General features: G+C 51.6%; 7 protein-coding genes across 16 annotated transcripts; 4 read left to right on the plus strand and 3 right to left on the minus strand.

The window, feature by feature from the left end:
• Positions 1–5,192: 5,192 nt before the first annotated feature.
• LOC123825280 (cytochrome P450 1A1) lies at positions 5,193–11,195 on the minus strand. Of its 2 annotated transcripts, none has more exons than XM_045848678.1 (7): positions 11,039–11,195; positions 8,018–8,882; positions 7,356–7,482; positions 7,179–7,268; positions 6,963–7,086; positions 6,731–6,817; positions 5,193–6,568 (listed from the first exon to the last, which is right to left on the minus strand). In XM_045848678.1, exons 2-7 carry the CDS (start codon positions 8,861–8,863, stop codon positions 6,283–6,285), a joined length of 1,560 nt encoding a protein of 519 aa, XP_045704634.1. In that variant the 5' UTR covers positions 8,864–8,882; positions 11,039–11,195; the 3' UTR covers positions 5,193–6,282. The 2 variants fall into 2 exon arrangements, with proteins under 2 accessions (XP_045704634.1, XP_045704635.1); XM_045848679.1 differs by having other exon boundaries at positions 8,018–8,879; positions 11,039–11,180.
• Positions 11,196–15,845: 4,650 nt separating this feature from the next.
• Positions 15,846–42,052, plus strand: LOC123825158 (cytochrome P450 1A2-like). Its single transcript, XM_045848473.1, is given in 11 exon segments — positions 15,846–15,909; positions 16,253–16,331; positions 20,152–20,434; positions 20,436–20,505; positions 20,508–20,983; positions 21,539–21,670; positions 22,098–22,176; positions 22,436–22,559; positions 23,677–23,771; positions 24,394–24,721; positions 41,929–42,052. Coding segments are annotated over 11 exon segments (1,854 nt in total).
• Positions 42,053–44,788: 2,736 nt separating this feature from the next.
• On the plus strand, positions 44,789–61,874 carry CSK (C-terminal Src kinase). 5 transcript variants are annotated; one of them, XM_045848644.1, is made up of 14 exons: positions 44,789–45,447; positions 56,467–56,579; positions 56,919–56,997; positions 57,322–57,447; positions 57,572–57,684; positions 57,982–58,201; positions 59,042–59,135; positions 59,325–59,390; positions 59,474–59,573; positions 59,666–59,756; positions 60,213–60,286; positions 60,373–60,568; positions 60,701–60,787; positions 61,030–61,874. In XM_045848644.1, the coding sequence occupies exons 3-14, from the start codon at positions 56,983–56,985 to the stop codon at positions 61,210–61,212; spliced, it is 1,365 nt and encodes a 454-aa protein (XP_045704600.1). In that variant the 5' UTR covers positions 44,789–45,447; positions 56,467–56,579; positions 56,919–56,982; the 3' UTR covers positions 61,213–61,874. The 5 variants fall into 5 exon arrangements, with proteins under 5 accessions (XP_045704600.1, XP_045704602.1, XP_045704601.1 ...); XM_045848646.1 differs by having other exon boundaries at positions 57,334–57,447; XM_045848645.1 differs by lacking the exon at positions 56,467–56,579.
• A 6,440-nt stretch (positions 61,875–68,314) lies between these two features.
• Positions 68,315–78,852, plus strand: LMAN1L (lectin, mannose binding 1 like). Its single transcript, XM_045848474.1, is given in 15 exon segments — positions 68,315–68,399; positions 69,559–69,710; positions 70,995–71,017; positions 71,509–71,607; positions 71,651–71,655; positions 71,991–72,110; positions 72,910–72,965; positions 74,303–74,444; positions 74,724–74,802; positions 74,804–74,858; positions 75,872–76,026; positions 76,840–76,922; positions 76,925–76,962; positions 77,623–77,795; positions 78,768–78,852. Coding segments are annotated over 15 exon segments (1,350 nt in total).
• Positions 78,853–79,727: 875 nt separating this feature from the next.
• On the plus strand, positions 79,728–84,091 carry CPLX3 (complexin 3). Its single transcript, XM_045848624.1, has 3 exons — positions 79,728–79,974; positions 81,099–81,186; positions 82,878–84,091. Exons 1-3 carry the CDS (start codon positions 79,811–79,813, stop codon positions 83,097–83,099), a joined length of 474 nt encoding a protein of 157 aa, XP_045704580.1. The 5' UTR covers positions 79,728–79,810; the 3' UTR covers positions 83,100–84,091.
• Positions 84,092–89,420: 5,329 nt separating this feature from the next.
• ULK3 (unc-51 like kinase 3) lies at positions 89,421–96,187 on the minus strand. Of its 5 annotated transcripts, none has more exons than XM_045848615.1 (16): positions 95,992–96,187; positions 95,259–95,399; positions 95,054–95,174; positions 94,455–94,559; positions 93,575–93,718; positions 93,290–93,372; positions 92,723–92,878; positions 92,439–92,544; positions 92,205–92,245; positions 91,886–91,988; positions 91,684–91,748; positions 91,523–91,601; positions 91,411–91,451; positions 90,989–91,036; positions 90,683–90,749; positions 89,421–90,562 (listed from the first exon to the last, which is right to left on the minus strand). In XM_045848615.1, exons 1-16 carry the CDS (start codon positions 96,091–96,093, stop codon positions 90,546–90,548), a joined length of 1,419 nt encoding a protein of 472 aa, XP_045704571.1. In that variant the 5' UTR covers positions 96,094–96,187; the 3' UTR covers positions 89,421–90,545. The 5 variants fall into 5 exon arrangements, with proteins under 5 accessions (XP_045704571.1, XP_045704573.1, XP_045704570.1 ...); XM_045848617.1 differs by having other exon boundaries at positions 92,723–92,788; positions 95,259–95,429; XM_045848614.1 differs by having other exon boundaries at positions 95,259–95,429.
• Positions 96,188–96,734: 547 nt separating this feature from the next.
• SCAMP2 (secretory carrier membrane protein 2) lies at positions 96,735–118,554 on the minus strand. The gene is made up of 9 exons (XM_045848642.1): positions 118,385–118,554; positions 107,875–107,943; positions 107,345–107,443; positions 105,359–105,476; positions 104,720–104,848; positions 103,869–104,028; positions 102,414–102,515; positions 98,652–98,769; positions 96,735–98,439 (listed from the first exon to the last, which is right to left on the minus strand). Exons 1-9 carry the CDS (start codon positions 118,439–118,441, stop codon positions 98,305–98,307), a joined length of 987 nt encoding a protein of 328 aa, XP_045704598.1. The 5' UTR covers positions 118,442–118,554; the 3' UTR covers positions 96,735–98,304.
• Between the last annotated feature and the right edge of the window lie 5,085 nt (positions 118,555–123,639).

Consider the following 123,639-nt stretch of genomic DNA (forward strand, 5'->3'; position numbering starts at 1 on the left):
CTGTGTATGCCTCCATCTTGGCCAGAACTTGAGTTCTCCAAAAATTAATTATTAAAAATATTTAGTGGGAGGGGGGGCTGGATTGGGAGTAAAAAAGGAGAAAACTGTATTTGAACAATGATTAAAATAAAATTTAAAAAAAGAAAATAAAAAATATTTAAAACAATTTAGAAGGTAAATTAGTAGCCCTATTTACAGGCATGGTATTTTTAAAATTTTTCTTTCTTAGAGAGAGAGAGGATAGGAGAGAGAAAAAAATTTGATTTGTTGTTCCACTTATTCATGCACTCATTGGTTGATTCCTGCATGTGCCCTGACTAGGGATCTAACCCACAACCTTGGAGTATCGGACAATGCTCTAATCATGATCTTAATTAAAAAGTCTTAGGTTTGAGCTGTTTAGTTCAATGAAGTCCCTGTCTCTGCACTAAAAAGGTCCTGGAAACCCTGACTTGGTCACTGAGTATAGTCTGGCAAGTGTCTATGTGGGTTATTGAGTCCTTTTGACATTCCTTCTGAGAGACTCAGTTTGTGACCTGTAACTTGTAGCAGGAACCTTTAGGGAAGTGTAAGGAAACAATAGAAATTACTTGAGCCTGATAAGACCAATTGGCTCTGGTTAATTTAATAATCAACAGTGCTAAACTTAGGAGAGTGGAATCCTCTGTTGAGAATAATACACACTAATCTATAAAGATTTAGTCACTCATTTATACCACAAAATGTTATAATAACTGTTCCCAATTGAAAATGGTATTTAAACCTTAAAACAAAGATTTTTCATTAATCTGTGTATGGCTATTGTTCTGTTTGTTGCAGGTCAACATGACAATGTCTATTCTCAAACAAAAATGTACTTAATCCCTGAAACATACTTATATTAACAACAAAACTGAACTTCTCTTTGATGTGTCCGATGTATTTTTATCTATGTTTGGGAAACAAAAAATTTCTTAATAATTTAAGTTAAATAAAATCTGGAAACAAATCATACAAACCCCTATTATTTTTCCTTTCATAAGAAGCAAATTTGCCCTGGCTGGCGTAGCTCAGTGGATTGAGTGCGGGCTGTGAAACAAAGGGTCTCAGGTTTGATTCCCAGTCAGGGCACATGCCTGGGTTGCAGGCCAGGTCCCCAATGGGGGCCACATAAGAGGCAACCACACATTGATGTTTCTCTCTCTCTCTCTCTCTCTCTCTCTCTCTCTTTCTCCCTCTCTTCCCCTGTCTAAAAATAAATAAATAAAATCTTAAAAAAAAAGAAGAAGAAGCAAATTTCTCAGCCGAGATGGAGGAGTAGGTAGATACGCTTCACTTGCTCACACAACCAAAAGTAGTACAACAACCAATTTAAAAACAAAAGTCAACAAGGACAACCAGAAAATCAAACAGAATGGAAATCCAACAACCAAGGAGTTGAAGAAGGAACATTTTTTTCAGACTGGTAGAAGGGGTGGACACAGGCAGCCGGGGTGGAGAGTATGTGTGGCAAAGCAGCAGCTGGAGGACCAGGCAGACAAGGCCATGGCTGGCAGTCCCACATTTGCATGTGGATAAACTGGGAGGAACAACTGGAGAGCGAGACAGACCACATAACGCAGGGTTACAGCACAGGAAAAGAAAGATTCAAATCCTCTGGCTGTAAAATCCTGTGGGGGTTGCAGGAACAGGGGACATTTCTAACCTCACAAGAGAGTTCATTGGAGAAACCTATAGGGTCCTAGAATGTACTCAAGCCCACCCACCCAGGAATCAACAATAGAAGGGCTCAGTCACTTATGGGAAGTGGGGGAAGTGACTGAAAGTCAGCCAAGAGCCTAGGAAGCAGCATTGTTCCCTCTCAGATCCCTCACCCACACACACGGCACCACAGCAAGACATGGGTTGGCCCACCCTGGTGAACACCTAAGGCTCTGCCCCTTATAACCGGTGAACCAAGACAAAGAAATATGTCTTAGGTGAAAGAACAGATCAACACTCCAAAAAAAACAACTAAGCCATGAAGAGATAGCCAACCTATCAAATGAAGAGTTCAAAACACTGGTAATCAGGATGCTCACAGAAATGGTTGAGTTTGGTCACAAAATAGAGGAAGAAGTGAAGCCTATGAAAAGTGAAATAAAGGAAAATGAACAGGGAACCAACAGTAATGGGAAGGAAACTGGGACTCGAATCAATGGTGTGGACCAGAAGGAAAAAAGAAACATTCAACCAGAAAAGAATGAAGAAACAAGAATTCAATAAAAATGAGGAGAGGCTTAGGAACCTCCAGGACATGTTTAAACTTTCCAACATCCAAATCATAAGGGTGCCAGAAGAAGAGGAAAAGCAACAAGTGGAAAAGTTATTTGAACAAATAATAAAGGAGAACTTCCCCAACCTGGTAAAGGAAATAGACTTCCAGGAAGGCCAAGAAGCTCAGAAAGTCCCAAAGAGGTTGGACCCAAGGAAGAACACACCAAGGCACATCATAATTACATTAGCCAAGATTAAAGATAGGGAGGGAATCTTAAAAGCAGTAAGAGAAAAGGAGACAGTTACGTACAAAGCAGCTACCATTAGACTATCAGCTGATTTCTCAAAAGAAATCTTGCAGGCAAGAAGGGGCTGGAAAGAAGTATCCAAAGTCATGAAAGGTAAGCACCTACATCCAAGATTGCTCTATCCAGCAAAGCTTTCATTTAGAATGGAAGGGCAGATAAAGTGCTTCCCAGATAAGGTAGTATTCCATTTGTTGTCCCATTTCCACAAAATGTACCTATTCTCCAGACTCTTATAGTAATAATTTACTTGTTCTTTATATATTTATCACCAAATGTGTATTGTTCATTTCCTAAATTTTGATGTGTCTTTTAAATCTCTTCTCTATGTACAAGGTTTCTCTCCCTTTATTTTCCTTACAGTTATCTGTTGAAGAACACAGGCCTTAGACTAGAGTCTCCCAAAGTCTGAATTTACTGATTGCACTCTTATGTTTCCAATCAGCATGTTTCTGCATTCTCTGAATATATTGCAAATTGGCAGCTGGATCCAAAGACTCAGCTAGACTGTGGTTCAGTCCCTTGCAATATGGCAGGTAGTGTTGGATTTTTTCATCAGAAACCATGTCTAGCTTTCTCTGTTTTTATGTTAGCAGTTGTTGGGTGCAATGCCCAGATCCATTAATTTATTGGTGGCTGCAAAATAGAGACATTCTAATTCTATTGTTTGTTTTTAATTAATTAAGTGTAATACTTTTACTAAGAGATACTTTTTACTTACTATTAATTTTCTATAGGTATAGTTCACGTGGAAAAGGTAGAACAAATGCTTGATTTTAGCTTTGTTTTTTCACTTTTCAAGATAGTTCCTTTGATGGTAACCAGTTAATTTTTTAATATCTTTATGAACTCATGGACTTGAACATATTTGATGGATTTCAATCAATGGAAATATTATTATGACACTCAAATTTTTCTATCTTTGGCCATTTGGAGCCTTTTCAATAGACTCCTGAATAGCTTAATCTACTCCTGGTCATCTTGTGGTGTCTTTGCTCTGTGATATAAACAACTATTTCAGGCTCATCCTTTACATTTCTTCCCCAAATCTGATAACCAGTGTTTTTCCAAGGAGCCCTGTATGGCAATTGAGGTATTAGGAATGCTCATTTTTATGAGTTGGTCATTGTTTCTAACACTTAGAAATATACATAATATATGTATATGACATATATTTTTTAACTTAAAATTTTTTAAGATTTTATTTATTTTTATTTTTAGAGACGGAAGGGAGGGAGAGAGAGAAACATCAATGTGCGGTTGCTGGGGGCTATGGCCTGCAACCCAGGCATGTGCCTGGACTGGGAATCGAACCTGCAATGCTTTGGTTTGTAGCCTGTGCTCAATCCACTGAGCCACGCCAGCCAGGGCTTAAATTTTTTTGTATTATATCTGTATCTCCTTTTTTCCATGCCCCAAATCCTGGTTCTTAAGGGTTTTGATGATTAATTACAATATTCTCATTATTAGTTACTCATTTATTTTATCCCATATTATACTATAGTCTCAAAATAGAAATACTAATTATGATTACCAACATGATTACTGAGAACACTGAAATTGTTGTGCATGTTACCCCCATTCCTCCCTCACTTTTTTTTTTTGGGAAAAAGGTTGACAAACTTTGTCATTTTTAGTGTCTTAATTAGTTTAAACTGAATAATTCAGTGGTTTTTAGTATATTAAAGAAGTTAAATAGGTGGTACACCAGAAACTAATACAAAATAATATTGAGTGTAAACTCTAATTGAAAAATAAAATTTTAAAAAAAGAAGTTATACAATCATCACATTATTTAATTCCAGAATATATTCTATCACCCCTGTACCTTCCTCTCCCCCATCCCCTGCCCCCTGGAAACCACCGAGGGGCCTTCTGTCCCTATGGATTTACATGTTTTGGATATTTCATGTAACTGGAATCATACAATATGTGGCCTTTTATGTCTGGCTTCTTTCTGCAAGATATTACCAGGCTCATCTATGTTATAGCATATGAGACAAGTTGTTATTATTTTTTAATCTTCACTCAAGGATATTTTTATTGATCTTAGACAGGAAGGGGGAGAGCGAAAGAAAGAAATATTGATGTGATAGAGAAACATCAAGTGGTTGCCTCCCATACACACTCAGACCAGAGATCAAACCCACAACCCAGATATGTGCCCCCCACCTAGAATCAAACCCAAACCCTCTTGGTGTATGGGACAATGCTCCAATCAAGTGAACCACCCAGCCAGGGCAAGTTATTTTTTAAGTAAAAAAATTAGTCAGCACAAAAATGATTGGGTATCAAATTACCCCCTACATAAAGAGGCCTGCTACAGCTAACTTTGCTTGTTTCCTGCAGGGGCCTGAATGCATTAGTGAGTGAGAGCTGTCTACCCCTGCCAGATAGCTGTACATGAACAGCACCTGCTGGCCGCTGCACAGTTCTTCCAGGCAATGCTGTTCATTGATGTGTGATCAGTTAGAGAGGGAAGAAGACAGTGTACCCATCCATATTGTGAGCTGTCTGAGAGCAGTGACTTCACCTCCTAATCGTGTCCTTCTCCTCCTCCTCCCACAGTGAAACTAGATGCAAGATTGGGAGCAGGATGGGAATGTAGACAAGTGACGGCTTCATTCAAGATTCAAAAATCTCCACCCGTCGGACTTCTGCATAATATCTTTATTTAGCTCAGGAAGATGTTTCCTACTCATTTCTGGATACATGGGTATGAATTTTCTCTACTGTATTCAATAAATTGTTAAGCTTTTACATATGGTAAGTGCAAACATGCAAGTACAATGTAGGCTAAAATGAAAAGCTCCTTGCACACAAATATTTTTTAAAAGACACATTAGTACAGGGTATAGAGAAAGGAGACCAACAGAAGGTGATTGAATTACCACCCCCTATCTGGTCCTGATGCCTAGTTATAGGACGCCTAGTTCTCGTCTCTGTGCTCTTCTAAGACACAGGTCCCCAGCTCCTCATGGACAGGAACAGAGGCCTCATAAGGCCAGGAGGCATTACTGTTCCTGCCTGTACAGAGGAAGGCAATGTCCCCAGGGACAGTGTCCCAGACCCCTGTGGTCAGGCTCCTCAGTCTTGTTCAAGTAGGGGGACTGACAGAATCATGGGCTGCTTCTTCCTTTCACTCTTGATGGCTCCCAATAGTCAAAGAGATTGAACAGGACTTGATGTGGCTTGTTGTAAATATTTCTCAAGCCAGTCAGACCCCACAGAGAGCCAGCTAGCTGCTGGGTCCAGGCCTTCCAAAGAGTTCCTCAGAGGTTTCCAGAAGCCAGAGAACTTCCTAACCTTACCAGACCTTCTAGCTCAAACACTGCTTCAGAAGGCTTCATCAGTTCCTGTGTGGCCCCTATAGTGACCACTGCCTGCATTCAGTATGCAGAGAGAAAAGTCCAGGGTGGGGAGCAGGTATGATCCCTCAGGCTTGCCTACAGCCAGACAGCAAAAAATCAGCCAGTCCAATATCTGTGGCTTTTAAGCCAAAGCTTAGACCTCCCTGGGCCCACCCCTGGCCCATCCGGGCAGGCAGGCCAGGGAGACAGAGTTGGGGCCTTACTTCAGTCCTTGTACTAAATCAGGGCTGGTGGGAGGAAGATGGTATGGGAAGTAGGGGGATCTCATTGTGGCCCTGATCTTAACTGAGCTTTCTCCCTTCCCAGTACCCCCAGAGACACAAGTCTGAGTAGCTTTTACAGGTACATGACTCTGCAGGACTCTCAGCTCCCTAAGAGCGAACGTGTACCTGGAAGTGCTCACAGTGGGCATACTTCATGTTCAGCCCGTAGATGGGGGTCATGTCCACCTTCACGCCCAGTGGTATGCTGAATTCTAACTGCTGCAATAGGGTGGCTAGGAAGAGAAAGACCTCGAGGCGGGAAATGGTTTCACCGATGCACTTCCGCTTGCCTAGGCCAAAGAGAATCACCTGTTCACTCAGTGCCTTGTTGATAGTACCAGTGGGGGTGAGAAACCGTTCTGGCCGGAACTCAGATGGGTTGTCCCACAGTTTCCTGTAATCAGAGAGAGGCAGCTGAAGTAGCAGCCTGCAGACTCAGAAGCATCTAGTGGGTTGCATCCCAACCCAAAAGAGCAGGGGATAGGCAAGTAGCCAGGAACAGCAATGTCTGAAGCTCAGAAGAGGGTAGAGTTTCTGCTGCCCCTTCTCAACTTACTGGTCATGGTTGATCTGCCACTGGTTCACAAAGACACAACGCCCCTTGGGGATGTAAAAGCCTCTCAGACTTGTATCTCTGGTGGTACTGGGGAGGGAGAAAGCTCAGTCAAGCTCAGGGCCACAGTGACATCCCCCTACCTTCCCCACCATGTTTCTCCCACCAGCCTTGATCAGGTACATGGACCGAAGTAAGGCCTGGTGTCAGACAGCAATAGATCATAGGGCCTCACCTGTGGGGGATGGTGAAGGGGACGAAGGACGAGTGTCGGAAGGTCTCCAAGATGAAGGCCTCCATGTAGGACAGCTGGGATCTGTCGGAGAGGCGCGGCCGTCTTGCCCTCCCAATCACTGTGTCTGCAGAGCACAAAGGACCAGACAGATGAAGGGGCCACCCAGGCCTGGTCTGGGCCTCTGCCTTAAGCAATTTGAAGGAGGCCACCACCTACCGAGCTCCTCCTGGATCTTCTTCTGCACATTGGGGCATGTCACCAGGTACAGGAGGCTCCAAGAAATGGCAGTTGTGACTGTGTCAAACCCTGGCCAGAGAAGAACAGAGGGAGAAGTTAGGCTGTTGGTGGATCAGAGCAGTTGGGCACGGGAAAAGCAAATGGGATTGCTCATACCAGCTCCAAAGAGGTCCATGACGATACCAATGATCTTCTCATAAGACAGCTGGATATTGGCATTCTCATCCAGCCTTTTGTCCTGACAGTGCTTGATCAGGCTGTCTGTGATGTCCCGGATGTGGCCCTGGATAGGGAAGGTCCACAGGTGAGCAAGTTCCCAAACCCAGACCTACCTCTCCATCCAGACCTGGTTCCTTACTATTCTTAGCACCTTTATTCAAGAGATGACTCCCCACCCACCAAGGCTGCCACCCCAGCTTCCCTCTGCCAGTCCAAGGTTCTCTCCTGTCCCAACTCAAGGGACACCTGACATACAGAGTCTGGTATCATTTTTCATGGGGATGTGCTCTTTACCCTTTTCTCTCCCATGAGGCCAGGAGACTAACTTTTTAACTCTTCCTTGTCCCTATAAGTGGCCTAAAGTCCTCCATGGACTGGCAATTCAGTAAATACTGCTGTTTGAAAGAAGGATAAAAGGGATGGCCATGAAAAAGTTATATTTTCCTGACATGGATGAAGTCCCCTCCACTACTGGCTTCAAAATCTCAGGGTGAAGTCCCTGAGAGTCTGCCATGAAAAGCTGCTCTAGTTTTCTCCGACTTCCTGACCCCTGACCCTACCTGATCCTCACCACCCAACTACTTATCCCCACCCTGTACCTTCTCAAATGTTTTATAGTGTTCCTTAACCATCTTGTGCATGAAGATGGAGAACTTCTTATTCAGGTCCTTGAAGACACTCAGGGAAGGGTTGGGCAGGTAATGGAGGATAGGAAGGAAGTCAGCTGGGTTTCCGGAAGCAATCACCTCCCCAAACTCATTATTCAGGTTGACTAGACTAAGTAGTTCTTGGTCTTCATGGTCATAGCGCTGACCAAAGCACATGGCACAGATGACATTGGCCACTGACACCACTAGATACCTGTAGGGGTCAAAATGTCCAATCTCTGCCATCAGCTCCTGGAACTTGTTAATGAGGACCTCAGCCTCCTTGCTCACATGTTCCTCCAGGTAGCACGAAGATGAGGAAGCTGGATCTGAGGCGATGGAGAAACTCTTCAGGGCATTCTGGGCCAGGCGTCGGTGGGCAGCCCACACTGGTCCAGAGTCTGGGTTAAAGCTCATGCTCTGGCCATTACAGATGAGGGTGAAGCTGTAGAGGTCAGGCCGGCCCTTGAAATCATCGCCCTGACGCACCAGGGCCTGCCGGATGGTGTCCAGGCCACTGAGCACCAGCACAGGTGTGCAGCCAATGCGGATCTCCAGCACGTCCCCATAATGCTGGCTCAGCCTCGACAGCACCAGGTGTGGGCTCTTCCCCAAGGTCGGTATGTGTCCAAGCAGGGGCCATCCCCAGGGCCCTGGTGGGCTCTTTAGGCCTTTGGGAACCTGAGGCTGCCAGGCCCTGACCACCCAGAATACCAGGCAGAAGATAGTGGAGGCCAGGAGAAGCTCTGTGGCTGAGACGGGGATGGAGAGTCCAATCACAGAAAACATGGTCAGCATACAGATGGCAAGGTGGCTGCTGAGAGGTGGCAGGAGGAAAAGACCAAGACATCATATAGGGGAGTGGGAGGAACCAATATCTTAAAGTAACAGCATGCTGGTGGAGCAAAAAGAAAACTTTATCCAGAACTGCCCACTGGGTGTGAAGGGGAGGAGGTGGTAAAAGCTGCTGAGCTCCCAATTTGCCTAATTGTAAAACACCCTTCTTAACTGTGGACCGGTATAAAGCAGTGCTTCCCAATGTCACTCTGTGATTTCCATATGCACCTGTACTACTACTTCGCATTTTTCTAAAATCAATTTTAAATCTATCTACTTAGCATTATCCCAAACATATCTGCATGAAAGTGCAAGTTTGATTCCCCCCCTAACATGTTAAAATAAACACATAACTGACATGTATCACCAAAATCTCCTTGAGTACTACCCACCACACTTAGGGAAATGCTGCTATCAGAAGAACTAGGCATCATCCACTCCTTTAGCTTCATTTCACATTTGGGGGAAACTGACCTTCCGAAGAAGCATTGATTTGTCTAAAGTCACTCAGCACTCAGTGTTTGAGCCAGGACTCAGACCTCTTAGGGAAAATTCCCTGGGAGGTTTCCAGCTCTTGTCATAGCTACCCCCTTTTGAAGAGTGGTCTCAGAACCCTCAGACCACTGGATCAACCCCAGGATCAAGGGTGTCCTACTATGCCCTGGGACAGGGTGGGAAGGGGACGGGGTGTGGGAAGACCACTGTCTAAGCCATACAGCTCCCAGCCACAGCTCTCTGAGTTCAACTGACCCATAGTATAAAAGCAGGTAGAGAACAGCTAGATTGAGGGTCTGAGTCATAGAAATCTAGGCTAGGGTTTTTGTTGGGCTCAATTCTCAATAAATGAATCATCTGGGTCTCCCCCATAGGCTATTCACCAGAGAGCAGAGAATAAATGCAAGGCTCCCACCAGAGCCAGGGCTGCAAGAAAACTCCAGACTGCCATGAGGGAAATTAGGAATGGATCTGAACTTAAGTGAGACTAAGGAGATACTTTCTAGGCTTGGTCCAGAAAATGTGTGCAAATTCATGGACTACTGGCTCCAAGTCATTAGGCTCTGACTGGGGCATCTTCCTGGTGCCCTGTACTGGAGGACAGGAGACTCAGTGTTTCAGGCTCAATGGCATGGCCTTGGACTCGTTCGTCATTTTACCTTTCTGGGCTCCAGTTATGTCACCTGAGAGAGGGAGTGGGGTAAGATCTCTGATTCAGGGTGCCTAGCTGGATCTCAGAGAAAAGAACTCACCTCTGGCCTGGGGAACCTCACAGCCTGACTAGTGAGGTTTCCCTGCAGGAGAGCCACCCAGGATGGGGAGGTTGGTTGTGTGGTTCCTACCTCAAGTACTATGGCCATCCATCTAGGGAGGCTTCCTGGAGGAGCTGGATCCCAAAGAACACATAAAAAGCCCTGGCGCCCTAAGTGAACTGGGGACACTGCTAGGCCTTGGGGTACCATGGTGTCTCCTCACATATACTGGGTGCCCCAAGGACCTCTAGCCTTAGTAAGATGGTGGGAGGCCAAGAAAAATGTGACTAGTGGTCCACCTTCCTTGAAGCTGAGAGTCTCTCATACTAACTGCTTCCCAACAGAGGCCAGAGTAGACTGTCAATGGGATAGGGAAGGCCCCTGGGCAGTGCCCAGGACTCCTGCTCACACTGGCTTCTCTGGTCCAAGTCAGCACGTCTTGGCTTTGACAAGCCATGCCTTGGGTGGTGGTGGGGGGTGGGGTGGAGGTAGAGGCAGCCAGGGGTAGCTTTTAGATAAGACAGGTACAACTGGTAAGAACACAACCTGCCCCCTCCATTCACCCAACCCAACTCTGGACAACTGTGTTCTTATTCCAGCCAGCCAGGTGACTCTGCTGGGGAAGGCCCTAGGCATTCAGAGGGTCAGTGGGATGAAGCAGCAGCCTGGGGCCTGGAGTTGGGAGAGGGGCACCTGCTTCTAGAGATCTGCTACTAGCTGTGGGACACTGGGCAGGTCCTGCCCTTCCTTGGACTCCTTGGTCACTAAGGCCACTCCTAGGCTTCTTTTTTGAGGTGCTAGGCCAGCTACTACCTAGGAAGACCTAGAGGCATCAAAATTTTCCTTTTATTGGGAGGCAAGGGGCAAGCCAGAAGTCCCCAGAACTCACCTGTGGCTGTGAGGAGGTGCTGAACTGAGCTGGGAAGAGTAGCCTCTGGAGCCGGGACCCCAGAGAAGATCAGGGAATGCTCCAAGAAACTGTCACCTTCAGGGTGAGGGTGAAGGCACAACCAGCTTTATAGTCAGCTCGTGTGTGGCCACGCCCCCTGGCTCCGGGATGGGACGGAGGCGGGGGTGGGGGTGGGGGAGGACGGTAGCTCTAGGGTGGATGAGAATTGGGGGAGTGGGATGCACGCGGGCAGTTGTGAGCGCACTATGGGGACGCCTTATCCAAGCGCCAGCATGTAAAGGAATGAGGGCTGGGGACGCTAGGGACGCTCAGGTCCAAGGTACCCTGTGGCCAGCGCAGCACCCAGGTGAGGCAGGGGTTTGGGGAGAAGTCCTAGGACAGCCCAAAGAGAGGCTATGGGGAGCCTCCTGCCCCGGGCACGGGGTCCTCTCACCCTCATTTTTGCAATCCCTGGACGTGCAAGTGCCTCCCTCTCACTACTATCCGACCAAGGCCAGGCAGGCAGGGGCGGGGCTGCCGGGTAGTGACCTTCCTTCCCCGGGTTACTGAGTCCTGGCTTGCGTGACAAGCGCTGCGATCCCTACCCTGAGGTCACTGGGACGGAAGGCCGGCGGGCTGGACAGGGGAAGGGGCCAAGGAACTAAGGAGGGGGCACCCTGCACAGACACCTCCCAGGCCAGTGTGCTGGTGTCTGGAACCTCCTTCCAGGAGGCAGCGGTCACGTGGCCTGTCGCCGCTCCACTTAACGGCGGGTGCAGTGCCCCACAGTTGCGTGAGAAGGGCAAGAAATCCCACGCAGGTCCCCAGCCTCCCAAAGTCCGGGCCCTGGTCGGGTCCTGGCACAGTCATGCAAGAGGGGAGGAGATTCTGGGGGCCTCTAGATGGGACAGTCTCTAATGGAGCGAAGGGGTGGAAGGAGAGGAGTGACGGAGCCTGGCGAATGTGCTATTGGTTGGGGTTGGGGGCGGTGCAAAGGGCCCAGGTTTGCGTGCGGAGCTGGGCTTTTGCCCGCGAGAGCGAGCGCCTGCGTGTGTCCGTATTTTTGGTCCACGCCTGTGGCAGGTCACGCAGCCCCAGAGCCGCCCGGCTTTCCTGGCCGGCTGCCTTTGAAGCTGTCCCCACCCATGCCGAATCCTCTCGATGTAGGATGTTCAGGCAGAAAAAGTCGTATTTGCGTGTCTAGATCAACCCGTCCCCACTGGCCACATCACGCGCCGTGCTCCCCAGCCCAGCTAACGGCACGGTAATCCATCTGCTGGCCCAGGCCAGAAAATAGCCTCATCCTGACCACTTACCTCCACTCTAGGCAGGGGCCACCTCATGCATTACATAAACATTTACAAATGCCATGTGCCACTACTGCTCTGGATGCTGGCAATTGACATGAAAGTGAATAAACTCAACCTCCTGCTCACATGGAACTTACATATTATTTTGGTTGAGGGGGGTTGGGAGACATAATGCACAGAGAATGTCAGAGGGTGACAAGGGTTGCAGAGAAAAACAGAGAAGAGAAAGGAAGGGGTAAGCAATCACGTGGGGGCAGATTGCATTTCAAAATAGGGTGGTCAGAGGAGTCTTCATTGAGAAAATGACACTGAGCATGGAGTGTGGAATTGCGGTTCCAGACACACAGATACCTGGAAGAAGAGAGCATCTGGCAGAGGCAACAGCAAGTTCGAAGGTCCTGCACAGTGGTTCTTGAGGGAGGGAGTAGTACCAGTGGCAGTAGTCTTGTGACTGGGGAGTTCTGCTGGAATTTTTGACCCCAGGGGATGGGATACCAGTGGGGGACATCCCTGTGCCAGATGCAGGAGCACCCTGTTGAGAAACATGGGACTTCTTCTGTGTGAGGAGACACTGTGAAGTCTGAGTCCATGAAGGCCACTCTGGCAACTGTGCTGAGAATAGACAAAGACACATTTCTCTACTCTCACAGCCCCACTGCCGCATTCTCGTCTCAGTCCTCATCATTGCTCCCTAGAGTACTAACAGCCTCCAAACCTAGTTCCCATCTGCCTTTTACTCCCTCCAATTCTTTCTGCACCCTGTTGCATGTGAAGTGGTCTTTTCAAAAATGCAAACTATCCAGCACCACCTTGCTCCTTCAGTAGTTCCCATCTGAATACAAAGTAGAATCTTTAACAGAGTCTACCAGGCCTATCCACCTCTACTTCTAACCTCCTCTATTTTAAGTCTCAACAAAAACATTATTCCCTCTGGGATGTCCCCTGAATCCTCTCCATAGCAAGTCAGGTATCTCCTGATCTGATTCCAACACTTCTCCATGGTGATTCTCAAAACACCTGACCCTTGCTATGACCCCAGCCCAACCTGTCACTCCTTTCTTCATGCCCAAACACAGAGGAAGTTCCAATTAGCCTGTGGGTAATTGATCTGACAAGCCAAGTCCTTGCAAGATATTAATAACTGGTAAATCCAGCTGATTTATGGATGGGGCACATGAACAGGGTGATGTTGACTCTGAAGTACTGATGCTGTAATGGTGGGATTTAGGCGAGGGAGTTATTGCTGGTCTTCCAGCTCATCCAGCATTGTTCCATTCATTCCATCCTCTCTATCTCTGGCTCAGCCTGTGGAGCTTCATGTTACCCATGTTACACAGGAGGGGTCTGTCCTTCAATCCCAGTTTGAACTAGAACTACAGAAATAGAAAGAACCTGTGCGGAAGCCGTGGCAAGGAAGTGGGGAGTAAGGCACTTCCAGACCCCTCATCCTGCTCTGCCACCCAGTCTGTCCCTTGGCTCCCCAGAGACCCCACCAATGCCCAAGCTCTGAAGAATCATGGCGATGCACCCCTCTTGGCTGGGAGACCACCTGCTGAGGCTCCTGACAGGGACCCAAAAACCCCTTTGTCTGATGGAAGAGGCATTTGTTTGCTCACATTCTCTAATGGACTCTTGACTCCAAAGAAGTTCATTAGTTAATTAAGCCAATTCCTTTCCTCCTCAGCCCAAGGACACATGGCAAGTCAAAGCAGAGCCTAGAGCTCTAACCCATTGCTTCCAGGCCATGGTTTATTGCCCCCAAACTACCAGCAAATCCCCAAGAAGCCAAAAGGGGACAGCCTCAGCACCTGGGTCAGGGCTCCCTCCCCCATACTCCTGGAGAGTCTGGTGCAATGAGGGTTAAGGGAGGCGGTACCCTTTTCACCAAGTCCTGTCTCCACAGAAGAGCTCCCTAGATGGAGGGGATGCTCAGGAGCACTGGGCAAAGAAAGAGGGAGACAGACAGCAGGTCAGGGAACCTTGGCCAGAAGCCGAACAGCCAATCCTGGGTCAAAGTTTGCATGCCTTTGCGTGAGAAGCTGTTTGGCTGATTCCCTAATGATCAATACCAGGAACACAAGGACAGGGGGCAGTGGGAAGCAGAGAGGGCTCTGGGCTGAAGGGATAGAGTCCACTGTGAGGGTCTTGGCCCAGCAGAGTGATCTAGCTTAGAGTCTTTAGTCAGCACTGTTGAGAAGTATGTGGCAGGGAGATGGGGAGAAAGCAAAACAACAAACCTCTGCCCCATGGTGGAGGACAGGAACCACACCCTGAGCACAGCCTATGTTGAATCTGGAAATGTTACAGGAGCTGTGAGAAGCTGGGGTGAGGCGGGGGGCAGGTAAAGGGACTGTGGAGAGGGGGCCACTGTAGAAGGGTCACAGAGTATGAGGAGTATAGGAAGGGCATTTCTGGCAAAAGGATAGGACATGACAAGAACAAAGCATGTCAGTGGGAGGTTGGAGTAAAGCCATTGAAGAGTACAGTTTGAGTGGATATGTACAACTGGGACTTCACCCCACCTAGCCATGCTTCATCCCATTCAAGATCTGGAGCCCAAGTGCCTCCCCTCTCCTACCTATGCCCAGAGAGCCAAAAAGGTTTAGTTTGCAGGACCCAGGGTTCAGATGAGGCAGTCCCCTACCCCAACATCAGGTCCCTGCCTCTTGGTTGCTATAGTTAGGGTGACAATATTTTCCAAAGATAGACTTGGTCTAAGCCTATTGTCCCAGTGTAAATATTAATAGTGCCCTTTTTCACTTTCTGAAGAGTCTTGTCTTGAACAATAAATTATACGGTCATGCCACTGACAGCATCTGAGGAGTTTTGTGTGCCCAGCACCATTCTCTCTTCTTCTGGCATTACCACTCCTGTTCCTTACCCCACTCCTACTCTTGGCCAATAGGTTTGACAGAGCTGCCCACACCCCAGGCTGCCAGGCTGGCTTATGACCCAGGCCAGGCCAATGAGAACCCAACAAGAGTTTTTCTGAAGTCTTTGGAAAAGAGAGGTTTTCTTTCTGCCAAGGTAGTTAAGCTAATTTGAAATAAGTCTGGGCCTACCAGTGGCCATTTTTAAAGAAAGTCTACTTTAGCATGATGTCCACTCAGGGGAAAGCAAAACAGGGAGGTGAGGAGAGGGAGAGAGGGAAAAAATCGATGACATTGAGCACCTGGACCCAGTAATTCCTGAAGTCAATGAAGTTTGCCCACAGAGCACCTCTGCTACATAACTCAGAGTCACCGCCACCTCCCCCTGTGCCTCCTTTCCCCCCTTTTTGCTCTTTCTCCATCACTTCCTCTTTTTTCTTCTTCGTCTCCCTCTTCTAGTAGGAGTTGGGTTTGGGGACTTGCAACGGAATGGATTATACCCAACACCTGCAGGCCAGAGAGGCTTACCCTGCAGTGTTCTGTAAGTAAGTAAACCTCAGCCCTTGAGATAGCCCCAAGAAGGCCTGGGCAGGTTGGACAGAAGCCTAAGGAAGTTACTCTTGTCCGATGGCTTCCCACTGGTCTGCCAAAAATGCCATCATCAGCACCACTGTGAGAGGCTCGTTGGCTGGTGAGTGCCTGGAGGGGACTCATAGGAGAAGCAGAGATTATCAGATGACAATGTACTGGGAGCAAAGCTCACTCCCTGCATGCTGGGGTCTCCTTGGATGGGGCATGGCCAGAAAGAAAGCAGTGTTGCCAAGTTCCTGGTGCCGCATTTGCTCTCCCAGCTCCTAACTGAAGAAAAGATGCCATCTCTTCCCCAAATTCAGGACAGACCAACTTGAAGTTTTCAGGAAGAAGTTTATGATGAACCTCAGAGGAAACAGGCCTCATAATAGCCTGCAAGGCCCTTCCATATGTGGCTCCCATGACCTCTATGAGCTCCTTGCCTGTTACTCTGTCTTCCCCAGGCTCACTGCTCTCCAGGCACAAATATCTCCCTGATGTTCCTGAGATGCTCCAGGCAAATCCCTGCCTGTCTCTGTCAGGGTCAGTCCCTCAAATTGGGTTATTAAGGAGAGCTTAATAAAGGGACCATTTACAAAGGTATGGGAAAGGTTTAGAGGAGCTAGTAAGGGACAATGCAGCCCCACAGGGTTTGCAACAGTGGGGTTAAAAGTAGCAAGAGAAAGGAGTAGAAAGCAGAACCTAGAGAAGGCGGCCATGAAGAGGCTATAGAGAAGAGCTATGACCTTCAGTAGAGAGTTGCAGCTAGCATACAAAGACCCTCCAGGGAGAGAGCAGAGCCTACTCTGACCTCACTCCATTCATGTTCCACTGGTGCCTTCCCTGGACTGAACCTAACTAGAAGTCAAAGAGCAAGGAGCCCATTACCATATTCCAAAAAAGTCAGCCCTCCATAACTGAGAGTAGGGGGAGGGTAGAGAGTGAGTCTGGAGAGGCAAGTGGAAGCCATCTAGCACTCCACCTCAGGATCTTTGCACTTGCTGTTTCCTCCACCTGGAAATTCTCTATTCCCAAATCCTCATGTCTTACTTCCCCAAATACCTTCTTTTCAGTATGCCCTCCTTGGATATCCTATGTAAAACTGTTACCCTGACTCATAGTCTCTATCCCTCTTTGCTACTTGATTTTTATTTATAGCATTTATGAACTTCAAACGTACTATTATTTTACTTATTTTTATATTGTGTATGATCTATAACCCTCAGATAGACTGTAGGCTCCAACAGAGCAGGGACTTGTCTGTTTTGATCAATTCTTCATCAATAGCAAACCTGTACATTGTGGATGCTAAATGAATATTTGTTAAATAAATGAATAGAAGCATGTCAAACTCCCAAATAGGAAAATACACCAGGTTTGAAATGGCAGAGGCTTGGTGAGATTCTGAGCCTTGGTACACAGGGCACCCGGGCCCAACTGGTCAGCTGAATGGATCTCTCGCTAAGTGAGTGTTAGTCATTTTGTTGTTGGACAGGCAATTGGTCACAGTCCTGCCTTAAGAAGCTCATCACAGCCTGGCCCAGCTCAGGCATCCTACTTTATGCCACCATCACTTCTGTCCAGGGTTAGCATCTCAACTAGGCCTCAGTGCCGCCCACCACACGGCCTTGATCAATAGAAGTCCCCAACCTCTTTCAATTTCAAAGCCACCTGGTTCCTCTCAACAGGTCAAAGCCCCTTTCTCCCCAGTCTGGCCCCACCACAACAATCGGCCAACAGCAGGTTTTGTGACCACTGTCAGTGGAGAAGGCTCTGCAGGACTGGGACAGAAGACCTCCATGGGTTGATGGGTGAGAAGGGCTGTAAAGATACAGCCCTTGGAACACTGCTGGGAGAAACAGGGAGGAGTGGCTGGAGGTTCTGGACAGGGTCTGGATAGAGGGCAGTGGAGATGAAGGCAGGCCTTCTTTTCCTTTTTTCTCTTCTTTCTTCTATAGTATCAGATGTGATTAATTTAGACCTATATTATATATCAGAACTTGACTAAGTCTGCTCAGGTTGTCAATGCCTTTATTGCCAGGGAAATGTTTGCCAGGCCAGGGCATTGTGAAAGCAGGCCTGCAGGGCAATGTTGACTTTCTGAAGGGCCTGCTCAGGGCCATGCTAACGATCACACTTACAGATGCCCTTTTGTATGTTGAACACAGAAGTTTGCTAATAGGGAAGGTTCTTGTCCTCTCATGAAAGCAGGGCCCCTGAAGAACCTACTTGGTAAGCCAAATGCCCCTGCCAAGGAGGTGGTGTCATTGAGACCTATCAGAGCATAGCCTGATTGCCCCATCAACCAGTGACAGGCCACTCAAACAACTGAGGGACTCTCCCAAATGCCCCACCACTTGTAGACACCTAATACCCATCCCCTCACCTTGATTTTTCCTTCTTCCCAACAGTCTCCCCCTCCTCTTCAATTTTGACCAGGTATCCTCCATGTTTGTTTCCAGAGCTATGTGCTTTGTGGGTGTGGGTCCCCAGCCTCAGGGAGTGGCTTCTAGCTGGTCTGAACCAGTCACTGTGGCCCCAGTTGCCCTGTTGGTGATTGGATTAAACTTGACTCTGTGACACGATTCTGGCCAAGGAAATGCAGGAGCTATCTGGTGGGATGGCTTTTAGGAAAGGTTTCCTTACTCATAAAAGGGTTACACGGCACGAGATGCACTCTTGTCCCTCTGGCCCTTGTCATGTCTGGATGTGTTGGCTAAAACTGCAGCAGCCATCAGGGAACAGCCTAGGGGGAAAGGCTGACCTTCCAAAAATGGTGGAGCAGAAACTTTCAAAGAACCAGTTTATTGTTTAAGGTCCTCACAAGAAATAGGACCCATTCAAACTGGTCATTGAGGAGAGTTTAATAAGGGGACTATTTACAAAGGTATGAGCAGCATATAGAGAAACCAAGACAGGATACTGTGGTACCATGACTACTAACAGAGAGGAGCCCTCACTGTCTTGGGCTTGAAGGGGCAAGAGAGAGAAACTGTTTCTGGGACCCTGAGAGAGAGATTGTAAGGAGAGGAGAGCTGCCCGGCAGGAGCTGTAGCCTACCACGGTGTCTTTGGAGGGAGGATCTGGAGAAAAAAATACCCCACACTTACTCTCCTCCCCCATTTCCATCTCATGTTAATGCCTTCCAACAACCAAGCCCAACAAGAAGCCAGAGCAGAGGTCAGCCTCTCAGTGCACGGAGCAGGACAGAGAAGCAGGGGGAGCAGATCTGCAGGACAAAGAGGACTTGCAGCATAACCTGGGTCTGCAATTACCTCATCCATCTGTCTGCCTGCCAGTTGTAATTATTAGCCCCCACACCCCTGCTAATCTCAAGCATCAACCTCCACAGGTACCATTCTTGGACCCATTTCCTAGTGTCCAGGAGCCCCTACCATATATTTTGGGAACAGTGGAGATAGAGGATGAAGGGGGGCGGTCCTCAGTCATGTGTAGGAGGCCTGAGTTCTAGTCCTTCCTGTCTAGCTCCAGACCTCGGTTTCTCCATTTTTTAAATGAGCAGCTTGGACTGGGCCATCTCTAAGGACACTTAATGTGATTAAAGTAAAGAAATGGGGAGGGTTCCCCATCCCCCTGCCCTGGCTGCAGCCCAACAACTTCAGCCTCCAAGATTCAGGGAGGGGTGTCCTCAGAGGAGGTGATCTTCTTGATCTTGATAAAGATGACTCTGACAGAAGGGAATCACACACCATTTGCATTAACCCTGGACTAGTCCAGAGGCCTCTCACTTCCAGCAACCTGCCTTGTCCATAAGAGAAATAACCTCCCTCCACCTGAGACCCTGAAAGGAGCTGGACATTCCTCCCCAGGAACACAGCACCTGTCCCTAAACAGCTGCCCCTGGGCCTGAGTAGTAAGTGGAGGAACTTCACCCCTGGGCCCTTCAGTGTTGCTGGGTGGGAGCAACTCTCTATTCCCTGGGAAAGAGGTGGTATCAGCAGGAAGCCAGCACTGGTGGGACCTCTTTGACACAATGCTCAGTATACACCCTGCACAGGGGGCTTACAAGGGGGTGCTACCCCATTTTGAAGTAGTCACTTGCCTCCACTCCAGCCTCAAAATTGGAAACTGAGGTGAGGTGCGGGGAGGGGAAGACTATGACTGGGAGTTCAGACATTAAAGTTGGGAATCACAAGGCTCCTTTCCAGCCCTCAGACTCTGTGATGCACCAAGTGTATAAGCTCCTGGCCCACAGAACCCCTGGTTCATGTAACTTAGTCTTTCTGGTATCCAGCTGGGAGCCAAGCACAGAAGTTATTGACTGAGTTAGCGAGTGAATGAATGAATGAATGAATGGCTCCACCTTGATCCTATTTGGTTCTTTTTTCTTCTTCCCCTGCAGTCGATACAGATGTCATCATCCTGGCCCAGTTCCTTCTTGGCGACCAAGGGACTCTTCCATCTTCTGCCTGGTATTCTGGGTGGTCAGGGCCTGGCAGCCTCAGGTTGCCAAAGGCCTAAAGAGCCCACCAGGGCCCTGGGGATGGTCCCTGCTTGGACACATACCGACCTTGGGGAAGAGCCCACACCTGGTGCTGTCGAGGCTGAGCCAGCATTATGGGGACGTGCTGGAGATCTGCATTGGCTGCACACCTGTGCTGGTGCTCAGTGGCCTGGACACCATCCCAGCAGGCCCTGGTGCATCAGAGCGATGATTTCAAGGGCCAGCCTGACCTCTACAGCTTCACCTTCTCAGCTATGGCCAGAGCATGACCTTTAACCCAGACTCTGGACCAGTGTGGGCTGCCCGCTAACGCCTGGCCCAGAATGCCCTGAAGAGTTTCTCCATCGCCTCAGATCCAGCTTCCTCATCTTCGTGCTACCTGGAGGAACATGTGAGCAAGGAGGCTGAGGCCCTCATTCGCAGGTTCCAGGAGCTGATGGCAGGGGCCGAATGCTTTGATCCCTATTACCAGGTGGTGGTGTCAGTGGCCAAAGTCATTGGTGCCATATGCTTTGGTCAGCAGTTCCCCCACAGCAGTGAGGAGATGCTCGGCCTTGTAAAGAACAGCCATGACTTCATGGATACTGCCTCCTCTGGGAACCCCATGGACTTCTTCCCCATCCTTAAATACCTGCCCAACCCCACCTTGCAAAGGTTCAAGGCCTTCAACCAGAGGTTCATGCAGTTCCTGAAGAAAATGATCCATGAGCACTATCAAAACTTTGACAAGGTGAGCCCAGCACTCAGGGAGTGAGGTGGCACCCTGCTGAGCCTAGGTCTGACCCCTCTCACCCAGCTCCAAAATACAGCTGATGTGCCTCCAATGCCGAGGAAGGCTCTGGGACACCTGAGACCCACTGTGTGTGACCTGAAGTCAACCCTTCCACCCCCTGGGCTCAGTTTCCTCACCTCTGTAGCCTTTTCAGAGGAGCTGCTCAAAGCCACAGAGAACCCTGCAATGTGGGGGCTGTTCCTATGAACTAGAAAACTTTTGTTCCGAGGAACCTGACTCCCAATGGAGACTAATTCTCAGCTCAGGTGTCGCTTTGCTTCCCTGTACTGGCACTAACCTCCACCTTTGAAATTGGACCCCTGGGGTTATTGGGAGGAAGAATTAATGGGGCATGAAATGACACTTTAAGCCCTACCTAGGGCAGATGGCAGCTCCTGCTGTGAGCCTTACCCCTGCTGAGTAGAGGCCTGGGCGGAAGTGCCAAACAGGATGGGGCAAGGTCCAGCCTTTGGCCTCGGAAGTGCTGGAGTGCCTCTAAATTTCATCCCTCAGAACAGTGACCAGAATGTCACAGGTGCCCTGTTCAAGCACTGTGAGAAGGACTCCAGAGCCAGCAGTGGCCTCATCCCCTAGGAGAAGATTGTCAACCTTATCCACAACATTTTTGGGGCCGGTCGGAGCCAGGCCCCTGCCCCTCCATCCATCAGTACCTGCTGTTCACACACAGCACCACCCAGCCCCCAAGTCCTTTGGATAACTCTGGAATCACATGCCAGATGGTGCAGGACACAGCCCTGGCCAGCCAGTGTTTGAGCCCAGGTTGTGCCACCAACTCCTAGGGAAACTCAGCCAAGTCCTTCTCCTCCTCTGGGCCTCAGTTTCCCCATTTGAATAGTAAAGGGATCTCTGGCTTATAAGTCTCAGCCCCTGTAATTTTAGCAGCTAATTATGAAACCAGTGGCTCAAGGTTAGGGATGGGGAGTCAGGGGAGGGAGACAGAGAAAGACAATGCTTGGAACATACACGGTGGGTGCTTGGTAAAATGTTGGTTTCTTGTTCCTGTCTTACTTTCTCCCTCACCTTGGCCCATGCTGCCTGGGATTTGACACAGTCACCACAGCCTATCTCCTGGAGCCTCAGGCACCTTGTGACAAATCCTGAGATACAGATGAAGATCCTGGAGGATCTGGGTATGCGGAGAGAAGCTTTGGGGCCTCAGGTCAATTGTTGAATCTACATTGCTGGTGTGTACCTACTATGCGTAAGCTCTGGGCATACAATGATGGCCACCCTTGTCTAGAAGATGCTGGTGAGGGCTGGTGGGTCTCATACATGTACACAGACATTGAGTGACACCACATAGACTGATACTTGGTCTCATAGGAGACACAGATACCATGGAACAGTCAAAACAGACCCTAAGCCCTGTCTGTCCTCTGTGGCCTACAGACGCAGTGATTGGGAGGGCGAGGCGGCTCCGCCTCTCTGACAGACCCCAACTCCCCTATATGGAGGCCTTCATCCTGGAGACCTTCCAACACTCGTCCTTCGTCCCCTTCACTGTCCCCCTCAGGTGAAGCCCACCTATTCTGCCCTCCCAGCTCTCATCCTCATCATATTTTCTTCTCTCAGTTTCTCAGCTCTGGGCCCTGGCTATGACCTCAGCATCTCCTTCCTGACCCTGACACCAGGTTCCTCACAGACCCTCGGCCTCTAGTCTGCCCCTATTCAGTCCACACATGGTCAAACTACCCAGCTCTCGGGAAAACATCACACTCTTGATCTCAGCTCTCATTCACCCATGCTCACATTCTCTCCCTGCGAGTATCTCAACATAGCCAGGCCGGCCTCCCTATCCCTCACAGCCCTGTTCCAGCCGCCCTCCAATTTTGCTTATGCTGGGCCATCCACTTTCAATGCCTTCTAATCTCTTCTCTGGCTATCAGAGTCCTATCTCTGCCCAAGGTCAATGCTGACACAAACTTCCCCTCCCCAAGACTTCCTGACTCATCAGGCTGGCAAAGCTTCATTTCTGGTATCTTGTAGATTGTGGAACATACAGCCATTTGTCCTTGATTATGTCCTAGGATTTTAACAACATTGAGAGATGGTGGCCCTGGCCAGTGTGGCTCAGTTAGTTGGAGTGTCACCTGTAACCAAAGAGTTTCAGGTTTGATTCATGGTCAGGGCACACGCCTAGGTTGTGGGTTCTAGTCTTGGCCTGGGCACATTCACAAGGCAATCAATCGATGTTTCTCTCTCACACTGATGTTTCTCTCCCTCCCTTCCTTTCTCTCTAAAAGCAATAAAAAAATGTCCTCAGTTAAGAAAACAGAAAAGAGAGAGATAGTGAACATTTCCTCTGCACATTTGTTGGTCTCGTTATTCCCAGGTAAGAGTCCTGACTCCTCAGCCAGGCTGGAAGCTCCCAGCATTCCAGAGAATGGCTGAGTGCCCCACTGGGAACAAAGAGAAGTACAGGAGACACATGTTGAAGTGGAAAAATAGGAGCCAAGGAAGGGGCAGGACAATTTCCCCCTTCCATTCTCCGACATTTCCTCCCAGTGTAGAGTATGAAGCCTGTGGTGGGCAGGCTGTTGAGGTGATGTGGAGGCAGGAGCAAGGAACACCCAGGGATGTACCCTAGTTTCCCATCCCCTGGGCCTGACAGAGTCCTCTTCCCTTCTCAGCACAACAAGGGACACAACACTGAATGGCTTCTACATCCCCAAGGAACGCTATGTCTTCATAAACCAATGGCACGTCAATCATGACCAGTGAGCATGTATCCCCCACTAAAAATAATGTATGAGGTTCAGCAGTTGGGAAGGCTGTTTCTCCCTCTAGGAACTGGTTATATCATAAAGGAATGTGCCTCAGTTGCTATATAACTTTCTCTAAGTAACACAACTTAGGTCTATGTTTCTCAAACTTTAGTGCAATAAGAATTAACCAAGAAGAAGAAGAAGAAGAAAGGAATTAACCAGGAAGATGGTTACAGATCATAGCACCTCATCCCTCAAGATTCCACTTTGGCAGCTAAGGTGGAGTACTCAGGTGATTTTGGTGTGAATGGTTTAGGGACTTCTCTTTGGAAACTCACACTTCATAAGTAGGAGGACCACATAACTTTCCACCCAAACAGGGGTACTTCTGAGTGTGGGATGCTATCAATAGTTACTTCAAAACAATAAGCATAAACTGAGATATACTATGGATTCCCCTTTCTTACTGATTAGAATGAAGGCAATTTTATATTAAAAAGCATTATTTTCAAGGTTGACCTCTATCTACCCTCACACTGGTGGTGCCAACAGAAGTCTGCTCAGAAGCCTTCCCTCAGGATTGCCGTCCTAGGGCCTCTGGCCCAAAGACCTCAGCTTCTCTGCTCCTCTTGCAGGAAGCAGTGGGGGACCCATGTCAGTTCCAGCCAGAGCGATTCCTCACTGCCAATGGCACTGCCAGCAACAAAACCTCAAGTGAGGAGGTGATGCTCTTTAGCATGGGCAAATGCCAGTGTATAGGGGAGGTCCTGGCCAAGGGAGTGGTCTTCCTTGTTCTGGCCATCTTGCTGCAGCGGCTGGAGTTCAGTGTGCCACCAGGTGTGAAAGTGGACCTAACCCCTATCTATGGGCTGGCCATGAAGCACACCCACCATGAGCATGTCCAAGCCTGGCCATGCTTCACCATCAAGTGGAGAAGACATCAGCATGCTGAGGGAGAAGAAGGATGGAGGTCAGCCATGGGCCTCAGCCTTTTTTTCTTTCCTTCTCTTTTTAAATAACAGCTTTATTGAGATATAATTCATGCAAGGAGAAGAAAAAAATTTCCCTTTTCTCTTCTAGGTTCTTTGGCTGGTCTACAATTAAGTTGACATAAGAATTAAGAGAAGAAAAACAAATTTAATTTTGTGCATGCAAGAGCCCATAGAAATACAAGACCCAAAAAACTGACTAATGCAAGCAGCTTTTACACCTTTAAAACAGAGAAAGAATTATTTGTAAAGATTTGACAATACAAAGAAGTTTGGGCTTTGGGTAGCAAATTAATAAAGACATAAGAAAGTTTGCTTATACAGCCTTCTGAGCCTTGAATTCCCCATCTCTGGTGATAAGGATGCCTCCTACCCTCCTGATACAGGGAGGGTATCTTCACATAGAAGATTTATTTCCTGCTTTCAGGGGGAAGAAGGAGGGGCAGAGACTCCTTTTTATATCGGCTGTTTATTAAGTAACTGTAATTCAAAATAATCAATATGTCAAAATGGAATATTGTAGGGTGATTTTTTTTGCTCCCCATCATTCACATACCATATAATTCACCCCCTTAAAATGTACAATCCATGGATTTTAGTATATTCAGAGTTGTGCAACAATACCACAATCAATTTTAGAATTCTTATAATCTAGAAAAAAAATACCATGCTGCCTTGGCCAGGTGGCTCATTTGGTTGGAGTGTCATTCCTATATACCACAAAAAGGTTGTGGGTTTGACCCCTGCTCAGGGCACACATAACTAGGTTGCAGTTTCAATCCCCAGTCAAGGCATGTATGGGAGACAACCGATTGATGTTTCTCTCACCTCTCTCTCTCTCTCTCTCTCTCCCCCCGCTTCTTTCTCTTTAATCAGTAAACATATTCTTGGGTAAGGATTTTTTAAAAATACCCATTAACAGTCACTTCCCATCCCCCTTAACTCAACTTCCCTGCCCCACCAGCCCCAGGAAATTACTAGTTTTCTTTCTGTCTCTATACAATTGCCTACTGTGAACATTTCATATAGATGTAATTACACAGTAAGTGGTCTTTTGTGACTAGCTCCTTCGCTTAGCATGGTTTCAAGGTTCATCCATGATGTAGTGTGTGTGGTTTCTTGAGTCCTGAGACTGGGCCCATGTTTGTTTCCTCAGTCATGACGAGTGTATCATTTACTGCTCTCTCTTCTCTCTTCTTTTTTTGTATGATTCTAGTCTTTGAACACTTAAAGGGAGTAGGGAGGTAGGGACCCAGTCTTGTGGGCCAAACCCAGAAGGGTGAATGGGGATCTCTGGTGTCCTATCTTCAAAAGGTAGAATATCTGACTTCTCACAAGGCCTTGATTTGTTCATCCACAGCTGGGAGAGGATAAACTCCCCAGAAATGCTTAGGTTACCTGCAAAAGCCCCAGGTCTTATCAAAGGATACTATCAAAAGAATGAAAAGATAAGTCACAGAATGGGAGAAAACACTTGCAATTAAAATATCTAATAAGAGCACTTCTGGCCAAGATGGAGGCATAGGTAGACACACTGTGCCTCCTCGCACAACCAAAAGAAGGACAACAAATTAAAAAAAAAACACAGAACTGACAGAAAATTGAACTGTATGGAAGTCCAACAACCAAGGAGTTAAAGAAGATACATTTATCCAGAGTGGTAGGAGGGGCAGAGTTGAGTAGCCTGGGCAGAGAGGATTTGCGGCAGGGCAGCGGCTAGTGGACCCAGAGAGGTGGCAGACTGTAGAGTGTGCGGTCCCACATTCGAGCACAGATAAACCGGGAGAAACACCTGGGGAGCAGGACAGACTGTGCAACCCAGGGTCCCAGCGTGGGGAAATACAGCCTCAAACGTCTGACTGAAAACACCTGTGGGGGTTGAGACAGCAGTGGCAGAAACTCCCAGCCTCACAGGAGAGTTCCTTGGAGAGACCCACAGGGTCCTAGAATGTACACAAATCTACCTATATGGGAATCAGCACCAGAAGGGCCCACTTTGCTTGGGGGGAGTGGGGAAAGTGACTGAAATCCACAGAGAGCCAAGTAAGTGCCACTGTTCCCTCTCAGACCCCAGCCCCACAGACAATGTCACAATCCAGAGACTGGGTTGCCCGCCCTGGTGAACATCTAAGGCTCCGCCCCGCAACCTAACAGGTGAGAAAAGACACACAAAAAATGGCCCAAATGGAAGAACAGATCGAAGATCCACAGCAAATAAAACTAAGCAACCAAGAGATAGCCAACCTATCAGATGCACAGTTCAAAGCACTGGTGATCAGGATGCTCACAGAATAGGTTGAATTTGGTCAAAAATTAGATGAAAAAATGAAAGCTACGCTAAGTGAAATGAAGGAAAATGCACAGGAACCAATAGTGATGGGAAGAAAACTGGGACTCAAATCAATGGAGTGGACCAGAAGGAAGAAAGAAACAACCAAACAAAAAAGAAGGAAGAAACAAGAATTCCAAAAAATGAGGAGAGGCTTAGGAACCTCTAGAACATCTTTAAATATTCTAACATCCGAATTAGAGGGGTACCAGAAGGGGGAGAGGAAGAGCAACAAGTGGGAAAGTTATTTGAACAAATAATAAAGGAGAACTTCCCCAACCTAGCAAAGGAAATAGACTTCCAGGAAGTCCAGGAAGCTCAGAGAGTCCCAAAGAAGTTGGACCCAAGGAGGAACACACCAAGGCACATCATAATTATGTTAGCCAAGGTAAAAATGAAGGAGAGAATCCTAGAAGCAGCAAGAGATAAGAAGACAGTAACCTACAAAGGAGTTCCCATCAGACTGTCAGCTGATTTCTCAAAAGAGACCTTATAGACAAGAAGGGGCTGGAAAGAAGTATTCCAAGGCATGAAAGGCAAGGACCTACACCCAGGATTGTTCTAAAGCAAAGCTTTCATTTAGAATGGAAGGGCAGATAAAATGCTTCCCAGATAAGGTCAAGTTAAAGGAGTTCATCATCACCAAGCCCTTATTTTATGAAATGTTAAATGGACTTATCTAAGAAAAAGAAGATAAAAAACATGTACAGTAAAATGACAGCAAACTCACAATTATTAACAACCACACCAAAAACAAACTAAGCAAACAACTAGAACAGGAACAGAACCACAGAAATGAAGATCACATGGAGGGTTATCAACAGGGGAGTGGGAGGAGGAGAGAGGGGGAAAAGGTACAGAGAATAAATAGTGTAGATGATAGGTAGAAAATAGACAGGGGGAAGGCAAGAATAGTTGGGAAATGTAGAAGCTAAAGAACCTATGACACATGGACATAAACTAAAGGGAGGGAAAGTGGGTGGGGGAGGGTGTGCAGGGTGGAGGGGAACGAAGGGGGGGTAATGGGACAACTGTAATAGCATAGTCAGTAAGATATATTTTTTAAAAATGCAGTCCTGAGAGAGTATATTTGAACTTAAATTTCTACCAGCTTAAAATAGACTGCTGTAGATATAGAATAATATACGTAAACCTCATGGTAACCACAAACCAAAAACATTTTTGCCAGCAAAGGAAACCATCAACAAAACAAAAAGGCAACCCTGGCTTGTGTGGCTCAGTGGATTGAGTGTCGACCTGAGAACCAAAAGGTCGCCAGTTAGATTCCCAGTCAGGGCACACGCCTGGGTTGTGGTCTCCGACTGGGGGCGTGCGATAAGCAACTGATCAATGTTTCTCTCTCACACACCGATGTTTCTCTCCCTCTCTTTCTTCATCACTTTCCCTCTCTCTAAAAATAAATAAATAAAATCTTGAAAAAAATTAAAAACAATAAAGCACTTCCTGAATGGGAGATGATATTAGCAAATAATACCTCCAATAAGGGGTTAATGTTCAAACCATCAGGAACTCACATAACTTAACACCAAGGGGAAGAGACTGGGGGGTGGGAATTTAAAAATGAAGGCTATCAATTACAAAAACAAAAAAGCTAGTAACAATAAAATATTGCCTGAATAGACATTTCTTCAAAAAAGATATACAGACGGCCATTAGACATATGAAATGATGCTCAACGTCACATATCATCAGGGAAATCCAAATTAAAACCACAGTGAGCAGTGAGATATCACCTCACACCAGTCAGAATGGCCATCATCAATAAATCAACAAACAACAAGTGCTGGCAAGGATTTGGAGAAAAGGGAATCCTAGTGCACTGTTGGAAATGCAGACTGGTGCAGCCACTGTGGAAAGGAGTGTGAAGTTTCCTCAAAAAATTAAAAATAGAGCTGCCATATGACCCAATGCCACTTCTGTGTATATATCCAAAGAAAACAAAATGCTCATTCAAAAAGATATATGCACCCCTGTGTTCGTTGCAGCATTACTAGTAACAGTCAAGATACGGAAGCAACCTAGATGTTGATCAACAGTATTGAACAATAATAAAAAAGAATGTAATCTTGCAACAAAGAAGGTGATTCTCTGAACAATATGGATGGACCAAGAGGGTATTATAATAAGTGAAATAAGTCAGAGAAAGACAAATACTGAATCATTTCACTTACATGTGGAATGTAAAAAGAAAACAACCCAAATGAATAAATACAACAGGAACAGGTCCAAAGACATACAGAAACAGATGATGGCTGCCAAAGGGTAGGGGCAGGGGGATGGGAACTTTAAAATAAAGCCTATAAATTACAAAAACAAAAAGGCTACTAACAATAAAATATTGCCAAAGTATTACTTTTATTTTTCAATTATATTTTATTGATTACACAATTAATAGATTATACAATTAACCATTTTCCTGATTTTCCCCCTTCACTACTTTCCACCCAGCACCCCCCACTCCCTCAGGCAATCCCCCCACCATTGTTCATGTCCATGGGTCATGTGCATAAGTTCTTCGGCTGCTCCATTTCCTATCCTGTGCTTTACATCCCCATGGCTATTCTGTGACTACCTCTTTGTATTTCTTAATCCCCTCACCTTCCAAATGTTATTTTCAAAAAAGGCACAGGCCTTCCCCTCTCTCCGCATAGCGCTGGGGGGAGCACTCACTCTGCTCACTTACTTCCACAGTGGCAGAGTCCCCCCCTTTTCCACTCTGAGCTCCCTAATTTCACCTCCAGAGGCAGAGAGTTGGATTAGTTGATCTCATAAAAGCCCCAAGTTCTAAGTTTATAATGTTTGCTTTGTTCTTTACAAAATCAGAGAGTTGTTCACTGTGTTTTATCTCCTGTGCATGAGCAAAGCTCCTCCCCACGGCAACATAGAGACAGAAAGACAGAGTGTGAGGGTGTGAGATTGGGCACACACCTGAACTGACCACCAGCCTCCTTCAGGCCCCTCCAGCGCGAGGCTCTTTCCGAGACACGTGTTTATCCTTGGAGGTGCCCACGATACAGTGTGACTTTCGAGTGCCCACCCAGGTGTGGAGGATGAAGGAAGGAAAACCATGGAGGAATACTCTGGGTAGGTCTTAGAAGGAGGCAGGAGAGAATGACACAGAAAAAATGGCTGTACCCGTCTATCTATCTATCATGACCTCCTGCCTTCTGGAGCAGACTCATCCAATCTCAGACTCATAGACTCATCACCTGTGGGCAGTAGGGTGGATCTCTGCAAAGTTAGTTCTGTTTTCCTATTAACTTTTACTATTGTATTAAAGATGTGTTTTGTGGTGGGGGGGAAGCTACTAATAGTTCAAACTGAAAATTTCATAGGAAGGTGGTCCAAATGATGACTAACCCCTAGGTGTTGAAGTCTAGGAGTGAGTTACCAACTTTTGACCCTACCAGAAGCCCTTTCCAAGTAGCCCACATGTAGAACGGCTGGAACTCACTTCTTACCACTTCTCTTGAGCGGAAACCACAAAGACTAAGAGGGGTAAGCTGTAATGCCACCTTTGACCAGCAGTAGGTGCTCTCTACTATATACCATCCGCACTCTTGCTGAAGCCTTCCTTCAGTTTATTTTTGCTTTATTACGAATACTAACCAAGACTCCACTTTATCTGTCTTACAAATTATGATTCTCTGAGATTAGATGAAAATGAGGCAGACTTTCATTTCCAAAGTGTTCATCCAGTGGCATAATTACCTCAACATTCTGGAAGGGAATTACAGCTGTCTGTGGCTATGATGAAAATAATAAATTTAGGAAGTAAAATCAGCTGAATTCTGTGCTGAAATCTTGGAGGGAGGAAGCACCTCACCTGAGCTCCGTCTGTCTGTGTCCATGGCTGTTCTCAAACCAAAGCCAACTTTCCAGCCAGCTCTGCTTTGGAAAGAAGACTCAGCTTACCTGTCAGTCAGAGAAGGAGCAGCTCTGCTCTAGGGGACTCCAACCTGAGGGAACCTAAGGCTGAGCAGGGCATGACCCTATCGTGGACATCACAAACTGAGGGGGAGACGCAGCCCGACCCAGGCTCCAGTCTGAGGGGGAAGCAAGCCTGCTCTGAGCACCCATCTGATGAGGGGGCTGCAGCCCAAGCCGAGGAATCTCAGGAAACGTGGACTTGTCTGGGAAGGAGACATAGCCTTGCTCTGGGAGCTCCAGTCTGAAAGGACGTGGTCCTATCCTTCAAGTCCCTAACTCGTGGAAAACTCCAAAAATGCACCCTAGTGGCACACACATATAAACACCCCAATGAACAACAAACAGACATTGCCAGACTTCGTCGAGCTAAGACTCAGCCAAGGCCCAGCTCTCTGGGGCGTTTCAGGCCCAGTGGTCACCAAATAGTCACTGCTACCTCTATCTCCCCGTGGTCAGGAGCTGACGTTAGCTTCTCCTGCACACCTGACCAATATTTAACTCACTCAGGTGGACCCAGGGTTCCCCTCTGGCCAGAGCCAAAGTAGGAGGAGGGATTGGACATGGAGACTTTGTTCCCCTTCCCCCTCACCAGTCCTGCCCGCCCAGCAGGCTGCAAGTGAGCTGGAACAACCTGTCCTGCCCCTTCCTAGGCAGATCCTGGACACACATCATCCCAGGCTGTTCTCACGACAACCCTAGGAGGTGGATGTCAGTACACTCTCCTCTGAGATAAGGAACCCAAGGGTCAGAAAGCATGATCTGGGAATTGGTGGGGGGCGCGTTTTGGGGCGGCATTCCCTACACCTGGTGCCCCGCCTGCCTCCCTCAGCCAGGACTGCCCACATAGATCAGGGTAGCTCAGACAAGCAGCATGACTGACGGAACATATGGGCAGCTGGAGAGAGCACTTGGCTGGAAGGTGAGGAGCCCTGAGCTCCAGTTCTAGGTGTGGGTGACATTGACCAAGCCCGTCTCCATCTCTGGGCCTCAGATCACCATGTCCAGCCACTTCTGAGGTCTTCTCCAGCACCGTAAACCTGAGGACTGGGCCATGAACAATGACCCTGCTCTGCCAGCCTCACCTAAGGCTATGGTCAAAATCACACAAAGGTCTGGCAAATGTTGAGGTTTGCCACTGGAGTGGAGTAAATTTGGTGAAAATGAAAAATTAAGTGACTTCTCTAAGCATCCTAGCATGTCCAATTTAGATCCTTTAATTAACATTAACTCTCAAGCCTCTACTACCACCCTTTATGTAACTTAGTTCTGCTTGCTGAGAAAGGCGTTTGATTGGCTCAGGCCGTCTTTCTGAGCCAGGTGGCAGCCAGGCGGCAGCCAGTCAGCGACCGAGTCCTTTCGAAGTGGCACCCACCACTGGTCCCAGCAGTCACAGCTGGTGACTTGGCAGGTGGGCCCTGCACGCCTGGCCCAGGAGAGACGTGGCACAGGGGCAGACTAGCAGAACCACACGAGGACCTCTGTTTGTCATTTTCCAGTCCTACCCACCCCTCCTCACACCCTCAGTGCAGAGCAACCTTGCCCTTGCCCTCAGCCCTCCCTGACCCTCTAAGACTGGGTGTCCTGACAAATCAGGGACAGGGCCACTGCTATTCTTAGTCCAAACCAGCCCGCCCCTTCACAGAAGGGGGCTGCAATACTGGGCCCGGTGGTCCTGCCTGGCTCCCTTTCCCTCAGGATGTCCTCTCTCCTAGGGTCCCGAGTCCCTACGCAAATATGCCCAGTCCCTGAGGACCCCTCCAGATAGGCCCAGATAAGTTTCATTCTGAAGGCAGCTTGCTCCCCGAGGAAAGATTTCCAACTGATAAAGAGATCTGAGGAGGGAGCAGACTTCTGAAAGGAGGGTGGTGAGCGCACCATGGGGGTGGTGGGGGAAGTGTCAGGCAGAAGCTGGATTTTCCTAGTCCACAGCTTATGTGGTTAAAAAAAGTCAGTTCATGGGTGTCCCTCCACCTTACCACTGTTGTTGGCTCCTGTTCCTGAGGTGTCACACCCTGAGCACAGCCCCATCCCTCAGTGACCCCCCCTTGAAAATTAGCTTCCCAAGACCCTGCGCTCTGGTTGCCCCTCCACCGCGACAAGAGGCCAGGCTCGCAGGATCCCTCTGGAGTTGGGGCTCTAAGTCAAAGATGTGCAGCTGCAGGGGCAGGCTGTAAGGCTGTGCAGGGGCAGGGCACTCTGGGGTGCGTGCCCATTGCCTGCTCTGACGAAGGAGGCAGCCTCTGGTCTCTGCTGAGGCCCCGCACTCTCCCTGTGGGCCCTGAGTGCCAGAGGGTTTTTCTGGTTTTAGAAGGATAGCGTGATGACACTTGATATGCTTCCCAAGGCCAGCCCTTCACCTCTGCACCCACTACTTCATCCCGGGCCAGTAGTTAATGAGTCCAATCCCCAGTGGGGCCTGGGAAAGGGAAAGAGGATAAGGCAGGAGGCTGGCTCACAGAAAGGTTTACAACCCAGCTCCCCCACTAACCCTGGGCCAGGTGCGCAGCCTTTCTGGGTCTAGATTTTCTCATCTTACCACTGCACAAAGTTGGTGGGAAGCTTGATGAGATAAAGTGTGTAAAGGGCCAGGTGTTAGGTCAATGCTACACACACACACACACACACACACACACACACACCAGGAAGACTGGGAAGGGTAGTCTCAGGTGAAGACCAAGCGATGGCATGTGTGGCATGTGCTCTGGGCTCACACCAGGCACACACGCGTAAGCCAGCCTTCCCAAGCATTCCCAGGACCCGACACCCGCTTACCACTGGGGTCTTGCCAGGGCCTGGACTCAGCCCACTTCCTTCCACTGCTCCCCCCACCCAGAAGGTGGGGTGTTGGCGTGCCAGGGAACAATGGGCCCCCAACCCCTTCCGGCCCATTGCGTGAGAAGGAGCTGCCAGAAGGAAACATAACTCCCAGTGGAACAGGCCACCACCCCCACCCCCCACACCTGCTCCAGGGAAGCCTGGAGATATCCGGCTTCTCAAGAGCAGAGCCTCTCTCTCTCTTTTAATACATTCTGTCCTTCCACCTGGTCTGGCTTCCCCTCCCCCTTTTTCAGAGGCATCCCTGACCCCCTCCCCAGGGGAAGGGCTGGGCCCTCCTGCAAGAGTCCAGGGACCTGCTCTCTTGTTCGTGCCCTGGTGCGCAGCCTGACTAGAGCAGCTTTCATGAGTGGGCACAGGAGGCCAGTCAGAGGCATCAGGGGCTCGAGGCTAAGCGGGAAAGGTGAGTGAGAAGGATCCATCTCCGGGGCTCAGCCCAAACCCCTACACTGCAGATAAGGTTGAGGTCAGGGCCCTGAAATCCCTCCAGAGAGCACAGGGCTCACTGCAGGGAGGAGGCGGGGAACATGCTATCCCCAAAATGTCCTTCCAGCACTCAGGCTTCATTGGGCAGCAGCTCCTTCACCTATCCCCCCACCTTCTCCCCTCTCTCACACACATCGCCCTTACTCTAGGGGTCCAGTGCCTCCACCATCAAAGTAGGGCGGGCCGGGGGCGGGGGGAGGCAGTGGGAAGCAGCTCTCCCATGATGCTTGTCCACTCCCAATTCGAAGGGTTCACTCCAGGTGGGTTGCTGCCCAGAGGCTCTGACCAAGACACTGGTCTGGGCACGCATTTCCCCACCTAGAATCTGTGTGTGGATAGTGGACTGAAATGAGATCTTCCTTGTACTTGGGCCCTCCAGGCCTGGGTGTGCGGTGGGCACTCCAGCCCTGAGTCCTGCCTTGTTTGATGTGCTGGTGGAAGTTGAGATCTGCCTTGATCTTGCCCAGCTACTCATTTTCCACACCATGGCTCCTCCAAAGCTTAGGGTAGTGTCTCTGCACCCCCATCCAGGGAGAGAGCCTCACCAGGTCCAGGGTTCCAGGTTCTCAAGTGCAACATGCCAGCGAGCTGGAGTAGCAACATGATCTGCAAACCTGCCTGATTACTCTGCCTGGTGGGTCGCCATATTCACCCCCTTCCCCTACCTGGGGACTGAGCTTCCTTGCTTCTGGATTCTCAGGGCAAGGACTCTCAGGCATCTAGTGAGTGACTCCCCTGGCCCTAAGAGCACAGGATGTGGCAGGCACACCTGCAAATACCCACCTGGCTATAAGCACACACATACCTGGTTGGCATGCTGATCTACCGGAACATAACATCTGGCAAACTCATACACACATACACTCATGCACCCACGTGCATGCACCCAGAATGTGGACGCCCCCAGCTGTGCAGCCTGACACACACGCGCCCCGGACTAGCATCCGACATGCAAGCCCACTCCTACCCGCACTCTCCACCAGCTGACGGGTACCATTCCAGGAACATCGTCATCTTGTGGACCCCACACCACCCCCACTCTGGAGATTCAGAGGACACTACGGGTATGGAAGGGCTGTGGGGATGAGCCCCAGGCAGGGCCCTGGGGCAACAGTGAGGCCTGCTGCTGTGTGGCAGATGGCAGAGCAGTGAGTTTCTGTTCCCAGCAATCCATGCACACAGCTTTTGTTGATAAGGAACATTTCTAATCAGTAGGGGAAGGATATATTACTGAATAAACGCTGTTGAAAAAAAATTGCACACCTATTTCCCTAACACCAAAATAAATTCAAATGGATCTAAAAGTTTAATGTTAGTAATAAAACCATAAAAGGCCAAAAGTAAACATGGAATTGATTTTTTTAATAATCTGAGAATGAAAAAAAAGCCTTTCTAAATTTGACTCCAAAAGCTATTAAAGATTGTTTTACTAAATAAAAATAAATCAATGCTGCACTTAAAAGAGGCGTCAACAAACCCCAAAGACACACAGTGAATGAGTGCTGAACACCTGCTGGTCTGCCCTGCAGGCCCCTCCACCCCAGCTCTGCGGTGGGGCCGTGTCCACAGGCCCCTTTGCCCCTGGTTTCTGACTGGGTTCACGGAGTGGAAGCTCTAACACTGGGGGATAGAAGACGTTGAGCCGCGGGCAGCTCTCTCTCCCTGAGTCTCCCTGGAGACTCCGGGAGTCCTTGCCCACATGCCTACAGATGTGTAAACACCCCTGTATTAAACCTTCCTCAAATTAAGCCAATTCGAGCATGCCACCTGTTTCCTGAGGGGACCCTGCATGACACACAGGTAAAAGGTTAATTTCCTTAATGTGCAAAGAGCTCTTCCAAAAAAATCCAATAAAGATGGACAAAGAAAATGAACTGTTAACAGAAGAGGAAAATGCAAATAAATTTTAAAATATAAGGAGATGCTTTGGCCTTACAGGTGAATAAGAGAATACAACTTAAAGCTGATACGAGATTTCTCACCAGATCAACACAGATGAAATGTCTGATAACACACTGTGTCAGCAAGGGCATCGGAATCAGGCACTGATATTCAGTATTGGTGAGAGCGAATTTCAGTTAAAAAGAGAATCTGACAATATTTGTCAAAACATTTTTTAAATTTTATTTATTTATTTTTAGAGAGGGGGGAGGGAGTGAGAAAGAGGGAGAGAAACATCGAAGTGCAAGAGATACATCGATCAGTTGCCTCTCCAGTACCCCCAACTGGGGATTTAGCTCACAACCCAGGCATGTACCATTATCGGGAATCAAACCAGCAACCTCACAGTTCTCAGTTCCCAGGCAAGGAATTGCTCCCACCGTCCTGCTTGGAGCTGGAGCCTAAGAGTGCAGTCTGGGGCGCCCCCTCGTGGCCTCTCATAGAAGCACATGCATCCTAACACGGCTGCCGGTCACCACAGCCCTGGGGACCCTGTTCCAAAGACAATCTAAGGAAAAGTGAATTTACTTTGCAAATGCAGCTTCAAGACAAGTCTCCAGTCCTTCCTACTCAGAAATTCTGGAGAATCCACAAAGAATAACCACAGGACTCCTCCCACTCTCTTTTCATCAATCCCTGGCCTGGTCATTATAGACACACCTGAATAGAAACTCCTGGTCCAATTACCTGCCAAGAGTCCAACTTCTTATCTCTCACTTGCAGGGGCAGGGAGCCCACCACCTCCAACGCTGACCCATCAGCTTTTCTGTGGCAGGGCTTTGAGGAGCACTGACCACCGGGAACACTCATCCTGCTCTCTTACCCGGAGCAACAGGGGAGCCGACAGGGTTGCAAGTTCACCGACAGGCACAGGGATGGAGTAGCCAGTTCTACAAGCACATACAGCCCAACCTACCTCTTCTCAGGGCACTTATATTCAAAGGACTTAAATTATAGAATCTTGGAAATGTCTAGAGTCCAGCTGACCCCTTGATTCTGCTTGAGAATCGCCATTGTTCCCTGAGCATCTGCTCACGCCAGGCCTCTCCTGGTATTTGCCCGTTAGTTCTCACAACCCTCTGTGAGGGCAGTGTGCTCATGCTCCCCAGGCAGATGGGGGCAGGGGTGCAGAGGGGAGGTCATTCTCCTAAGATGACATCACTAGGAATCTGCACAGCTGAGTTTCACCGCAGGCTTGCTAATGGCCCCTGCAGCTCAGAATCCCTGTGCTCACGCAAGTCACCTGGGCCGGAGCCAGCCAGCCAAGAAGGTTCAGAACAGACTGTTAAGCCAGAAGTTTGTCCCCCGCCTGCCCTTCATGCCCCTTCATCCCAGTCCTGCCTCCCACCTTGGGGTCCAGGACCATTCCATCCAGACCCTCCTGCTCTGCACTAGCAGCTCCTCTGCACCTGAATGCAAACATCTCCCCCAGCTCATAGTCCCTACGCTGCCAAACAAACTCAGGTCTTGGGGCCCGGGCCTCTGGAACTGCGGTCTGAAAGTCCTCTCAGGGGCAGAAGAGAGATCTCAGGCTGTGAGCTGGTGCTTCAAATCACCCTCTGTGGGCCTCCTTGCTATACAGATAAGGTCCACATGCTCCTGTGCTCCTTGAGGGATAATGACTAAATGAGATCAAATGTACAAACACCCGACCCACAGTTCAAAGGCCTGTGCCTTCCTTCTCCTCACCTTGTTCTTGGTATTTAGGAAAATCCCAGGAGTGTCAGCATGCTGAGGCCAGGCCAGATGTTGGGGGCTCAGCACAGTCATGGCCTTGGAATCGCAGAGCAGCTCAAGGTGGTGGGCACTGGGGAATCCTGGCAGCCAGGTGCTGACCTGGCTGTCCCCTCCTGGTGCATCTGGAAAAGGCCTTGAAGTGCCAGACAGGGGCCACCGGGGGTCCTAGAAAAGCTGGTTAGTGCCTCTTTGTGAGGGAGTAACCAGTCAGCCATGCTTTCTGGAAGTGGCTTTATCCTTTCCCTTTTCGGCTGCACTTGTCTCCCTGTCTCCATCTACCCGGGCCAGCCCTGGGACACTTCCAGTTGGGGAGGGTCAACTCTGCCTCTGGCCCTGGTTGAGCCTGTGGCAGGGTTCTTCCCCGGCTCCAAACAGCCAGGGCCTAACCACTGCTCTGCCTCCAGCCCCATCATTTTCCCTTCCTCTTGGAAAGGATCTGCTCTCTGGCCACCAGGGGGCAGTGTTCCCCCTCCGCACAGATGAGACTACAGGCTAGCACCATCTCTTACAAAAAGAGGGCAGATGGCTGGGGTAGAAGGCAGTGGTGGGGGGGAAATGAAGGAAACTGTAGTTGAAAAACAATAAAATAAAATAAATTTTTAAAAAGAGGTCAGAAGGCAAGTCATCACAGAGAGTGCAAAGGGAAGACAATGGCCTTTGTCTAATCACTGCTATGAATCTAGAATTTCCCACGCAGGACCATACCTCATCCTCCCACTGCCATGATGGGAGTGGGGTCAGGGGTCACCCAGCAGGATTCGAAGTCACAAACAACAGAAACCAGCCTCCAGCTAACATAAGCAAAGAAAATAAATGTACTGCTACAGAAAAGATGGGACTCAAAGATGCCGGCAACAAGGAAACAGCTAAGATTGGGCCTCAGGTGTGGTTTGAACAGGTGCTGCCCTTGGCCTCTTGGCCCTCAGCCGCCCCTGAAAGGAATCTCTGTGTCCCTAGTGTTCGTGGCAACCTCACCCTGGCTGACTGGAAACTTCATGCTCCCTTCTGCACCACAAGCTCAGGCAAGTGACCAGCTTCTCCCAAACTTTGGTCCTGTCACCCCAACCTCAATCCAGGGCTAGGCCCATGTGGACATCAAGCACCTAGGACTGGGGTTCCCCAACTCGGCACACCTGCCTTCCCTCTGAGACTGCCAAATGAAAGGTGCATGGCCAGGGGTGGGGGGGAGTCTCGAGGGATAAGAGGGCCACCTCTCCAAATGGAACCGGCCCTGGCTAGAGGAAGAGGTGACAGGGACCTCTTGGAGGCTAGCTCTGGAGAGTGCCCGTGAAGACCCAGAGGTGAAGAAGAGCAGGTCTGAGAAGATGGGTTGTGGGGGGGACAGCAGAGTGTCAGGCAAGGACCCTCTCTTTGGTGTGAAAGCCCTGAGGTCTGTGGCAGGAACGACAGCAGGGAGAATCCAGTCACTCACTTCTCGTTCAACACAAATTCACTGCTGCAGGCTCAGTGCTGCCCTGTGGACAGACAGAGGAAAAGGAGCCATTTCCTGTCCTCACAGAGCTCCCCCCACCCAGGCACCACTGTTTAAAACTAAACTCCGAGGGGCTGTACAACCAAAGGGAAGAAATACATCCCACGTGGTCCCTGGAGACCACTGAAGAAGGGCCCTCCAGGCCCCATCCCTGACTCATAGGCAGCTTCTGGAACTTACTCTGGCTCAGAGAGGGTCCCCTTCCTATCCTAGTCCACCCCACTCCCAACCAAGGGAGCGGACTTCTGAAAGCTGCCCTGATCTCTGACAGGGACAAATGTTAATACCAGGCTAAATTCACAGGTACACCTGGCAAGGAAGATTTGCATGTGATTTGAAAACGCTTGGGCCGAGGCCCAAGCCAGGCAAACCTCCTGCCCCTGTTCCTCCTTCCCCTCACCCTGGGCCAAGCTTCCCACCTTTGCATGGCAGAGAACCTCAGAACAGTTTATTTACTTCCGCCCTAACAGTTCCCATGAAGGAGTCAGAACAGCACCAACTGGGTTTTCCAATCCACAAAGCAGAGCCTGGGGACTTCTGGGTGGCCGGGTCCAGCTCTGAGACGACACCTGGTGGGCAAAGGCGTCTGAGCAGCTCTGAGGGAGAAGCCTCAATGTGTGGAAGGTTTTGTTAGCCCAGGACTCCAGGTAAGAAACAAGAAACCTTCCGGACCTACCCAATCCCAGCCACTCAAGTCCCCAGAAAATAGTACACACACACCCACTACTTGGTGACTGGATGACAGAGGGCTTCATGTCATCAGCCACTGGTGAAACGGCGGCACAGGGAGCTGGACTTGAACGAAGGCTTAGAGGACAGCAGAAGGGAGCTGGGGCTACAGAGCCTGTTTTCAGGAGCCAGAGAAAAAATACGGAGTCACTTAACTGCCAGTGAGTAAAAGTGAGCCTTGTGCCAAAGCACCGTGCCAGCGATCTACTCGCTCACTTCCACTTAGCATGAGAAGTGCCCTATGAGCCGGGCCTCTCACTCCCATCTTGGAGATGAGGAAACAGAGGTCACAGAGCTGAGCAGGAGTGAGGCCAGGACTCTAACAGAGACACTATTAAGATAAATTGAGTGAGAATGATGCCTCTGCATGAGGCAGGCACATCTTGACTTGACCCGGCTCCTGGAAGCCTGCTCTCCTACTGGTCTGGAGGGAAAGGGGCTGCAGGGGAGGCCAGGCCTGGCCCCTGTTTGTTTCCTGAGCTTTTAGCAGCTGTGGATATCAGCTTAGTCATCCAGCCAAGCAGCCTCTGGTGTTCGGATGGCAGGGGCCACTATGACACTTGCTGTCTCCTGGTTTCTGGCCTTCCCTAGGGACACTCAGCCTGGGCAATGGTCCACTCTCCCTGGCCACCTTCCTCAAGTGCCCCTCTCCCCGGCTTTGTGCTGCTTCTGCCCTTTGATCCACCTCTACAAGTCAGTGAGACCCTGCAGCAGGGAAGTGGCATTCAAACCAGGCCCAGTGACCTCGAAGCCCATGCCCTTTCTGCTTGGTCTCCCTGCCCCCAGGTGTCCCCAGAGCTGTTTCCTGTGGGTGCCATCACTAGGCTTCTTTCCCAGAGACTGCTACTTCCACCTTCCGTGGTGGTCTTTTTCTGCAGGAGGCTCCGATGGGCATGGTGATGACAGGGTCAAAGAGCAGCTTCCAAAGCAGGAGGGCCAGCCCTGTGGGGCGCCCCAGGTGCTGGCAGGGAGGCAGCTGCTCACAGTCAGCTCAGCCTGGGCACCTGCTCTGCAGGAAGTCGAGGGGACTTTGCTGGAAATCTGCCTTTAATCTTGGCTTCCTGTTTTCTGCCCAGGCGGGACTGAGTTTCAAGCTATTTCACACCAGCTTCTCTAAACTGTCTTCTCAGAGCCAAGAGGCTGGGGGAGGGGAGAAGGTAGGCTGAGGGAGGAGAGGCCCTTTCCTCCCCAGGAGATCCTAGGTGCAAAGTGCATACCCACCCATAGAGGTACTTAAGCTCTGGACCTCTAGCCATCAGCGCCGTCCCCACTTTGCACCGAGCTAGTGTGGGTGGGTTACTTCATCAGAATGCAGCCCAAAGTCCTGAGCACAGTTCCCCACATCCAGGGCCATCCGGGGTCCTCCAGCCTCTCTTTTCTCCTTTCCCTCATGCCAGACAGGTAGCCCAGACTGGGAAAGCTAGTGCTTGAGCCTACTTGGCTGGGAGGGGCCTCTTAAATTTCCTCCCAAATCCCAAAACCCAAGGCCCCTACTCCAATGATCTCCTTTCCAAAAGTCCACTGCATGGGGCAGCTGGTGCTTTAGGCTTTGGGTGTCCTCAGATCTAAGCCCTAGTCCTGGGAGTGGACTCTGGTCTGGTAGAAAGTTCTTTCTACTCTGAGCCTCAGTGGTCTGGTATTAAAAGGTGGCTCCAAACACGGGCTTGACACCTCCATGTCTCTCACAGGTATCTTCAACTCAGTTTGTCTAAAATCCAGCTCCTGAGCTGTCCTCCCAGCTTGAGCCTCTCCAGGCTCTCCCAGCTCAGCAAAGAGCACCACACTTTCCTCCAGAGCTCCAGCAACATCTGAGACCCAGCCCTGCTTTCTCCTATGGCCTCACTCCCCACAAACGGCACCTCACCAAGAGCTGTCACATGGCTCTCCTTTGCCCACCAGAGCCCACTCCCATTACCACTGGCAGGGTTATGCAAAGCATCCTCACTGGTCTCTTGACCTTCACTCAGTCATGTCACTTCCCACTTAAGACCCTTCAATGGCTCCCCATTGCTCATATAATAAAACCCAAACTCATGTAACAGCATCCCTGATCCATAGCGCCCTACAGAATCTGGTCCCTTCCTCTCACACCATTCTCCCCGCTTGTTGCTCTTGTCATCCCAGCCTTCTGCCCCTCAAGCTTCTCTCTGCCTGTTTCTCCAGACCACTCTCCTCTGTCAAGCACTCATGAACTTCACACCAGTGTATAATTGTTCTGTTTATTGCTTTATTCTCTTAGGCAAGACCCATGCTCACTCTTCGCTCACTTTTTTGTCTCCAGCATCCAGAACAGTGCCTAGCACTTAGGAGGTGCCCAGCATTTGTTGAATGAATGAATGAATGAATGAATGAACGAGGAGATTGGCAGTTCATTGGCTCTTCCACTACAAGGTGGTTCTGTGGGGCAGGGCCCTTTATTGATTTGCCCCCCACCCCCCACAACCCGTGCCTAGGACTCAGAGAAAAAGAATTTATTTCACTGCTGTGAAGAGGTGGAGCCAGCATTCAAATGCAAGTCTGTTTGACTCCAAAGTTCACACTCTGGGCCACATAAACCCAGGGGGAAAAGTCAAACTCATTTGAGGTTAAGGGAAGACAGGTTGGTAACAAAACTGGGGCAGGGGTTAGAGCATCTTCTCCAAATCAGCTGCACTACCTTCCCATTTTGCCAGCTGACTCGGCCAGGGTAGAAGAGATATCAACTTCTGCCTTCCAGAAGGCTTCGGAGAGCTGCTGAAACGCATTCCTTTAGGCTGAGAGGTGGCCCCACCAGCCCCACTTTATCATTCCATCTCAACCTCAGAGGAAAGAAAGGGAAACCAAATGAGCTGAGCACCCTCTCCACCCCCTCACCTTCAGGCCATTATCTTGTTAAATCTGCACCTTCTCTTTTGAGAGAGGTGTATTTTGAGTAGGATCTTACAGAAAGAGGAAACTAAGCTCAGAGAACTTAAGTAACTAACCCAAGGTCACACAGCTAGTAAATAGCCCAGCTGAAATTTAACTTTAAGATTTGAAGCCCATGGGATGGGAGTGAAGAACAGAAAACTGTACTTGAATAATGGTTAAAATTTAAAAAAAGAAGATTTGAAGCTCAAATTCATGCTTTTCTCCACTACACCCACCATAGTTATTTATCTCTGAGATTTACTATATCTTCTCAAAGGGCAGGGGTGTGACTACTACTTCCCTCCTTGAAAGGCTGGCCTCTTACTGGGAAGCTGGCCCAGGGGTGCATTGGATCAAAGGACCACCCTGTGGTTGTCTGAGTGGGCAACACCCTACTCCTGCACCTGGCATGTAAGACTCTTTACTCTCTGCAGCCACACTATGCCCCCAGCTCACTCTTCCACAGGGCCCTTTACTGTTCACCTCACTCCCTCAGCCCCTCATTAATTTTGAATTTTAAGACTTTGTCAGTACACCTCATCTCTCCCACTGGACAGTGCCCCTCCTCTCTGCCCACCCAACCCTGATCCTTCAGGGCCCAGTCCCTAGGAAATGACTTGACACCTCCCACCTACACTGGAGTCTCTGGTCTCTCCCCATCAATGCTCCCCTACACACACACACACACACACACACACACACACACACACTCTGCTCCTGTAGCTCAAAGCAGATCACCTCCCCGTTCCATGTTAACAATGATATATAATAACAGGCAATATTGAGGGCTGACCATGTGCCAGCCACAGCACACTAAGCATTTTAAACGTATTTACTCATTTCCTGCCCCACATGATTTTAAGAAGTTGATGCTATTCTCAGTTTTCCCCCCATTTTACCAAATGAGGATCTAAAGCATGGAGAGGTTAAGTAACTTTTCCAAAGTCACACAGCTATTGACAACTTCTTCATTGCTTCTGGGCTGAAAACAAAGTCTGAGCAAGTCCCACAAGGTTCTTTGAATCTCTCTATTCCTTGTGGCTTCCAAGACCCCAGCTCCCACCACTCTCCTGTACCCACACTGCAAAGTGCTTCCGCACTGAGCCACTTACAGTTCCCAAAGCCACCAAACTCTCTCATTTCTCCCTTCCTTTGTCCATGCCGTTCCCTCTGCCTGGAGTCCCAGCTCTATGAAGTCTCCCCATTAGCCTTCCCCTCTTTTCTGCTTCCTGTGGTACACCACCTTTCCACCCCTGGCAATTATTTCTTTGAGCTTGTCTGTTGGCCAGTTTTACTACTAAGAACTTTTTGACAGTCGTGAAGTGGTCCCACTAGCAAATAAATGCTTACTGCTATGACTGAGGTCCCCTCTCCATAACCAGATCAGAGAAGAGGAGCTCAGGCCCGGCCTAAATTGTTTCTACATCAGGGTAGCTGCGCCCAGAGATGGCTGGAAGTGGCTCCACGGCGGGCTGATCGGCCCTCTGCCGGGGACCGCCGGGAGCCCTCACCGCAGGCTCGCAGGTGGGGGCAAGGCGTGGGCGCAGACACACCCCCACACATACTGCTCCCGGCGCCCAGTAGGGGGCACCGTCCCGCCGGCTCACGCGCCGCCGGCCCACGCCCCGCCGCACGCCCGGCAGGCCCCCTCGCGCAGGCGCGCTGCCGCGGGCGGAGGATCCGGGCCGCGCTTCCTCTAGCCAGGCCTGCGAGCTTCCTCCCAGCGGAGCCCGGGGCGATCCGAGCTTGGCCGCTGCCGCCGAGCCCCCGGCCGTCTTCCCGCTCCCATCCCACCCCGCACCCTGCCTGAGGGTCCTGCTGGGGTGGGGTCCCGGCGGGGCGACCGCCCGGCCGCGCCGCTGTCGTGGCCGTCCCGCGGCCAGTAGTTCCTCCGCCCCAGCCAGCCTGTGGCCGCCGGATCCTTCGCGGCGTGGAGCGCGGGGAGCCCCAGCAGCTCCCGATCCAGCGTCCGGGGAGGCCCCCGGTAGCCGGCGCGACGTTCCAAAATCGAACCTTGGTGGCGGCGTTCGGAAGCGGAACTCTGCTGGGGCCGCGCCGGCTACATTGTTTCCTCCCCCTATTCCCTCCCGCCCCCTTTCCCCACGCCTTTCTTCCCTCCCCGACCCCCGGCCGCGCGGCTGGACCCCTGCCTCCGTCAGGCCACCCCTTCTTCCTCCCTCTTCGCACCTATACCTCTTTGTACCGCACGCCCCGGGGACCCCTGCTCCCCTCCCCTCTCTCCTGGCCGCACGGACCGTCCCGCAGGCCGCTGATGCTGCCCGCAGCGAGCTGGCTCGGCCCACAGTTTCCCGAGAGAGGTAAGTGCCTGGCTGGCCTGGAGGGGGCCGTCCGAGTGCTTCCCGGTGGTAGAGGGTAGAGGTTTCCAATTCCGCTTCGGTGCTTCTGTTGCAGCTGCCATCGCTTCCATTCCCATCCCCCGCCTCCCTTTCCCCCTTGTTCGTGGGTTCGAATTCTCCCGGGAATCTGTCAGCTCGACTGGGAGGGGAGCGCCGGAGGGACCTCCTGCCCTATGAATCCCTGAGACTTGTCTCAGGCTACCCCAAGTCTGTCCCTCTCTTTCCTCTGAATGGGGGCTGGCTGGAGCCCGGCGGGAGGGGTCAGCCTGGGCCAGGGCCCTGGCAGTGTGCCATTCTCTGTCCAGGGCATCCTTGCAGGTTCTTGGCCTGCCTGGTTCTGACCCCTCCTCTCTTTCACTGAGGCCCTGCCAGCTCTACGAAGCTCAGGGCCCAGAGGTCGAGCCAGTCACCCTCGGCCTCCCAGAAGGCCAGACCTAAGCCAAGAGATCTCTGGCCCTTGGGTGGGGATAATGGGCAGGGCCCCTGTCCTAGGTGGAGGTAGCACTGGGCATTAGGACCATGTCCCGACCTCCTGATAGTCTGGTCAAACCGTTCTAGGCTTCTCTGGGCCCAGGCTGGCTGTCAGGAAGGGGCGTGTCCAGCCATCAGATTCTTGGAGCTTAACTAGGGGCTCACCTTCCCTCCCATTTTATAGACCAGGGAACTGAGGCTCAAAAGGGGAAGTTGCTACCCCAGGCCTCTGGTAGAATTTTACCTTTTATCCTCCCATCCCCCACTCTGCATATACAGGGCTTCTGTAGGTGGTGGGCAACCAGGCAGGCATCTTCACCCACCAGGGACACAGGCTCCCAGGCTGGTCCATGAGACCCTGTTGAGTGAGCATTTGTTCCCCTCAGAGAGCTGGGAAGGAGGGAGAGGACTTCCGGCCCCAGCTGTGCTGGCTGTGGGTTCAGATAGCATCTGTACTCCCTCTGGTGCCTGAGGCTGGGTGCCACTAATGGGGACGTGGTGGGTGTATGGGGCCACCATCTAGTGCGGCCCTAGAGCTCAGCTGAAACAGCCTGATGGTCAGTCGAGATGCAGCCCTCCCTCACCTTGTCCCAGCTGGCCCAGGAGGAGCCAAGTTCAGACTGTGAATGGGATCTGATGGCGAAGGTGAGGGCCTTGTTTCCACAGGGAGCACCCTACAGCCTTGTCATAGGAGCAGCGTCAGGGGCGCCCAGGGGCCTTTTCCAAGCTCCCCACACCATGGGGGTTCCGGTGTCTTTCTTGGTGGGACCTCAGCAGGAACAGGGCAAAGGCAGCAAGAGGGAGACTGGGAGTGTGGCAGGATACTCTGGCTCCCACAAGGGTGGGAGGTTCCCTGGAGGATGCTGAGCCATGTTTGGGGCCCTGCTCAGGCCTCTGTCCTTGATTTAAAGTTTTTTTTTTTTTTCCTGGAAATCCAGATGTGGTGAGCCTGTGAGGCTCCCCTCATCCATCCCTAACTTCCTTTCCAGCCTGAGGCTCTGGGGCTGAGGCCTGACATGGTTAGGTGCTCTCACGCCAACCGTGACCTGAACTCGTGCAGCCAGAGTCCTGTGGCCTTCCTAGAAAAGGGTCTGGCTCCAGGCAGGCATGTGTGCAGGGATGTGTTTTTTACCTGGTGAGCTTGGTCCCTTCCTCCCTCTCAGAAGTGGCTCCTTTTCTCTCTGTGTTGGGTTGGGAGCAAGGAAGGATCAGAAAATGGTCCCCAGGGTCACTGCAGGGGACACCAGGCCCCAAAAGGCTGAGCCACTGTGGAGCAGCTCACAGTACAGGCAGCGGCTGTGGTCCAGAGCCCACAATGGGACTCAGCTGCTCCAGCAAGCCGCCAGGTGGCTTGATCGGGCAGAACAACCTGGGTCCAGTTCTGGGTTCTAGTTTTTGAGGAATTTCAAAGCCTCTACACATAGTCCCCAAAGAACAGAGTAGTTTGCTGTGAGGAAGACATGGCAGGGAGAGAGACCCGAACGTGTCTGTGGAGCTGCCCGTAACAGAAGGGCCGTGCGTGGTAAACCATGTCCCAGACACAAGAGCTGGAGCCTCAGGCATGTGGGGCCCAGGAAAGCAAATCTGAGTTTGTTACGAGAAAACTATGTATATGTTAGTTTCTTAATTTAGAAAGTAAGAAAACAGCACTACAGGAAGTTGAGAAAACAAAAGTCACCCACTCTTTCTTTACAGGCACAGCGACTGTAGCATTTTGGAGTTCCCTGCCAGTCTTTTCTGGGGTTTTCTTTTTTTTTCCCCTCCCCGTTGTTGCTGTAGTTGTTTGAATGTGCGCGCCATGACACCTTGTTTCATCTAACACTGTGTCTGTGGGCATTTTTTAATGTCACTACGTGGTCTGTGTAACTTTGACTCTAAAAAGCTATAGAATTTTCCAAATTGCTGCCACAGCAACCAAACCCAGACCTTCTTACTAAGCATGTGCACTGCTGTTGCACACCCGTTGCTGTGGTGGTGGTTACAGACCGGCAGAGCAACCAGGCGTGTGGAGAAAGCGGGCAGTTTAGCACCCAGGTGAGGCTGGTTCCAGGCCCAGCCCATGCCATTCAGACCTGGGTGGACAGGCCTTGAACAAGTCACCCTCTGTGCCCGAGGTCTTTCATGCACACACCAAGGATGGTGGTACCTGCTTCAGAGGGGAGTGTGCAGACAGTGTGAAGTAACTAAGGTGCTAGAAAGTGTCTGGCACGGTCCCTGGCTTCCACAGGCACTCTGTCAGGAGGGGTTGACGCTGTTGGTATAATGCCCACCACAGGCTGCGTCAACATGTGGGGAAGATTTGGCTGGTGGCTCACCCAGCCAAGGCCCAATCTCTGCCAAGGAGTGGGGGGCTCCTGAAACATTCCGGCCAGTACCCTCTCCTTCCTCCCTCCTTTCCCCTCCCTACCACCCTGGGATTGGCCAGCCCAGGTCATGGGTCTGGCTCTGGGAAGATGGGCTACTGGTTGGTTTCTGGAACCTGAACCTACCCATTTTCTCTTCTTCCAGCATCAGAGCTGAGTAGACGGGCCTCTTCTCTGAGAGCACAGCTGCCTCCCGTCCCGCAGCTTCAGCTACTTCCTAGGCCAGCCCTTGCATTTCCCCAGTGAGGAGAGAGGCCTACTTTCCCTGGGAAAGCTGAGACTTGGGCAAGGAACCCAGGCGTTCTGAGCCCTAACCCAGGGACAGCCTTGCCAACCTCATTGTCCTACTCTTTCCCAGGGGCCGAGGTGGGCAAGAATTTTAGAGCCTCCCATGGGGAGTTGGAAGGGAACATAGATGGTCCACAAATCTCTGGGGAAGTCTCGTGTGTTCGCGCCTTCCTCTTTGGCAGGTGTTCCCCAGGTCTGACCTGAGAGTGTATTGATGTGATATTGCTCGCTTCCTCTTGTTCTGCTTCTGTGGAGACCAGAGAATTGGGAGTGCCCTCCTGGGACCACCCCGTGGACAGTAGGAGGAAACCAGTCTCAGCTTGTCAGTCCCAGGCTTAGAAGACCATGGCCCCAAATGACCCCAGGATGGCCCAGAACTAACCTAGGGACAGGGTCCTCCCCGAGGTGGCCCATTCAATGCAGAGGTCGCCATGCATGTGACCTTGGACTCTGGCTGCCGGACTTCTGCCTGTGGAGTGTCTGCCTTTTCCCTGGTCTTGGTGCAAGGGAAGTGGGTATCACAACTGCCCTCTTGTCCCACAGTCTGAGCTGGGATGAGGTCACAGGGCGGGGTCCTCTCCAAGACGCTGGGCCAGCTAGGGTAAGCCCTTGCAGTGTTTTTCAGTCCCCTCTCCTTGGCTGGGCAGGATGGGTGGAGGAGCAGGCCACCCCCCACACCAGGCAGGGAGCACTGCCTCCCTTCCTCCCCTCCTCTGGGTCCCTTCATCCAAGCACTAGAAATAGAACCTGCTAAGTAATGATTAAAGTCAAATTCAGACCTAAAAATAAAGAGCTGTTGAAGGGAGATCCAGTGTGCTCCCTGCGTGGCTGAGGGGGGAGGGGGAGAGCAAGGCCAGGCTAGCTTCCAAGGTCCAGCCCCTGCCTCCTGGGAGAGACCAAAGCCCATGGGGTATCAGTACTGTTCCACCAATTGTGGGGTCTCTGTGGAGCAGGATGCAGCCTGCACCAAACGGGAGGACTGGCAGGACCAGGGAGAAAATCCCATTCTTCCCTTGAGGAAACTGAGACCCAGGAGGGAGAAGGGAGGGATCTGTCCAGCTACTGGCTGGGAGCTGCTCTGGGCAGGCCCCCAGGGGCCTGAGAGCCACATGCAGCCCGTCTCCTTTCTGCTTGCTCAGTTTCTCTTCCTGGTTTTGAGGTACTGTGATGAGAGCAGCTTCTCACACAGGAGCTGTGTACGCCTTGGTGGGGCTGGGCCTCTAACCGCAGCTTCCCTCCGCCTCCCCCAACCCCCACCCTTCGTGGTCTGGGCCCAGAGGTGCAGGAGCAAGCAGAAGAGGGGCTGCCTTCCTGCTCCGTAGTTGGAACCCTTGTGGGTGGGTGACATTCTGATGCCTGCTTACCTGGTTCTCACCCAGACCCAGGCATTTATGGCCTGTGCTATCTACTGTCAGGGACACAGGAGGGGGGAATGGAAGAGGAACCCTGAGAGCTCCCCTGCTGGCCAGTAGAAGAGACCAGACTCTGAGACGAGTCAATTAGGGGAGGCCTGTGGTTCCGACTTCCTGGCAGAGCTGGTGGGAGCTCAGAAGCTGGGGATCTGCGTAGGCTGTAACAGCAGAAGGCTTCCTGGAGGGGAAGGGCCATGAAAATCAAGAAAACATTTGCAGAAGAGGCAGGGTTGGGGCAGAGGTCCTTGCTTGGAACTTCCACCCTCCCAAGGGCTGTGACTTCTCTAGTGGCAGTGTGGCCCTAGACAAACTTTTGGCCACTGTGTTCGAGGCAAAGTATGGCAGACAAGCAAGGAGTGGGCACAGGTGTGACTTGTGCTTCCCACCACAGGAGGGCCAAACTCCGGGCAGACCTCCCCTCAGCGGCCCTCCTCACCTATCTGTCCTTTTTCAGGGTGCCAGTCTGTCCCACCCAAGGAAAGGTTTGAGGTTTTTTTCCTGACCAAATTCAGATCTGAGCTTAACTCCCTGCTTACCCCTTGGAAGTTGGGTGCCCCTGCTCAGGACCTGGTTCCCCCTCAGTCAAACACAGATCAGCGGGGAAACTCTCACAGAGCTTTGGGAGGATTAAGTAACTAACTCAGGGCGCGTCAGTAGGCTCTAATTCTGCACCTTCATTTTCACAGCCCTTCTGCCCAGGGAGGCTACTGGCCCCCAGTCCCTCAGGTGGATAATCAGGTGGATAGCAGAGCGGTGTGTCTTGTGTGAGGCTGGAGCGCTTTCCCTTCTGAGCTGCACCTTCTCTCCGTCCCGTTCTGGGATGGGGAGACCAGGGATCTGTGGCCAAAGTTCTAGACGGCTCCTGTGCATCTGGGCCTCAGTCTCCCCTCCTGTAATATGGCTAGGAGCCTTCAGGTGAGGGACAGGGACACTCCATGGTTTTTAAGGGTTCCCTGAAGGTCAGTACTGGAAGGCCGTATGTAAATGTAGGCAAATAAAGATGCAAACACCACAGCCTTTGCTCAGGCAGGGTAGGGGCAGACTGAGGAAGGCCCTGGGGAGGCCCCAGTCCCTGCTGCCCAGTGCATGTAGGTAATTAGGACCCTGAGTGGTAATTAGAAACCTTTCTGGGCCGGGAGTACCAGCCTCCAGTTGCAGGGGGGCCTGGGGGAGGGGACTCCCACCGGCTTCCTCTCACTCCCAAACCTCTAGACGAGACTTGCAGTCCCACTAAGACAGCCACTGGGGGCAGAAAAAAGCCAGTGAATTGCTGTAATTTTGTTTTTTTAATATTTTCCAGCCGTTAAACTGGCACATTCCCTTAGGACAGGGGTGCTGAAGGTTGAGGGAGCTTGGGGGTGGGGGTTGAGCAGCACACACTGGAGCAGAAGTGGGTCGTCCTTCCAAACCTTCCCTGATCCCCAGGGAAGTTTAGGCTTCAAGGGTCGTGTGCCCAATTCTGCTGTCCGGCCCTGAGACATCTGTGCAATGAAGTTGCTGAGGCTCCAGAACCTTTCGCCCCCATAGCCTGGCGCGTGGCCAGGAGCACCCCAGTGTCCACAGCCTGGGTGTCCTTTGCAGAACCACAGGTGGGGCTGATTTCACTGCTGCCAAACCAGCCCAACTGCCGGCAGCGCCCCGCCCTTCTCAGGTGCACTGCCCTTGCGGAGGGGCGCGCCCAAGTCGGAAGTTCGGTTCTGCTCGTATCTGTCCTGTGACTTGTCAGAAACCTCTGGGCTGACTTCAAAGACTCTGTGTACCCCACCCTGAGCCTTCTTCAGCCTCAATTAATTCCCTCTGTGCTACAGTTTGGACTCTTGGCCTGACCTGGTCTAGCACACCACCCCTCTTCTGTTCGCTTCCACCTAAAATCCTCCTGGTTCCGGCTCCCCTGCCCTTCTTCCTGAAAGCCTTCCCAGGTTGCCCAGGTCTGTCCTGTCTGTTGAGGCACTGAGCACGCCTGGCCATGGTTGTCCATCAGGAGGACAGGAGTGGGTCTGCATTTGGTTGGGGCATTGAGTGGAGTTCTTGGGGCCCCAAGGACAGGACCTCCTGGGCCCTTTACTCTCCCAGCCCACCAGGCATGGGGCTGGGTGTGCGGGGAGGCTCCTGAAAAACTGGCGCAAAGAATGAGAGGGCAAGGTGTACCTGCCCATTGCTTCCTGTGGCTGCCTGTGCCCCACCCCCCAGACTCCAGCTGGGTCCCGTGGCAGAACCAGTGTCTGGGGGCCATGGCCCCCAGTTCCCCCGGGTCTCTTGTGCACTTCCCCTTTCAGTGGGTATTTTTAGCTGGGTATAAACAGTTACCAAAGGCTCCCATGCCCCATTAGGCAGTGGAGTTTTGGTGAGGGGGAAGGGCAGGAGCCCCTTGACCTACCCTGGCCCTTAGCACATGCTTGGCTGTGGGGGTCTAAAACTGTCCCTAGGGCAGGGAAGTGGCAGCCCAGGAGTTTCTGGTTCCGATCCCTACCAGCCTGGGCTCCCAAGAAAGGCCTGCCTGAGGCTGCGGCCACTGACCTCAGTACTTGGGCACAATGCCCAGTCTGTTCCCGGGACCCTAGCACAAGGACTGCTGGGATCAGGGTTTGGGGCAGGAAGTCCCTGCCCCATAGCCCTATGGGGGTGGGGTGACAGCTGCTGTCCTTTGGGGTTAAGTATAGTACCATCGGTTATAGGACTTAAGTGTGGTGCAGCCAGCCTAGCTTCCCTCTTTCCTTTGTTGATTCATTCATTCATTCAGCACTCTGGGCCCAGCCCATGCTGGGGCGTGAGTCAGCCCCCAGCTTTTCCCCTGAGAGCTGGCTGCCAGTCCATGATCAGTGGAGTTCCGACTGCAGCCCAGGGATGTGTGAGAGGCGTGGAGGCCCAGAGCAGCCAGCACAGCTGGGGGCACGGGAAGCTCCTGGCAAAAGTGGCTTTCAAAAAGTTCTTTATTTTCATTCTTACTTTTAGAGGGAAGGTAATACATGAGTGTGGTTTAAAAAAAAAAAAAGCTAAGGACAATATTAGCAAATACACAGTGAAAAGGAAGTTTCCCTTGAATTTAATACTCTCTTCCCACTCCCATTTCAGAGGCAGCCTCTCTTAATCAGTTTCCTCTGTCTTTCAAAGATAATCTGCATATCTGAGTTTAGGGAGGAATTGCATATCACTTTAAAAACACAACCGGTAATATACCATGGACAGTGTCCCTTGCCTTGCTCTTTCTTACTTTTGAGTATTTCAAACCTACCAAAAAGCTGAAATAATAATATAATGAATACCTCCATACATCCTTTACCCAAATTCACTAGTTCTAAACATTTTGCTATATTTGCTTTGCCTTTTCTTTCATAGATATAGACATGTGTGTATATGTTTTCTTTTTTTTTTTTTAAGAGAGGAAGAGAAACATCAGTGTGGTTGCCTCTTGTGTACCCCCTACTGGGCACCTGGCCTGCAACCCAGGCATGTGTCCTGACTGGGAATCAGACCAGCGACCCTTTGGTTCATAGGCCAGCACTCAATCCACTGAGCCACATCAGGCAGGGCTGTTTCATTTTTTTACTGGTATATTTGAGTGTTAGTTAAGGCATCATACCTTTTACACCCAAGTATTTTAGCATGAATCTCTTAATAATCCCAGTATTGTGGTCACTCTTAATATTATATAACATTTCTGCCCTGGCTGGTGTGGGTCAGTGGATTGAGTGCCAGCCTGCAAACCAAAGATTCTCCAGTTTGATTCCCAGTCAGGACACACACCTGGGTTGTGGGCCAGGTCCCTAGAGGGAGGGCGAGAGGCAACCACACATTGATGTTTCTCTCCCTCTCTTTCTCCTTCCCTTCTCCTCTGTCTAAAATGAATAAAATCTTAAAAAAGGAAAATAAAAAAGTATATAACATTTCCATTTCCCCAATTGTCCCCAAATGATTTTTGTAACTATTTCTCCCTCTGATCCAGAATCCAATTCAGAGTCACTCGTTGAATCTTAGGTCATGTTTCTTTTTTCCAACTTTATTGACATGTAATGTTATATGTTTAATGTGCAAAATGTAATGATTTGATATGTGTATATAGTGTAAAAAGTTACCACAATATGGCTAATTAACACATGCTTTACCTCACATAATTAGCAGCTTGCTGTCTCATGTTTCTTCTGTGTCTTATTTAATCTGGAGCATTCCCCAGCCTTTGTTTGTTATGTCCTTTATGACACTGACGTTCAGAGTCAGGCTGGGTGTGTGGGCTCTGTCTGGCTCATCTCCCTGACAGGAGTCAGGCCCACAGTGCTGCAGAGCCACACGCCGGAGCCCGGGTCCTCCACTGGGCAGCACAGCAAGAGGGCCTCCGTGCAGCTTCTCGAGTAGCTGGGGATGCTTCATTTGACCATTTGGTTAACAGGGTGTCTGGGGCTTGGCAGCTGCATCCCACTGCTTTTCCCTCAATGACTTGTGCTGGCTTTTGCCATTTCTACTTACTCTGTTATGAGGGGTATCGTGTATCAGCAACTAGAGATCTGGTCCCATCCGCTGGAGTATGTCGTTCCCTTTTAGGGATATTCAGTCATTTATTTACTTGGCCCTTGTTAATGGACATAAAGATTGTCTCCCAGTCTCTTGCTACTACAAAAGTACTGTATGGACTGTCCCACCATATATTTCAGGCAGACATCCAACAGGAGGCTTTCCTCCGCTGCGCCCTAAAGGTTGAGCAGGGGGAAGGGAGTGGGAAGAAAATGCCAAGGCAGGATGTGGGAACAGCAGGTGGAAACCAGGTGTAGTTGAGGTACCAGAGAGCCAGCAAGTCCCAGAGCAGCCCTGGAGCTTCCGGGTTATCACCAACCCATTGTACTGATGGAGGTGGCACTGGGTCCCCAAGTTGCAGACAGGAGAGCAAAGGGAAGTTTGTTCTTCCCTGTCCAAGCCCAGGCCCTCAAGGAAGCACACCCAGATTACTGTTGCCTGGGCTTGCCCCTTCCTCTCAGCATCCCTGGCTTCTCTCCCCTCCCTTGCACGCTCTCCCCTGGGCCACGTGGTCCTGGCATGGTGCGGGCAGGGAGGCACGGAGGTGGCTGACATCTGAGGGCTCATGCGTCAGAAAGGCAAAATGGTCACTTGGGATGTGACGTGACTTTGGGCAGGGCCACCTTGCCTCTTGGCTTTGCTCTGGGTCCCCGTCTATAAAGTGGGGTGGCGTCTCTCAGCTGTTAGAGAACTTCATGAGCCGCAGTGTGCCAGAGACAGGGCCTGGCACAGAATGAGTGCTCAGAGAACGGGCCTGTTATTATTATTATTATTACCATCAAGTCAGTGGGGGAGACGGCAGCAGCTGCAGGCTGGGAAAGGAGTGTTTGCAAACTGACAGCCAGGAGGGTGACTAATGGAGCCGCAGCCTCCTAGCCCTTCTGCAGTGGCTTGCTTCTTGGGGGGGAGGGGAAGCATGGGATATGGAGAGCAAGCAGAGCCCCTGTTTAGAAGGGCTGAAGGTTAGGGGCCTCAATTCCAGGTCTGGGCTGTCACCCTAAGTAGGTCTGTGACTTCAGGCAAGTTGTTCAACCTTGAGAGCCTCAGTTTCTGCTTCTGTAAAATGGGGGTGAGGAGCTCACAGCTCCCACAGCATGGACCCCAAGAGCCTAGGGGTGGTTTCTGTCCAGGTGGCTCGTGCATGTGGGGGCAGGGCACAGGAACGAGGGTCATCCTCCCTGACCTTCAGTCTTCCTAACAAACAGCAGAGGTTGATGGATTGGCCTTTGGGGAAGGGAAGAGAGGCTTATGCCAGACACTTCCAAATCTAGGGCTTCATTCCACTCTTCCCACAGCCTACTTGCAGGGGACTCCTGTCCCTGCGTTTCAGGGTGAGGGATTGAGTCATTCACCCAAGTTGCACACTCAACAGAGCCAGGTCTGCCTGACTCGGAAACCAGGAGTGAGGCCTGGAAGCCGTGGTGGTTCTGCTGCTGAGGCCCCAGGCCCCAGGCCCCATGACCCTCAGAAGTAAACTCTGGTTCCCCACATTAGTGTTTGAAGCCTCTACACTTTGCAAGGTCTCTGCCAGGCCCAGCTCAGGGAACTGCAGCAGAGTGACCCCACCCCCGACTGGGTTCAGACAGCCTCGCAGCCGACAGGCAGAAGCTCCCACTGCGCTCCTTCCAGTCGCCGTCCTGCACCCTGCACCGTAGATTAGGCCGATTTTCAACTTTATCCAGATGCAGTTAAAGGCATGTGCTCGTCCGCGACTGGCTTCTTGGTTAACATGATGTGTAGAAGTTTATTGGTGGTGTTTCATAGCTGTTGCTCACTGAGCCTCACAGCAGTACAGGGCTCCATTCTGTGAACACACCACTGTGTATCCCTCTGACTTTTGGGAGGCATCCGGGAAGCTCCCAGTTTGAGGTTTATTACAGATCTTGCTGCAGAGGGTGCTCTGTGCTGGCCTCAGTGAACACTGGCCTCTTTTCTCCTAGGTGTGTACCCCGAAGTGGTGTGACCAGGCCACAGGGTCGGTGGCCTTGGCTGTAGAGATACTGCCTGAGCAAGTTTTTATAGACAAAGAAACTAAGACACCCACAGAAGACAGGTGACTTTTCCCAAGTCACTTGTACCTTCCCTGGGGTTCACAGGCCTGGCCTGGGCCCTCTTCCCCCCAGAGCAGTCACCTAGCACTGGTCTTGGGGCTGGTGGCTATTCTGTCAGTCTGTGAGGCCCCCTCTGTTCCTGAGGGTCCTCGGCCCTCCTGCTCCTGCCTACTCCCCGCTTCAGCGCCCAGCCTGAGGAGACTGGGGGGCTGCCCTCACCCCGGGCCCAGCTCTGGTTGCCTTGGGCGCCTGTTTAGATTGCTGTGGGGAGGGGTGGGGTCTCAGTAACTTGAAGGGGAGCCATCTCTGCACATCCATCCTCGATCTTTTTCTTCCTACAGCTCTCATGGTACCAAGTGACAGGTCAGCCTTCCTGTGACACGGGGACGCTCGACTTCTGAGAAGATGTCAGCAATACAGGTACCACAGGGGCAGCATCTAGAGCAGTTGAGCCCCCCCAGTGGGGGTGCTGAGCAGAAAAAAGGGCTCAGATCAGTTTGCTCCCATTTTCCCAGCCCTCTGTCCCAGCCCTGGTTTTTAACAAAGTAGAATGCCAGGGTGCACTGTCACACACGGGGCCTTAAGGGTGGGTGGGCTGGGGCAGAGGCGGAATGTCAGCTGGGAGGAACCCAGGGTTCCAGAGCTCCCGTAGGGGGCAGTGCCTCACCCGGCTCAGAGAAGACAGCTGAGAGCTGTGACCACGAGGGTTTGTGGGCAGGTGGGTGCTGCACCGCCCACCTGTAGCCTGTCCTGCAGGCCACCTGGCCATCCGGTACAGAGTGCATTGCCAAGTACAACTTCCACGGCACAGCGGAGCAGGACCTTCCCTTCTGCAAGGGGGACGTGCTCACCATTGTGGCCGTCACCAAGGTAATCAGGGAGTTCATACATCCACCCCACCCTCTCCCACCTCTGGGCATTCCCCCTGGGTCCAGGTTCCCTGCAGGGGGAGGTGGGCCTGAGAATGAACATGTCTGGGCTGCCCTCTCCCCAGGACCCCAACTGGTACAAAGCCAAGAACAAGGTGGGCCGTGAGGGCATCATCCCAGCCAACTATGTCCAAAAACGGGAGGGCGTGAAAGCAGGCACCAAACTTAGCCTCATGCCGTGAGTACCTCTGAGGGGGCTTCTCTTGCGGTCTGGGGAGGAGGGAGGATGAAGAGCCCTGATTCCCCCAGAAGAGAGTCAGGAAAACAGGGAGGCCACAGAAAAGGGCTGAAATGTCCTGAGGGCCTCTTGAGATGAGGGGAAGGGTATGGGTGCTGGACCTCAAAGGGAAAGGATGGGTCCAGGACTGAAGAGGGGAGGGTGGGAGCAGAGGGAGGCCCTTAGAAAGTAGAAGCTGGCAGGGGCACTAGGCTCCATACCTTTGGGCCACCGTGACCCTGGCCTGGCGTCCCCCAGCTGGTTCCATGGCAAGATCACACGGGAGCAGGCAGAACGGCTTCTGTGCCCGCCAGAGACGGGCTTGTTCCTGGTGCGGGAGAGCACCAACTACCCAGGTGACTACACGCTGTGTGTGAGCTGCGACGGCAAGGTGGAGCACTACCGCATCATGTACCACGCCAGCAAGCTCAGCATTGATGAGGAGGTGTACTTTGAGAACCTCATGCAGCTGGTGGAGGTGAGCCGCTGCACCCACAGGCCTGGATGCTGGCTCCAGACCCACTGCCTCTGACTGTTTGACCTCGGGACTGTCATGCAAACTCAGTGGCACCTGTTATGTGCCAGGGTGGACCTCTGATCCCATAATATCACCACAGGGAGGGCAGCACTGTCCCCATTTCATTGGCCAGGAAACGAAGGTTCAGAGCAGTTAGGAGACTTGCCTGAGATCACACAGCTGTAAATTGGAGGTGCCAGGACTTGAATCTGAGCCTCTCTGATCCTGGAACCACTTTGTTCCAGCCACTTATGGAGCTACATGGCCAAGTGTGTGTATATCAGTCCTCGTAGAGCTACACTAACGGTCAGGGTTTCCCTGGGCTCATGCACCTGCAATAGTGTGCCCACAAGTCCCTGCAGCTCCTGAGGCCAGCTCTGCCAGCCCTGGCCAGGCCACACCTGTAGCCCCAGGCAGCCTCCCAGATTCCTCCTGAATTCACTCTTATCTCCTTCCTTCTGCCGGCCTGGCCTAGCCTCTGGCAGGGGAGGGTCCTGGCATGCCTGGCTACAGGCTAGTGCTGGGACTGAGTCAGTGCTTGTCCTCTGCCTAGGAATGCTGGTGAGGACCAGAGTGGTAGCAACAATAGAGAATCTGTCCAGCAACTGGGTGTGGAGTGGCATGGGCAGTGGGCCATGTGTTGAAGTCTGGGGCCTCCATAACCCAGGCCCTGCCAGAAATAGGGATCCCTCCCCTGCCAAAGCAAGTCCTGGCGGGGTGGGATGAGCTTCTGCCGCCCTCAGGTGGTCAGACTGAGGTGGTGCATGTGAGTGGCTAGTGATCTGCTCTGCCCCCCTGCAGCACTACACCTCTGACGCGGATGGACTCTGCACACGGCTCATCAAGCCAAAGGTCATGGAGGGCACAGTGGCAGCCCAGGATGAGTTTTTCCGCAGTGAGTGCCACCCCCACCCCCAGTCCTCACTTGCCTACTTGCCTCTTGCTACCCAGGCTTCTTGGCACTGACCTATCCCAGAGGCTCTGGAGACCTCCAGGGAACCCCACACATTACATAGTACAGTCAGCCTCTGTAAACTCTGCTTCAGCGTCTCCAACCCTCACCGGACCCCCTTTCTTTCACCAGGTGGCTGGGCACTGAATATGAAGGACCTAAAGCTGCTGCAGACCATTGGGAAGGGGGAGTTTGGAGGTGAGCAGGAAGGTCTGGGAGCCCTTCGAGGGACCAAGGGACTGTGGGGAGTGTGGGAACAACCACCCGCTCTCTCCCCACAGACGTGATGCTAGGCGACTACCGAGGGAACAAAGTCGCCGTCAAGTGTATTAAGAACGATGCCACTGCCCAGGCCTTCCTGGCTGAGGCTTCGGTCATGACGTGAGTTGGGCAGGGGGTGAGTGGGAAGGTTGCCCCTCACGTGAAGGGGATGAGGAGGCGTGGTGGGCTCTGATCACTTTGTCTTGCCCCAGGCAACTTCGGCATAGCAACCTGGTACAGCTGCTGGGTGTGATCGTGGAAGAGAAGGGCGGGCTCTACATTGTCACGGAGTATATGGCCAAGGTGTGCAGCCCCAAGATCCACCCCTGTGCTGGAGCCCAACGCTGGGCTGTGCAGCTGCCTCCAGCCCCAGACGGCACCAGTGGGCCCTGCTGTCGTCCCCTCCCACCTGAGCTTTGAAGGCCCCAGGGCTCAGCTTTCGTCCTGGCTCATCATGTATTCACTGTGGCCTTGGACAAGTTGTATCATCACCTCTCTAAGCCTGTTTCCCCATCTGTGCAGTGGAGATACTAACAAAGTTGACCTCAGAGATTGATGAGAATTAAGAGATAATGCATGAGAATGGCTGAGGGGTGTTCCCTGTATAGACCCTAGTATTCCTGCCAACTCCTCCCATGCTCCTCCCCACTCCTCACACCTCCCCTGGGTGTCACACTTCACCCAGCCCCAGGTCCACTGTTCCCAAGGGCTGGAGGGAAAGTCTGACCTGTGGGCCATGGTCTGTCTGTCCTGTCCCAGGGGAGCCTGGTGGACTATCTTCGATCACGGGGTCGGTCGGTGCTGGGCGGAGACTGTCTCCTCAAGTTCTCACTGTGAGTGCAGCAGCCCCTGGGGAAGGGCTCCCCACCCTTTCCCGGGAGGCCTAATCTGAGGGGGCACGTGGCTGGCTCTCTCCCAGAGACGTCTGTGAGGCTATGGAATACCTGGAGGGCAACAACTTTGTGCACCGGGACCTGGCTGCCCGAAATGTGCTGGTGTCTGAGGACAATGTGGCCAAGGTCAGCGACTTTGGCCTCACCAAGGAGGCCTCCAGCACCCAGGACACAGGCAAGCTGCCAGTCAAGTGGACAGCCCCCGAGGCCCTGAGAGAGAAGGTGGGTGGGGAGCCTCCCCCATGTTCTGGGCCTCCCCCATGTTCTGATCAGTGGTGGACAGGGGTCCTGGGTTCTCTCCCCCCTACCCCCCATTCCCAGCATCTGACCCAGCTTTTCCCATCAACATGGTAGAAATTCTCCACCAAGTCTGACGTATGGAGCTTTGGAATTCTTCTCTGGGAAATCTACTCCTTTGGGCGAGTGCCTTATCCAAGAATTGTGAGTGCAGGCGCTGCGGTGGAGGACGGCTGGGGCTGTCGGAGGGCTGGGCAGGGGGCGAGGCCTCCCTGGGCTCTGCTTCCCTGGGCCGAGGCCTGGAAGCTGCAGGCTTGCGCTCGGGACCTTCCTGGCCTGAGTCTGAAGCAGAACTGAAGGGGATCAATCCCCCAAGGGGGGTGTTGAGTAGGGGTCCCCTCCCAGGTCAGGCCCTGCACAGACTCATACTGCCCCTCTACCCTCAGCCCCTGAAGGATGTCGTCCCCCGGGTGGAGAAGGGCTACAAGATGGACGCCCCTGACGGCTGCCCGCCCGCCGTCTATGAGGTGATGAAGAACTGCTGGCAGTTGGATGCCGCTTCAAGGCCCTCCTTCTTGCAGCTGCGGGAGCAGCTCCAGCACATCAAAGCCCGAGAGCTGCACCTGTGATGGCCAAGCACCCAGGGCGTGGGCCTTGGGGGCCGAACTTGGAGAGACGGGCCTTGAGCCCCCACTCAGTGGGCCCTGGCCTGAACTGAGCCCAGTGGGCTTCTTTCCTCTGTCCCAGCCTGTGCCTCCTCTGGCCCGTCTGGGGACCCCGCCTAGGCCTGGCAGCTTCTCTCATGGACCCACCTGTGGGGCTGGGGGAGGCCCACTGAAAGGCCAAGAAGCGAGGAGGCTGAGGAGCCGGAGGCAGACACCCCCACCATGGCCAGGCTTCCCTTGGCCTCCTATCTCTCACTTTCCTAGAGTTTTATTCCTTTCCTTTTTTGAGGGTTTTTTTCCCATGTGCTTATTTTTTATTATTTTTCAAGATAAGAAGAAAGTACCCAGGAAATGGGCATTTTACAAGAAGTACGAATCTTATTTTTCCTGTCCTCCCCATGAGGGTTGGGGAAACCAGGCCCCTCTCCAGGGACCCTTTGCCCAGCCTCGTTCCCCGTTCCGTGTTCCGTGTCCCGTGTCTCCTCGGTCGCCCCGTGTTTGCGCTTGACCACGTTGCACTGTTTGCATGCGCCCGAGGCAGATGTCTGTCAGGGGCTTGGAGCTCGTGTGTGCTGCCGCCACCTGCCTTGTGAGATGGAATCATAATAAACCACTCCATGAGGACACCGCTGCCCGGCCTCGGCGCTTTCTCCGCCGAGCCTGCCTGTCTCCCGTCCCCTGCCCCTGTGCCATCTTGTCCATCCCCCTGTCTCTGTGAGTGGGGCTGTGCTTGCCCTGTGAGTGGAGCGGGGTGGGGAGCACGGCCGGGAGAGGTGGCCGCCGCTTTGTGTCAGCTGCACCAGCAAGTGTCCTGTGTCTGCCGTGGGAGCTCTTGCCACCCGCCCTCCCCCACCATTCTGCGCCGGTCCAGGCTAGGCCCCAGGACCACCTGGGTGCTAGGGCCCTGTCTGCAGGGTGATGCCGGGGCTCCTGGCTGCCCCTCCTACTGTGTGTTGTTCAAGCCGGCAGCGCAAGGAGGACGGAAGCCAAGGAGGGGGTGGGGGAAATCCAGGCCTGACCCGATGGAGATGGGTAGGAGGCAGGAGGCAGGAGGTGAAGTAAATATCTCAAGCGATGTTGACTCTGGAGGGAGAGGGGAGGGAATCTTCGAGCTGCTGGTGGTTCTCACTGCTCACCTGGGATGTGAGAGCACTGCCCTCCCCCACCCTGCCACGGGCCTAGTCCTATGCCTGAGGATGCGAATTCTAGGGCATCTTGGGTGGCACAGGTGGAGAATGAGGACCAGCCCTGGCATTTTCTCCCCTCAGGTTCCTCAGGGCAGTAGTCAGTGCAGAACATCAGGGTTGGGAGAGGCTAACCTCGTACACTGAGGCAGCTGGGGGTCGTCCCCTTGTCCAGTTGGGGTCCTGACCCTGCTCTGATCAGCAGGGCCTGAAACCCAGGGCGTCCTGACTGCAGGGGGCCTATGCCAACAGGGCAGTGTGGCCGACACTGCATCCCACCCCCGCCCAGGGCAGTGCCCCCTTGCCTCTCCCAGTCTGTCCTCCTCGCACACTGCCATGCTCATTTTGCTGGAACTAGACCAACACGAATACTTGAAAACCTGCTATGTGCTAGGACTGGGGTTCAGTAAGCAAAGTAGATCCTGTGAAGTTCATAGTTAAGGAGACAATCACAAAGAGTTAATTACAAAGCTGGTAAATGCTATGAAACATGTATGCAATGGGAATCAGATCTTATCTGTAGATCAGAAGGGGCTGGGGGCTTCCAGGAAGAGGCAGCACGTAAGCTGAGATCCAGAAAGATGCACAGAAGTACAAGGGGCAGCCTGCACTTGAGGGAGAGGTGCTGAGACTGGAGGGAGGCTGCCTGTTCCAGGGCCCCTGAGCAGGTAGGCAAAAGTACCACAACTAGCCCAGAGGTGTGAGAACTGTTCTGGGGCAAGGACGTGGTGTCCACCTCACTGAGAGCCTCGGGGGAGCCAGCGACAGGCTCCCAGCAGGGTGGTGAGTGAGTGAAGTGATCACCCTGGCGGCTGGTGGAGGTCTGAAGGAAGCACTGAGGAGTAACCTGGGTGAGAGGATGGTGGGAGTGGACTGACTCCACAGGGATGTACAGGTAACAGTGCCTGAACTCAGGAGTGGGCTTGTACGAAGGTGAAGGAGAAGGGAGCCATGGCTGTGGGCGGGCAGGGGCTCGCTCCCTCTGCATGAGGGGACATCATAAGTTCTGTCCAGGGCACGCTGAGTTTTGAGTGCGCCTTTGACACTGCCAAGAGGTGTTGAGCAAGTTGGAATGTGGGGACTGAGTAGGGCGATGTGAGTTTTCAGCACCCAGGAAGACATGCAGAAGAGGGCCCAGCACCAAGCCCAGGGATGCTCTTAACACTCAAAGATCAAAAAGGGGAGACTGGGCTAGACGTAAAGAGGACAGGGGAGTGCCTCGTCATAGGGGCCAAGGGAAGGGCTGGGAGGGAGAGCCTGCAGGTCCCACTTCCCAGGAGACACAGAAGAAGGAGACAGTGCCCCCTGGAGGTCACTGGTCACTTGAGCAAGACCTGAGTTGGGTGGAGGCAGACTCTAGGTTACAATGGCTGGAGGTGGGTGCAGGCAATAGAGGGAGGTTGACAAATGGAGAAGTCTAGCTGTGGTGAAGAGAATGAGAAGTAAAGGATTTTTGAGACCACAGAGGCTTGAGCAAATCTGACCCCCAAGGGAAGGACATTTCCTTTCAAGTCTGCATACTAAGAGGAAGGCAGAAAATAGAGGGGATGGTAGTGATGGAAGGGGGAACCTTGGAGCAAGGAAGGGTGAGCAGGAAGGGGCCTGCTGGCCGGTGAGGGCAGAGGGACCTCCCCCGAGCGGGAGTCACGCAGCTGGCGCAGCAGCGGGTGGGGAGTGCCACTTCACCGAAGGCCAGGGTCCTGGGGACTCTGACAATGGGCTCTCACTAGCGGGTCCAACCCGGCTTGGTTCAGAAACAGGCGACGGTGTCAGTAGCCATGGATCATGAGGAGGGCAGGAGGCACCGTAACAAGCGGACCCTGCGTGACCTTGGGAGTGAGAAACGCCGGCGGCCTGGTGTTCCTGTTCCTTCCACCAGCGTCAGGGGAGCCCCTTCCTGACTCCCTCCTCCTCTCACTCGGTTTATGGCGTTTCCCCCTTTTCTCTCATCCTTCCCTTCTGCTCTGTGCTGGCCACTGGCTCACGACAAATGAGCAAGGAAAAATTATCACCCTGCAGGAGCTCGTGGACTGGTGGGGGGCCCACTCAAGACTCAGCTTAGTGCCCAGAATCTGGTCCGTGAGGTCGGGGAGGTGGGAAGTGCGAGGCAGCTGCTCAGACACTTGGGGGACCAGCAGGAGCAGGAGCAGGAGCGAGAGCGCTCTGGTGAACACGGTGAGGCTTGGGAGGGCGTGTGGAGCAGGGGCGCCGCCGGGGCTGTGCTTTGGAGCAAGTGCAGCTGAAGGGAAAGCAGGGCCCAGACCCGCCGGGTTGCCCAAGCCCCACAGGTGTTTCACTTTATGCAGAGATGACCAGGAGCAATTAAAGAGTTTAGGACAGAGGAGGGAGGTGGTCAGATCTGCATTCTAGAAAGATCCTCTGACTGCAATCAGGCCTTGGGGGCAAGGGATAGGCATCAAGAAGTGGAGACGGGGCAGGGGTGCGGAGGCTGCAGTCACCCGGGAAGGGGCCCGGGAAGCTAGTGGGAGGTGAGGTGGAAGAAGAACACCTGGAATTTCACTGACCGGAGCCTTCACCGTCTGCCAGGCCCTGTTCTGAGCACCAGAGGTAGGTGTATCACCTCGTTTAACCCTCTGAACAGCTCTTGGAGATACACCCTGTTATTTTCTCCATTTTACAAGTAAGGAACTGAGGCTTGGAGAGGCTCGGGACCGTAGCATGAGAGGGCAAGAGCAGAGTGAAGGTTTGCTGGCGACAACAGGAGGAAGCAGAAGGGATGGGGGCGGGGCAGTCTCTGGCTCCATCCGGTGAGAGTGCCACTCAGAGGCCCCAGCCATGGAAGAGGGTGGGCCAGAGGTTGGGGGGGGGGGGGTTGGTTTCAACATGTCATCTGGGGCCTATGTGACATCCAAGCAGAGTTGTGGCCTGCAGAGCTGGACATCCATTCAGGCCTGAGGCTCTGGGGAAAAGATGGGCTGAAAGTAGAGATTCGAGGGCCGTGGTGCAGCTGCAGTGCTTGAAGCCGTGGGCATAGGCGAGCTTGTCCGGAGAGCACGTGATGGGTGAGGGCAGATGCCCCAGTGAAAGGTTGCTGAGGCGGCGCAGTGGCAAAGGAGCTCCGGGGCTGCCTGGGGGCCCTAGGGTGGGGGTAAGGACCTCAGAACACACAGGGCAGGGCCTGGGAGGATGGGGGATGGATATCCACAGCGTTTCACACTGCAGAGACCAGATTAAAGAAGTGTCCACCAGGCACAGGGAACAAGGGGCACCGCCAGGCCTTGCTCAAGGAGGTTTCGCCCCATGGGCGGGCTGGAGTGGGGCAGGGGCAGGAGCTGGGAAGAGGGGGTGGGCGGTGGAAGAGCAGGGCCCAGGGTGGGGTTCGCAACTCTCAACTCGTCTGTGACGGCGCAGGAGAAAGTGGGTGCAGGTGACTGAGGGCTTAGTGTTGAGAAATGAAGTTTTCCTTTTAGCATGTCCTAAAATTTTACATTTACAGACTTGATTTTAATTAATCTGCAGAGCTTCAGTAATTGAATCCTATCGGGAACTTGCAAAGTACAGTAAATTTCAGTATCTAGAATTCTTGGCAAATGAGCCACTCCGGAAAACCAACACTTATTTGGATGAAAACACTTGAAATATAGGATTACTTACTTTGTAAAAATGTGTTTTATATGAAAAGTATCGAACATATAAAAAAGTAGAGGGAAGACTATAGCACATGCACTACCTGATCCGAGCAGTTACCAGTTCAAGGCCATGTACTTTGCCACCCACATGCCCCAGGCTCTGGGGTATGTGGAAGCAGATCCTAACCATTATATCGATTTCTCCAGAAAACTTTAGTACATTTCTCCAAAAGACAAAAGACTTTTTAAAAATGTAGCCACAATATTGTTATTACTCCAAAAAAAATTTTAATACTTCCTTAATTCAATCAAATATCCCTTGCTTAAATTTCCCCAACTGTCTCATTTTCCCCCAGTTGGCTGGTTAAAATTAGGCTTCAAACAAGGTTCACACACTGCATTTGTTTTCTCTGTCTCTTTCTATTTTTCATGGAGTTTATTTGCTGAGGAAACCTGGCTACTTGCAGGCATGAGCCTGTGGGAACCTGGCAGAGCGCTGAGTGTAACGGTGGAGAGAGCAGGACAGGGGAGGGTGACATGGGTGCTGGCCACACTGTCAGGACGTCCACCTGCGTGACCAAGACAGCAGGCGGCCTGTGGAGGCCCACCTGAAGCCAAAAGGAGAGCCCAAGGCTCCTGAAGGGTGGGACTGTCCCTGTGATCCCCAAGGTCCCTCAGCTGGGGGAGCTGAGGGAAAGCAGGAAGATGTCCTGAACTGAGGAGCAGGGGCGGAGCTCAGACTGGCCAAGGGCCAGAGGCTGCTCCCTGGCACACTGGAAGTGAGGGAGGCTCAGGGCCTGATGTCTGCATAGGGGAGGGGGAGTGCAGTGCCAAAACCAGCTACCGGTCAGTGCCCAGCTCCTCCCCTCCTGGTCCTTCCCCTGCCCCTCCTTGGCCTCCCAGCTATTGTCCACCCTGGGCCCAGACACCAGATCTTTTTATAGTGCTTGTGGTCAGTGACCCTGACCCCTAGCTCTGCCTTCCCCTCCTCTTGTTCCTCGCCCCCCACACTGCCCCCACGCAGGCAGTGCCAGGGGTCCAGCACCCCTCCCAGGCTTGTCCTCTGTTCCACCCACCATACCACACCTCTGTCCACCAGCCTCAGTGTCTCTCCTCTGCCTTTTTCCTTCTCTGCCCTAGGGTTTCCCTTATCCTTCTGCCTCTCCTTAGGGGGCCTCCCACGCCTCCTACCCCACATCCTGGACCCATGAACACACACACTCATGCTGAGTCCCAGACACAGAGACACAAGGCAACTTGGACCAACACAAACCTCTAGTTTCCTGGCTCCATGCCAGCGGTCCTATAGCTGTCTCTGAGAACCAGGGCAGCCTAGAGTGGAGCACCCTCACAGTCAGCGGCTCTGCTGAGAGACACCAGCTATGTAGGTATGAGAGCATGTTAGCCCACGGGTCTGTGTTCAGGGCCTTCCAAACCCAGACCTACAGAGAGTCTGTCTTCTACAAAATCTTGTTCAAAAAGATTTTTGAGGACTTACAAGGACCTATGCAATAGAAAAGAGCTTAAAGTAGGAATGAGGAAGAATGAAGCTAGCCCTGACTGGTGTGGCTCGGTGGGTTGGGTGTCATCCTGCAAACCTAAAGGTCACAGGTTTGGCTCCTGGTCAGGGGACATGCCTGAGTTGTGGGCCTGCCTTCCATTGAGGTGTGTGTGAGGGGCAACTGATTAATGTTTCTCCCTCCCTTCCTCCCTCTCTAAAAATAAATAAAATATTTTAAGAAGTAAAATAATGAGAATGTGGCTTAGGGTTGGGGTTGAGGCATAAAATGAGTCCAGGAGCCCTGGCTGGGTAGCTGAGTGGATTAGAGCATTGTCCCAATGCACCGAGGTTGCAAGTTCAGTTCCTGGTCAGGGCACATACAAGAATCAGCCAATGAATGCATGAATAAGTGCAGCAACAAACTGATGTTTTTCTCTCCCCCTCCCCCTGTCTAAAATCAATGTAAACAAAAAAAATTTTTTTTAAATGATTCCAGGAACTTTTTGCCAAAACATAGGCCTGCCTACCCTTAGAGTTGGGCCATGGATCTGGTTCAGAGCCTCCTAGCAGGCAAAGCAAAGGGAAGAAGCAGATCCACTGTGTATTTCTGTGTCTGTGGGATGTAAGTTCTGAAAAACAGCACTGTTCCTGACTGCGACCAGAACAAATATCGCTTTAAGGTGACAGGCACTGTCTTGAGGTCTTGGCCCAATCCTGCTCACAGAGGTACGAGGAAGCAAAGGAGGGCCTGCTCCTCACAGCGCCAAGCCAGGCTCTGCCTCTGGGCCAGGATGACAGGCCTGCACCCCACCCACTACTGTGGGCCTTGCCAAGTCAGGGGTGCCACAGACCCTGTGGAGGAGCAAATCCCCCGATGTATGTTCATTGTCCCTTCATTCATTCATTGACCTTTTTTATTGGACTCCTTCCCCCGTGTCCCTCTGTGTCCAGCTCTGAGACAGGGGCTGCATCAGGCTCAAAGGTGCTCATAGTCTGGGGCAAGGTCCCGTGAACAGCCCACATAAGGCCGGAGGCATAAGTGTAGTAGACAGCGGGCAACCTTTGCCTCTCGCAAGTCACTTTAGAGGCAGTGGTGGCTCCCAAGGGCCCCCAGGACTCCTGGCCTTGCAGCCTCTGAGCCTCCCCACCTCCAACCCTGGCCTTTGCTGAGCAAACAGGCCAGAACAGCAGTCTCTGGAAAGTCCTGGCAGGGACTGGCTCTGGGCCAGGTGCCAGGCTGGCAGGATGGAGGGGTGGGGAGCCAGCGGGGGTGGGGCCTCTAATCTCCCTTTCCCTGGTTCCTGCCAACCCTGCCTTAGTTTCTCTCCACTTTCCTCCCTTCTTTGTCCCCCCCACTTCCACCAATAACTCTCTCTCTCACACACACACACACACCACCCTTCACCCTTTCCTCTCCTCTCAGTTCTGCAGGCCAGCTCCAGCTTTGCTTTCATGCTTTCCTCATCCGAAGTGCTCCTCTACATCCCCCACCAGGAAGCCCCCGAAGGCATCGGGGCACACTGGAGCCCCCACCCGCCTATTCTCTCAAAGTGCTCTCCGGTGTTCAGTGGTCTCAGGCATGTCCTTTTCCCTCATAGAGCCTCAGCTTCCTCGTCTGAGAAACAGAAAGGGTTGGACACAGAGCTCTCTCCTGGTGGAATAAGTTTGGACTTCGGACTTAGATGGAGCTGAGTTCCAATCCACTTATTTCTTTAAAATTTTCTGAGCCTCAATTTCCTCATCTATAAAATGGGGTCTGATAAAAACAGACTGCACGGACCTGTGGTGAGGCTCGAGTGAGAGAGCAGGCGTGGTGTGCTGCAGAGGTCTGGCGTTCATTGCCATCCCATGCCAGACTCCAGTACCCACTTCTCCAGTGGATTCCTTCCTGTGTCTGACCAGCCAGTCCAGCATTTGATGGCAGGCTTTGATGGTGCCTGCTTCCTCCCCCCTCAAGCCCAGCCAGGCTAATGAGAGAGAATAATGGGGCGGAGAGGAAGATGGGGCCCAGGCCCTGGGTGGCCCTGGCCCACAGACACTGCCCCAGACCTGCGGGGAGTGCAGGCCCAAGCCTTGAGGAGCTGAAGCAGTGCAGTGTGGAGCAGGGCTCCTATCTTCTTCTCTAGCTGGGAGGTGGACATGCAGATGAGGGTGACCAGGCTGGGGCACTAGGGAGCCCAGGGCATGGTGAGTGGCCCCCACCAAGGCCCAGCAGACAGGATGGGTCAGGGAGTGGGGTGGGGAGCCCAGGGTCCCAGGGTCCCATGCGGGAGTTGAGCAGCTGGGTCCCATAGGCCACGTGGTCCACCCCAGGCAGGGCCCAAGTTGGCTGTGTCCTGGAGAGGCCTGTCTGAGGGAAGGCATCAGGATCCTCTTCAATTCCTCGCCCCAGGATACCCAGGTGAGCAGTGCCTCCTGCCTCCCCGCTGCACACACCTGGACCCTCCTCCTGGTGCCTGCAGCTCAGGCTGCTTGTCACCTCCCATGGAGACAGCCCTGCCATCCCTGTGCCAGCCAGTGAAGAGCATACCTCTCCGAGCTGCTTCGGGAAGGACCTAAGCCTCCCCCAACTCCTGCGCTGCATACACACTGTCCACCCATGCCCCTGCCCCAGCCTCTGACAAGGAGCCCGCCCCTCCTAGGGCTGTGCCCTCCTTGCTCACCAGAGGTAGTGCCTCCCTGGGACTCCCTCCCCCTCAGTCCCAACTGTGCCTCCTCTGGGAGCCACCCCGGGGAGTCCTCCATTCAGTCACCCCAACAGCTGCAGATCACCGGGGGTGGTGAAATGATGCAGGTGAGGCCTATGGTCAGCGCTTTCATTCACATCACTCTTTCATGCCCGACACTCGTGAGAAGTGGGGAACATTAGTTCGCAATCACAGGTGGAGATACTGAGTCGCAGAGAGGTGAAGTGACTTGCCCGAGGTTCCACAGCTGCGCACCTACCAGAGCTTTGGGGCCAGGCTTGCCTGTGGAGGGTCCATACCCATCTCCCAGCCAGCTTCCTGCCACGCCCTTCCCTTTCTCCAGATGATGTGCCTGCTTCTCCCTCCCCACCCACTGCCTCCTTACTAGCTGGGCCCGTTCCTCAGTGTCTCTCGAAAACACCCCTTAGCTCATAACAATTAGGATAATTGCTGACTGACATTTATAGAGCAGAGCTTTCTGTGTGCCACCCAGTGTCAAGCAGTCCACATTCATTGTCTTAGTTAATCCTTGGAACAATGTTATGAGGTAGTTTCCATTATTATCCTCATTTGAAAAATGAAGAAGTGGGAATTTAGGCAGGCCAGGTCACAGCCAGGAGGCACACACAGGTGGTTGCTCTGCTCGGAGCTGGCGTCTGCTGCTCTGCACCACCGCCGTCTGGTCTGAAGAGGGCGGAGACCCGCGCTCTGCTGTGAGCAGTGTTCGTGTGCTCAGAGAAACTCGGGAACTCTCAGGTTCAGCGCCCTTCTCCTCACTCCCCAGAGCCTGCTGCACAGCCCTGCAAGGCAGGTGGGCTGGTCATATTGTCCTCATCCACTGGGACACATCTCGTCTCGTCTGTCCTGAGTCTTTCCTGCCACAGTCCAAGCTTGGCAGAGATAGGAAAGAGATGGCTGACCCTGCGGCACAGGGGAACTTGGAGTTTAAGGAAGGGGGAAGGAGAGAAGACCAGTAGGAAGAGGGGGTAGCGCTGGGGGATTCAAGGCAAAACCCCACTTTGGGTCCAGGCTTGGTCCCACCTGGGAAGAGTCACAGAAAGACCCTTGACCTCTTCTGTGAACTCCAAGTACCAGCGCTCTGCCAGGCAGGCTTGTTCTCCCGCCCCTCTCTTCTGCCAAGGGAGCAGACTGTGGCGAGAGAGATTCAAGCTAGACCCCAGGGACAGGGCCCATAGCAGGTCATCCAGTTGAGGAGAAGTGGCCTCTGGGCAGAATGGCTTCTGGGGCCACCCTCACTGTCCAGGCCTTGGGTCACCATGGCCCTGCTGGACTCCAAGTCTCCATAAAGATGGAGCCAGCTGGGTGCTGGGCTCTTGTTACCAGGACTTCCGGAACTGGCTTCAGATGCAGATCACCTACTGGGGCGAAGTCTGCCCGTGAGCAAGCCCTACTCATGCACAGCCTCTTTTGTTTTTGCAGGTCACGTGAGTGGGCGGGGTGTGCAGGTTACAGGGCTCAGAGCTACATAGGTTCTGTGTGGTCTGTTGCCCGTGGCCTTAGGAGACTCATGCCTGTGACAGCACAAAGAATCCCTGGAACATATGAGCAACACATACATGGGATCCTCCTCTCTACACAGAATCCTAAGTGGCCCAAAGCACATGCCTGTGAGGGCTCACATGAGACCAGGATGCAAACCGCTCCACACCATTCTGACACCCTGCTCCCATTCTAAAGCCAGGGGAGCCCAAGACTCAGAGTTGGGGACAATTTCCCCTGCTGGGGGCAGGACAGAGGAGGGGGCTCTGTGCCCCTCCAGAGTCCTTGAACAGCAGCCTCTCACCCAGAGGTCTGGATTTGGTCTGGGTCAATGTGGAACCTCTGCTTTTTGCCCCTGGAAGTTTCTTTGGGATCTCAGCAGCCACCAGAACCCTGGCAGGTGAGGGCCTTATGGGCAGGCAAGAGCAGAGGAACAGTACCTCATGAATCATTCTGAGCGCATACCCCTTCTAAGAAGCACTGGGTGTGGGGCTAGCCATTCCTCACTGTGTGACCTGGGCAAGACACGAGTCCTCTCCTGTCTGCCTTGAAGAGTCGTTGAAATTCTCAAATAGGATAAAGCATGAGAAACTTTTATTCCAGTGTTAGCCCCCTGAGTGCCCATAGCTGGAGCTGTGGGGCAGGTGGAAGAGAGATAGTGACGAGGGACCTTTTGGGAAATGGAGCAAAAGATGTAATGGAGAGTCATGGAGGGACCCACAGCCGGTGCAGTTGGTGAGAGTTCGTGAATGCCAAGACTTCCGTCTTCGGACTCTGGGCACTGGAGAGTCACGGAAGGTTTCTGAGGAGCGCCTGCTGCACGGCTCTGCAAGGCACGACATGGTCAGAGCCATACTCAAGAGAGGGCCACCACATGGTCACTCATGTCTGTAGCACCCTGGGGGCCCAAGGGTGTTGCTCAGTCTGCCCCCAGGACTCTAGTTCAAGGTTGTCCAATTTTCCTACTCACTGGGGGCCCACCTCTGGCTCCAGGGAGGCAGCTCCCATAGCCCACACATCTGCTCGTCTGACCCTCACACCTTTCTTATGAAGTAAGTAAGGTAAGGGTCAAAGCTGCCTAAGGCCAAGCACATCTCCTGCCTGTCTGAAATATAACGGAGTTTGGGGGAGGAGGGCTGGGTGAGTGCACTGCTGGGTGGGGGCAGGTCTTCCCTTCCCTTCTCTATCCTCCTTTCCAGACGACCATGGTGTCTTGTCCTTCCTGACCTTCAGTTTGAGCCAGCCAGGTCCAGAGGTGATGTTACCCCTGGACCTGCCCTGGCAGAGGGCTAGGGGACAGGCACCCTGGAGACCCCTTCCATCCTGGGTGCCATCAGACCTGCCACTACAACCATCATCTCTGCCTGTTGGGGACCGCCCTGCCTGGTCTCAGGAAGCTGTAAACCCCGCTCCCCCCCACCCCATGACTTAGGCTGAGTGAGAGACCTCCGGACCAGGAGCCACTAAGGAGATGAAACTTATTTCCCTGGCATGAATGCTGCCTGTTCTGTGCCTGGCCTCCAGTGCTTGATCAGTTAGCCAATGACGGGTAAGATTTCCCACAGAGGGAATCATCTAAGATAGGCATGATCATAAGGAGGCCTCAGGGAAGAGACTCAGGGGGCTGTGGAAATGAAGGGATGATCGACATCGACCCCTGCCCCCTCGGCTTTGTCAAAGCCTGAGTCCTTGTTCTTAGTTGTGAGAAATCCAAGTCTCCTGGCTGCCTTTGTCTCCTCTGCCTGACTTAGGCCTGCAGAAATAGCAGGGGCGATGCAGTTCAGACCAGAGTTAGTGCACCCCTGGGGTTATCAGACCTGGGACATAGAATATGCAAGATCCTGTGAGACCTGTTTGCTGGAGGATGCTTTTGAATTAGAATATGAAGGCACGAGCAAGAAACAAGACTAGCCTTTTAGGTCCCATAGTCTTTTTAAGTGATAAAACACAAACTCTCAGCCCAGAATCCCAGTGGGAGTTCTGTCAGTCCCTTTGAAAACTACCTATTCCTTTTGATCTTCCCTGCCGGACTGTAATCCACAAACTGTGTCTATATTCTTAATAAAAACCTACTCAGGTGGCAACTCAGGGCGCTCTCCACTAGAGAGGGTGGCCATTTCATCCCTATTTATCCACAGGACCCAGTTGTCCCTGTGTATGTTTTTCTCGTGTTTCAACAAGCCATCCGCAGCGTTCCGCAGTCACTGCAGGCCGGTGGCTGAGACATCTACCTGCTCTTTGAGCTTTGCCAGGCCCTGTGCTGGGCTGTGCTGGGGGCAGCAGTGACCCAGAGCCAGGCCTTGTCCTCAAAGACCTGCCAGGCTGGCTGTGGGAGCACAGAGAAGAGGTCTGAGCCAGCCAGGGAGCAGGGAGCAGTAGCACAGACAAAGGCCTGCCCTGCGGCCTGAGGGAGCAGGCCCAGGGACTGCAGGGCCTATGATTGAGCTGAGAGAGAACCAGGGCTCTTTCCTGGCTGAGGTGAACGTATGGTCAGGGAGGGGGACTGGTTTGTGGGAAACCCCGTGAGAAGGTTCCCCTCATCCCCAGATCTCCCACAGGTTTCAGGCCCAAGTTTTTGTCTTTCTCCTCCAGGCTCCACTGAAGCCCTTCCTGGAGATAAAGCAGCTCCGCCCAGTGAGGCAGCTGGAAGAGCTGTGGGCAAGACCTGCCCTAGGCACCAGAGAAGACATGATTCCAAAGCTGAGCTCAAAGAGGGTAGGGGCCCAGGAAGCAGGCAGGTGGGGCAGGGGCCAATTTGGGCATCATAGGATCCTCTTTTGTTCAAATCAGGAGTCCTCTAACCAATGGGGAGATGGAGGCTATATCTAAGTTGTCTCTGGGACCCAGGTGCTCCCTCTTATCCCCACCTCACCACCCAGACATATCTTCCCAGGGGGGTCTTTGAGGCAGAAGGCATGCTTTTCTGCCCGCCCCCCTCTAAGAAGCCCACAATAGATACGATCTATTGCCTTACCCCAGCTAGCTGGCTGTCCAGCCCTGTGCTAATCCCCAGGGGAAAGAATTTTTGACCTGGAGGAGACACTGATCAGACGCAACCAGATCTTGCATGGTGTCTCTGAGCGGCTGGCCCAAGCAATTGGAAGAGCAGCTGGGGTTCCCAGGCCAGGCCAGGCCTGAGGGAGCCTGGGTGATTGGACCCTGGAACAGCCATGCAGCCTGGAGAAGCTGACTCCTTACACACTGGATCCCAGGCACCAGTGGCTCCCTGTGTCCAGAAAGAAGAGCAAGCACTGTACTTGGGAATGACTGTCCCCCAAAGTCTGGAGGAAAAGAAGGGCAAGGGTGAAATGCTGCAGGTCACAACAGGGTGGACCTGCCAGGCAGGGGATTGTGCTGGAGGGTAGCTCTGCACAAGCAAATGCCCAGGGAGCCTCACAGCTGAGGCTAGAGAGAGGATATGTCAGGTATTTTGATGTGGGTCTGTAGACAATTGACGAAAGTAGACTGGGTGCCAGTTTGCATGTAGCTTCCCATGTGACTTGATTCACACATGGCTTGCTTAATGCTCAGATGCACCGGAGTCCTTGTTTCACCTCCTCCTTTGCCATCTGGCTTCTCCCCAGGGAATCATGCCCCATAGCATGCCCAGCCTTGGGCCTGAGAGTTGCATTCAGTCAAGATGTTAGATGCTGGTCAGAAGAGGCCAGCGACTCCTGTGATATTTGCTGAGCTCTGGTAGCTTGAAGTTTGAATCTTGTGTCCTCAGACCAGGGCAGCTGAGGCTGGTCTACTGGAGTGGGGAAGGGTGGGGCACCACACTCTAAGGCTAGGTCTCTCTAATCCTACTCCCTGCCAGATTCTATTCACCCCAAAGACGCCATTTCTCCAGGCTGCTCAGCAAGGCAGGGGCCCAAGCACTGGGAGTTAGCTGTTACTGGCCACAGCTTGAACTGTGCCCTGGGGGAAGTGGAGAGGAGAGGACTGAATTGGGCCTCTGCCTCCTTCAGGGGCAGAACCACTCCTGGAAAGTGGAGGGGTTCTCAGAAACCACCAGTGTCTGCATGGGGCGGGGGGGGGTAGGGACCACCCTCAGGGAGAGGAGTTTGAGAGCAGGGGGAATCCAGAAGCCAAATGGACAGGGGTCAGATAAACTCAATGTGTCCATAATAAGGGGGGCCAGTAATCTGGCAAGGCCTCTAGAAGAAAGAGGTGTGCAGTGCCCTGGGGAAGGTGGACTCTGACAACAGAGGGGCTGTGCCCCGGGCCACAGAGAAGGGGCTTGCTTTTCTTCAGGACTCTGCTGAGCACCCTGAGCTGTGGACAGTGGACTTGCTCCAAGACCTGCAAGAGATGAGGTAAGGGCACAGGGCTAGGAGGGGTCACGAAGGCAGAGGGAAAAGAAGCCCCACTCCACTTGCTTCTCTGCCCAAAGTTTGTCTGTCAGCCCGTGATCCCTCCTGTCCTTTTCTGAGCACCCAATCCAAAGCCTGGCACACAGACAGGAGCTGGGGCCAGAGTTAGGTTTATCGAGTTGACCTGAATTTAATTGAATCAACATTAAAGTTTTGAAAATGTGCGTTTAAAAGCACGAGGGCCCCCTACTCAACATTCCCACCCAGAGAGGGTTAGTAAATCTGAGCTCCTGGAAGGAGGGGACATTTTGGTCGAGTTCTTGGAAGGAGCACAGCCAAGACCTAGTTGTGGTAGGTGGTCTCTGACTTCCTTTGCCTCCTCCTGTTTCCCAGCATCCTACTCTAGGACAGGTGTCTGGAGCTACCCCCTGGGGGCAGGGGGTCACCTTCATGCCAGGAAGGAGGGAAGCTTCAGTATGAATGCTGTGGCTGTAGACCAAGCCTTGTCCCCCATCTAGACTGGGAGTGGGAGGATGGGATGAAGGAGAAGAGCTAAATCCCCTGGAAGCTGGAAGTGAAAGGCAGAGCCTGGGGAGTTTGAGACAGAAATCTTCAGGGAGATCTTTGAGCTAAAGCTGTCTCAGGATCCAGGAAAGAGGTTTGGGGTGAGAACAGTCCCCAAGAAGGGGTCCTATGGATGATGCCTGTTCCCCACCCAGACGCTGCCTCTGGGAATTATGAGAAATGGTTAGGCAGTTTGGGTGCAACCGGAAAAAAAGGAATGAGTCCCCTCCCTTGGCTTCCACTCCCCACCAGGGATGCAGCAACTCACATAGCTCCAAGAGCCCAGGTCTTCTATCTGCCTGTGGGCATCAAGCATCTTTTCTTAGAGTTGACTCAGGCCTGAGCCTCCTGCAGAAAAACCTTTGGGGCCCAGTGGTAAGGGGGAAAGAAGCAGCACCATGGGGGTTCCACCCCTGAGATCTGGGCTCAGCCCCTTTCTCCAGTGCTGCTGCAGCCCCAGGCCCTCCTGCGTTAGCCCTCCCCTCCTGGGACCCTGGAAGGCACACTTGTGTCTGTATTTGGGTGTGCGTGCACATGTGCACACAGGGACACATCTCATCTTCTCTCTACTCTCTGCTCTCTGGAGAATCCCACAGACTCTCAGCACCAGCAAGGCCCTGGACACCACTTGGTGAACTCCTTCAATGACTAGAAGAGAAATGGGAGTGTGCTGTGCCCAGGGTCACTCAGAGCAGCCTGCTCTTCCCCATACCTCTGCCCCATCTTGCTCTTTTTCTTGCCTTTACCACCAGCCTGTCTTTTGCTATTTCTTTTTCTCTCTCATCTCAAGAAACTTTGGCCCCATGATGATCCAAGGCCCCGGGGCTTCCCAGCTGTTCCCACAGATGGAGACATGGAAGCTGAGGCAGGGATGGCAACTTTGTTCTCTGCCCTCTCCCCAGGTGCCCGGGATGAAAACCCGAGCACCCCAAAGCCTGAGATAGGAAAACAGAGCCCACAATGGCCCAGATTCCAGATCCCCTCCCTCCCTCTGAGTAAGAAGCTGATCCAGGACCTTAGAACTTTTCCTTTCAGAAAGCAGCAGCCACGGACTCCTACCTACCTGGCCAGCCCCCAGGGGCCTCCTTGCGCCTGCAGCCTAGCATCTTCCTGTTCTTCCTTCCTATCTAAATTGTAGGTTTCTTCTACTACATGCACATCAGGGAGGCCTTCCCTATGGGCAGGACTTTCCACCCCTACCTGGCTTGGTTCTGGGGCACAGTCATTTGACTTGTGAGAAGGACCATTAAGGCCCAGGTCCACCTGCCTGGTCTACCAGCTGGCAATGAGCATGGCCCACTTTTTCAGTAAGCACTGCTAGCCATTTTTTCAGCTGATCCCATCTGGATCCTGCCCTCGCAGAAATCACTCTCTAATGTGAGAAACTGACAAGCACATGCTAGTCACACCCTATGTGGTCAGTGCCATGATGGCAGGAAGCTCAGGGGCTATAACAGTACAAGAAAATACATTTGACTCAGCTTGAGGAAATCAGAGAATCAACCCAGAAGGGACATTTGACATGGGCCATCAGGGCAACTAGTTTTCCAACCTGATAAGTAAAGGCATGAATACAGAGAAAACAACATAAGAAAAGGCACGGAAGCATGAAAGAAACACAATATTTTGGAGAAAAAGTGGCAAGTTTAGTACTGTCAGAGCAAAGAGTGGGATCAGTTTGTGAAAATGGGCAAAAAGAATCACAAAGATTGGGGGGAGGTCACTGTTTCTACTTGGTGGATGTTTGTTGAATGAATGAAACATTTAGAGATGCAGGGTGTGCTAAAGAGCTCAGAAATGAGATTGATAGTTCTTGGTGGAATTTCAAAACAAGAATAACCAGTATAGGCAAGGGTGTCCTGGAAGAGCAAGGAAGTGTGCTGAGCTTTAAAAGTAGAGTTGAAGAGGGGACCACATCCAGGTGAGGGGAACAGCCAACATATGAGGTGGAATGATGACAGGCTTATGTGTCGCATGGAATACAATGGTGGCCATAAGGCTGGAGCCACCTGGACAGAACTTGAATGCCAGGGAGAAAGTGTGGTGCTGATAGGGCAGGCCAAAGGAGCCATAGTAGGTCCCAGAGCAGAGGATGCTGTGGTGCAGTGAGTGTAGTAAGTGTAGCAAGCCTGTTCTCAGAAGCTCAGAAGGGAGAGGCCCAAGTAATCTTCTCTCCCTAGGAGCAGGCTGGACAAGAGCCTTTAGGACTGTCTGGCCACAGGCAGCCTTTCCCTTAGTCCTGCCCCATGCATCCTTAGGGCCTGAGGGTTCTGAGGAGGGACTCCTTTCCCTGAAGGAGTGCTCACTTCTCATCCCTGGGCAGTGGATGGTGTCCGGGAGGTGGAGAGTGAGGCCACTTCCCTCTTGGTGCCCAGCTTATATCCACACCCCAGCTTTTGGCGAAGCTGCAACCTTATCCAAGGTGATTTCCCTCTCCCCATGCTTTTATACGCTTATTTACCTTCCATGTTTGCCTTTATTCCTCTGGAGAGGTAGCTGGGAGTGGACTTCAGGCAGGCAAGGAGGCCAAGGGCTGCCTTGACCACAAAAAGACTGGATACCCCACAGACCTTGAGCCCTGGACAACTGACCCCACATTCTTCAGAACAAGGAGAGGTGTCTCCAGGTGCCTGTCTTGGGTCAATCCAACCAGTAACACCATGAACAACTCTGTCTCCTAACTCCTTTCAGCCCCAGGGGTCATAGGGGCAGGCCTGTGATGGAGAGTTCTTTGAGGCAACCCACGGGGCCAAATTGGCTTTCCCCATTCTCTGACCTCCCTCCCTTTCCCGGTGTGAAGCTCTTCAAGCAGCTGCTGGGCAGCAGGTTGGGAAGAAAGATGGGGGATGGCCCAGGGCTGGATTTTTGCCCCTCACCGCTACTCTCTGGGCAGAGTAGGGAGCAGGGTTCCTGGGACACAAATCAGCACACCCCGTTCCCTTACAAACCATCCCACCTCCCAAGCCCCTAATCCGTGGTCTGCGGTCCAGGACAGGGTTTGGCGGGGGGAGGAGGCACGTGGGAGAGGCGGGAGAACCGCGGCACGTGGTCCAGCCTCCTCATCCCCGTGCACTCCCCCTGCCCTGTGCGGAGGGGTTTGCGAGATGGGGGCGGGGCCTGGGGTGGAGAGCAGGCGGCAGGCAGTGGCGGGAGCTGTCCGCGAGCCCTAGTTCTGAAGTGGGAGAGGAGGTGCCCGGCGCCCGGTTCCGGGGCAGCGAAGACGATGGCGTTCATGGTGAAGACCATAGTGGGAGGCCAGCTGAAGGACCTCACCGGGAGCCTAGGGGGCGGCGAAGACAAAGGGGACGGGGACAAGTCAGCAGCCCAAGCGCAGGGCATGAGCCGAGAGGAGTATGAGGAGTATCAGAAGCAACTTGTGGAAGAGAAGTGAGTGGGACCCTTTTCCGGCTCCAGTGGCCCTCTCCCCCGCTCCACCCCTAAGCCGCCGGGCCCACCTCTAGGCAGCCTAAGACCCCAAGCTCTGCCCCCCTCTACTTTTCTAGACTGGTAAGAGGCTGGGATGTGCACTTCTAGGCTGCGCTCCCCAGCCACAACATTTCAAACCCAGGACGCCACCCCAGCTTCACATTCGGCCTAAGGAAGTGGGGGCAGGGGCAGAAGGGGCCTGGGACCCGCTGGGGGCACGTGCATTTCTGCAGAAACAAGTAATCCTTTAATCCGATCTGGTCCCCACATCTGTGTCTTCCAAATGGAGCTCCTCTGAGCTTGAGGCTCTCAGAGAAGCGGTGCAGCTGAGGGGGGCCCAGAGTCAGGGAAACAGATTCTGAGATGGGGGCATTCAGAGATATTGAGACCACTTGCATGCGGACAATGCTGGGGCAAAGAGACACCTGGAGTGGAGTTAGGGGCTGGACTCCAGAGCTCCTTGGGTCAGATCCTGGCTTTGCTTCTTTTTAGCTGGGTGATTTTAGGCAAGTTACTTAACCTTTCTATGCCTTGGTTTCCTCTTCTGTAAAATGGGGGTGGTAATTATAAGACATGGCTTATATATTTATGAGGATTAAATTACTTAATGCAAGTAAACTGCTTAGCACAGCACCTGGCACATTGTAAATCATTAAATGTTAGCTATAATTATTTCACTTAATCTTTATAACATTTTTATGAGTTGCAAAATATTATCTTCATTCTACAAAAGAGGGAAGTAAGTGACTTACCCAAAGACATACCAAAGGTAGTAATGCAGCCATACGTGAACCCAAGTCTGTTTCAAATGCTGTACCCCCACTGCAAACAACCTGTCTGGGGAGAGAAAGACAGACTGAGTTTGAGGCAGAGAGGGCCCTGTGCTCTGCAGTCTGGCAGACTGACCCTCTCTCGGCATAGCTCAGCCCAGAGGCAGATGTGGGGACTAGAAAGGGCGCTGTGATCGGGGGACAGAATGCAAAGACCAGCAACATCTGCTAGGTCCCAGCACCTTCCTGACACACAGGACCACAGGTGCCCATCCCCTTAGTGCTGGCAATGACTCCACCCCGGTGCCCCCGTAGGATGGAGCGGGACGCACAGTTCATGCAGAGGAAGGCAGAGCGGGCCACGCTGCGGAGCCACTTTCGAGACAAATACCAACTGCCCAAGGTAAGCTCAGGAGCCAGGGCTGCAAGGTATATCTGGCCCCTGAACCTCAGGCCCGGACTCCTTTGTCCCACTCTGAGTCGTAACTCTCAGCTCCTAAGACTGATAGAGGGCTTGGTTAGACTGTTCTTTCACTCATTCACAGTTAACTGGAGCTCACCTAGGATTTGGGCTTGGTGAGGAGGGTAGCCCAGTCCCTAAAACTGATAAGTTTGTGTTTCTGGAGCCACTCTAGTCCCCTTCTGTTCTCCAACCCATACTCTCCCAATATGAGTGAGGCCCAGGCAGATGAAGGGTTGGAAGGCAACAAATTTTTCCATGGGAGTGAGGGCTCTTGAGGCTTCTGAACACTCGGGGAGGGCAGGGCGGGCAGAAGAAGGCAGCACTCTCTGCGTGCCAGACACTTGACCTGCCTTACCTACCTAACCCCTCAGTAATTCTGCCAGGTAGCTGTCACCCACATCTACAAGTAAGGAAACTGAGACTCATATAGATTGATGGACTTGGCTAAGATCATGAAGCCACTGAGTGATGGAGCTTAAGCTTGTGAATGCTGAGCCTGCTCCAAGACCCCTGGCTGCTTTCCAAGGCATGGGTCTGTCAGCAGAGAGCAAAGTAACTCCTTGGTTGGCCAGGCAGCCAGAAGGATGTTTTCCCTAGGCACTGCAGCACCGGATGTGCTGTAAGTGTTCAATTCCTGTTGCCTAAGAAGAGAGCTGGGGCACAAGCCACGGTCAGTGCCCCGAATTATAATAGACCCTGAACAGGAACAGAAATACAGTGCTATATAGTATGCCGACCTTGATCTTCCACTTGAATTGGAAGACCAGATATGTAAATATCATAACCACTCATCCAGCAAATATTTTCTGAGGCCTTGGCTGCCTCTGAGTCCCCACAGGACACAAGTCTTTTGGAAGTCTCTCCAAGGGAGAACAGGTCCAGGAAACCTGCCTTTCTGGGAGGTAACTGAGTTAAACATAGCTAGGGATGGAGTCATTCCTCAAATGTTTGTGTTAAGCATATAAGAGCTACAACTGCTGCTATCAGGGAACTCTGAGTCCAGCAGAAGAAGCTTCCTTCTTCTGTGATTCCTGGCTGTAATTGAGCAGGACATAAAGTGGCCCTCAAGGGATAGGGAAGTGTGACAACAAGCAGTAGGCACCTTGCAAAGAGATCACAAATGTTGGTATCAGTGACACAGGTTTACATCTAGCTCTCCCACTCCAAATTGGACAACCATAAGAAAGTTACTTATTTAAATTGTCTGAGCCTCAATTTCCTTATTTGTAAAATGGAAAAAAGCAATAATTGTGAGAATTAAGGGCACTCAGCTCAATGACAGCCATGTAATAGGTGTTTGATGAATGGTACCCATCACTATTACTGGTAATGTCCTCAGTGTAGTTAATAATAGTCAACATATGACTGACTATAACAGTTTGACTCCTAGGTGTTTCCATTTTGCCCTTAACTCACTCTGTTAATATCTTAACTTCAGTATTTCAGAGTGAAGTAAGGTGGCATAAAAGTCTGAATGCGTCAAAAGCTTGATCCTGAGGTGTGTGGGTGAGCTCACAGGAGCATGGTCTTAGCATGTAGGACCCTGGAACCCAGTCCAGGCCTCCTCCCTAGCCCCTTGGCTTGGGTCCCCATATGCCCCCCACCGCAGTCCAACTCTCCCTTCTCTTCAGAACGAGACAGATGAGAGCCAGATCCAGATGGCAGGTGGAGACATGGAGTTGCCCCGGGACCTGGCCAAGATGATTGAGGAGGACACAGAGGAGGAAGAGAGGGCCTCAGTCTTCGGGCAGCTGGCCAGCCTTCCTGGCTTAGACCTTGGCTCCCTCAAGAACAAGGCCCAGGCCACACTGGGGGACCTCAAGCAGTCAGCTGAGAAGTGCCACATCATGTGATTACTTCCCCTGGGGGTGCTTACAGGTGTGCCCAGAGGGCTGGGGCCACATGTGCTTGAAAAGCATGTCTCAACTTCCGTGGACCCATACTCCACCTTGGCTTTGTTTCCCCTGTACCAGTCTAGATTAGGACCCTTCTCTGACCCAGCCACCTTCTGGCTTCTCTCTCTCTCCTCTAGGAGCAAAGTCCCCATTCCTCCCCCTACCCTCTCAGGATGCAGCCTCCCTGCTCAGCCTGGGGAAGCCTCCCAAGATTGTAGGAATAGGCCGTGGACCAAAATTTCTACACATAGGTACACCCAGAGAGAGAGGCAGAGACCTTGGCACGTGCAGAGTTGTACACCACAGATGCATCCTGGCACACACAGACACACACATGGACCAGCCCCCTGGTGCCTAGCCTCTCTAGACACCAACGCTAAGATATGCTTAGAGAGGGCTTCAGGCAGGCACCCTCAGCAGACAGGAGGTCTGAGAGTGAGTCTCCATGTTTATTCTCCTTGAAAAGCACTGCTCTTTCCAGGCCTCATTTCATCATCTATAAAACGGGGATGAACTGGGTGATTTTTAAGATCTTTCCAGCTTGGTCTCCCAGGACCCTCATAGTCAACCCCACATCCCTCCTTGGGCAAGGCAGGTGCTGCCACCGTGGGCTCTGGTTCTTGGGAGCTGAGTGATGCTGTGCAAGCAACAAGTACCAAGCATGAAGCTGGCACCGAACAGTAGCTCAGGAGGCTCCAGGACTTCTCTGAGCTGAGGGCCCAGGGACTAGCCAATTTCTGTTTTGTTTCTGTAGAACTCTCTGGATTCCACAGCTGAATTTCCTCACTCAGTTCAGTGAAAAGAAAAATTCCAGCCCTGACATGTGTATCTTAGTTGGGCATCGTCCCTGCAAACCAAAAGGTCACCAGTTCGATTCCTGGAATCCAACTCAGACAGTTTGGGACATATGTCTGAGTTGCAGGCTCAGTCCCCAGTCGAGGCATGTGCAAGAGGCAACTGATTGATGTTTCTCTCCTTCCCTTCCTCCCTCCCTTCCCCCTCTAAAAGTAAATAAATAAAATCTATTTAAAAAAGTAAAAATAAAAATTCCAAATGACCTGCTTATCTTCCTACTCCTTACTGATCTGTAAAGGTCTTAGGGTTCATAGCCTCCCCAATCCTTCTTTGGAGGGGGTGTCCTCTACCTCTTCACCACAGCTTCATAAGAGCACCAGCTCCTATGTAATGTTCCAGCTCTACCCTCTGGACAAGGGTGGGGTCCCCCAGCACTAGCGGGGATCAAGCACTAAGTTTAGCCTCTGGGCTTTTAGGAGAATGTGGCATCCAGCTGGATGGGCAGGGCCTCTGGGTTGTTACCTGAGACCTCAGGAGGTGCCACAGCTCAACCCCAGCTGTGCCTGGCACCTGTGCCTCTACCCCCTCTTCACCTTGGAGACGGAAGGTGTGACAATAGAGGGCAGGGCGACTTCATTCCAGGCCTGGCACTGCTGTGTGACTTTGAACAGGTTCATGTTCCTCTCTGAGCCTGTCTCCTCTGCTGTGTAATGAAGAACCCCCCCACCATCGCCATCCAAAAATAACAATAAATGTTTCAAAGGGTGACCATTTTAAAGCACTTGGCACATGATAGGCCATGTCAATAAATGGTAACTCATTCTTTGAAAAAAACCAAAGAGCACAAATCTCATCCTGCTTAGCTGTGGGTGTCCAGGGAAACAACCAGGAGGCTCCACAAGCAGGCCACCACTGAGGCCTGAGCAGGGTGTCGACACCACCCCCGACCCCCACCCTGGCACTGGCTTGTGGAGAAGATTTACAGGAACAACCACCATCCATCGGAGGGTTTGGTTTCAAAGGCAATTTCCATTAGGCCTCCTTTGCAAAATAAGAACAAAGCACAGAAAACCTGTACAAGGGGTGATGTGGGCAGTGTCACATGGAAGAGAGAAGAAAGGATGAGGAGTTAGGAAGGTGAGGGCAGGGAAGGACGCAGGCCCAGGGTTGGGCAGTGCTGTTGCAGCTGTTGCGCTGGATCCTTCTTGAGCATCCCCTAGGCTGTCCTCTGGTTGTCACTGGACAAAACCCTTTGCTGACCTTCCTGGAGCTGGAGGAGACCTAAGTCCAGGCCCTAGGCTGTGTGTGCGGGAGGAGGGAGCATGGGCCTCCTCACAGTGTCGGCAGCAAGGCCCGCACAGCACTTCGCCTTCCAGGGGCATCCTGCCTAATGGGATCAGACAGACCACTTTACCCTCAAGGGCTCACAGGAACAAGAGTGAAAGAGGCAGGGAGGTTGGGCTGTGGGGAGACCAGGGTGAGCACTCCCTGAACCCTCACAAAACAGAATGGCGGGGGGGGCCTGAGGAGGCTCTGAGGTAGCAGGAGCCAGCTCCTGTGCTCAGCAGAAACGGGCAAGGCAGGCAGGCTAAGCGTCCCCCCCGGCTCTGCAGGCCTCGTCCTGCTTCCCCTCTTCCTGCGCCTGCTCACTGGCTTCTCTGTCAGTCTGTGCCTCTCTCATTCCCATCCCCCCACCCTCTGGCTCATGCCTGGCTCACACTCATCCTACACCCACGCCCTCAGCTGGGGGCTACCTGTCCCATCCCTAGGCCATCGGGTCCTCTCTGAGGAAGACTGCTCTCTGCACATCCCACTTCTACTCCCATTTGTTTAGAAATCACTTGCTCCATGACTAGTCCTCCCACCTGCTATTATGTGAGGGCAACAAAGAAAGCCACTTCCTGTCAGAATTTCCCTTTTCATAGTAATTAAAATCCCACTATTAAGGCCCTTAGTTCAGGGCAAGGCATTTATCTCCCCAGTCCCTCTCCCCGTCTCCCTCCTGTTCTCTTTCCCTCCTTCTTCTGTCCTCTCACTATCCTTCTCACACTTGCAGGCAGTCTGAGGGCTCGGAGATGCTGAAAGGCGATGAGACAGCCTGCCTACCACTCTTTCAGGAAGAGAGGGACAGTGAAGATGGCTGGCCTGCTGCCCCTCACCCCTACCCTTAGCCCCACAATACAGGGGGTGGGGTTCGGGGAGATTGGGTGAGCACTGGTCCCTGCTCTGCTCAGACCTCCTTCCACCCACCCAGACAGCCCAGGCCTGGTTCCCAGAGGGAGAGGGCTATGGACCTTAAGTGACTATCCTGAGACCAGTTGGTCTCCAAGGTTTGGAGCTGGGAGTCTCCCCGCTTCCCGCAGTGGCCAGCCAGTCCCTCCCCAGACACTGGAGGCTCCAGCAGGTGAGCTGAAACATCTGGGGAAATGTTTGCTGAGCTGAGCTGCTGGCAGTGCCTACTGACCCAGCTGATGCCTGAGGCTGCTTGGGGTGGGGAGCCACATGTGAGGGGACTGGAAGGGAGTCACAGAATCTGCCGCCTGGCCTCTAGCCCAGTACCCGCCAGGCAGAGCTGTTCCTAGAATCCACGTGAGGCTCTGAGACAGCAAGGAGGCAGAGCCTCACGTGGTGGGCTTGGTCAGGGGAGCAGCAACGTTGAGGCTGCCTCAGCCTTACTCAGCAGGGACTGTGCCTGCCTGCCTGAGCAGGAGTAGAAGTCTGCATGAGATCCACATGGGTCTCATGGCTTGGACATGGCTTTTGGTGTTTTGTATGTGTCTGAGGCCTGTGGCCCCTTAGTGTCTCTGTGGGATTTGAAATGGATAGGTGTGGGTGTGAGTTACTCTGGGGAAAAACAGTGACCGACGTGCCCCCTCCCTCGTGCCCCAGCCTCAGGGTTGGGCGATCTCCCTCTCAGAGGGCTGGGGTGACAGTTGTCTCCTAGACAACAGCTTTCCTAGATGACCTGCAGGAACCTTCCGAATCTTCCCAGTTAACCAAAGGGGTGGGCCGGGCACGAGGACACCTGGGCCCCACAACCTGATCCAGAGGCCCACTTGCCTGTCTCCAGGGCTGGCTCCTTGGGAGACAGAGGGTCCCAGGCCCCTTGGTGCTCCTCAGCTGGCTCAGTGCTGCTTTGGGGACTGAGCAGAGGTGGGAGAACAGGGCAGGGCGAGCCACCCTTATGCTGGGGAGGTGTCTGCCTTGCTACAGGCACTTCCAAAGTATTAAAGGTAAGAGGCAGAAACAACTCCTACCCCTAGGAAGGAAAATATTTTTTAAAAAAGCAAATTAGCTTATTTCCCACAGGACTCTGCCACTTGAAGGGAGCTCTAGAGAGAGAACCCCACTTCTTCCCCTGACCCCAGCACTCCAGCTGGGCTGCCTCTCTGCTTGGCAGGTGGCTCAAACACAGAGCCAGCTTAGAGGCCATCTAAATACTCTGCCCAGAGGGGGCCCAATCCGCCCACGCCCATGGTCCCACTTATCCAGCCCTCTGCTGGCAGGCAGCCAATGCATGCCGTAAACCATGAGGGTCTGTGGGCCCGGGGGCCCACCCCACATCCCGCCGTCCTAGTCAGTCAGGCTCTTTCCCCCCCAGTCTGCTCTACTCACCCCGACCAGCTCCGTTCATTCCCCTCCTCTTACTTACTGAGGCTTTTTGTCCAGCTCATTCCCCAAAATAATCTGAGGTATGTTTCTCTCCTACACCTGAAACATTTTATTGAATTCTTACTGTGTGCCAGGCTCTTGTACAGTTGCTCATTACACACTTACATATTTCCACAGGGCACTTCACTTTATCCTGGTTCTACTAAGAAAGAAATGGGCTAGTCCAGCAGTTTTCAACCATGAGCCATGAGAATTTTTACAACATGCAGTACCTGTTTAGTCAGGGGCACTGACCTCTCTTCCCTTAGGAGGTCCCCAACTTTTTGGCACCAGGGACTGGTTTTGTGGAAGACAATTTCTCCACAGACCAGGGGGCTGGGGAGGTGGAGGGAACAGGAGGCAGAGCTCAGGTGGTGACATGAGTGATGATCAGCGCCTGCTGTGCAGCGCCCCACCACGGACCAGTACCGGTCCACAGCCTGGGGGTTGGGGACCTGTGCCTTAGACTGTCACATAAAAAAATGACAACTAACCCTATACCCACTTGGTGTGAATGAGTCAGAGTTACCCCTTTTTTGTCAGATCAGAAAAAAAAATATATATATGATTTTATTTATTTTTAGAGAGAGGGAAAGGAAGAGGAAGAGAAACATGGACTAGAAGAGAAACATTGCCTCTCACGCTCCCCCAACCAGGAACCTGGCCTGCAACCCAGGCACATGCTCTGACTGGGAATCGAACCAGCCACATTTTGATTTTGTGGGACACCCAATCCACTGAGTCACATGTCAGGGTGGCAAAAAATATAGTTTTTGGTGTGCTACTTAAGTTTAGTAATCAATTTATGTGTGCCATGAAATGAAAAGGTTGAAAATCGCTGGGCTAGTCAATGGGTTTCTTGGCCAAAGGGCAGAGCTAGGGTATTAGCCCTGTCTCCTGCTCTCTGGACCACTGTCCACACTGTCCCCTGATGGCCAGGCCGAGAACTTCAGGGAAAATAGTTCCCTCCCTTTAGATGGCTGAAAGACCATCTTGGTGGCTGGCGTCTGATGTATCTATGAACAGCTTCCTTGGTGCTTTCCGGGCGGGGAGGGCTTCCTATCCCTTAAGTCCCCAAAGATGCTTCCAAGTGCTGTTCAGCCCAAAACCTTGGGGTGAGGGGTAAGAGACTGCTGGAAATTACCCCACCTTTAAGGGATCCTGGAGGGCCGAGTATGAACATGAGATACCCTAGAGGATGCACTCTGCCCCATTCTAGCTCCCTGCTCACTCAATGGCCCAAGGAAAGAGGGGTGGGAGGCTGGGGGTCATGTCCAGGACAAGGGAGCATGCAGGGCAGAGCACAGGTTTTACAAGACTACCCACCATGGAAGCCACCCTTCTCCAGCTGCAGAGAGGAAGGGCCTTGCCTGGCACCCAGGCCTATGCCTGTCCCTCCCCACTAGCCCTTTATTAAAGATTTTTATTTATTTATTTTTAGAGAGGGGGAAGGAGGGAAACATCAATGTGTAGTTGCCTCTTGAGCGCCCCCTACTGGGGACCTGGCCTGCAACCCAGGCATGTGCCCTAACTGGGAATTGAACCAGTGACCCTTTGGTTCACAGTCCAGTGCCCAAAGCACAGAGCCACACCAGGCAGGGCCCCTTTAGCCCTTTAGGTGGTGGGCAGGAATGGCAGCTGGTCAGCTGACTCCCTTGGGGCCTGAGGACAGGAGGCAGTTGTGCTCTCACTGCCCCCACCACCCTGTGGGCTCCCCCAGGCCCCCTCAGGTTACCCAGGTTTTCCTGGGGCCTCTATAGCACTAGCCTAGAAAAAGGGTTGCCCACCTTGACCTGCTCATTCTCTTCTTCCAGGACAAGAAGAGAATCACAATTTCAGAAAATAATTTAATAGAGAAACAATGAATGACACTCTTCACACTTCTCTGGCAGGGAAGAGAGACAACTTCTGCCCCAAGGAGGCACTGAAGGGTGCAAGGGTTAGAAATCACCAACAGCCTTTCAGATTTTAAACACAAAACCAGTAGCCCTAGGTGTATACTCTCCTCCAGATGAAAGTTCCTGTCCTCCCAAAGGCCCAGGTGGGGGCTAAGGAGCTATTAGCAACACCACTGGAGAGATGGGGAGACCCAGACCAAGAAACGGGAAGGTGTGTGCCCAGGGCACATGCTGTGGTAGCAGCCATGTCAGACCTGGAAGGTCTCCTGGCCTAGTGGGTCCCCCAAATCCAAGGGGCCAGGCAGCCCCATTCCTCCTGCTCCCAGGCCAGTACCAGCTCTGTGGAAAGCAGGGGCTCCCCAAAAAGGGATGGAGGTGGGAGGGATGAGGATGAAGGAACCCTCCCCTGATACTCCCTGGGCCAGAACAGGAACAAGGTATGAATTTCTCCAATTCGCCCCACCTACAGTGTATTATTTTCATGGCTTGAAGGATTAATTTAAAATACCAAGAGGGTGGGCAGGAATCGGCTTCCAAGAAGACTGGTGAGTTCTGTGGGGCTGAGTGCAGACCGAGGGGTAGGTGGTCCCTGAGGGGTCTTAGAGCATCCTGGTCCAGTGCAAGGATAGAGGTGAGTTGAAATAAGGGCTCCCAGGAATGACAGGGGTGGCACAGAATACAGCTGCCCCCTGCCCTCTTCTCAGAGCAAAAACGGAACCTTGATGCCACAAACTGACAGGCTCAGTGTCCAGGAGCCACCAGTTAACCAGAGTCACATGAGACACTCTTATCCCGGAGGCCTGCTCCTGCACCCCCCTCCCGCCCGGGGCCAGGCCCGACACTGCCAGCACATACACGGGCTGGGCTGTCAGAGTCTTTGTGGGGTAGAATATCTTGAGGGGTGCTGGGGACCCTGGAATGCGGTGGTTGCAGTGAGCTGCCCATTCAAGAAGGGTGCTTCGCCAGGGTGCGCAGGCCACAGAATTCTGGGCGTCAGTCTGCGTGAGTGTGTCCCCCCAACTTCAGGTGGCCTGTGGTCTATCCAGTCATTCTTTTGGGGTCACTGCAGGGTGCAAGCTGTGGAGGGGTAAGGAGGAGGGTCAGTGTTAGGTTTCTGGCAAAGGAGGCAGAATCCCAGGCTGCCCTCAGCCCTCACCCCTCCTCGGGCAGAGGGGGAAACCCCAGGGCAGAACTCACAGCTGCGAACAGATTCCGAGAGCCCTTCCTTGTCCAGGGTCTCAGCTTCCCAGCGAGACTCCCTCATCTATGGAACATAAAGGTAGCACAAGGGCTGAGACACAACCAGAGGCCGGCACAGGAGGAGCCGCATCAATAGCCTCTGAACAACTGGGAGTGAAAGACAAAGAAAGTGATGGAGATGCCTTCAGACAGAGACCCAGGAAAGGAGACACAGACTGGTGGGCTGGTGAGGGAGCAGGGGACAGACAGCCACAAGCAGAACCCACATAGCCTCGCCCCAGTGGGAGCCCCCCATGTGCCCACCTTGACCTGTTCCTTCAGGTATTCAGCTCGAGCCATGAGATTCTGAACCTGCCAAGAGTGCGGGGGAAGAGCCTTCCTTCAGAGTGAGGCAGATCCTCCTCGCTCCTGCTGCTCTCCAAAAGCCTCTGTGCATCAGAACAACTGTCCTCCGAGTCCTTTACCTGCTCCCTCTTCCAGAAAGCCTGCCTGACTGAAGCAGCCCAGCCAACTTTCTGTTGCTGGGTTCCAGATCCCGCCTGTCCCACTGCCTGATCTGAGCCCCCGATCCCCTATGGAGCGCATGGGGCCACCAACTTCTGCGATCTGATTCCCAGACTTGAAACACCCTGAGGGAACCCAGCAGGTCCTCCCTGATGGAAGGAGGGTCAAAAGAGAAGATGAAGTCCCCCAACTCTCCCAACCCTCCCAACCCTAGTGGGCACCTCAGTATGAAGCAGCTCCCGCCTCCGGCCTGGGGGCTCCCCTGCAAAGAGAGGAAGGGTGCGTGGTACGGCAAGTCAGCAGGGCTCAGGGAGTGTCGTCACGGAGCCTTACCTGCCAGCAGCAGCAGCAGCTCCCCCAGGCTGTGCTGGTACAGGTCCAGGGCGTCCTGCTCCCCACCACCTTCTTCCTCCTGCAGCCACATCCCAGGTCATTTAGGGTCATGAACCAAATTCCTCCCTGCCCCACCTGGACTCCTCCCATTGGGTACAAACCTTGGCCATGGCAGCTGAAGCCACTTCCAGGGCAGCAAGGAGGCGTGGCCTGTCCCGGGCCATCTCTGGGATGAGGGACAAAGGCTCAGGGTGAAGGAAGCAGCCTGTTGTTTGTCTCAGGGAGTCGACCCCCAACCTTTCTCCCTCTCAGGCTGGAGGGAAGTTGCTGGGGACCAGGTGGTCAGGCAGGAGCCGGGCTCACCTCTGAGCAGGTCTCGGGCGGAGGCCCCCTGCCTCAGCAGGGCCCGATTGGAAGAGGACACGATGGCCTTGAGCTCCTCAGCCCTGGACACGTACTGCTGCACCTGCAGGAGCACAGCACGAGGGGCTGCCCACCCCGCCTCCCTCAGTAGCGCCTAACTCCCAGCTCTCCCTCTGGATCCTCAGTGACTATCCCAAGCTGTAACGTCAGGGGCTGTCTTGACCCCTTCCCGGGACAGGAGATTCCAGTTCTAAGAGAGCCAGTCCCCAGTGGCCCCTGATCCCCTCACCCATTTCCTCCAGGAGACTCAGTCACCCACCTTTGCCTTAATTGCATCCTTCCGCTGGGCATCCACTTCGTCTGCAAACAGTGGTGGTGTATATGAGGACCTTGCACCACACCAAACCCTCTAGAATCCCCCAAAACTCTAAGTTCCAGATTTACCCTCTGCCTTGTCTCCCATAACATTCTGGATAGGAGTTGCTTCTGGAGCCCCTCCACAGCAGCTACGGCTGACCCACCCCTGCTGCACCCGGGGGCTCCAGGCACTCACAGTGCAGGGCGGGCACAAAGAAGTCCAGAGCTTTGCAGTAGAGAGACAAGGCAGCTGTGGCGTCCCCCTCCTGATCCTTCTTCACAGCCTGCACCACCAGGGAGGTCTGGGAGGCATGCAGATCAGGAGTCACGCCCACCCTCTGCTCACCATGAAGTGAGAAGAGCAGGTTCCCTGAGCCCTCCCTCTGCCCCCTGCGGGGCAAGACACCTGTTTACCACCAAAAGGGTAGATGAGAGCCCCAACCTGCCCTCGCCCCAGCCCACCCCTGGAGGCCTGCTCACTGCTCGTGCCAGGCTCTCCCCACTGGGCATGTGCTCCAGGTCCACCCAGGGGTGGGCAAAGAAGTCCTGGAAGGAGATGCGACGGCCAGGGTCCCGCTCCAGGAGCCGCTGCAGCAGGTCCCGGCAGTCTCGGGAGAGAGGGGGCCGAAGCGGGAGCTGAGGGGGGCGGCGGGGGACAGGTCAGAGCCTCCCCCATCCTGTCCTGGTATGTCCCAGAGCTACATGTTTGACAGGTGGAGAATCTGAGAGCTAGGAGGGGCGAGTCTGGGGGATGGAGGCAGTGGAGAGCCAAGCCTCCTGCCCAGGTTCCTGCCCACGCCCTCCTGGAACCCTGAGCTGTTGGAGAGCCTCCCTGGCGTACGCTCTTGGGAAGATGGGAGCTCTGTCTACACAACAGTCTGTGGGCTAATCTGGGTCCCAAGAACCAGATGGAGCTATAAGCATGCCCAGCACCACAAAGGAGACTAGAGCAGACACCCAAGTCTATACAGGGGCAGTGAAGTATTCAACCTGAGGACTCTGACTCCCTCTGCCCCCAATGGGTTGCTGAGGCCCTGCGGGACCCACCTCGATAACCCGGTTACTCCGGATCTTCTCTTCCAGCTCCGTGAATGACCTGGAGGCAAAGGGAGGCTGCCCGAAGAGGGCTTCTGTGGAAGGAGGCAGAGGACAGGCTGGGAGGGAACAGGGTCCATCCTGGTCTGGCCCACTCCTGGAAGGGCCTGACACCCCTCAGAACAGGAGACCCAGGCCATTAGAGTCAGCCTTCCATTAAAGCCCTTCAGGAGTGGACAGAGGGGGCTTGTCTGAGGACACACAGTGCAGGCCAGGAGCAGGAGACAGAGCTCTTACCGTACAGGATGACCCCCACGGACCAGAGGTCCACACGGGCATCATACTGCCGCTGACACACCATCTCGGGGGCCATGTAGAGAGGGGAGCCACGGAGCACATGCTTCTCATCCCATGGGGACATGTGCTGTGCGAAGCCGAAGTCTGCAGGCAAGAGGCCAGGCAGCAGGGCTCAAGTTCCAGCTGCCTCTGCTCTTGGCCTTTGCAGCCTCACCCTGAGCTCCAGCACAGGACTCCTCTCCACCTTTCAGACTCAATCCTACTTCCTAGCCTTTGCTCATCATTAATCTCCAATACCCTCCTACATCTTCCTGTGGGGGCATAAATCCTACCCATTCTAACATGGCCCCCTCAGGCACCTTTCTCCAGGAAGCCCACACTCTCACAGCAGCTCTAAGGATAATGACCCATGAGGTGCTGGAGCCCTCTCCCGCACTGTCCCACCAAGCTCAGATTATAGCTCACTCTCTGGACTCCAGTCTCAAGTCAGTTCTTCTCCAAATCCTATTGGGGACCACAACCACCCCTCCCCCTCCTCACACCCTCCAACACCACCATAGGCTATGCCCCAATCCTGATGACACACCAAGTTCTGATCCTGGTCACACGCTGAGTCTTGACCCTGATTCCAACCATACACTGCTGGAGTCCAGTGTGGGTAGCCCAAAAAAGGTCCTACCTTTTGGTGATGGGGCCTGTCTCTGGATCTCCAGCCTCTCGCTGTTTGAACTCTACAGAGGGTTCCATGAGAACCAGCATTGTTGCGTGCACACCCACCCTTCAAACCTTGAAGCTCCATTCAGTTCTAAGGACCCAGATCCACCCAGAGATTGTTGTGCAAGCCCAGGCCCACATTTCCCCTGCTGTTCCAGACTCACACCTGCCAGCTTAAGGTGGGGCTTCTCCAAGGAGCTCAGCAGAATGTTCTGTGGCTTGAGATCCAGGTGAGATATGTTCTGTTCATGCAGAAAATGCAGGGCACTAGCTAGGGAGCAGGACACACGCAGAGAAACAGGTCAGAAGAGCCCTTGCCTCCCCTGGCTAACATATGCTCCCTTAAGCCTGCATGACCTCAGTTCTGGCCTGGTTGGTCTACTGAATGCTTTACATAGAAGTACCAGGTTCCAACCACTTCTAAGAACCCCCGACTCCCACCCCTTTCCTCCCTTGGGCCCCTTCACAAGTCTCCACTCCCTCTAGAAGCCTCCTTGGATACCCCAGCCCCTTAGGATCTTTTGTGCTTTCTCTTGGCAAAGCACTTGGGCACGACCCATTGGGCCCTGGACTTCTCTCAGATCAGGGCTTCTGCCTCTGTCTCTCTCATAACACCCTTAAGCCAGGGATTGGCACATGGCAAGGATGGGGGCCTATAAATCCAAGCTGGGAAAGGGGCACCTGCCAAGAGTGCGGGGGCTCTGAGTCTGGGTAAGGGTGTGGTGGGAAAACAGACCATTGGAACTCTGGGTCAGAGGATTTTACCCAACTGCTGCATGAAGACACGAGCCACCTTCTCAGGCAGAATTCGGCGGGTATGGATGAAGCGAGACAGGTCACCCCCTGCACAGAACTCCATGATGAGGTAGATGTTGTCACTGTCCCACTGTGGTTAGAGGCAGAGAGGCAGCTTGAAGAGAGTGTCTCTTCTCCAGCCTCGTTTGGGGGTGGCCCCACCACAGGCCTGCACCTGGAAGTCTTTCAGCTGCACGATGTGGGGGTGTCGGATACCCTTGAGGATCTCAATTTCTGTTAGGAGGTTTTCCACGGATGCCTTGTTTAGACTCTTCTTGGCCACGCACTTTATGGCCACCACTTCTCGAGTGTCCTTCTGCCAGGGCAGGAGATTTGAGGGCTCTGCCTTGAGGGAGCCAGGGCCCATGGCTGGACAGAAAGGCTCTGGTTCCCTCTGCCCTTCTCTCCTTCCCTGGGCCTACCCACTCACACCAACATCCAGGCTTCCCAGCTTCCCATTCTCCGCCAATGAGGTCCCCTGATTCTGTAATCCTGGCCTCTTCACCCAGCCTGGTGTTCTCCAACCTTCTGTTCCATAAACCCTATAAGCCTTTCCAGAGTGCCCTAAGTAAGGCATGCCATTCAGTGTTCTAGAAGTGCCCACTGTTTCCTAAGTGGGTCCAGCCTCCCAATACCCTGTCCAAGACTTCTCCCGGCCCACCAGGTATCCTCCCGGTTTTGAGCCCATTCTTCTGCCACTGACACAAGGCTCCACCCAGGTCTCCACAGGCATCTCCGAAGGTCAGATTGGGACGTGGCAGGCGCGGGCACCTAACCGGTCTCATGCAGTCTCCAACCTCCCCTAGTTTCCCGGCTTGGCACCCACCTGGGGCGCACAGGGTCTGGCGGGCAAGGGGACAGGCCCTCAAAGTTCTCGTGCCCCGATTCCGGCCCCGCCCCGCACCCACCTTGGCGTAGGCCTTGTACACCGTGGCGTACGTGCCACTGCCCAGGCGCTCGGTGAGAATGAAGCCGTCCAACCGTGGAGGGGCCCAGCCAGACCCAGCCATCCTGACCGCCCGGAGCCAACCACCAGGCGCTTCCTGCTTTTCCACACGGGTTCCGGTTAGGAACCGAAAGGGAGCGAGCGTGCGGCGGCGACGGGGGCCCGACTCCACACTGCCCCTAGCGGGGCCCGCCAGAAGTGCAGCGCGGGGGGGCCGGTTCCCCCGCCCACGCTTCCGGCCCCCTCTGGCTCCTGAGTGCAGTCCACACCTGCTCCGCCTCCACTCCCAGGAGAAATCACATGATTTGCAAGATTCATCTGGAGATGCTGAGGCCACAGTGGGTCCAACGAATGAACTAGAGACTTGCAGATGAGGTCATGGGAATCCTTTCAGGGGCTAGGATAGCATCCTAGAGAGCACCCACATGAGGAGCAAGAAGGGTTGGGGCAAGGTGGAGAGATTCAAAGAGGTCCCTCCCCAAAACGCCAGCAGCTCTGAAAATACAATTACTGGGACAAGAAAGTACCGTAGAAGAAGTTATCTCAGGCAGGGGCTGGCCCCCAGGGCTGAGGGGATTGGCCTGTCACAGGCCAGCCAGCAAGCAGCATCTTGACTGACCCCTCACACATAGACAGAGGGCCTCTGCCTCTACTCCCCGTAGGTCACCCTCATCCTCCCAAATCCAGCAGACGTTAGAACCAGTGTTGTCTGAAAATGTCTTTTTATTTAAGCACAAAATTGAAACACAACATATACATTTGTACATGGAGAAAAAAATACTAGAAAGGAATTTACAAAACCTTGGTCACTGTCATTAAATTATCATTCAGCGGCTCTGGAGTCGAGTTGGCGGGCAGCCTCCAGGTTGGCCGGCTTTTTGAGAAGTCCCCAGTCCATGAGTGCATTCCTACAGCCTCTGGAGGATATGGTGCAGGTGTGAACTGTGGACTCCTAGGTACCCATCACAGTGACACACGTCCTAGGGAATCCCCAGGACCAGTGGAAGGTGACCTAGACTCTACTCCTGCTCAAGGCATGGGAGAACACTAGAGGATGAGTCTGAGCTGATTCCCCCAGCCCTTCCTGAGAGTCACACAAACTAGATATTGCTGATGTAGGGGGCAGAGCACAGCTGTCCCCTAGAAGAGGAAATCAAAGCAAGCAGAGACAAAACCCACACCAGGACAGTTGAACACCCCCAACCCTAGAAGACTGCTAAAGGCTGGGCAGGACAACTTGGGGTTGCCCTCTGTCCCTCCCATCCCCATATCCCAACCAACCCCAATGCACATTCAGTAAGTCTAAAGAGGGAAGGGCTCATGGAGGGCCCCAGATGGCACAGGATGCTGCCCACACAGGAAAGTGCATGAGGCGAAAAAGCCTATGAATCTGTTTGTGAGAAACATGAGGCAGGGAAAAGTCTGAGGAAAGCAGGCCGGAGACCTTGTCTAGAGGGATCTAGGGAGCTGTCCATCAGCCCAGACCACAGCTCATCTAAAGGGGAGCCCTTGAGCCCTGGCCAGTGTGACTCAGTTGGTTAGAGTGTCATCCCATATAACAAAAGGGATCTAGGGTTCGATGCCCGGTCAGGGCACACGCCTAGGTTACAGGTTCAGTCCCTGGTAAGGGTATGTGTAAGAGGCAACCAATTGACGTTTCTCTCTCACATCAATGTTTCTTTCTCTCACTCTCCCCCTTTCTCCCCCTCTCTCTAAAATCAAGGAGCATGTCCTCTGGTGAGGATTAAAAAATAATAAAAAAACCCCAAAGGGGAGCCCTTGAGAGGTCACCCCATGCTAGCAGCACAAGCTGGGTCTGTGGATTCAGATTCAGGCCAGGCTGCCGGGGGAGGAGTGGCAGCTCAGGCCCTGGCAGAACAACTCTAGCTGGCGTGTGCCCATGTTGGCCAGTGATCCCATGTGTGCATGTGCATACCTGCACATGTGTGCATGCATGTGTGTGTGCCCATGTAGGGGGAAGAGAGCTCCAGTCCCTATGCTTCCAAAGAGACAAAAGAATCCTACCGAACCACCACCAGAGAGGAAAAGACAGTTTTGATTTTTTTCTTTTCTCTTGTGTAAAAAAGTTCCTGTCCCTCCCTCCCTTGCCCTGAAGTGGAAGGGAGACCTGGTTGATGAGGAAGGAGGAAGAGCCATGGCAAGACCCTCCCTGGGTCTGTGCTGGGCATAAGCACTGTTTAAGGCACCCATGGAAAGTGCAGTTCAGAAGGCAGGCAAGAGAAAAGGCAGGGCAGAGGGAAGAGAGCCAGGAGAACTAATTCCCCTGGAAGGCTCCTCGAGCAGCAGATGAGGCAGCGCTTCGGAAGGTCCTGTTGCTGAAGATGCCCTGGGAAAATTCCTCTTGGGCCTGCTGGAAGCTGGCCCCCGTCCGGCGGTACAGGGAATGCACCTGGGGGAAAATGCTGTGGTAAGAGAGGCCCACCCTGTGGGCCCACAGAGAACCCAAGACTGTCTGACTTCCCCGCCAGAGCCTTGGAGAAAGCCACTGGACCTTTGGGAATTCAAGAGGCCCAACTGCTGTGGTGAACACCTCCAAGGTGAATACAGGAGAAAGGTGCCTGCTTTCTCGGGTTTGCTGTTGGCCCAGCACCCACTACTCACCCGCTTCAGGAGGAAGAGTGCGAACACGGCACAGAGGGTGAATAAGCCAGCCACCACCATCATGATGATCGACACAGCCAAGTTCTCACGCAGTGTAGACAGGGCTGCAATCCAACCACTACAAAGGGGGGAGGAAGCCAGAGAGGGTATAGTGGGAGTGGCTCCCGGAGTTCCCCGTGAGGGGCTCTTCTCCAAGTGGCTGCTGTATGCTGCCCACCATCTAGGCCGATAGGCCCCACATAGCCCACATGGAGTCTCTGGGCCATGTGAGGTCTGGAAGGGATGTGGCTGCTGCCCTCACAGTCAGGAGAGGGTGTTGGGGAGACATGGAAAGGAGGCTGGCTCCTCACTCCTGGGCCCACCCCCTGCATTCATCCTGTCACCTCAGCCCCTCCCACTGGGGACCAGGCAGTCATGTCTCCTCCCTAAGCCCCAGCCTCTTCATCTATAAAAGGGGATATCCTCACACTTCCTGAGTTAAAAACTTGCTACGAAGTTAGTTATAAAAATAGTGTGGTACTGGCATGAGGACAGACATATATAATATATAGATCAATGGAATAGAATGAAAAGTCCAGAAACAAACCCACATATCTATCGTTAACTGGTTTTCATGAGGGTGCCAAGAGCATTGAATGGGGAAAGGATTGTCTCTTCAACAAATGGTGATGGGACAGCTGGATGTCCACATGCGAAACAATTAAGTTAGACACTTACGTCAACCACACACAGAAATTAATTTAAAATAGATACATGATGTAATAATAAACAATAAAACTCTTAGAAGAAAACAGAGGCAGCTCTTCATAACCTTGGATTGTTGATGGTTCTTAAATACAATACCCAAAGCACAACAAAAGAAAAAGATAAATTGGATCCCATCAAAATTAAAAACTGGAGTCCTGGCTGGTGTGGTTCAGTGGACTGAGCATTGGTCTGCAAACCGAAAGGTTGCTGGTTCAATTCCCAGTCAGGGCACATGCCTGGGTTGTTGGCCAGGTTCCAATTGGGGGCATGTAAGAGGTGAACAGTCAATGTTTCTCTCCCTCTCCTTCTCCCTCCTTCCCCTCTCTATAAAAATAAATAAATAAAACCTATAAAATAAATAAAAAGTTCTAGTACATCAAAGGATACTGTTGAGAATGAAAAAACAAAATAGAAAAAAGTCATAAATTACCTATCTGATAAAAAGCCAGTATCCAAAATACATAAAGAACTAAACAACAAAAAGACCATCCAATTAGCAAAGGACTTAAATAGATATTTCTCCAAATAAGATATACAAATGGCCAACAAACACATAAGGATGACCAATCAGGAAATGCTGGTCAAAAACCACAATGAAATATCACATCTGTAGGTTGGCTATAATAGAAAAAGAAAACAGTGGAAAATAACAAATGCTGGCAAGGATGTGGAGAACTGGAACTCTCATACACTGATACTGGGAATGTAAAATGGCCACTGTGAGAAACAATTGGGCAATTCCTCAATAAATTACACATAGAATTACCATGTGACCCAGCAATTCCACTCAAGACACAAACCCCAAAGAATCGAAAACAGGTACTCAAAAACATGTGCTGAAATGTTTGTAGCAGCACTACTCACAACAGCAAAAAGGTGGAAATAATCCAAATCCCTGTCAACAGCCCTGGCTGGTGTGGTTCAGTGGACTGAGCACCAGCCTGCGAACTGAAAGGTCACTGGTTCAATTCCCAGTAGGGGCACATGCCTGGGTTGTGGGCCACATCCCCAGTGGAGGGCACGAGAGGCAACCACACATTGATGTTTCTCTCTCTCCCTTCCTCTCTCTCTATAAACAAACAAACAAACAAACAAATAAAATCTTAAAAAATAAAAATCCCTGTCAACAGTAAATGGATGAACAAAATGCAATAGAGTCAAACAATGGAACACTACTCAGCTACAAAAAGGAATGATGTACTGATCCGTGCTACAACACGAACCTTGAAAACATCGTGCTTAGTTAAAGAAGCCAGACAAATCCAATGAGACAGAAAGCAGATTAATGGTTGCCAGGGGCTCAGGGAAGGAGGGTATAAGGAGTGACTGCTTACTAAATATGGAGTTTCTGTTTGGGGCAATAAAAATGTCCTGGAATTTGCCCTGACCAGTGTGGTTCAGTTGGTTGGGCATCGTCTTGCAAAGCAAAAGGTCTATAGTTCGATTCCCAGTCAGGGCACATGCCTGGGTTGTGGGTTCGGTCCCCAGTTGGAGTGTGTACAAGAGGCAACTGATCGATGTTTCTCTTTCACATCAGTGTTTCTCTCCCTCTTTCTCCCTCCCTTTCCCTCTCTCTAAAAATAAATAAATAAACTCTTTTAAAAAAAAAATCCTGGAACTAGATATTATTAGTGATTGCACAACACTGAGAATATTCTCAATGCTATTGAACTGTATACTTTAAAATGGTTTAAGCGAGCCCTGGCTGGCATAGCTCAGTGGATTGAGCGTGGGCTGTGAACCAAAGCATCACAAGTTCGATTCCCAGTCAGGGCATGTACCTGGGATGCAAGCCACAGCCCCCAGCAACCACACATTGATGTTTCTCTCTCTCTCTTTCTCCCTCCCTTCCCTCTCTAAAAATAAATAAATAAATAAATAAATAAATAAATTTTAAAAAATCTTAAAAAATAATAATAATTAAAAAAACCAAAATGTCCCCTGACTGAAGACACAAACAAGGGGAGACCAAAAAAATGGTTTAAGCGGTACATAAAATGATATATTTTACTTTATGTGTATTTTACAATCAAAGAGAACGTTTTGAGGTGAGATGAGACTAGAGGCTGCAGAGCTCATCCAGGGAGGCTGAGGCAGGGCAGCAAGGGGTGAAGCCAGGACCAAAAATCAAGCCTTCCGATTCCCTGTCCAGGGAGCAAAGAGCAGTTATTAATCACAACCTTTTTACCAAGATCTCACTTAGGGTAATGAGTAATGAAAGTGGGTCGCCCAAGGCCAAAGGCGCCAGATTATAAACAAGATGAGGAGGAAGAGGGGTGGTGGAGGGCAGTGTGCACTTGGCTCTGAGTTAGAGGTGAGTCGGCCCCCTCCCCACTGCTCTGGACTTGCCAGCTCCACTGGGGAGATGGGACCAAAATAGTACAGCCCTTCCAGGCTCAGGCTTTTAGCCAAGTGCCAGCCTGACCTTTCTGTAATGTTCCCTGTGCACTGAGACGGAAAGGAAAACATCAGCCATCAGCTTTTCTTTCTGAGACGAATTCTGAGTGGAGGACTGCAGCACCTCAGCCAACTGTACGCTCAAAGAGAGCAGCCAGAGGAGCTCACCCAAGAGAGGATAGGACTCTGTCTCTTGAGGTCACAGGGCCTCTGGACAGTCACAGCTCAGGAGCTTTGAAGACCAAAGCATCCATCAGCAGATGCCCAAACCCAAGGGCTTGTCTAGCACCTGTGGAAGTAGCACCAGCTTCTCGGAGGGTGTGGCAGAAGAAAATGAAGAGGCTACAATCCAGTGCAGGACTAAGGATACAGTCCAGGTAGCCTAAGGATTCAGGCCAAGTTCACCCACAGCACCCCAGAAAGTGATAAGCAACACAAGACAGTGAGTGGCTACTGGTGAAGAACTGAAGGTAGATCCAAGCTGGCCCAGTCACCACTCTCTCCGCCATGGTGGAACGGGGGCTATCTATAGGGGCTCTCAGGGGCTGGCAAACAGGGTGAGAGAGGCTGAGCCAAGCCTCCAAAGCCTAGTTCCCTCCATATTGCCCCAGCTCTCACCTGTCCCCCAGGTTAGGGATGCCGATCAACTGGATGACATAGATCCCTATTTGACAAAAAAATACGAAGAAGAACACGAAGAAGCTGAAAGAGTTGTCAGACCTGTGGAAAGAGGAGGAAAACCAGGGGTCACGTGAGGGTCTGGAACTCATTCCTCAGCATTCTTCACATGGTGTGGCGTTCCTCTTCACTGGCAGCCAGAAGATGGGACTGGACAGCAGACGGAGCACCAGAGGACCAGGCTCACCATCTACAAGGACATACCCAGAGATACCCCCACTATAACCAAAAAGGGTTTGCCTTTTTCACTGCCTTCCAATTTAAGGGGTCAATGCTTGATCCCTTTCTCAAAGAGCAGTTAAAGTTGCTTACCCAAAGGACAGTATAAAGGGCTTAACAATATTTCATAATAGGAAAGAAAATCTAAGTCAAAGGTATAAACCTTTAAAAATAAAACTGTAGGCCTGAGTGGCAGAAAAGGTGTTTGGGGAGTAGAAAAAAACTAGACAAAACTGGTGTTTTAAGGACCTCCATCTCTGTGTCCTTGAGGGCTAGAGTACAGCGAGGGTTCAGGTCCCACCTACTGAGTGCCAAGGAGTAGGGGTGGGGCAGGTTCAGCCACTGCCCTGCTCCCTCTTCCTGGGGCCTACTGGGCTCCCAGACCCAAAAGCATCAGCTCTGAGGCACAATCCCAAAACCCTAGGATCCATTAAAGTCCACAGTATCTACTCTAGGTCACCAGGTCAAACACTGGCACTCAGCAGTGGCCCACAGTTACTTGGGAGGCAGACGGAGGGACCTAAGCAAGCATGCAGAGATAAGCCATTCAGAGTGTACCTCAGAGTCTATCACAGAAGCTAGGGAGGCGATTCTCAACCTTTTTCATGTCAAGGCACACGTAAACTAATTACTAAAATTCTGTGGCATGCCAAAAAATATATTATTTGTCAATCTGACAAAAAAATAGGTATAATTTTCACTCATTCACACCAGTTATTGTTGTGTTGGCTGTTGTTACTTTTTTGACAATCTAAGGGAAAAGAGGTGAGCACCCCTAAGTAGTCAGGTATTGCATGCTTTAAAAATTCTTGCAGCACACCGGTTGAAAACTGCTGCCCTAGAGCCTTGGAAGGGAGCCTAGGAAGTCCCTTCCTTCTTCCCAGTGAGTGACTGAAGTCCTCCGGCACCAAACAGACTGATGTGGAAGGGCAAGTAAGGCTCTCCCACCCTCTCTAGATCTCTTGTCCTGGTCAAGGGGCAGGGCCCAGGACAGACCTCAGGTACAACTGAGGAAAATGGCTCCTGATACCTACCAACTCTGTGGGTGGGACTGGGAAGTGAATTTCCCATAATTCTATTCTGCTTTGACTGGAATGGGGCCTCAGGGGTCATGGCCCTAGACCTGCTACCTGGGATGCCAGCCATACACTTCCCCCTTACCACAGCCCCACGTACCTGAAGGCCTTGTAGATGGGTCGGTACCAACAAAGGAAGGCACAGGGGGTGAAGATCACAAACCATAGTATCGAGAGGCCAAAGTCCACTCCCTTGCTGCTGTCAACTAAGAACCAGGCCAGGCAGGCAAGCAGATTCAGAAATAGGGTCACTGAATGCACTGTGGAGAGGGGAGACAGACATGTGCTGGTGCCAAAGTGGCTGAAGGGCTCCTGGACATGGCAAACCAACCCTTGGAGAGGAGATGAGGTCCATGCTGTCAGGGCAGCTGCAGCAAGAATTGAGGACCTCGATCTATACACAGGCAGGGCTAGTTCCCATCTTTGCTCTTCTGGGACCTCAAAATCAGGGACCAAACCAAGCTCCTAAGAGGTGATAAAACAGCCCAGGTATCTGAGGGGTGGTGGTGGAAGAGGTGCAGACCCAAGAACTGACCTGTGGGGAATGGAGTCTTTCTCTAAGCAACTCTTTTCCCTGGCCCTTGATGGCCCACAGGGGAGTAACAGGGAGTCTTTTATCCTTACTCCTAGGAGCCCAGGGGTCTGTAGGGAGGGGAGGCCTTCACCTAAGGAAGACCTTTTAGTGCAGTGAGCTCCACGGGAACTCAGAAGCCTCCAGCTCATCCCACCCTCCTAGATGCATGATCTGGGCTGGCCTTTGAGGGGAGGTTCCCAGGACAGGGGGCAGACTTCAGAGGGCCAATTATGTGTGCAGACGGTCCCTTACCCCAGCCCGACCAGCAGTGAGGAAGGCTGGAGTCTGCGAGGGAGGAGCAGCCAGAGCATAGATAGGGCTCTCAAGACACAGCCCATTTTTAGCCTTGAGCCCAGAAGGGCAGGAGTTAGACTCACACATCCAGAGGTAGTAGAGCATCTTGCATATGCGCTGGTAGTCGGCAGGGATCTCTGTGGAGAAGTCCTGATAGAAGCAGGGCTTGACAGGGCACCACAAGGGTAGGGGAGGCCAATTGTTCTCTCTCACTGTGTACAAAGAGATGATAAGACAAGGCCCAGATTCAGCAGCAGCACAGCACAGTGCGCATGCCAGCCCAGTGGATGGGCCAAACCAGGGCTCCCGGGGCACCAGCAAGCAGGGTCTTCATGGGTATAGAGCGGGAAGGGAAAAGGATGATAGGACATAAACGCACACCAGCTCAGTCCAAGATAATAGACTCCAGATGCATTAAACACAGAGCTAAACAGCTTAAGTGATTATTTTTTGAACAGTCTATAACCACGGAATCGTGGGAGCAGTGCCCCAACTCTATCAAAAAATTTTAGCACTGGAAAGGAGTGTAGAAATAATCTATACCCAGTGAGATTACATGACAGGTCTCCTGGCTTCCACCTTACTGCTCTCCCCAGGGCCAGCACCATTCTAAGGTGATCAAGAGCTTAGCAAAGACCGGAGGCTGCCCCAGGAACAAGCAGGCTGAGGGAACCCTCCTGTACCAGGCTGGGTAACCCAGGGCCCCACGCAGCCTCCCTCACCATGTAAGTTGGCCACAGAGTTCTGCAGCTCCCGCTCCTTGCGTTCCAGCTCGGCTGCTTTCCTGTCCAGTTCTTCCTGCTGCCGGAGCAGGCTTGCCTGGGCTGCAGAGGCCACAGCCTGGAGCAAAAAGGGGAAGTGGGAGACAGTGAACATGAGACAGAGGGACAGTGCAGGCCCGACAGGAAGTCACAGGGCCTGTGCTCCACACAGGGAGAGCCAGCTGGGAGTCCCAGAGCAGTACCCACCCCCAGGGTCTTGGGTACCTGAGACCATCACAGAGAGGTCAAGGTGACCTGTCTCCTACTGCCCTTACAACACCTCTGGCCCCTTCACCATTACCAGGGCTCTCCTCTCCCCTTCATTCTGAAGCTTTAGATAGAACCATCCCTCATACTGTAGTCCAGGCCAAGTTCAGTTATACTGACCTCTGGGGTGTCATCAAAGGGCAAAAAGCCTCACAAGAGACTGTCCTGTAGCCAGAAACCCAGAGACATAAGCCTTGACTGAAGAGCCTAGAGGGGGTGTGTGTGTGAAGGGAGACAGTGTAATTTGCTAGAGTAAGTGGGGAGGGGAGGCACCTGAGGCCACACTGTGTGTACCTGGAGCCTGAGGGATATATATTCAAGGACCTCCCCTGCTCCTCACCTGAGGTCCACCTGAACTGTAACTGGTTATATCCTTGGACAGCCTTTTAGGGCTGGCCCTGCTCTGCCCGGCTTTCATGGCAAGCAGAGTCTAAGCTGTGCCCCCTTTCCACACAGAGGAGGGCCTCTGGGTGAAGCAGCTAGGGGACTCTATGTGAGAGGCTGAGCAGAGTTGGACCCAGAGTCCCAGCCCACGCCCTGTCCCGGCTGGGTACTATAGCTGTTGGGGCCCAGTTCCTCCTGAAGGCTACAGTCCTTCACAGGGAGCAAATGCCAAACTGCTCATCTCACAGGACGGTAAGCCAGGCATATGTGTACGTACATATGTGTGTTCTCTCTCTCTCTAAAAACCGAGTTCTCCAAAGAGCTAAGGCTGCCTTCAGGGGTATTTTTCAGGCACTAGGGGTAGAAGCAGGACCAGAACTGACCTCGGTGAAGTTCTTAGCCTATTCCTCCAAGTCTCTGACTTTAATTAAGCAGGACCGAGGATGACATCACCCAGCAAAACAAGAATGTTCCCTCTGCCTCACAGGGTTCTAGGGCCATGTGTGGGACCCAGAGTCCCAAGGTTCCAAGGTCCCATGCAGGGGCAACACTTCCAGAGGAACTCTGTCCAGATGATGGGAGTAGTCTGGGACCACTAGAGTCCAAAGCCCAACTTGGGCAGGGCCTAGGCATCTTGCCCTCACTCATGCTCACCTATACTTTGCCTACCTTTGGAAGTTTTCGTATGTAGCTGTCTCTGAGAATACTATCTCCTCCTAGTAGCATCTGCCTCTCTGAGAGCTTGCTCCCTGCCAGGAATCTGGTAGGCAGGAACTTGCTGGCCTGTCTAAGCAGGAGCTGCAACATACAACTCCACTGTGGGTCATGCTCGCCAGGGGCAGTGTGGAGTGTTGGGGAGAACAGTGAGGCAAGAGGGTGGAGAGTTGGGCACCACGCAGACAAGATTCATAGTATTTGGTAAAGGGACAGAGGCAGGAATACATGAGGTTAGAAATAAAAGGATAGGTTCTGGGCCCTGAGTAACAGAGAAACAACCAAAGGCCCCAAGAGGATGTCATGACAGGAAATGTTCTTGTCTGAAGACACCCAGCAGCCCAGCCTGGTAGGTGGGGCTTATTCTTTGGTGCTGGCAGTGGGTGTGTGGTGGGGAGTGAGGGTATAGGTGAGCAGACCCTCCACATGCAAGTGAAGAAATCCAAAGAGATTATTCTGAGGGCCCTTGAAGGGAAGCCAGGGAAAAAGGCCCTTTGCCCAACCCTCCATCTCAGGACTCAGTTGGGTGAGGTGCTTCCCTTTCTGGCAAGAAGAGGCAAAGGGGATCTTCATCAACAGTACCTGTGGGGTTGGCTGGGCTGGCTCCACTGAGGGCTGGAGAACGGCCGGCTGTGAGGGCCCAGGGAGCTGGGTGGCAGGAACTGTTGTTGCTGCATTTGTCTGAATGGGAGAGTCAAAGGAGTGAGGAGAATGGGACTCACCAGTCAGCATGTGGGAGCAAACCTACAGCAGGGTGAGTGATGTGCCCCTACCTGTGAGGAGTACTCCCATTGGGCCTCCCTCTGTAGCTTCTTGGCCAACAAGCCTCAGGCCCTGGGCACTGTGAGGCCTAAACCAGCACTCCTGGCCTTTTTGGACCCATGGCTCCTGGCACTGCCCTGCCCTCTTCAGGGAGCAGCCCACACCATGGACCCCAAGGGGAGATTTGGTGACTACCTCATCTTACCCCCAACCCCCAAGTTCACGTTAAGACTATCCTTTTGAGGACTGCAGCTTCTCAGAGAACTATGTCTTGCTAAGGCTCCTTGCTCCAGAGACCCCAGCACCAGCAAGAGGACCTGGGCACTCAGAAAGAAGAGGTGCTCACCAACCTCTGAGAAGGGGTTGAATTCAGCCAGGCCACCTTGTGATGCATTGGTCAGCTGGGTCACAGAGGGATCCTGAGAAGATGAAAAAGAGCCATTAGATGCTGAGGAAAAGAGAGAACCTCAGTAAGGAAGGGACATCACCATCTGAGGGCCAGCAGACAATCCTGGGATGCCTGGCTGAAGTGAAGCTGCTGATGGCCCTTCCTGAAGAGCCTCTTCTGAAGGCTCCCATGCCCAGCCCCTGCCACACAGAGCTACCTACAATCCTTTACTTTTCTGGAGAAGCAGAGGTTCAGCCCAGATGACTTCCCAGAGGAGACACAAAGCAAGTTTTATACTTTGAGGCCTAGGAATCGACACTGCATGTGTTCTTGTCAGTCAGTATCCTTTATAGGTTTGTAACAGTTCATAGTATTTAACTCCAGGGAGTGGGGTTTTTTGGCCAGGGTGGTGGTGAATGGGTGGAGACTTTTCACTTTATAGCCTTTCTGTACTGTCTTTCTCTCTCCCTCCCTCCCTCCCTCTCTATCTCCTTCCTTCCTTCCTTCCTTCCTTCCTTCCTTCCTTCCTTCCTTCCTTCCTTCCTTCCTTCCCTCCCTCCCTCCTTCCCTTCCCTCCCTCCCTTCCTTCCTTCCTTTAATCCTCAACCAAGGACATGCTTATTGATTTTTAGAGAGAAGGGAAGGGAGAGAAACATTGATCAGTTACTTCCCATATGCATCCCAACCAGGGATCAAACACACAACCTAGGCTTGTGCCCTGACCAGGAATCGAAACCTGCGACCTTTTGGTTTCCAAACAACATTGCAACCAACTGAGCCACACTGGCCAGGGCTTTTTACTGTTTTATTATTTATTATTTTACTTCTCTTTAACAGACAGCTTTTGTTCTTCAACATCTACAAAAGGTTGTAGAACAGAAACATGCTACTGGGTGCCTAATTTGATTAAATCAAGCGTTCTTACTGGGAATAAAAAAATAGAAAGGACTCATAAAAAGCCAGGAAAATGTTTTTGGTTGTTTTTTCCCCCTAGAATCTTTTTTTTTTAATATTTATTCACTTTTAGAGAGAGGGAAAGGAAGGGTTTGAGAGAGGGACAAACATCAACGTGAGAAAGAAATATCAATCAGTTGCAGTTGCTTCTAGTACAGGCTCTGACCAGGGACTGAACCTGCAACTCAGGCATGTACCTGCAACCTTTCACTCTGCAGGACAATGTCCAGCCAACTGAGCCACATGGATCAGGGCCTTTTTTCTAGATTCTTTAAAAAAAAAAAATACAAGCCCTGGCTGAAGTAGCTCAGTGGATTGAGCGCAGGCTGTGAACCAAAGTGTCGCAGGTTCGATTCCCAGTCAGGGCACATGCTTGGGTTGCAGGCCATGACCCCCAGCAACTGCACATTGATGTTTCTCTCTCTCTCTATCTCCCTCCCTTCCCTCTCTAAAAATAAATAAATACAATCTTAATAAATAAATAAATAAGAGCTTAAAAAAAAAACAAAAAATATCCTCAGAACACAGCTTGTCCTAAGTTTTTAATCTTCCTTTTCCATCTGGTCTCTGCCAAAGCCAACCCTTCTGGCCTAGAGCCTGCACTCAAGCAGCCCCCATGTTGGCCTGAGGCCAATCTGTCTTCATCCTGCCCCTTACCAAGCAGGGCTCCTTATACACTCCCCCGTCCCCATGCATATAGGTAGAGGCTCAGGTCCAGCTCAGCGGCAATGCCTATGCTCTGGGAGAAAGAGCTGTGAAGGGTAAGAAGACTGCCACTGGATTCTGCCAAGGCCCCTGTTACAGGCCTCACCTAGGCTTCCCTGTCTCCACACCTCACCATCCCTCACTATTCATCCAGATGCTCCTGTCCTTCTGGCCCAGCCTCACCTCTACCAGGAAGCCTCCATAGGATGGATCTTTAAACACAATGTTAACATTAAATAGACTCCCAGGGAACCCCCTCAATTTTCTACATGGAAATGGATACTCACCATGGTGTAGTACTTGTCCTAGGTCTCAAGATGGGAGCTGGCTCCATATTCTAAACATAGAGCTCAGGGTCACACCGAAGGTGTTTCCTAACCTTTTCACACATAACAACTCTCCTCTTCCCACCTGAGCCACCAGTTCCTTGAGGGCAACACTCTGAGCTGCCCCAGGAACTAACCCAGAGCTGGGCACACAGCTCTTGTCTTGTTGGGCCTCACTCTCACACTTCCACTAGAATCCTCTGCAAAGGCTCAAGGTGGCTCTGTCCTTTTTGCTGGACCCCATCCCTGCCTGGTGGCTCCTACAACTTGGACAAAGTGGCAAGCTGAGGTTCAGGAGGCCACATGGAGCTGGAGAAACTGGCCTTGAGGTTATTTTTTTGGCTGAACGACTACCAGATGTCTCTCAGAATCAGTGGGCCTGCTTCCTGCAAGATCGATTCAAGACTCAGTATCTGCTCTCCTTTCAGAGTCAGCAGACACCAAGCCACAGTGGAGTGAGGGAGCTGAAGTCACTGAAATCAGATCCACCATCCAAGGAACTGGTTACTCAAGTCTGACTCACTACAGGACAGAGGACAGAGGGGAGGCTCTGGTTGCAGTTTCAGGTACTGGCATACATAACTGTCAGAGGTACACATTTACCAGAAGAGGGCTCTTCTGGGGGCTTGGGGGCTGACTGCACTATCCACACTGATCCCTCTTCTTTTTTCTAAAACCTTAAAGACACCAGGCTCACCATAAACTAAACCTGTCTCCACTAGCAGGCCATAAACTCTGCAGCCAGGCGTCTAGTTCAAACTCTGGCTTCCTAGTGCTTGGTGAAGGGCCTGCGTGGAGCAGAAGCTTGGGTAATGTCTGGGAATAAATGCTGCACGCTGTAGGGCCTCTGCTCTCTCTAGGAGGCACTGCCCAAATGCTAGGGCTTAGAGAAGGATCACAGCGGCAGCCTCAGGGCCCAGAAGCACCTTGCTCGGGAAGAGGAGCCTGCCACACTCTGGAAGACAGGGATACTTCTCATCTGAGGAGACCTGGGCTCTTTCTGAAAGGTGTGAGTGGCTCTGAGAGAAGCTGAAGCCTGGGGATAGATGTGGGGGTAGGAGGGACTGAGGAAGAGAGCTGACACTTACTGTCTACTACATGCCAGGCTTACCACACCAGGATGCTACTGTGGGATTGTGGTCACCCCAGAACTGGCCACTGTGTCAAGATACATGAAAAGAAGGTTCTACCAGCCTTTTCAACCTGGTTCTTTGAGAAAATAAAGTCCCACTACCCTAAGGCATCCACTGTGTGCAATGACTTGACTTCTCTCCTGTGCAGATGGAACTGAACCATCCTGCTTATATTCCATCCTTGAGAGCATGGAGAAAATGGTCACTCCAATCAGTTTCTGTGACCTGCAGCTCAGCTGAGGGGCCCTGGCTAAGAAAAGCTACACCCCTCCTTATTGCACCTCACAACCACCCTGTGAGGGAGGAGTATTTGTAGTGTGCAGCCAGACAAAGCCTCCATTCAGAGGGGAAGCAGCTCATCTAAGTTCTCAGGAGTAGCTGCTGAACCCAACTCTGAATCTAAGTCTGTGTGTCTCCAAAGACACGAGTGATAAACCTGAGAGGGAAAGGCCCAGGTCCACCTTGTTCAGCAGTGCACCCCAAAGCCTGGTACAGTGCCTGGTAAATGGAAGTGCTCCATTAACGTGTGGTTGAATAAATGATCCCTACTCTGGAAGAACACTGATGAGGGCACCATGAGTGACTGGGACAATTGCTTCTGCTCATTTCTTTATTCCTGGGCCTTTATTCCTTCCTTCTTGGGGAACACCCTTAGTAGGCCACATGCAGAGGGTCTTGCAACTGAGGACCACACTGACCAGCCTGAATGAGGACTCTCAGCTTCTACTATGAGTCACAGATAAGAAGTCAACAGCAGCAATCTTCTTTCCCACTCACCGAACATTAGATAATTCGTAAGGGGGTCAAGCAGTTATTTACAAGGATCATGAGAGCTAAGTATCACCTACAAAGAAGTAACCTAAAATCCCCTCAGTGCCAAAAGCCCAGACTGGCTAATGCCTTTTGCTGAATTCACAATAAATAAAGTACTCCTGCACTCAGTTTTTTTCATTCAGTTAACAGTCACAAATGGTGTGAGGGGCACACCAAGGTAAACAAGATAATAGCTCTTGGCTTACTAGAGCCCACAATATAGTAGCTGAGACATGTGCACAAGAACCCAGGGGGGATGCTAATGAGAAGGGAGGTCCAGGCAGGGCTTTGAGGAAGGCAGGGTTCCAATAGGAGGGGGGAAGCTGAGCAAGCTGAGCAAAAGGTCCAGTGAGTAAGTCCCACCACAGCTCTGGGGCGGGGGAACACTTTCATGTCACTGGGGTGTGAGGGACCCATGAGAAAAGAGGCAGAGTTAGGCATGAGCTCTGCCGGGAAGAAGCCTTGAAAAAACTGGCTTTCACTAGTTTGGCAATGTCTTTCTATGAGGTTCACAGGTCCTGCTGTGTGCTAGCTAAGACTTCCCCTTGCTTTCCCATCCAAACTCCCAGGGGTTTATTTCTGACTCCAAACAAACATTAAATAAATACCTCACATGCTACAAAACTCGCCATTCTCTCTGGGAGACATGGAGTCACCAATACTTGAACAGCTCAGTGAAGTCCTATCTGCTTTGGAGGCTGTGTATCACAGAACAAGAGAGAACAATCATCCTCAAACAGGCTGGCTGGGTCCCAAGGTTCCCACAGTTAACCTTGGTTCTCTCTAACTTAGAACCTAAGAATCCATCCTAAGAAAGTATTACAAAAAACACATAAAAATCCGTATCTACAGACATTTATTGCACCAGTATTTACAAGAGGAGAAAAAAAGCAGAAAATAACTTAAATACCCAGTGACTGTAAGCACCCATATGTTTTGGTGCACATTCCCTCAAGGGCCTCAACAGCCATTAAAAAGAACAGGTATGAACATAGTGCAGCAATACAGAACAGGCTGTGTTACATGAATACATTTCATTCAAAGTACTCATGAAAAGAGACGGGGGAAATGTATCAAAATAACAATAGTTGCAAAAGACTGGTAGAAATGTGGATGATTTATCTTGTTTTCCAAATTTTCTATAACGTGATTATTATTTTTACTTTAAAACACATATTTTTAAAAAGAGCCTGAGTACCCACCAAATGAGAATGGCAAAGAGGGAGGCTGGAGCAAATGCCACAGTGGTGGCACACAGATCACCCAGACAGCAATTCTGAGGCATCCGGCTGGCCTCCAGGCCCCGACGACGTGACCCAGCACCCCTCTCAACACAGTCCATTCTCATGCTGAGCCGCTTACCACTGCCTTCCACTTCAGCCTGTTGACTCCTGGGCAAACCATTCCACATGAAGCACAGGGCAAGGGCACCAAGAAAAGCATTGGTTCCTGCCCTAAGGAAGCAAATAGTACAGAGCATGAAACAAAAGCCAGGCAAACAGAGACAGCATATGGACAGTGTTTAACAGGTGAGGGCAGATGCACGGGGATCACAAAGGAGGGAGGGACTAAGCTATCTGGGAGAATCAAGAAAGGCTGTACTGAGGTGGCATCTCAGTTGGATCTTGAGAGATGAAAGAAAGAAATTTAGCAGGGACTAAAGGGGAAGGCAAAACTAGCACATGCAAAGACTCCACAATTTTAAAAACAGTTTGCATGTGTTCAGGGAACAGAAGGTTCTGGGGGCTGTGGAGTGGAGCCTGTACAGAGACTAGCCAGGGGTACCAGGAAACCAACCTGAAGAAGGAGTAGGTCCAGAGTTCAGTTTACACTTTACCCAATGGGCAATGGAGGACAACTAGAGATTGTGAGCAGGGATCAACTGCTGCAATCATCTCCGACAGCAGAGGGGAAAATGCAATGCCAGGGGAAGAAAGATGCTGTGAAGACTGGCTGGGACGCAACAGTTCAGTGGGCAATGGTGAGGACCAAACTAAGGTATGACAGCTAGGGATGAGAAGAGGGGATAGAGTCCAATGAACCTTTTCAGGAAGACGCCACAGGCTTGACCACTCTCTGGGTTCGTAGGAGTATGGCGATACTACAGGGTAAGCTGGGCGGTGGCAGAGGGAGGAAAGGAAGGAGTTGAGTTGCCAGCTTGGGTAACTGGGGAACAGGGCCACCAGTGAGCACGGTAAGTGATCATGGAACAAGAGGAACAGCGTTTTCAGGAGTGGGTGTGTGGGGGCAGGGGAGAGATCTGAGAAGACACTGGGTGTGCCTGGAGATCCATACGGCATACATCTGGTTGGAATGGTTGACTACGTCCGGGTGAGAGCTCAATACTGGCTTGATACTCAGAAGAAAGGTGAGGGCGAGTGTTCTAGATCTGGGACCGTTGTTATGTGAATGCTATTCTGAAACCATGTTAAGTGGAAGAAATTACTGAAGGACAGAACTCCAGAACACCCCTAAATATACCAGACAAATTTCTTGAGACAATGCCCTTGTTCCACAGGGAAGTTCTACCAGGTCCATCTGGTGGTTCTGAGAATTCCCAAAGTCAGAGTCAAGCTGGAGCCCGGCCTCCTTGGGAAGTGGCAAAGCCATCAGTGTCTGTGCAAGGAACCTCATGTAACTTTGTTCACACCCAAAGCAAGATCTACCACTGCTTTCTCTTCCCGTAAGAGAGAAATGTTTTAAATCTTTGGAAAGCAGCCACAGCAGAGATTATATTTTAACTGCAAACAGGCAACATGTGAAAGTGATATAGTGTGATTTGGAAACTCATGGAGACCTAAGTAGACATATCCAACCCTGTGGGCTGCATGTGGCTCAGGATGGCTATGAATGCGGCCCAACACAAAATTGTAAATGTACTTAAAACCTTTTCTTTTGCTCATAGTTTTTGTTAACATTTGTGTATTTTTTTTGTTTTATTTATTTATTTATTTTTTAGAGAGGGAAGGGAGGGAGAAAGAGAGAGAGAGAGAAACATCAATGTGCGGTTGCTGGGGGCCATGGCCTGCAACCCAGGCATGTGCCCTGACTGGAAATCGAACCTGTGATGCTTTGGTTCGCAGCCTGCGCTCAATCCACTGAGCTACGCCAGCCAGGGCACATTTGTGTATTTAATCTGTGGCCCAAGACAACTCTTCCTCTTCTAGTGTGGCCCAGAGACACCTAAAAGGCTAGACACCCCTGAAAGGCTTTCTCTGTCCAGCACCACCAGCTAGTCCATTCCTCTCCCTGAAATCAATGGCCACAGGGCTAAATGGACAGAAATGTCAAGAAGGAAAGCAACACTGGTGTTTGCCTGAGTGATCTGCTTGGTAGTGGACTGCTGAAGAATCAAATTAACAATACAATGCCTGCCATTTTAGCACTCTACCTCCTCATTACCCAACAAGACTGAGAAACTTTTAGGAGCCGACATTGGAATCAGTCTGAAGCAGGACCCGCACCCCCAGAGAATACAGGGCAGACGCACTATCACGAATGGAGGGATTAGGGAGTGCCAGTGGTGGTTGTGAAATCGCAACACTTGGCTTGAAGTTTCCTGCTTCCTCTTACAAGTTTAATAAAACTTCTGCTGCACTCTTGTGACAACTCTCCTTGCACAGCTCTCACTTTGCAGGAAGTTTTCTAATAATCCCAATTATAACTACATGCAAGGAAGGTCACAAAAGCCCACACCCAAAGTGTGGGGCACCAGTGGGTGTGGGGAGTGGGTAAGGAAGACAATTCAAAGGTGTACTGGGAGTTTCATGGGATATTACTAAAGTCAGTAGAAAAAGGATTCCATGGTTTAATAACTCTGAGAAATGCTGGGTCAAATAAAGTTGAGTAAATGTCTTTACTGTAGGATTTCTCAGAGCATGTAAGAAGTTAACAAGCCTTATCGATCTTCACGAAAAAATGCAGTAAGTAGTGATTCCCAAACTTATTTGACCACAGAACCCTGAGCACCTTTAAGGACTGGTATTATTCAGAACACACTGCTTTAAAGTAATGTCTTAAAAAACAATACCATTTAAAGTACTGTCTTAAAAAACAATACCACCTGTATTATTCCAACCCCATACACCGGGGAGAAAATACCTTAGCTAATACTAATTTGTTACTTTCACCCCACCAGGACTCTCATTTTAAGAATGGTGGCAGTGGTGATGATGTAACATTGTTTCCTTAGCTGGTCTAAATAACTAAATAACCCCAAGGCAGAGCTTAAAAAATCTTTTAAACAGTGCTGTTCCGGGAATGAGACTGGAGGTTTGGGCCCCTTCCTGCTGCAAATTAGCCAGTAATTCTGGCATGTTACATCCTCAAGGATTCTTGGTTTTCTCATTCTAAACTGAAGAGGTTAGAATAAATTTCTGAGGATGTTCCTAGCTCTAGCAGTCCACCGTGGACTCTGAACACTAAGTTTATTTTCATAACCCACCACTGAGTGATGGAAAAAAGGACTGTTCTGCAGCCTGGCTTAGTGTGAGTTTCTGAGCCTATCACCTCTCTCCTGAGCTCTGTGCCAACACCCTGGGTAAATGAAGCTGGGCTCACACCCAGTCACCCTAAGGCTGCACCCTCCCAATGTTCCAGCCCTGGCAGTCTGAACCTGACACTACCATCACAAGGACAGAGAAGGCAGCTCTCCAGGAGGAGTTCAGAGACCTCACTTCCAAAACTCCTTCTCTCCACAAACTGTGCCAAGAGGAAAAACACAGTCCAGAATAAGGAGAAGAAGAATTGCAGCCAGCCAGCTCTCTTCTTCCTACACGGGATTTCCCACCAGATGTTGCCCTTCACAGGCGCACAGCTGCTTCCTGTCCTGTCACATTCTGGGACTGCCTGATGGACAAGCTGTCTTGCTTGAATGCAGAAGTTATTCCTACCACAGTTTGCACAATCATTTCTGGGGCTGGAGATGTAGTTTAAGACTTTCAAGCTACTGTTAATACAGGGCTGAACTCAGGCCAACTATCTTGCCCACAGCTAGCATTTGGGACAAGTTATCTGCATCTTTGGATAGCTAACAACTTCTGTCATATGGTAGCAGACACTTTATTCCTGATTCTGACAGGAAAAAGAAAAGCAAATGATTACCCAGCATACACACCAAAAGGCTACCAGATCCTTACTAAAACTCAAACTCCACTATTATACAGCAGAAGAGTTATCAGAAGACAATGGCAGTGAAAATGCAAATATTCTTTCTTTATTCAACTAATAGAGATGAATGAATTACATAAGAAAAAATAGGGTCCCTGCAAAAGTCCTGTCAAGGAGAATTAAGCTACAAGAATTCCCTAACGTTACAAAGAACAAGCAACCAAAATTTGCCTTGAGAGCTCTCATTGGCTAAGTCACCTTGAGACCAAGAAACAAGCATAAAATTTTCACTCTCTTGACAGCATAGAGTAATTCTGTTCTAGTTTCATTATCTTGGCTTGGACCCTTGAGGAAATTCAAGGTGGGAAAACTCACGCTGTTAGTTACAGGAAAAGACCTCTCCAAGTACATCCCCTCCACGTGCAAGAGATTTTAAGCTGCCAATGACCAAAATCCAAACAGGATGAGTTGGTGACATCCTGACAGCAGAAACGCTGGGGCTCATAAATCACAAGTCAGTACAAGTCTGCTCTGGTTTTGAGCAGAACTGGTTCTGAGTATACATGAAACAAAAGGCAGACGAGCTTGGGCGCTAACAGGAGTCCCAGTCGTTCATCATAGAAAAATAATACCCCTGTACCCTTAGCTCAAAGGCAGAAAGATTTTGGTTTTAAGTAGGAAAACTCTTTCTTCCTTGATCATTTGTTCAAATGGTGAAGCCAGCCTATAGATCAGCACATTTCAACTACTGTGCCACAGCATACAGGTCCATCAGGCCAACACTCCTGTTTCAAGACCCTCAGAGCCCCTTCACATCTCCCTCCCTAACGCGGGCCCTTCTGTCAAGTCAAGCTAGTCCAAAGTAGCCCCATGGCCAAAGTGTGGAATTCTTTTAAAAAGCCATATTTCAGCTTCTCACCCACTCCCCAACTTTCCCTTCCTGACAAATCCCAGGGGTCTTCCTATACCGTATACGCATCTTTGGTTGTTAGGGGAGGGAGAACTGGGTTGTCTTCAGTTTTCCACATTTCTCCATCCCGCTATGCAGCTGTCACCCCCTTCCTAACGTGCCTCAAGCCAAGACTGCAGGATTGCGGTAGCTACACTTCTCTCTCAGGTGAATTCACGTCTCCCCCAGACGCTGAGGAAATCCCCAGTCCGTTCCAGTTCCCTTCCACAGCAATACCCCGTCAAAGGGGATTCGTCTGCGGAGCTAAAGGGTCCCATCTCATCCCAGGTTACAGCGCCAAGCCCCTTCGGTCCACTTGCTGCTAGTCCCGCCCCCAAAGCACTATGATAGGCCAGCTCTCAGAGCCAGCTCTCCCATTGGGCAGTCAGCCCGTCCCTCCTACGCCACGTCTCCCGGCTCCAGCGAAAGAGGCCGGGGTGGAGGCCTTTGGCAGTAGAGGGAACTGTGAGTTGAAAGTTCTACCTGGAAGGGGTTTACGTCCATTGGGTCCGCGAAGGGGTTGGTTTCGAAGGCCGACATAGCGGTCGGGGACCGACTGGCGAGCTCCGCGAGCGCTTCTGCCTCCGGGCACAGAGACCCAGCGGCTGTCCGGGTAGACCCTCCACTTCCGGGAGCGAGCCGCCGTTCCGGCGCAGGCGCTGAGCCTTTTCCAAGAGGCGTGATATTGTACGTCACAGAGGTCCGCCACGCCCCCCCCTCACCACTACTCTAAGGAGCCTCCTTGCGTTCTCCTCTTCCATTAGCTCCTTCCTTGTACCTGTGCTTCTGGTGGTCCGAGCGGTATGGATAGACTGGACAAGGGTGTCCAACCTGTGGCTTTCCTGCCTGCATGCAGTCCAGGATGGATGTGAATGCGGCCCAACCCAAAAGCAAAAATTTCCTTAAAACACAGTGAGATTGTGTGTGTGTGTGTGATACTTGTTGCAGTGTATTTTTTAAAGCAAATATTTCTTTATTTTATTTTACTTTATTTACTTATTTATTTTTTAGAGAGGGAAGGGAGGGAGAAAGAGAGAGAGAGAAACATCAGTGTGCGGTTGCTGGGGGCCGTGGCCTGCAACCCAGGTGTGTGGCCTGACTGGGAATTGAACCTGCGACACTTTGGTTCGCGGCCCACGCTCAGTCCACTGAGCTACGCCAGCCAGGGATGTTGCAGTGTACTTTATGTGTGGCCCAAGACAACTCTTCTTCCAGTGTGGCACAGAGACGCCCAAAGGTTGGACACTCCCGATAGAAAGTCAGAGGCAGAGTTGGATCTGGGCCCATTGCCTCAAGGTCTGACATTGTCCAAACTTGTGTTGGAAGTTCCCCAAAGAAAACTTTCCCAGTAAACTCCCCAGAAGGGCTGGAAAGTTAACCCCTTCTTTTTTTCTGAAGGGAAGCACCACTAGTACAGGCAGGGGACAGGAATGTGAGCCTACCTCTGCGCAGGAGTGTTTTAGTGGTAGGGGCGGAGCAGAGGAGTTCCCCATTGAAGAACCAACAGCGCAGCTGTCCCCAGACTAGCTGAGCTTTGCTTCTTTTAGGCTTTGCCCCCTGATGCCCAGATAGGTTTAGGGCCTAAGCTGGGATTTGAACCTGAGTGTCAAGCATTTGCTAAATGAATGAAGTTCAGCAATACAGCCATCAGCCACGGAGGAGATGACTGCACTCTCCACAAACTACTTTATTCCCTCATCTCTCTCTGGCTTTGTTCATCTCTGCTTCCACCAAATCCAGCCACTGCCATTCCTTACCCTGGATTAATACAGGGCTGCTAATTGGTCTCTTGTTCATGTTGTAACCAGAGATCTATTTAAAGAGGACACAGTTATTATAGAACTCTGTTTAAAATCCTTTAATTATTTGCCGTGGCTGGTGTGGCTCAGTGAATTGAGTGCTGGCCTGAGAACCAAAGGGTTGCCAGTTCAATTCCCAGTCAGGGCATATGTCTGGGTTGCCAGCCGGGTCCTCAGTAGGGGGCACATGAGAGGCAACCACATATTGGTGTTTCCCTCTCTCCCTCCTTTCCCCTCTCTCTAAAAGTAAATAAATAAAATCTTTTTAAAAACCATTCAATTATTTTACAGAAAGGCCCAGGTTCTTTATTTGGCCTCTTGGTCCTGCAATATGTGCCCCCACCTATCTATCTTTCCTGCCCCTTCTTGTGCCCACCTCCATGGATTCCAGCCCTCCTGGTGGCTTTTCATTTCCTCAAACTTCCCTTGTTCCCTCCTGCCTCAGGGCCTTCATACCTAATATTCCCTTTTCTTGGTATACTCTTAACCCATGTTTTCATCATCACCTAGTTAACTCCTCTTAGTATCCTTCAAATTCAAGCTCAGATGCCCCTTAGGAGTGGTCTCTCTTCACTCTGTAGGATAGATCAGTCCCCTAATCAACACATAACTTGTTATTACCCTGTACTTTTCCTTCATAATACCTATTGCAGGTTGTAAGTACACACGTGCATAGCTGGTTATTTGCTTATGTCCCTCTCTCCCACCAGACTGTAAGCTCCACAAGGGCAAGAGTAAGGTCTCTTCTGCTCACTGTTGTATTTCTGGCACTAACATATTACCAGTACATTATAGGCATTTAGTAAATATTATTTACATCATCCATTTCTCTTACCTTCCTCTCCCCTGTCTAAATCCCGACTATCCTTTAGGGTCCAGCTCAACTTTTCTCCAGAAAATGTCCTCAAGTGGAAGAATGGGAAGGGATCCACATTTGTGTCCAGTCCCCTTAGAAACTACCTACCTCTAACCCCTCACAGCCACCCCTCCAAGGGCAATGTAAGGAAAGACTCTTTTATTTATCCTTTACTACTCACACAGAACACTTCTGTCACCAGACACAGGTTTGGCTTAGTTTTTGCCAAACTAACCAATTCTCTGACATCAGCTGGGTCTCATTCAATTGAGTTCTGACATTACCTGGAGTTAGCATCAGTTCCCACAAGTAATGTCTCACTCTCACAAGTTGCTCCCACTTCAGATGGCAATCACAAGTGTCAGATTGTCACCTGCACTCCTATAAATCACAGTTCCTACAATCCCCTCATCAGGTTCAATAATTTGCTAGAATAGCTTTCAGAACTCAGGTAAACACATTTACTGGTTTCTAAATATTTTTAAAAAGATTTTATTTATTTTTAGAGAGAGGGGAAGGGAAGGAGAAAGATGGAAACATCAATGTGTGGTTGCCTCTCGTGCACGAGGACCTGGCCGGAAACCCAGGCATGTGCCCTGACTGGGAATCAGCTGTTTGGTTCACAGGCAGGCACTCAATCCACTGAGCCACACCAGCCAGGGCCGTTTACTGGCTTCTTATATAATAAAGGATATGATAAAGGATACAGATGAACAGCTAGTTAATTAGATAAATAGGGCGAGGTCTGCGTCCTGAGTGCAGGAGCTTCTGTGCTGTGGAATTGGGGTGTAACACCCTTTTGGCACATGGATGTATTCACCAATCTGGAAACTCTCCAAAGAGAGACTTCATCACATACACATGATCATGATTGACAGTTAACTCAATCTCTCCCTCATCCCTCCCTGGAAGATGGGAGGTGGGGCTGAAAGTTACAAGCTTCTAATCAAGGCTTAGTCTTTCTGGTGACCAGTCACAGCTTGAGGCTCTCCAGGAGCCCACCAAGAGTTGCCTCATTAGGACAGAAAGTCCTCTGATTACCTAGGAAATTCCAGGGGATTTAGGAGGTCTGCATTAGAAACCATGACCAAAGACAAGTATTAGAACAAAAGATGCTCCTAGCACCTTTATTAGGAAATGACAAAGGTTTTAGGAGTTGTGGCCTGGAGCTGGTTATTATATCACAATATCACAGGCAGCATACAGAGATCTTTGCTGTCTGCAGCTTGAGAAAACAGTCTAAGCAACATGAGGCCGTCCTGCCTCCTCCTTGTCTGCCCAACCTGGTATAAGGGTGGACTGCTGAAGAAAGAATGGAACTTATTACCAATGTAGAACTGACCCACCCATCTGTCTCTGAAGACTCCTAAGATTTGTCCACTTCCCTGTGAAAGAGACATTTATTTACTCAGTCACATATTCAACAAGGGAGGAGGTAGAGCAGATTGGAACTCTATGCTCTTGCATTAGTTACTTCCTCTCTCCAACACCCATTTTTCTCATCTCTAAAAAGGGGCTTGTGACAATACCTATCCCATAGTGTTGTCTTGAAAATTAAGTGAGAGAAGTCTTGAAAGAGGCTTAGCACAGGATTTAGTAACAAAACAAACAATAAAAGTTAGTTGCTGTTATAGCTTGAGCCCTCAGCTGGGCACTGGCAGAAATGTGACGCTGAACTAGACACATAGTCCAGTAGAGAAGAGAGAGAGGAAAGCAAATCATCAGTGATCATCACTGATATCTTAAAGTGTGATCAGTTCTACTAGAGATAGACAAGCAAGAGGTAACGGTGAAAAGTTCTAGTTCTCTGAATACCCTAGTTTCCCTTACAGATATATTTTTCTGTTGGTAGGGAGGATGGCAGGAGGTGGAGGCTCTGTGCCATCAATCTATGTTCTTCCTTCCCTGTGCAGAGATACTAGGAGGAAGTCACTCTAACTGGCTTCAGTGATAGTCATAGTGGCAGGTGCTCTAAGAAGCCCCTATGCCTAAACTAACCCTTCACTCTTCTCCCAAAAGGTTCATATGGCAGGGGGAGTGGAGTTGAGGGAAAAGAGAGTATTTAAAGGTAGGAGGTATGTGAGACAGGCTGTTTGTATGCTTCTTGTATTTTCCATTTTATTATTCCTTAGGGTATGGTAAAGCATCCTTTGAAATGCAGGCTAATTTTTCTGAACCAGGAACCCCAGGGGAGGTTGATGTTCACAGCTGGACATAACGGGAAAAAACAGTACCCCTTCTTTTCCTGTGCACATGTGGTAGAAGCTCTGGGAATCAGTATGGGGAAAGGAGATGGGGAGGCAGAGTCAGGACTCTGTAGTCCCTCACTCTAGGTTCCCTGGAGCTTTGGCGTCTGTGTTCTTGGACCCCTCCAGTTGGCTGTCCTCCTCCTGGGCTATTGACTGAGGAGGTCCAGATGTCATAGCCTTTCTCCACAGGATATAGCAAAATTACTCTATATCCAAAGCCCAGCCCAGCCTTTGCCATGAAGGGCTCCTGGGGATTCTCCTTGACTTTAGTGCATTGTGACTTGTGAGCAGCTCAGCCTGGATAAGTGGCTGGGGTTCTGAGTCCTGCAGTACTTAGTGCAGGGAAGACGAAAGGAGCCCCCAGCACTGACTGCCTCCCTGCTGTCATCTGACCTCCAATAAGCCTGTCAGTCCAGCTGTATTATCCCATTTTACAAATGAAGAAAGTGAAGCTCAGAGAAGTTAAGGGCTTTGCAGGTGACATTTACCATCATGATCAAGCATCAGTGAGTCCCTGTTTAGATCACAGCAATTCTTTGTTTAAACCTGCTAATGACTGCAAAACTCAGAGTAAACTCTGAAGTCTTCACAATGACCTCCAAAGTTCTGCTCGCTGCCTTTCCTCTCTGACCACCCCTGTCCTGCTCATTCAGCTCTGGCCACACTGGCTTTTTTGCTATTTACTCCAGAACATAACAGGCACATTCCCACATTTCCAACTTAGGGCCTTCCCTCTAGCTGTTTCTTTTGCTCCGAACACTCCCCTTCACCTCCAAGCCTGTGCTTAAATGTCAGCTTCTCAAATGAGGCTTACCTAGACAACACTTTAAATTC

Source organism: Phyllostomus hastatus, unplaced genomic scaffold (assembly GCF_019186645.2).
Source record: "Phyllostomus hastatus isolate PE091 unplaced genomic scaffold, TTU_PhHast_1.1 phas_contig_62, whole genome shotgun sequence".
Lineage (NCBI taxonomy): Eukaryota > Metazoa > Chordata > Mammalia > Chiroptera > Phyllostomidae > Phyllostomus > Phyllostomus hastatus.

Excerpts from the sequence above, each read along its gene's own strand:
- LOC123825280 (XM_045848678.1), bottom strand. The coding sequence starts at position 8,863 with ATGCTGACCATGTTTTCTGTGATTGGACTCTCCATCCCCGTCTCAGCC. Across the intron at positions 7,269-7,355 it reads CATGGACCTCTTTGGAGCTG|GGTTTGACACAGTCACAACT; the intron begins GTATGAGCAATC and ends TTCTCTGGCCAG. Across the intron at positions 6,569-6,730 it reads TGGCAGATCAACCATGACCA|GAAACTGTGGGACAACCCAT; the intron begins GTAAGTTGAGAA and ends CTCTGATTACAG.
- CSK (XM_045848644.1), top strand. Across the intron at positions 59,574-59,665 it reads GCTGAGGCTTCGGTCATGAC|GCAACTTCGGCATAGCAACC; the intron begins GTGAGTTGGGCA and ends GTCTTGCCCCAG. Across the intron at positions 60,287-60,372 it reads TGTCTCCTCAAGTTCTCACT|AGACGTCTGTGAGGCTATGG; the intron begins GTGAGTGCAGCA and ends GCTCTCTCCCAG.
- CPLX3 (XM_045848624.1), top strand. The coding sequence starts at position 79,811 with ATGGCGTTCATGGTGAAGACCATAGTGGGAGGCCAGCTGAAGGACCTC. Across the intron at positions 79,975-81,098 it reads AAGCAACTTGTGGAAGAGAA|GATGGAGCGGGACGCACAGT; the intron begins GTGAGTGGGACC and ends GTGCCCCCGTAG. Across the intron at positions 81,187-82,877 it reads ACAAATACCAACTGCCCAAG|AACGAGACAGATGAGAGCCA; the intron begins GTAAGCTCAGGA and ends CCTTCTCTTCAG.
- ULK3 (XM_045848614.1), bottom strand. The coding sequence starts at position 96,093 with ATGGCTGGGTCTGGCTGGGCCCCTCCACGGTTGGACGGCTTCATTCTC. Across the intron at positions 95,175-95,258 it reads TGCAGCTGAAAGACTTCCAG|TGGGACAGTGACAACATCTA; the intron begins GTGCAGGCCTGT and ends CTCTAACCACAG. Across the intron at positions 91,602-91,683 it reads CTTCAGCTGCCATGGCCAAG|GAGGAAGAAGGTGGTGGGGA; the intron begins GTTTGTACCCAA and ends ATGTGGCTGCAG.
- SCAMP2 (XM_045848642.1), bottom strand. The coding sequence starts at position 118,441 with ATGTCGGCCTTCGAAACCAACCCCTTCGCGGACCCAATGGACGTAAAC. Across the intron at positions 107,944-118,384 it reads TGGACGTAAACCCCTTCCAG|GATCCCTCTGTGACCCAGCT; the intron begins GTAGAACTTTCA and ends TCATCTTCTCAG. Across the intron at positions 102,516-103,868 it reads CCCATCTACAAGGCCTTCAG|GTCTGACAACTCTTTCAGCT; the intron begins GTACGTGGGGCT and ends CTCTTTCCACAG.